Genomic DNA, 144,179 nt, shown 5'->3' with positions numbered 1-144,179 from the left:
CATTTTGTATTGTAAATTAATTACGTTCATTTTAACTGGAGCTAAAATGGTATTTGCTATAATATGCCGCAAAACGAAATACACCAACGTGCTTTCTATAGTTACAGGTATTTGACTTTAAAATGTTGTTACTAATAGAGGATTAACTTGCATTTGGTGTTATCGAACTGAAAATATATTAACATAATATATATTTTTTTATGAAATAAGGGGGCAAACGGGCAAACGGGTCACCTGATGGAAAGCAACTTCCGTCGCCCGTGGACACTCACAGCATCAGAAGAGCTGCAGATACGTTGCCGGCCTTTTAAGAGGGAATAGGGTAATAGGGTAGGGTAGGGATGGGAAGGGAAGGGAATAGGGGAGGGTAGGGAAGGGAATAGGGTAGTGGATTGGGCCTCCGGTAAACTCACTCACTCGGCGAAACACAGCGCAAGCGCTGTTTCTCTGTGAGAACGTGGTATTTCTCCGGTCGAGCCGGCTCATTCGTGCCGAAGCATGGCTCTCCCACGTATAATAATGAGAAATCAGAGGATGAATTACAAAGAATCTGAGTGATATGTTTTTAACTTCTTCCTAAATTATAGCTAGGTACTTACAAAACAAGTAAGGCTGGTTCCCGAACCGATGTTACGCCTCACGCAGACTTTGCAAGGGTGTTAGTTACTAGCATTTTATATTTTATTGAACACACATATTATATATCTAACTAGCTGTCCCGGCAAAGGCTTTTTTGCCATAAGTATTTCGCCCTCAGAACAGGAATCTAAAATCTGTTATTTCGCCCGTATTATTTTATTGAAGTGACTAAATAAGTATGTCACCATGGCAACGTCCATCGCTATCCCGTCGCACAAACTATGGTCGCCGTCAGTCTCGATGTTGTAATAATTTACTATTATTTATTCAACAAATGCACTTATTAATATAAAAAGTACCCAGTAGCCGATTTTCAGACCCACTGAATATGCATATAAAATTGGTTTAAAATCAGTAAAGCCATTTCGGAGGAGTACGCGGCCTAACATTGTGACACGAGAATTTTATATACTATAGATAGATATCTATTATCACAGAATAACCTAATACAATAGATTATTTTGAAAAAAAAAATTTACTCTTTTATTCTAATATAGTTAAGCCATACTATTATTATTTATTTTTTTAATTTAAATAACTTAGAAGACCTAAACTTACAATATTCATGGGCGACGGCAGAAATAATTTGCAAGGGGTGCAGATTTTAGTTTTCTTTCTTATCTTTTTACTTCTTACGAACAACAGTGACTGTCTATTTACGTCAACAGAATACATTTAATGCCTTTTGATCCCGAGATTCCCAAGGGGTGCAAGTCCACCATCTTGCACCCCTCTGCCGGCGCCCATGACAATATTTAGGTATCAATTTAGAAAATTGGGCGCCTCAAACGAGTTTTAACGGCGCATAACAAACCTACAACTTCATGTATTACTTTTGAAAGGGAAGGAGATTTATAGCTATTTGAACACCTCTCGACCCGAAGTCAGTGAAAGCACCAACACCGATTTTTTCAGATTCATACAAAGAAATCCTGTTCCAAAGTGAAATGGGTTGGAGTAAAGGGCTTCAGTTACATATTCAAGTTTTCTCAGTACCTACGAATAATACCTATACCTACTAATAATAGCTCAGTATACCTACAAAACAGCTCAGTAAATACATTTTTGCTTTCTTTAAAAAAAAAATGCACAGTTATCCAGACCTAGCTGGATCGTTTCTTCTTCGTCATATTATATCCTCAAATACTAAATATCATGCATGGATATACAACCGTTGCCGAGAAATCTATTATACAAGATTGAAAATCGTCTAAAGTAAGATTTCTTAGAACCATGACCATATAGGGCAACTGAAGAGAAAGGTCCTTAAAGGTTCGCGCACACTTTGTCGGCGCGTGCCGGGCCGTGCCGGTGCGGGTCGGGGCGCAGCGCAAAATGCGCTATAGTACACTATTGCCGGGTCGGGTCGCATCGCATTGACGGATTTTAACGCTCACTGTGCCGGGTCGTGCCGGAGCGTGCCGGGGCAGGTCGGCGCGCAACGCATTGACGGATTTTGAGCCGAGGCTTGCTGGGCCGCATCGCATCACATCCGCGCGCCGCTTGCATAGCACACTGTTGCCGGGGCGCAGCGGGTCTTGTCAGGTCGTGTCGCATTGACGGAAATCCGCCGAGCAAAAATCCGCGCCGATGCGCCCCGGCACAGTGTGCGATACGCGCATCCACTTCCATACAAATTGTATGGAGGCGGATTTTTGCGATGCGCCGCGACACGCTGAGCCCCGGCACGGCCCGTCTCAGTGTGCTCACTCCTTTAGGGACGCTCCTAATCCTACTAATCCGCTTCATCCGTCAAGAATGCTTTTCGTAAAAGGATCAATTTCCGAAGGAGATTGGATCAATACATTTAAATAGAAAGTGCAATCGCCGAAACGTAGATCATTCCCGATGTAGACGTAGATCCCTTTTAAAAGGCTGGCAACCTACCTGCAACTCTTATAATGTTACGAGTGTCCATGGGCGACGGTAGTTGCTTCTCATCAGCAGGCGTAGCATGGTTACTATAGAAACGGTTTCTTTCTACGGAAGAATAGACAAAGTGACAGTTAGACAAGACAAAGAGACATTTAGACAATGGAAATCTGCCATATTGTCGAAAAAATCTGTCAGTATGTCGATTCTTTCTCATGTCTACTGTTGTTAGCCCTACAGGTGTTCCGTTTGCTCGTTTCCCTAATTTTATATAGAAAATTCTTTCAGAGAGACTTAAAGTAAATTAGTTGTAGCATAATATTGATCGGGAATGCAACCGATATATTATAGTATAGGACATTCCTTATTAAGGTGCTTATACACGACCTGTGAAATAATAGAGGACATTAAATAATTTCAATTGGTTAATGTTAATATGTGTAAATTCGTGCTTTAAATATTGTGATAATTCTGTGGTAAAACTTTATGGTTTATTACACGTGGTGAAATTAATATCCACACAAACTACAAAGGGACTTAAGGCATTTGATTCTACTACCAAAATAACTTCATACTATTGCATAGCTTTTTTCGCGGGCCTAGAGAGCGGCGACCAAATCAAGAAATCCTGTATCAAAAAACCTAACACCCCCTCCACAGAGTGCCGATCGTTGCGGTGCGGCGTTGCCAGACTTCGGCAAGGTGTTTGTGTGCGTGTTATTAGACGTATGTAAATTATAATAGCATAAGTTGATAAAAATGCTATGCAATGCGACACCCGAGTGCTACACGTATTTTTTCCATTTTTATTTGTTGACTAAAATTGTGTGACATTATTATTTTTTATTTTGTTTTGTTACCTTCTGGAGCGGCAAAAATACATTCACCAAGGCATCGTTGTAAATATAAGGTCCCGTTTCTAAGCCCTTGGGTATGGAACCTTCAAGAACTGTCATAAACAATTCTCCTACTATGTGACGTTGAGTGATAACTTGATAAGTAATATAATAGCAGTGTAAAAGCACTTCTAGTCTCAAGCCTGCTTTATTAGTAGCGCAACGTTAACTATACGGTTTTAGGACATGTGGCCAGCATGTGGCTATTAAAATAACATCTACAAGCTACGAGTTACTACAGTCTCTAACTTGGAGCAGCCTGGATTCCGTTCTCTACATCTTAATTAAAGTGCAACATTGAATATGTATATAGGATAACAAGTTGGTTAATTGAGAAGAAATTAAATAGAGCAAGAAATTAAATTGCAAGCTATTCGATGTTAATATTACATAATTACAAATTTTTCTAATTTGCTAATATACTATTATTAGGGCCTGTTTCAACACTTCCTAATAAGTGCCGGATAGGCTAGCCACAACTTATTTGACATATTCTCCATAGTTTATCTGTCAAGTGAAGTTGTGGATACACTATCCGGTACTTATCAGGAAGTGGTGAAACAGGCCCTTAGTAACATAATCTATATATATAAAACTCAAAGGTGACTGACTGACATGGTGATCTATCAACGCACAGGCCAAAGCACAGAACCGATCGGGCTGAATACCTACCTGCATGCCAAATTTGATGATGACGTAGGCATCCGCTAAGAAAGGATTTTGATCAGTTCCACCTCCAAGGGGTTAAAATAGGGGATGAAAGTTTGTATATCATAATACTTCTTAACGTGAGCGAAGGTGCGGGCAAAAGCTCGTATTATATAAATTGAAAGTTTATCTGTCTCTCAGATTTTTTTCTAGGCTAATACTTAAACCGCTGAACAATTATCTATTACAATGCAATTGGTATGGATATATTTGGAAAGTGCAATATGCAATGAACCTGTTTGAACCCTCTTTATTAATCAAATCTTAGACAATCGATAGTAAAACTAGATCAAAATCGGTCCACCCGTTTGGATGCTACGATGCCACGGGCAGATACACACACAGACAAACAGACAGACAGACAGACAGACAGACACGTCAAACTTATAACACCCTTCTCTTTTGTCGGGGGTTATAAATAATGAACTTATTACGTAGAAATCTACCCCATGCATACGTACATTCTCGCAAAAATAATATTATTCGCAGTTAAGAGGAGTCCACACCGCCCTTTTTTCCATACAAACGTTGTCCCCTGTTTCCTCCCTGGATAATGCTAGTAGAGTTATAATTTTTTTCCTGAATATCTACGGCCACTAATACAATGTCCCTATGTTTTCTTTTTTTTCATAATTTAATTATAAAATAAGATATGAACGTTCAAAAACCCAAAAAAATGGCCAGATTTTCCGTTGTGTTCAAACGTCCAGAAAACAGATTTGGCTAGATTATACAAAAAAAAGCAAAACACAGCTCGAGCCTTTTTTTAATCTTTCACTTCCTAATAAGTGCCGGATAGGCTAGCCACAACTTATTTGACATATTCTCCATAGTTTATCTGTCAAGTTAAGTTGTGAATAGACTATCCGGTACTTATCAGGAAGTGGTGAAACAGGCCCTTAGTAACATAATCTATATATATAAAACTCAAAACTGACATGGTGATCTATCAACGCACAGCCCAAAGCACAGGACCGATCGGGCTGAAATTTGGCATGCAGGTAGATAATATGACGTAGGCATCCGCTAAGAAAGGATTTTGATCAGTTCCACCTCCAAGGGGTTAAAATAGGGGATGAAAGTTTGTATATCATAATACTTCTTAACGTGAGCGAAGCTGCGGGCACAAGCTCGTATTATATAAATTGAAAGTTTATCTGTCTCTCAGATTTTTTTCTAGGCTAATACTTAAACCGCTGAACAATTATGTATTACAATGCAATTGGTATGGATATATTTCGAGTTGAGTTGGAAAATGCAATATGCAATGAACCTGTTTGAACCCTCTTTATTAATCAAATCTTAGACAATCGATAGTAAAACTAGATCAAAATCGGTCCACCGGTTTGGATGCTACGATGCCACGGACAGATACACACACAGACAAACAGACAGACAGACAGACACGTCAAACTTATAACACCCTTCTCTTTTGTCGGGGGTTATAAATAATGAACTTATTACGTAGAAATCTACCCCATGCATACGTACATTCTCGCAAAAATAATATTATTCGCAGTTAAGAGGAGTCCACACCGCCCTTTTTTCCATACAAACGTTGTCCCCTGTTTCCTCCCTGGATAATGCTAGTAGAGTTATAATTTTTTTCCTGAATATCTACGGCCACTAATACAATGTCCCTATGTTTTCTTTTTTTTCATAATTTAATTATTAAATAAGATATGAACGTTCAAAAACCCAAAAAACTGGCCAGATTTTCCGCTGTGTTCAAACGTCCAGAAAACAGATTTGGCTAGATTATACAAAAAAAAGCAAAACATAGGAACACAGCTCAATCCTTTTTTTAATCTTTAATGAAAAAACTACTTAAATCGGTTAAGTTTTGGAGAAGGAATCAGGGGACAACGAATCGTTGATTTTCTGGATTTTCTGCAGTTGTCTCTATCGCGTTCTGCGGTATAGGCTTGAGGTAAGGGAGACAGTACTTTTTTTTATTTCTCTAGCCCCTGGTGTATCCTCTTAAGGTGCATAAATTTTCTGCAATTGCTTTTCGAAAAACTTACCTCTTTCATACACACCGCGTGACCACTTTCTCCCACACGATAGGCGTGCAAAGCGCCTTATTTAGATTAAAAATGAACCTTTCAATGTTTCTTTAAGAGGTCCCTTTAGAAATTGGAAACCTTGTTAATTTTGTTGAGTAAATTTCCCAGACTGTTTATAGTCTAACGTGTAACGCGAAAATTGGAGCCGGAATTTCGTTCCGGAGGGTAAGAGCAGGAAAAGAAAAACTAATAATAAATGCTACAAAAACGAGCCTAAATGGGAAAATAAGGTTGCCCCTAAATATTTTAAGGCTCGAGAGGGGAGGCTGAATGTAAACTAATCTTTCGGACAAACGGTCATGTGTTTGAGACTAATTACGGTCCTGAAAACGTTGATGAGGCTATAAATAACACGTTTGAGTTGCAACATACATTAGACATAACTCTTTACAGTCTTGCACGGATGTTTTAGCCGACGCTGAAAACAATTAACACCGCCATCTTTTAAAGTGTCGCTTAGGCAGCCTCTAAACCTATAATAATACCCCACACCAGTTTCGGTGACGGTGGCCGGTTTCATTGAAACCAGGCCAGGTACGCAGGAGTAATTTTATAGTGCCCAAGTGTGTGCGCAGTACACAAGAGTGTACTGTATTACACTATGTGTGTATGTGAGTACTGTAATACATTACACTCAGGACTACAGGAAGTACTACAGGAATAGAGTTATTCCTTTACTCTCATAACCCAGTGGGACGGAAGCCCGACACGACTGGCAAGAGATCAGGCGCAGGACCGACTTTTTACATGCCCATCCGACGCATGGATCATCTTACTTGTCAGACAATCAGGTGATCAGCCGGCATTGTCCTAACCAAACTTGGAAATAACATGTCATGTTTCCAACTTGGGAGTCGAGCCATGCTCTAAATCACTGGACCACGGAGGCGTCTAAAACAGGCTATAATACCTATAATCCTTTTTTTATAATATAATATCATAGGAATGTGAAAAACCGTATGTGAGTACTTAGCATAAGCCTTTTTTTATGAAATAAGGGGGCAAACGAGCAAACGGGTCGCCTGATGGAAAGCAACTTCAGTCGCCCATGGACTCTCGCAGCATCAGAATAGGGGATAGGGGAGGGTAGGGAAGGGAATAGGGTAGGGGATTGGGCTTCCGGTAAACTCACTCATTCGGCGAAACACAGCGCAAGCGCTGTTTCACGCCGATTTTCTGTGAGAACGTGGTATTTCTCCGGTCGAGCCAGCCCATTCGTGCCGAAGCATGGCTCTCCCACGTATGAATATCGATTTGCGTTTTTCTCATCAAGCTATTTATTTCTTCAGAAAGGATGAATGATACGAATCATGATTTATTATATTATGAATAGATAAAAAATGTCATGTTAACCCATTCTTTTTAATCCTTCGATCGTATATTCTTGGAAATCTATTGTTATATTATATTGTGTCTCGTTCACCGGTGAGCTTATGGGGCTTGATGGGTTAAATAATATCTGCCCTAAGACTTTAATTTCGAACGGGCCTTTTGTGTCTGATACGTAAGCAATTTTGGGTTTAAAAAACCTCCTAAGATGACAATTAATGGATTGTCCTGAAAAAATTTACGGCTACATGTTAAATTAAAATTAAGGTCAGAGAAAAATTTAACAAGCAACAAAGCAAAATTTTGTTTAATTTTATTAGTAATAATTAATTAATCGAGTAAGCGGCTACAGCAAGAATAGGTCATAAGCACACAGACAAAAAGATAGACAGATAGAAATGCATTCGCATTTACAATACTAGTATATGTAAGAAATCAATGCAAATAGCATTTTTTGGTTTATTTAGTAGAATATGGGGACTCTACTCATTTTTTAGTTTCAGTATAAAAAGCGGAGGTCTCCGAGGGTTTACGATATAACTATCGTAAAGTTTCCGTAAAGCTTTACAACAAAGTTGGTTATGATACTAATATTTTACATTCTGATCCCTATTGTATGGACTCTCCCGAGTCTCGTGTAATCAAACAAGCTAGTCGTCAAGCGGGATAGTTCTACATCCATTAATAATATTCTCTAATTAAATTTGGATATTATGCAAGGTTTAGTTTGTAGTAGAGCTCGTTGTAGTATTAAGTGTAGTGGTTACAAAATGATATCGCCCATGCAATTTTTCGCGCTGGTTTTATTTAGATTACTTCCCAAACCGTTGAAATTTAATCATTTTTTTATGTAGATTGTAGATGTAATGTCTACCTCTCACTCTAACACGAAGACGTCACGAAGTACAGTAATAATTACCGAGAATTAACCGCATAGAAAACGAAAATTACGAAATATTTACAAAAAAAGTAAAAAAAAAAAAACGATTTTTGTGACTGACCTTACGAATAATAATTATTTTTAAACAAAAAATTTAAACCGACTTCCATAGTAAACTGCCTCTAAAAAGTATGAATTCAGTTCTATTAATTATTAAGGGGTTGCTAAACTACTACAGTATCCAAACATCTGATACAACAGCTTTGTTAAGAGTTTTTTCATCGTATTATGTTTGATCGTAATTTTGTCAGTCCATACGAGTCGCCATAATTAGTCAATAGGAACGTTTCGCCTTCATGGTTCTGTGATTTCTGGCGTGGCTCTACGTAATCGTGATCCCTCCTGACTTTATCTCTTGCCATTCGTGTTGTCTGTAGGTCATCCGTTCCAACACAAGGGAAGAAAAAGTACTTCTGTGTACCCAATAATCGGCCAAGTGCGAGTCGGACTCGCGCACGAAGGGTTCCGTACCATCATAGAGTGAAAAAATAGGGTTTTTTTGTAGGGGACCCCCCCTTAATTATTTATTTTATTTTAATTTTATTATTAAATATTGAAGTACGTAAATTAAGGATTTTGTGAATATTTCAAGTGCCTACCTGTTGCTATTATGGATTACGAGCAAAAAAAAAACAAGAAAATCACCTTTATTGTATGGGAAAAATATAAAAAAAACCACCCTTAAATATTTTTTTTATTTTGTTTTTAGTACTTATTTGTTATTATAGCGGCAACAGATATACACAATCTGTGAAAATTTCAGAGGTCTAGCTATAGCGGTTCTTGAGATACAGCCTGGAGACAGACAGACGGACAGACGGACAGACAACGAAGTCTTAGTAATAGGGTCCCGTTTTTACCCTTTGGGTACGGAACCCTAAAACCTATGAAATGCGCGTCTGGTCTACAACGAAACCGTCAACGAAACCAGCATTATTCCTTGTGAAAAACGTACCAAGGAGCACATACAAATGCGAGTAACATGTTACTGCTGGCATATTTTACTCCACCGCACCTATTAGTCAGCGGGACTCAAGGGCCTAAGTAACGACCCGGCCATTTTCACACATTCCTTACACGATTTTTCATTTCAACGTGGAAATGCCGGCTAATTTACAACTTATTTAGCTGTTTTTGTAGTTGCAAGTTGTAGCATTTGCCTAAGAACGGCCAAAAATTGTGTACGTTGATGTAATAAAGTGTTAAAATGAATAAAGAGATGAAAATTACTGTTTTTTTTTACACAAAAACTCACAAACAGTCTGTTGTTCGTTATTGACGTTTAAATTAAAACTGCAACTACACTAAGTGTCTAAACACACTAGGCCGAAGTTACGCGGCGTAAATTCCGCAATTACCGATGATACACTATTCCGTCGCGTTCCGTCCGTATTTTGCATGCGTTTAACATTGCGGACGTAATCATGCAGAATTTACGCCGCGTAACTTCGGCCTAGTGTGTTTAGACACTTAAAACAGAAAATTCTTCTAAATAATTATAAAATTGTTACACATAATGGGAAGGTTTATTTAGAAATTATCTGATGAAAGCATTGATTGATACCACAGTGGCTACTTTTTATTGCTGAAAAACTTATGGCTATGGAGGTGCGAGAAACATATTCAACTTTTCAATAAGACTTAAGTAACTGCAGTAAGAATCTATGTGACAGAAAAGTCGAATGCCCATATATCTCACTGAATCTAACCGATTAGCACATTTGGGATTATCCTCACATAACTTAGCCAAACAGACAAAACTGGTATTATGTCAGGCGTTTCAAACAATTTTGCGAGTTCTTAAATATTCGAAGTTCGACCGAACAGTTCGAGCGGTGTTTGTGCCGAGTTCCGCAGATATTTATAGCCCCACCACCTTCCCCACCACACCTAACGAGGCGAGCTCCAACATTCCTGAGTGTATCAATACTTCAAACATAGTTCAAAAGATTATACGAGGTACTCAAGTGAGCAGTACGGGAGTGTGAGTTGTTTGACTAGAGTAATGCTAAGTACTCACATACGGTTTTGCTCGATCGAGCAATAAAGTCGAGCAAAACCCGCGGCTCGGACGAAAGTCCACACATTTAGCATTGCTCGATAGTTTTATTCTAAACTAGCTGTCCCGGTGAACTTCGTGTCACTTAAAAACCTTCCCTGGACTTCTACGAATATTTTAAGACTAAAATTTGCCCAATCCGTTCAGCCGTTCTCGAGTTTTGCGCTTAGCAACACATTCAGCGACTCATTTTTATATTATAGATATATCTAATTCCATCGAGCCGGCTCGATGCTGGCCTTCGAGCTGTGAGTTTCGCTCTCCACACAGTAATTATTACTCGATTTGGAGTAAAACTATCGAGCAAAACCGCATATGAGTACTTAGCATCTTATGCTATATAAGCACTCACTTGATAAGAAACTGCATGATGACTTTCAAATACATTTATTCTACAATATTATACAGTGGTACACTTTCGGGCAGAGATTCCTCTTACAATTGTTCTTCCGTCAAAATTCGCATCATACTGCGCTCTTGGGGTATTTATACACAATTTTTACCCGTCAACCCCCACTCCAAGTGAAGCGAACGTAGCCTTGGGATTGCACGTTGTCAGTGTGGCCAGATTTAAATATTAAAACTACCATCTAATTTAGTCTAAAATAGTTAAGTTACAATAATTTAGTATTCTAAAAACAATAAACTAAGTACTGAATTACGTAAATCATAACATTCGGCCATCCGACAACGTGCAGCGTCCCGATGCACTCTTAAAACAATCATCAATGGTGCAATACATATAACATATTTTTAGTTATCTATACATTTTCACTATAAACTAACCTATTGTTATTTATATCAAATTAAATTTTACATTTAGAAAAACAATTCATTTGTTTTGTTACAAACCGTGTAGAATGATAAAATATAATATAATAATTAATATTACAATATACAAACATTAATTAAACTAATATAACTTATAAGATTTTTGTACAATAATTGCTTTGCAATTATATCAACCAACATTGTTGAAACAATAAAAACACAAATGTGGTAATTACAGTATTATAGAAGTACAACTATCTAAAATTTTAGTTACTTATGCTGAATTTGTGAACTACACAAAAGCGCATTAGAATAATTATCTTTGCGATTCATTTAATAGAAATTACATAACTGAGTGTCAAGAAAATAAAATTATATATCACAAAAAACTTAATAGAAACAAACGGCAATATTAAAAATAAGCTTAAATACTTAATAACATCTCACACAAGAAACAAAACAAAATAAAATTACCTATCTTAGGTACTTTATCAAATATCGCTGGTGATATAAACCTCTGGAAGTTTTAACAATTATTGGTCTTCCAATTTTACTTTTAAAGCTACTAGTATGGAACTTCACTTCAGCCGATTCTAATTTTATTTATCATTTGCATCTGTATAGATCTGTGATCATCTGATATTCCCAGAAAAAAACTAACTATAATAAATTATCTATATAGAACTTCAAATAGTAATCATCATATTCCCAGGAAAGTATATACTGAATTACATTTTGAAATATCAAGTAATTTAAAATTTATTTTATGTGGAGATGGGAATATATTTTATACACTTTATTAACTTACAAGACTACCCAAAATTAACAAATTTGTTTAAACCATGACATCTTCATGTTAAGCTTTTCTGCAGTAAAGAGCATACTTATTTATGTAATGCCTTTATCACATTTTTCGAAACAATTGTTATAGTACAGCATTTTATAAACTATGCTTCTTTCTAAAATAAAATCTTGTTCCAACATAAACTTATGGTAATCAAAAGGCAAAGGTTCAAGGGCAAATACTAAGATTCACTGCAAAAATATAACTTAACTATTAATAATCATAAAAACACAGACTGCATTGATACATTTTTAAATAATACCAAGAAATTACCGGAATTATTAATGAGTAATTTAATTATCATTTTAAATGACTTTCTTCTAATCATCTAAACCAGAGATAGTGTGATACATGCCTAATTTTCTATCGGTTCTCGAATAATTCGGGATTAACTTGGTTATATTTCTAAACATATAGTTTTAAATCTAGATTCCACGAGCTCCAGATCAGGCATAAAACTATAATGTTGAGTCATTTCTATGTTTTTGCTTCGTCTTTAATCTAAATCTCACATGACCCTTAAATACTTTAGGCCAGTTTAGTAATACTAAGTAGTTTAAATAAGTAACTTGTCAGAAATAATAATAATAATAGTTGTTTGGCCACAAGCCCGCAACTTTGGAACAAACTCTTACAAAGGAGAATAGAAAACTACAATACCAACAATAATAATAATAATTAAGTAAAGGAGTTTTGACCTTAAACTTAAAAGTATTTTTTACTTTTAGAATTGTGATACCTATCGCTATCGTTTTTATTTTGTAACATTAGTAGAATATTAACCATTTAACATGAAGGAAGTCGGTTAAAAATAGATATCGTCCTGATGTGTAGGCAAAATTTTGCCATAACCAAATTTTGAAAAGCGTCCGAGTGTCGAATGAACGTTTAATACAATTCAAATAAAGTATGCTGATTGCCGGTCTTCCCCAAGTTGACCTTAACTATTTTCTACATATTCATTAAAAATTTAAAATATAAATGCGTCTAGTTTTACATTTGGGATCATCGATTGTTGTCTACCAAATACTCAATCTAGCGACCACGTGGAACTTTAACTTGACGAATTAAAAGAAAAACATCCCATTGACAAATCATATTAAATTCTACTTCGATAGCAGCTTTGCTAATTCTATTTCAACGAATAATAACCAAAATACTATACGACAGACTGTTATAAAAAATCTATATTTAATCAAAGATAAATGCAGTAGAATTTGACAATTTTAAAAGTAAAATACTAATGCAGTAGAATTTGACAATTTTAAAAGTAAAATACTAAAAGTGTGGACCAGAAATATAAGCCAACCCCTTTAAACTTCTCAATATGTACTTATAGTCCGAAGTAGATTTAAGGAAATATAATTAAACGGATCGAATCTTCACTTAGTAATTGTTTACATCAGTAACAGTAGATAGAATTGTCTCATCTCTTTGTTACCGTATTATTCGTAATCGTAACAATTTGAAGTTTTTTTATTTTTTTTTAAATAGGTATCTTAAAATTATTGACTAGGTATACGATTTTTATATACCACCGAATAGAAGCGAACAGTTTGTTTTATAAGAACAGAAATACAACATTACAGTGCTTTGATCTATCGATGATAGGAATCTTGTGGTAGCCATTTTTCTGGATATGACAAAAAAACGTTTGATTTTGTAGATCGCAAAACTGATTGCTTTCAATGACACTACCGTTTACGAGGTAAAGCAAAAAGTTCGCTTAAAAATTGTTCATCCAATTGTCTACAAATTACAATATTATGTAAAAATAATAAATATCTAAAACACAAAAATGTTCCAGTAGAGTTACATTATAATTCTTAATCGTTATAGCTTAATAAGTTTAGCTTACCTCAAAGAAGTTTCTTAGTCTCTTTCAGCTTTTACTTTATATAACTACTAGCTGACCCGGCGAACGTTTTGCCGTATAAATTATTTCTAGTATCAATATTTAAAAAGCAGATAAAAACCTATTCTCAGGTCCAACGAATGTACATACAAAATTTCATTAAAATCGGTTGAGGCGCTCTGGAGGAGCTTGCGAGCAAACACCGACACGAGAAAGTTTCACATAATAATTAATAATAATATATTAGATTCACTCACTCCTAACGCTATCAATCACAAAGAAGTGTTATTTGCAGTTGACATAACTTTGGCAATTATAATCGGGGTGAGCGAAGCGAGCCCAATAATAGTACCTAGCACCTATATTCTACAATCTTTACATTTTGTGATACATGGAAAAACTGTCACGCCCATTGCTTTGTATGTTTAACATAGTAAGTGCTTTAACATAGTAATTTTTATTTATACCTATGTACCTAGATGCATTATTATCTAGTCTAGTCAAGGAGTGACGATGCGACACGAATATTGACATGGTGAATGTTGAACTTTCAGGATTAATAATATTGGATATTCACTGCAGCGTTTCTTAATTTCTAACAAAAACATTCTGAATACTAATTTTTAGTAGGAGCAAATGCACGAACCATTCTTTCAGGAAATAAATTCAAATTATTTAAGCCCCAGTAAAGACTTGACATCTATTTAAAACGAATTTAAGAACCTTAACATGGTCCAGTAGCCAAGAATGTTAAGAAACACGTGTCGAATTTCAAAAACTATCACCGCTTCGAAAGTTTTGTACGCCTCTAGAAAATTTATATTATTTTAATTCAAATTTCATTTTATTCAAATTTCATTTTATTCAAATTTCATTTTATTCAAATTTCATACAATCCAAATTTCATGCAATTCAAATTTCATTTAATTCAAATTTCATTTAATTCAAATTTCATTTAATTCAAATTTCATTTAATTCAAATTTCATTTAATTCAAATTTCATTTAATTCAAATTTCATTTAATTCAAATTTCATTTAATTCAAATTTCATTTTATTCAAATTTCATTTTATTCAAATTTCATTTTATTCAAATTTCATTTTATTCAAATTTCGTTTAATTCAAATTTCGTTTAATTCAAATTTCGTTTAATTCATATTTCATTTAATTCAAATTTCGTTTAATTCAAATTTCGTTTCATTCAAATTTCATTTAATTCAAATTTCGTTTAATTCAAATTTCATTTTATCCAAATTTCATTTCATCCAAATTTTATTTAATCCAAATTTCATTTCATCCAAATTTCATTTATTGCAAATTTCATTTTTTCCAAATTTCATTTATTCCAAATTTCATTTAATTCAAATTTCATTTAATTCAAATTTCATTTAATTCAAATTTCATTTAATTCAAATTTCATTTTATTCAAATTTCATTTTATTCAAATTTCATTTTATTCAAATTTCATTTTATTCAAATTTCGTTTAATTCAAATTTCGTTTAATTCAAATTTCGTTTAATTCAATATTCGTTTAATTCAAATTTCGTTTCATTCAAATTTCATTTAATTCAAATTTCGTTTAATTCAAATTTCATTTTATCCAAATTTCATTTCATCCAAATTTTATTTAATCCAAATTTTATTTAATCCAAATTTCATTTCATCCAAATTTCATTTATTGCAAATTTCATTTTTTCCAAATTTCATTTATTCCAAATTTCATTTAAAACAAAACTTTTAATAGAAACTTTATTACTTTAATCAGTGGTTCACTCCACAGTTCTTAATAAGAAAATGATACTGTTGAAATTGGGTTTAAAATTTTCAGTGCACATACCTTTGGGTTTTCTGAATCGTTCATTCTATTAACTTTGATCAGTGGTTCACTCCACAGCGACTTTGATCAGTGGTTCACTCCACAGCGACTTTGATCAGTGGTTCACTCCACAGCAACTTTGATCAGTGGTCCACTCCATAGCAACTTTAATCAATATTGCACTCCATAGCAACTTTAATCAATGGTTCACTCCACAGCATTCATGAAAACAAAAATGATCTAGTTATTGAATCGACCCCTTGAAATTGACAATAAAAAGGATAAACTGCAATAAACAGATCTCATACTATCATATTAGCATAAACCATTTCGATTTCATAGAATTAGAATGTTAGAAAAGGCATTCCATACAATCGTTAGCGCGAAAATGTATCACTCTCGAAAAGAGTGAGCTCACTCATCTGAGAGCAGTGTGCCTTAGGACGCATTAGTATTTTGATATCGTTGTTCGATTTATCTATATTACTTGTTTGGTTATCTTTCCAAGCAAAATACTTGATCATGTCCAACCATTCAGGTCATTATTAATTATTTCATTTCTTTTATTGAACAAACAATTAGTTAAGTAATTCTATACCAAATATTTACATAATACATCATAGATAATATATATTAGCTAAAATCTTGCACATCACTAAAAAAATACTAGTTATGAATATTCTTTTTGGCGTTTTGAAATCTTGTAATAAAAAGGATATTTTATCAACTTCCATATTATGTAGGCTCTTTGCTATTCATAAAAATAAAAGTTATATTGGAGTAGTGTAATGCGAATTGTGTATAATTGCAGCTATAAGCAGTCCAAATGTGAACTACATGTGGTGTGCACTGTCGAAGAGTAGCCTCGACCAAGTGACATGTATAATGAATGATGCATGTTAAAATGTAATCTTAACTCACTGTCGAAGAGTTGCCTCGACCAAGTGAAATTTATAGTGATGTTAAAATGTAATGTTAAATTCACTGTCGAAGAGTTGCCTCGACCAAGTGAAATGTGTAATGATGCATGTTAAAATGTAATCTTAACTCACTGTCGAAGAGTTGCCTCGACCAAGTGAAATGTGTAATGATGTCAAAATGTTATGTTAAATTCACTGTCGAAGAGTTGCCTCGACCAAGTGAAATGTGTAATGATGCATGTTAAAATGTAATCTTAACTCACTGTCGAAGAGTTGCCTCGACCAAGTGAAATGTGTAATGATGTCAAAATGTTATGTTAAATTCACTGTCGAAGAGTTGCCTCGACCAAGTGAAATGTGTAATGTTAAATTCACTGTCGAAGAGTAGCCTCGACCAAGTGGAAGGTATTATGTGTGTGGTGCGTGATTGTTACGTGTATCGAGTTCTTTCTACTCCACAACGTATTTTTCAAATACCTCTTGTTGCAAAGTAATAATGACTGAATTAAATAATTTTATATTACTTGTAAAAATCTCAGATACTCTAATACTCAAGTAAATTAAAACATCTCATCTTCATTATAAGATATAACTCTCGAATGCACAAATTAATTTTTCATATAAAAATTTCACATTTGATAATCTAAAATTATCGAAAACAAAATTATTTCATTACAGTAAAAATCATTTCATAATAACTGTCGGCTCAATTTAAATAAACACACTTTACAAAGAAACATCAACTACACAAAAGAAAAATAGATAGGACATACCAATTATACTCACCGCGTACTAATTACTATTGTTAAAGAAGTTTGTTATACGAAGATGCTGCACTTTAAAACGATTTACCTCAATGTACGCAACATCTACATCGACTTTCAGAACACAGCTAATAATATATATTTGTATGGCGATTGCACCTTCATGATACTTTCAGCTGTTAACATACTTTTGAAAAATATTTTAAAAGTACCCTACATTCTTTTCATATTAATTGTATGTGAATATTTCAAATCATTGTATGCTATCATTAGATAACTCTTTTACTACTATTACTTTTCAGATTTCTTATCTGGGAGCATCGTTACACTTATGAGAAATAAAGATATTTAATCCCAGTTAAGAAATTTAATAATAAGTGAATATAAAGTGAGCGTACCTGGATTTTTCTCCCTCTTCTGAGATGATAAGAAACTGCATGATGACTTTCAAATACATTTATTCTACAATATTATACAGTGGTACACTTTCGGGCAGAGATTCCTTTTACAATTGTTCTTCCGTCAAAATTCGCATCATACTGCGCTCTTGGGGTATTTATACACAATTTTTACCCGTCAACCCCCACTCCAAGTGAAGCGAACGTAGCCTTGGGATTGCACGTTGTCAGTGTGGCCAGATTTAAATATTAAAACTACCATCTAATTCAGTCTAAAATAGTTAAGTTACAATAATTTAGTATTCTAAAAACAATAAACTAAGTACTGAATTACGTAAATCATAACACACTCAGTGTTTTTTTTATTTTAGCGTTTTTTATATGATAACTGATAACAAATACTATTCAATACATACGTTTTGTGTTATATATAAAATGTCAATAGTAAGTAAATGTTACCGCTTGCCTTAATCACTGAACCGATTTTGATGTTTGGTATGGATATACTTTGGGTCCCAGGAATGGACATAGGATACTTTTAATCCTGGAAAAATGTACGATGCCTGTGCGATAAACGAATTTGGACACAAGGGAGTTGTAGGCGTCATCTTCTATCAAGATATTTAAATAATTGGGTTTTTTCCACCATACGTGCTAGGTATCTATTTAAAATTTTGTTAAATGTTAGTTTATTTCCAAGTAATATAAAGAGTAAAAATAATGCACTTTTTGTCTCGGCAGCTAAAAATAATAGCACTAATGACTTTCGGACAATTAGGTCTCTCTCACAAAGTCTAATTGTAAATGACAAAGAAATTGTTCCGACATAAAATAGAAACTTCTGCGAAATTTAGTCTAACAAGGATATATTCTTACTCTTCATTCACGTGCCGAGCACGAAACGAATACTTACGAATTAATTATAAACTTCTGGATAAGATTAATCAAGTTGAAATAATTGTTTGGACTTAAGAAATTATAAGGACCTTAAGGAGTTTCTCGAGAATTTTCTTTAAGGTCGGACATTTTAAACTTTTCAACTTCGTAGATAGTAATCGGCTTTGTACGAGCAAAACAGCTTGGGTTGCCCCGCTGAGCAAATTGAGGAAAAATTTCATTTTAAATTCTGGTGTGTAATTACAAAATCAGTCCAACTCACAATTAGTCTATCTCTATCTATATATATAAAACTCAAACGTGACTGACTGATTGACATAGTGATCTATCAACGCACAGCCCAAACCACTGGACGGATCGGGCTGAAATTTGGCATGCAGGTAGATGTTATAACGTAGGCATTAGCTAAGAAAGAATTTTGATAAATTCTAACCCCAAGGGGTTCAAATAGGGGATGAAAGTTTGTATATAAACATACTTCTTAACGCGAGCGAAGCCGCGGGCAAAACCTCGTATAAATATAAAACTCAAAGGTGACTGACTGACATGGTGATCTATCAACGCACAGCCCAAACCACTGGACGGATCGGGCTGAAATTTTGCATGCAGGTAGATGTTATGACAAAAACATCCGCTAAGAAAGGAAAGGAAAGTTTGTCTATAATAACGCGAGCGAAGCCGCGGGCAAAAGCTCGTTTGACTATAAATTCAAATAAGTGTCATTTAGGGAAAATCTGCCCAATAAGGGGCATCTTCCACTTGTCATGATTATAAGGTAAATATTATTGTAAGATATATAATAATTATGTTTAGTGAACTTCTTCAAAAGTCAAGTATATTATTCTCTCAATGTTTCTAACGAAACCTAGTTGAAATACAGTCCACAACAAAAGTAGGAATCATAAGGTATTATATTTTATTCCTCCGCACATAAACCGTTTACGAACACAAATAGAAATTTTCCTCGCCGAGGGAAACTTAAAATGAATTCAAGTTACTGTAAGTTACTGAAATCGTCTGTTAAAGTCGCGAAAATAGTAAAGCCAATATGGCGGACGGTCTCATACAGTATTACAGCTCTTTTATCACGGTTTTGTTTTAAACAAACATGTGATTTATAACTGCATACGGTGCTCTTTTTCGTCGCTTTATTTTTGTGAAACTAGCTGTTTTGTCAGTATGTGTATCTAAAGTTGGAACTTGGATGTTATGTAAATATTATATTTTACTCTCCACTGGCGTCTTAGTTACCTCTTACCATAAAGGTACTATAGTGTAAAATGTAAGTATGTAGTTCGTGGATAAGAAAGGGAACGGATGATGGAAAATTTGAAGTATTTTAATTGCGATTAGATAATTCAATAATACTTCTGAAAACTACTACTCAACATATACCACCGATTCAGAAACTTATCGGGCGAGAAAAGCTAAATGTAAACTAATATATTTTTCATATTTATGATGGTTATAATGCAACAGCCTGAAAACAGACAAACAAAATGTTTGGACTTAAGAAATCATAACGACCTTAAGAAATCCCTCAAAAGGGGGCTACGGACGCGGTCCTTCAATATAACGAAGAGCTTTTAACAGAAAATGTATGGACTATGGAGATTACGTTAAAGTCTTCATTGAATAATATAATATACAGTTTAGTAATAATTAAATGTATCTTAGTGCGACCTCTAGAACTGTTAACGTATTAATTTTGATAATGGCTGGTTCTATAAATCCAGGTGAGAAAATTGAATAGCGTTAGCGAGCGAGGTAAGTCAGTAATGTTTTGAGTCGGAAAGCGGGAACCTCGTTTAGATAAACGTGGCAAGCGGTTTCCGCACGCCTTCAAATGTTATTTTGAAAATGTTGAATAGATACCATTTGCTGTATTTACCGAATCACTCAGGTATTGTAGGTGATAATAGTGTTTGGCAGTGGGTTATGTTTTAAATTGTTATGTGCCTTTGTTACCCGAGCCTTTTATTGACACTTAATTGATTGAAATCGGATCATTTGCTGAGCGGTATCTGAAATCCACTAATTATATATATATAACATAAAGTTAATATACCTAGCGGAATAGAGAAACAAAGGCCTGAGCAAGAGAGATGTCACTATCAGTAACAATGCGTGGTTAAAAGAGACGTGTGATACATGACAGCAGCACTCTTTTTTTGACGTCCAGTCGGCACGTTGACAATTTAATCCCATAGAAATCATGTTCAATCATACTTGTGTAAGTGTATACGTACCTACACTTATTTTTCACACAGGTTAAAACCAATTTCAGATTCGTTTGACAGCTCGAGATTGTTGCTCTATTCCGCTAGGTATATTAACTTTATGAATTATTATAATGTATACTTAATACGAGAAGACACCCGCAACTTAAAACTAAAATTCATTTATCGTGACGAAACCGTACATTTTTCCGGATGAAAAGTATCCTATATCCTTTTCCGGGACTCAAAGTATTTCCATACCAAATTTCAATAAAATCAGTTCAGCGGTTTGGGCGTGAAGAGATAACAGACAGACAGACCTGCATATAATATTATGAATGAATTTGAAAATTAATCCATATTATATTTTGTTGTAATGTGTGTATAATGTCTAACTTACGTATTCTATAAGAAAATATTATGTTTACTTTATTATTATTCGCACTTATTGGGCTCAGTAGCGCCGTTAAGAGGGGGGGGGGGGGAGGGGCGACGCTAGGCGACCGCCTAGGGCGCCGGATAAAAAAGCCGGCGCTGAAGGCAAACGAAAGGGGCGCCAAATTTTTTCAACACTATCAGCACCCTGGGTGCCGAAGATCCCGCCCAGGGCGCTGGTAGTGCTAAAACCGGCCCTGATTGGGCTAGCTCCTAAATATCATAGCACTTGCCTTTTGACTGCGAGTTCAAACACAAAATTCCATTGTAGTTTTTCATAAGGGCCAATAGAAACGGAAATAGCTGGAGTAATGAAATCACCGCGGCATGGATATGGGAGGCCAATATCAGCTCCATACTGTAATCGCCTCTACGCCAATATGGGAGCAAGTGGAGCTTCATACAGTTTTATAGTTCACGACATGTTGCCTGCAATGTTGCACAGTTGTTCGTTAGGCAACTTTACATTTTTCCGAAATAAAAACATATAATATTATGTCCTTTCCTGGGAGTCAAGTATCTCTAAGCCTTCAACATCAATATGACGTGGCTTTCATAGACACTGTTAGGGCCAGGCACAACAATGCGTTGCGGCGCCGTTTCGTAAAAATCTACGACGTCGCAGAACGCATCGTGGAAATTTGCGATGCGTCAGCGACATTTCCGATGAAATTTTTGCGTTGTAACATCGCATCGCATTTCTGTGCTATGTTGTTTTTGCGATACGACACCACAACGCAGTGTTGTGGCCTGGCCCTTACTCCGTCGCGGCCATGACTTGATTATAACAGTGTCCCACGTAAACACTGTGCTTTTTCGTGATAAAAACCACATATCCTATGTCCATACTAATATTATTATTATAAATGCGAACGTGTGTCTGTCTGTCTGTTGAAACGCAGAACCGATTTTTGCTGAAAATTCATATTGAGATTATTTGAGACCTTTTATCCCGGAAAAATGTACGGTTCCCGCACGATAAATAAAATTTAAGCAACGGAGTTGTTGGAATCATTTATTTTGTTTAAACATCGGATTATATGCACGATCAAAGTAAAGAAAATATGCACAAAATATGCACAATCAAAAGTCACTTATTATTAAAATTTATTATTTTTTGAAGAGCTTTCCGGTGGTGCCGTTAATAAAAGCGTAAATCTATTTATTAATACGTGAGCCAAAAACTTTGTATCCCTTTTGACGAAAAATGGGGAAATGTAGGTGAATGAAATTTTGCACAGTTATAGTTTATATGGTGAAGGAGTGCATCGATCTAATATTATTTTGAAATTATGCTTTTATCATACATTTTTTTAACAAATAAAACATTACACACACTACAACACACACACTTGTTGTATATATATGAAGTCTATTATATATATACAACAAGGTGACAAATTGAAAATGGATTATAGTTTTTTTTAAATTGAATCTGAGATCTGAGAGAACTCAGACTGGCCGTGTAAGCATTGTCTAATACAATGCTTACACGGCCAGTCTGAGATCAGCTGAATCCCAGAGACAAGAGTTGAAAAAAAATATGATAAAGTCAATATTTTTTTACAAAATATAGGTAATAGTCCTAATGTCGTTGAAACTAAGGTCGAATTTCGACCATTGGGCGATCTCTAGTTTTTATAATTTCATCAAATCCAGGATTTTTAATTTTTACATAGGACCAATAATAATTTTCTACCAACATTTTCCGATTGCAATCTTATCGCATGGGGAAGTTTAATAAATCGGTTACTACTTTATTCAAATTTTTTGCTAATGTTGCCAACTACAAAGAAAAATTTTGTTTCTAGAAATATATTGTACCTATCGGGTGTATTGTATTCTTTAAATGGGGATGGAGCCACATATTGTAAGTGTTTTGATCTATCGTACCTCTGTTTTGTGGCCTCGATGTATGTCATGATAGCTAGTTTGGAGACTACGAGGGCATAAAACTACCGAAATATGCAGTATCACCGAAAATTTGCCAAAATATGCACTATCGCCTAAAAAGTACCATTATATGCATTTGCATATGCAAGTATGCATATGCACATAATCCGATGTCTAATTATGTTATATAAGTATTGAATATACACATTTTAAATAACACTTTTGATTTCGCTAACACCAGCTTTCGCGTTCCTTCTAAACTTGTTAAAATAAGAATATGAATACGTTAAAGTGTAAAGTCTTTAAGTACGGTGTAAGTTGTGGGGTAAGTGTAACCGCAGTGGACAGTATCGGTAAGTAGCTGCAGCTGTCTCCCGCTTTCCGCCCTCGCCTCCGCCCGCGCGTCACTTCGACGCTTCCCGAGGTAAGGGTGTAACGACGTACGACCAAGTTATAAGTTGAAGCGAGAAGTATAAATTAATTATTGCAAACTTACAATGCATTTAAAAATTTACTGCTTCCTCGTTAGGAATCAACTAGATACTTATCTGGGTAATCAGAATATTTTTCCGTACCTACACATGAAAATAAAATATCTTCCGAAAAACTAATCTCGGCACCTAAATTATACCACATATTTACCCATAATCGTATTTTAAAAAGATAAAACCGACTTCAAAATTCTCTATCTCAGAAACTACTAAACCAATTTTAATTAAACTTACATTATTCCCTAAGTTGAACTACTACTATTACAACAAAAGAAGAATTATTTAAATCGGACTAGTAGATCCAAAGATATAAAGCACTCAGAGACGAATTACTTTTAAGTGTAATTAAATGAAGATTTTAAAAGCCAGTCCACAGTTGCGTGGCATTGCGTTGCGTCGTCGCAACGCAAATATTTTGACGCATAGGTGGCCACACGGGCAGCGTTATTACTAAGTAGTCTTAACGTCAACACCTACTCCCGCTTCGTCTCCGGGGCTGCTGTCCGTCATGTGTACGTAGCGCGCCGTGTGAATACCTTGGTTATTTGTATGTAAAACAACGCAACGGCAACGCAACGGCAACGCTGCGTCAACGCAATGCTGACGCAACGCGCCGTGTGGACTGGCTCTAAGCCACATACGTTATGTGACAAACTCTTCATTAAATTGAAACTAAATCGTCTATGTCTCTGAGTGCGGCGGTTAGTTACTGATACTATACTATTAAATTTTTTGAATTTCTTAACGTTTGCACCACACGGGCTCGGCGTAGTTGGTAAAGTGTCTAAGATAACAAGTGCGAGGAGACAAGGGCCCTCCGAGTTGCGCTGCTCACAACTTTACCACCGGTGCAGTCGCCTGTGCATCTAAAGCTGGGAATACACTAACAGTAACAAAATCCATACTAATATTGTCAATGTGAAAGAAAGTCTGTCTGTCTGTTCTCTTCACGCTCAAACCACCGAAACGATTTTGCTGGTTATGGTTATACTTTTAGTCCCGGGAAAGGGCATAGGATACTTTTAATCCCGAAAATGTCCGGTTCCCGCGTGATAAATGAATTTTGGCGCAACGGAGTTGCGGGCGTCATTAAATTAATATATCTATGGACGCTTCACACCACGTCAGTCTGGCCCCGTGGTAAGTACCTGAAGAACTTGTGTTACGGGTACCAGACAACGGAAATATATATTTTATTATATGATACACATATTTAATACCTACACATGACCCAAAAACTTTGAAAACCTATTTGTTCCGTCGGTGGAATTCAAACCCGCGACCCCCGGCTTGAGCTAGTAACTCATCCACAGAGGTCGTAAAAAAGTTAATGATATTTTATATAGTTGTAGTCGAAAGGACATAATTTTCGCGGTTGGCAAAGACTTTTAAGTAAAAGTTACCAAATACAAATACTTATATAAAAAATAGAGTCGAATTTTGTTAAAAACAAAAAAAAATATGAAAGAAATACTTGGGATCTTAAAATTAAATTTTTATGGCCCTCTTGCAACAAAACAATAAATATTAAAACCCATTAAAATATAATGGTAAGCCTCTCCTTCAGTCTTCACCTCTTTCCAACGTGACGATGCACTTTAAAAACTTTTAAACATATTTGAATAGAATCTACTTAATTAAATTAGTAAAAAAGAACTTACAGCTAATATTATGTAAGTTTTTTTTAACAAATGAATATAAACCCGTCTCTATGAAATACAGTTTCCAGTGTGCACCCAGCTCTAAGCGGTGTGGCAATCTTCATATCGCACTTTTTGTACTATTTAAGTTTCAGTCTCATATTATATTCGACCTAGATTTTGGTGTTGTGCACCTACAAGAAAACGAAATCATTTTCTATTTAGCTTATCCCAGTTTTATAGAATGTAAACTAGTTTTGTACAAGTTTATAATAACATTATATTATTTTATCTTCTAAGAACTGCTCTTGAGAAATGTTTGAAGTATTTTTTAATAATTTAATCCTTCGATCGTGGAGAAACCAGACACAAAAGCTTATAATATTACTATTACGGCCGCATGTGGCCGCTTGGGAGTTCAAGCATTAAAACGAAAAGCACATTACGATAATATGACCTTTAGACACCATATAAAATAAGATATATATTCCTTCTGTTGGGTTATTTAAAACTAAATTAAGTCACTTAAATTGTTAAAAAAATTGATAAGGAAATGTCATATTTTATCTAGACTAGGTCGTTTTTTACTTTCGGACTCTTGCCAATTTAACATTTAATGTATAGTTTAATGGCTTTATTGTGACAATATTTTTAATTAATACACAATATTCACTACATAATACATATTATAAAACAAAGTCGCTTTTTCTTCCCTCAGGTCCCTTTGTTCCCTTTAATCTTTAAAACTACGCAACGGATTTTGATGCGGTTTTCTTTAATAGATAGAGTGATTAAAGAGGAAAGTTTGTAAGTATAATTATTTCATTAATAACAAGCATTAAATAGTGGAGAAATACTGTAATTTTTGATTTTTCTAATCTGATGTCGTAAATAATTACATTTTTTTTCGCTTACATTGCAAACGCAGGGAACCCTACGAGATTTATCAAAATAATGTACTAAGTATTGTACACAATAAAAAAGGTCAATAGAAAACTTCGCGATGGTATATGGTAGGGGTCACCAAATTGTGGACCGCGGTCCGCGTTCGGACCGCCGACCCATTGTGTGCGGACCAAGCATGTTCGAAGATGAACTTCGTTAAAAATTAATTTCGGTCATGAACATTCATGACGTATACGGCATTAATCCTTATTCAATTAAAAACTTTAAATACATTGTTGATTTAATATAGATCTATATGGACCTTTAAGCTTAGGCCAAACCTACGCGACCAGGCGACTGCGCAGCGAAGCGTCAAGTTGTCAAATGTGTGTTTTGTATACAAAAAACACATTTGACAACTTGACGCAACTTGACGCTCCGTCACTGACGCGTAGGTTTGTTTTAAGCTTTACAGCTCTAGATCTATATGGCCTTTACTTTTTTATATCTTATATCTTTAAACGAGCAATTCTTGTATTTATATAATTGGAATCTCGGAATCGGCTCCTACGATTTTCATGAAATTTAGTATATAGGGGGTTTCGGGGGCGATAAATCTTATCTTATATCTTTAAACGAGCAATTCTTGTATATATATAATTGAAATCTCGGAATCGGCTCCCACGATTTTCATGAAATTTAGTATATAGGGGGTTTCGGGGGCGATAAATCGATCTAGCTAGGAATAATTTTTAGAAAATGTAATTTTATTCGTGTTTTATCGAATACCGAGCTAAGCTCGGTCAAATAGCTATTTATGATTTAAATGAATATTTTCGAAGATATTACAGATTTAAAAATTGCGGGACGTAGCTTTTGCAGCATACCGGCCATTAATGCGGGCCACGGGTATTAAGAATATAAATCAAAACTACTGAATCGATTTTAAATTTTAATATTTTTTTCAGTGAGTGACATAAGCTATAATATATTTTATACCCTTTGCGAAGCCGGGGCGGGTAGCTAGTCATTTATAAGTAAACGCCCGTTATCTCACTGAGCCGAAATTCGTTTATCGCTTTTTTTTATGAAATAAGGGGGCAAACGAGAAAACGGGTCACCTGATGGAAAGCAACTTCCGTCACCCATGGACACTCGCAGCATCAGAAGAGCTGCAGGTGCGTTGCCGGCCTTTTAAGAGGGAATAGGGTAATAGGAGAGGGTAGGGAAGGAAATAGGGGAGGGTAGGGAAAGGAATAGGTTAGGGGATTGGGCCTCCGGTAAACTCACTCACTCGGCGAAACACAGCGCAAGCGCTGTTTCACGCCGGTTTTCTGTGAGAACGTGGTATTTCTCCGGTCGAGCCGGCCCACTCGTGCCGAAGCATGGCTCTCCCACGTATATATATAAAATATATATATATACGTGGCTATAAAAACTTTCAGTCCTTTCTTGAAACTCAAAGTAATCCCATACCGAATTTCAATATAGAGATCGAAGCGTAAAGAGGTGAAGCTGACAATCACACATGCGCTTTTAAAACATTAGTATAGATTTTCTATTGTTAACCACAGACATAGATCAAGATAGATATCGCATGTGTATGTACTTCGCGTGCCATATTGCGTTCCCAAACGACGAGCAATGCTCGTCTTAGAAAGTCTATTCATTAGTCTGCGCTCCACCGTTATCGGAATCGGACGTCAATCCGGATTGGAAAACGATGGCCTAGATAATGGACACGCTCTTATCACCAGTACGTCACAGTAGGTTGGAAAAAAGTGGCACGCTCGTTTTCATACAAATGGAGGGACATGCGGTATCTATCTTGATCTTTATCTGTGTTGTTAACCCATATACTCACTCAGGAAGCTGTAGACAGTAATTAGTAAAAAACCTTAACAAATATTTAATTAATAAAACATCCTGTATTACCCTTTACCTGAACAAGGAAAACAGGTATTCGGCGGGACAGACTCAGGTAATTACGTAGCAAATAAATTATTCTACCCTCATCGGGCAATTTTGTACACATTGCTCGGAACCGTTCGCGTACATTGCTGCAATAATGTAGGTTTTTAGTACGCCGATGCTGATTGCTCGTATTTTCGTTTAGGTTACAATTTTATTTAGTTTTGGTTAAGATAAATTCATTTCTGCAAGCTGTAAATGCTGTAATCTATAATAATTATGTATAATCTTTAGTAATTATGCATAATCTGTAGTACAATGGTACATCGATTGGACGCAATAATGTGGTGGCATGACGTAGCAGTAGCATACAGTTTTGTTGTTTCATGCAAAATTATGTTTTAATTTCTATTGCTTGGAAAATTAGGTCTTCAGGATGTATTAATCTTATCTAATGTAAGTACATGCCACCCAGCAACTCCATTAAAAGAAAGAAGCAAAAATTATTTTGTATCAAAACAACATTTACAGAAGAAAACGCAGAATAGTATTAAATGAAATTATCCCAGCACTTATTTGCTCCTGAATATAATTGTGTAGGTAATAGGAAACAGTCGTGATATTATTACCGCCGCAGCTCGAGGCTCGAGTGTGGCCTGAAGATGTCTCGCAAATTCAATCTGCTCCTGATATGTCCTATTTCGTTCACGTAGTCACTACATAGAGTATAGACAGATTCTCTAAAGATTCGCACATATTTTTTTTATAAAATAAGGGGAAAATGAGCAAACGGGTCACCTGAAGAAATAAACTGTCGTCGCCCATGAATATAATATTTCAACATTAGAACAGGTGCAGACTGCAGCTGCGTTGCCGGCTTTAAAGTGTAGTCAAAAAACGTGTATGAAAAATGCGCTGTCATAATGTGTGTTAATTAACTGTTAAGCCTTTAGGGTAAGGACCTATAGTTAGTTACTACAGCTACGTGATAAAAGCCTTTTTTTTTCGGTTTTTTGACAGAAGTTTATCTTTTAAATAGTGTTGTGGATTGGTTATTTTTTTAAACTGGCCAATCAAAAGTGATAGTAAGTAGAATAAACTCCCGTCAAAAAAACTCAGATTAGGGCATTAGACTTCTATATTCATTTATTGACCATTGATGCACAAGATTATATTTAAAAAAATCCGCAATAATTATTATGTCATTAAAAAAAAACGTGCATCTATTTAAATAGATTAAAATGTATTAAATTCTTCAAAATATTTTTGCTAAGAACATATTATTTTGAGGTGAATCACAAAATTGGTACGAAAAGTCAAGTCTGGACCATCTGCAATCGGCGAGTATAAAATAATGCATATGGATGAGGCACAAACGGAAAAAACATGTCATGTCAGGATTCAGGATTGCACTAGACGGAGGTCCTTGCTCCTAGAATTTCAAAGTTGCCCAGATATTTGTTATATATATATATATATATATATATATATATATATATATATATATATATATATATATATATATATATATATATATATATATATATATACATATATATATATATATATATATATATATATATATATATAATATATAATATATAATATATATAATATATTTTATTTTTTTATTTTTTTAAGAATAATAACAGCCCTTGTGCTGAGATCAAATAAAAACTAAGATAGTGCATTTCTTGCCACTTGCCACTGAAAAAATGATTAAAATCGATAGCTCCTTCACGTGGTCTACTTCTTATCTGTGCCAAATAACATAAAATTTGCTCCAGTAGTTCGCGAGATAAGCCCTTTCAAATAATTTCCCCCGTTTTTTTTCACGTTCTCCTATTAGTCTTAGCGTGATAAAATATAGGCTATAGCCTTCCTCGATAAATGGGCTATCTAACATTGAAAGAATCATCAAAATCCGTTGCGTAGTTTTAAAGATTAAAGGGAACAAAGGGACATGAGGGAAAAAAAGCGACTTTGTTTTATAATATGTATAGATAATAGATAACACTTAAAACCGGTTTTCATGAATAATCATTAGTCATTACCACATAGCTAAACAAAACTCCGAGCTAATTATAATTAGAAACAACCCCCCGAAATGAACAATTTCTCGGAAGGAGATACGAAACTCATAAATCTTGTGAAACACTCGACAGTCGGAAATGTCATACATAACATAACAAAGGCTAAGGTAAGGCCAAATTTATTAAGTTTATCGAGCTCGCTATCTCGACTCTAGTGGGTTAAGAATTGCGAATATATTGCGCAAAACTAAAGTTCTGCCAATTTTAACGTCCTCATATAATATCTGCTAGATATATCAAATATTCGCGTGTGAAATCGTAAACTGTTGTACTTAATTACTGACAACTGTATTCTTTACTTAGTCCACTCAATAGACATAAAATGGACAAACTGGTTATAATATCAGCAAGGTGAGATTTTTTTTAAGTATACAAGGTGTAACAAACCTAAGTGATAATACTGTAGGGTGTGTATGTATTCCTTATATCTACATAAGGAACACATACACAATATAATATATAGAGTTCGCTATGAAAGTAGCAGCGCTGAAAGAGCAAAAATTGTTTTGTGATTTATATAGGCCCGCGCGTCATGATTTTTTCCATACAAAGATGAAAAAAGTTACCCAAGAGACCCAAAAGTATTATCACTTAGTTTTGTTACACCCTGTATATACTTTGTTTATATACAAGAGCCATTTGATCTCTGTACTGAACATTATCATAATCGGTTCAGCGGATTAAGAATTAGAAGTTAACAGATAGACACACACATTAGTACAAAGACAGAAAAATAGTAATGTGTCTTAATTACTGCGTGACTGGTGACACATGTTCAATACTCGAGAACGTGATTATAGATGAAAAAAAAGATATATAAAAAATAATAGCAATTGATCACTGAGTAAATGTAGCTTAAAGTTAAATAATTATTTACCCAACATGGACACCGCGCGCCGGAAGGGTAGCGGCGCGGTGTTTCTTTGATGGCGCCCGCCGCCGCCGCGCCGACCGCATAGTATGCGGCCTACTAGCCTAACCGCGTAATTTACTTAGGCCGATATAAATAGTCAGTACTCAATATGCGTCTCGGGCTCAAGACACGGTTCGGGCTCGGTGATTGGTTGACTGTCAAAATTTGGACCAATCATAGAGCCGAACCGCGTCTTGAGACCGAGATGCATCTTGAGTACTGACTGTTAATTATACCGGCCTTAGTGTCCATGATTCATTTATTTAAAGGGAAATTCGTACAAAAATTAAGTACCTAATTTTATTGCATAATTATAATGAGAATCGAGTACATAGTACTCTCCTTAAGTATTGAACAAGTCTCACCAGTCATGTTGTATATGTCGTAGGATGATTTGATAAATCGAACTATCGTGAAAATTCTAGGGATTTCGCGAAAACACGGATAATTAGATAATGATGTTTATATTCTTCAATTTTTCTAAAAAAAGTTAGGTTTTTTGCGAAAATGCGAGTTGCCTTAGTAACATTGCACATTCTTAACGCTGATTGGCCTGATTTTTGCTTACTGGCCAACTCTTATTCTGATTGGTAACTATATTTTTCTATATGTATCTTTGAGGTATTACACCATAGAATTATAAAGGGTAAGAAATGATAATGCCTCTTCATAGGAACTTTACTTTTTATTTAACCTTTTTCTTATCTCAACCATAACCTCAGGTCACAAACAAATCGGCAGGCTTTAGCAATGGAGGCTTTTTTGAGGGAACCATCTACACAAACACCGGCAAATAAAAACAAAAGATATAGGGCCGATCTCGGGCAAGTGCTCCCGCCAAAACTCAGACTGGCCCAGAGCCCCGAAGATCATATAATAAATGCCTTCCTCGAGTTCCAGGCAATAATAAGAGCAAACAAGACCATAAAGCTCTTGACCTGCAATAAGATCATGCAGGCCTATCAGCGGAAAAATCAAAAGCTGTTAGAAGTGAGACTCGAGGATGCAAAAGCTGCCATATACGACAATGTCACCTCCACAATAATTGCCGGGGCGATGACAGGGCAGTATATGGCGGCATTAAGTGCCGACTGCGGATTCGTGGTTCTGGACGAGGATGAGACAAAACGCACGGGAACACTCAAATTTATTACAAAATCTGAGGATCCAATAGTGGTAATAGCGGAATGTACCAGAATAATGCTGGAAGACAGGATACTAGAAATGGCAGAAGTCCTATCTGGGGACCCCGAATCTAGCATGGACTGGGACATATTCGCGAAACCTATCAACTACTCGTGGGTCAATGGGGTTCCTGGATGTGGGAAGACAACTTGGATCATTAATAACTTCAATGAGGAAACAGACGTTATAATAACAACTACAATCGAAGCAGCCGAGGATCTAAAGCAAAGGCTTTCGCTACGAACTGGCAACAAAGTTAAAGATAAAGTTCGTACCATGGCCTCTTTGCTGGTAAATGGGACAAAAGGAACCTACAAAAGGTTGATAGTTGACGAGGCCCTCATGAACCATTTCGGCTCAATCGTCATGGCGAATCAGTTAACAGGCGCCAACGATGTCATCCTCATTGGAGATATTGACCAACTTCCGTTTATAGAGCGTGAAAACCTCTTTAAACTTAATTACACTCGTCCAAACCTGGTAACCAGCATCACCCAGGAGTTGTCTTGCACACACAGGAGCCCTATGGATGGGGCATACGCCTTAAACATGGTCTATAATAACATCTATTCATCGAAGGAAATTGTGCGGTCCCTGAAGCTAATGAAGTATACAGGAGCGAGAATACCTAAAACCGATCTAAATACCCTGTATCTTGTCCACACACAAGAGGAGAAAGCAGCCCTCACTAATACAGGCTATGGATCGGGAACGGACTCTCGCGTCCTCACAATCCATGAAGCTCAGGGATTAACGAGTCCTTCGGTGATCATCATACAGACCAAGTCCCGAAAGCTGGCAATCCATGACAGCGTTCCTCATGCAGTTGTAGCTATATCCCGGCACACTAACACCTGTGTCTATTACACTGACACTGATGGAGACGCTGTGGCAAGCTTCATAAAAAGAGCCACGGAGGTGTCAACTGAACACATAAAAGATTATAATATAAAAATGGCTATAAAAGACAGGAACGATAAAGTCCTAAGCCACATGGCGGGTAGATTCGACACAGAACGATGTCTTTTTAACAACCTAGAAACTCCACCCAGCTTGAGTGACCCCTCTCCACCAAGCCAATGTCACAACATCTAAAGGCAAAGGGTGGAGCAGCATAAAATCTAAGGACATCGGAAAATGTCGGATCTACTGGCTGCCACACCGACTGGGACCTCACCGTTCAAAACATTAATATTATTATTATGCAATTTATAAAACAATAAATGTATATATTTATTTATTATATGTATAACATATTATACTCTATTCTATTAAATATACATATACACATATTAAAAAAAAAAAAAAAAAAAAAAAGTGTCCATGGCGTGATGGACCACAATTAATTAAAATTCATAATATTATTTCAATTATCCTTGGTGCGAAAAATCTAAATAATAAAATAACAAAAAAAGGATATGGACGAACAGTCTATAGACGGCCCCAATTTTATAATAATAAAAAAAAAAAAAACCATAACCTCAGAATTAGTTTCTGGATCTGTTGAACTTTCAGCACTAATTTCACGTCTTGTATCAGTCATTTTGTATTTACAGACACACTTTTAGATAACTTTTCGCACTATTTTTCAAGTACAACTGCAATTTTAAACACATTAAAATATCAAAAACTGCTAGTTCGCTTACAAAAACGACCAGAAAATAAAAAAAAAAACAACGCGTGACAATGAATTGACATTTAAAACGTCAAATCTTTAACCAATCAGAGAAGATGTTGTTGTGGGGCGCTAAAACCGACCAATCAGTGATTTTTTTCGATAATAACTAACGATTCGTTTCGCAATCTTACTAAGGCGACTCGCGTTTTCGCGAAAACACGACCTTTTGTCAGTAAGGTTGAAAAATGTAATCACCATTGTCTAATTATCCGTGTTTTCGCGAAGTCCCTAGGATTTTCGCGATAATCCGATTTATCAAATCATTCTACGATGTATAAAACTTATAAGAGTACGGACTACGGATATTATTAGATGAAAGTTGAAAACTATACATAGTTGTTTTTTCGTAATATTGTTACTTTTTGGAACATAATATTATCTATGAATACAAGATAGTAAAGTTTAAGGTTTCCGTTGTTTATTAGACTTCATAAATATTTGGAGTGGAATCACCCTTACAAATTATTAATGCGGGTAATAAATCATAACGCCAGAAGTAATAAAACGAGTAAAACTCTATCAAATCGTAAAATCATCCTCCAATCTAAAAACTCTGGATAAACAAGATTTTGGATTTGATGAAATCGAATAAATCACAATTATTTTTGTTGGTTGGAATTTAGGAAAGATTTATACAGGGTGTAATTAAACTAAATGATAATACTTTAGGGTGTGTACTGTGTATGGTACCCCTATATTGGGATCGCTGTGAAAGAAGCAGCGCTGAAGGAGTATTAATTTTTACATTTGTATGGAAAAATTCATGACGCTTGGGCGCTTGCCCATACAAATCGCTTTTTTTTAAAGTTTCGTACCCAAAAGGTAAAAACGGGCCCTATTACTGACACTTCGATGTCTGTCCGTCTGTCTATCTGTCTCCAGGCTGTAACTCAAGAACCGTTATAGCGAGACTTCTGAAATTTTCACAGATTGTGGATTTCTGGTTCCGCTCTAACAACAAATACTAAAAACGAAATTAAGCCTCGGTTGATCGCGTGGGGTCTTTAAAAGCCCGGAGTTTGCGAAATCGAGAAAAAACTATATTTAAATTAATCTTAGCAACTCTGCTCTTTAGGTAGCTTCCTAAAAGGAATTATATTCCGATATAATTGCCACTAATCTGAGCATGTGCATGTATTTTGTGTTACAGATGTGTTTATTCACGCTGGGCTCTTTACCCAGGGCCCCAGGTGACCAACCGCGTAACAGAGTTCGATTTGATATTTTCATACAGTTTTCACACCGAAATGGGTTTCTTTTATGATTTTCCTTGTATTTTAATAATTAAACAATTAAAATGTTGATGTGTTAATTCCTATTGTTTTATATTGCATATAAGAAGTTTTAGACGCACTTTTCCAGAAATGCATATTTTGCTATGTCGACCAAAATGACGATGATTATTTTTTGGTGATGATTAGAAACTTATTGTCGGTATATACCATACGTTTAAAGTATTAGAACCGGAAAATGTATAAAATATATAAGGTTTTGTTGCTGAAAATTTGTCAATGTTTAACATTCAATAGTTTATATGTTAATAAATAAATAAAAAAGCCTTTATTTCATAGACGATTATTACACTAAGAATTAAAAAAAAAACTAAATATGTAGGAATTAAACTAATTATTAATCATCCAGAACCCCTCCGCGGGTGAAGGCCTCCTCCAGAGATGCCCACTTTTCTCTATCTTGGGCTATGTTTGTCCATCGTGGCCCGGCTATAGATCTTTTAAGCGGTCTGCCTCTGTTACGCTTACCGAGCGGGCCATTCCATCGTGTCACTCTTATGGTCCAACGTTCATCCGACAATCTGGCTACATGGCCGGCCCACTTCCATTTTAATTTATGAGCGTAGCACAAAGCATCCGTTGCTTTTGTTTCCTCTCTTATTTTTGTATGTCTAATTTTTTCAATTCTTCTTATCTTTAACATGCTTCTTTCCATGCCTCGTTGGCATGTAATAATTTTTCTCTTTACTTTAGCTGTGTATTTCCATGTCTGGCAACCGTAAGTTAGACACGGTAGCAGGCAGCTCGTCATGGTTTTTGTTTTTATGCTAACCGGTAAGTTACTTTTGAAAATCTCTTTGAGACTCCAGTATTTATTCCAGGTCAGTTGAATACGTCGCTCTACTTTTTATATGTTATTTTGACTTATCTTTTTAAATTTCAATCTAAGTTATAGGAAATGTAACTGTTATTTTAGTTACCTACACGTTTTACCACAATTTTAAAATAATGTTGATTTTTTTTTTAATTTCCCAACTCACGGTTTCCACTTGACATTTTTTGACTTCTATTTTTAATTTGTAAGGTTTGGTTATAAGTATTCAAAATATAATTAATCTTTTGATTAAATCTGATTAACATTGAATTAAATAACAATAATTTACAGAAAAAAGTTAAGAAATATATAAATTTATGCCATTTTTGTCATTTAATTTTCGGGCTTTCAAAGACCCCAGGTGACCAACGGCGTTATTTTAAAAGCGCGACTAACCGAGGGTTAATAATATGTAATCATACAACAAACATAATATTTTTGGCCTTTTGCTCGATATCAATAATGGTAATAGATAGGCACTTGAAATTCTCACAAAGTCTTTAATTAAATGTGTAATTTATTAATTAATAATAATATTAAAATGAAATAAAATTTAATCTCTCCCATACAAAAACTCGACTTTTGGCCTATTTTTGCTCGATAACGGCACTTAACCCTTCGTGCGCGGGTCCGACTCACACTTGGCCTATTTTTTTATCACTATCGTACAAACAAGTAAAGTAAAGAAAATAATATCATAATAATAATAATTAATTAATTAAAAACACTTTAATGTTTACAAATTACAAAAAATGCACATAAATTAAAAACAGTTTTTAAAATAGGTGGGCAAAGGCGGTCTTATCGTTATAATAAGTTTTGTTATCTTTATGGCCGACTGAAATAATTCCCATATTTAGCACTTAGGCCCAATTCCACCAGTGTCTGTTAGTGTTAACAGCTTGTTAAGATGTCATGTCTTCTTTTTCATTCATACAAAAAACGAAAGAGGTAATGTGATAATAATTCGAGCATTAACTTTAACAGTCTTTGGTGGAATTGGGCCTTAGACTGAGACCTTGTAACTAAAACTATCCAGACTTATTGAATACATCGTGAACTCAGAATTGATAAAGGCACGACAAAGAATCTAATCAGCATAATGATTTCGGCACTCATTGAATTAGTATACGAAGCTAATTTCGCCAAGAGCTACGGAATCAGGGTTCTATCGCCGTCGTCAGAGAATACAGCACGGATCTTGCCATTTTAATGTCATATTAATATAGCTTCGACTCAGTTCTAGGAGTAAATGTTTTTGACATAATATTTACCTCAATAAGATGATATGAATTACTTAATTTTTTTAAGAAGACTAAGTTTGGTTTTACTTTTTATACAGCCTCTCCATACTATATTATACGGTTTATGACGGATAAAATATACTTGAAATTATTTGTTTATGATTGCCCATAATCGACATCAATTATTATTATTTGTGCATTACGCACAAATAATAATAATAAAAAAATTACGTAAGCTTCGCATGAGCTTCGAAATAAAAATATTGCAACTTATTACAACTATAAAATTATTTTGTTTGTAACAATATGTAAACGTTCTCATTTCGGTTTAGAATAGCAGAATTAGGGACTAACCGACAGGGGTTCCCAAAGTGTGCGCCGCGGCGCCCTGGTGTGCCGTGAAAAGGCAAGAGGGGCGCCGCGCCGTGAGTTGATCCTCAATAAATATACAAAATTATTATTTACCTGCTTTACCTAACTATAAGCATTAAATTTATTTGTGTATCTTTTTGTAATAGCCAGAGTAGAGAAGGGCGCCGTGACAAAATATCGTGACGTGCGCCGCAGGCTGAAAAAGTTTAGGAATCCCTGGACTAACGTGTTTGGCTTAACGTGAATTCTATATGTACCTACCGCTTTCGTAAAACATATACCTTCCTGTACGCTTTGTACCGACGAAAGTTCTTTGTTGAGGCGTTCGACAACTGAATAATTTGAATTCTCAATTCGAATTACAATGTGCAAAGAAATGTTATGTCGTCACGATTCAAGGTTTTATTTAACTTTTGTATAATTAGGGCCTGTTTCACCATTTCCTGATAAGTACCGGATAGGCTATCCACTTTAGTTCCTGTTTCACCACTTCCTGATAAGTGCCGGATAGGCTATCCACCACTTAACTTGACGGATAAAGTATGGAAATGTGGATGTGGATAGCCATGGGATAGCCTATCCGGCACTTTTTCAGGAAGTGGTGAAACAGGCCTTTTTTAGACTAGCTGACCCGGTAAAAGTTTGCCATATAAATTATTTCTAGGATCAATATAAATAGAACGAGTTTAAGTTAAATGTCGTTTGAAATAAATACAGAAAATCTAATAGTTTATCACCATTTATTGTTTTTCTAAGAATTCGCCACGCTCCGTTCAAATCAGTTTTTAAAATATTTATTCCACTCTGAAGTAGTCAAATGGCTGATTTGGACACGTAATCAGCTTCTTCAGGTAAGCGTAGACCACGAAGACTTTGCTTAATTTTGTGGAACATAATAAAATTGTTAGGTGTTAACTCAGGGCTGTAAAGGTGGATGATCTAAAATTTCAATGTTTTGGGGTCTCAAATACATCTTTATGCGAACATCCAATGTCATGGTGAGGATCATACAACATCTTGAATTGTTTTTTCGAAATTCGGTGATGACGTCTTGTGGAAAACAAGCTGTGGTTACTGCCAGTTAGCAGTAACCGTTTTGCAATCTTCTAGTATAATTATAGTGAGGAGGGGAGGGTAGGGAAGGGAATAGGGTAGGGGATTGGGCCTCTTAAAACATATTAGCAAGTAAAAACCATTATAAGGTCTCTTTTTAAGGTGGAGATGATTTTATAATCTATCGCTTGAACACCGTAAACTCATTCTGTCTATAGTTATAATTTCATCAGATTTAGAAACCTGAGTGTCAATATATTTAATAATTAATTTCGATCCATTTATAACCTAAAAATAATAAAACTATATAAAAAATGATAAAACATTATAAGCAATTACCTACGAATAAATAAGGGGGCATATTCGTCTACGCTTGCCCATAATGACATTCGGCATCGATTGTCCATGCCATACACAGCTTGTCAGGATGACAATCATGGATACCCATCACGAAACTTGGAAAGAGGACTTAAGACTATTCTATGGACGTTAGTGAATAATACTGACTCAGTCCACATGTTTCTGTGACCTAGCATTTTCCACCATCGATGTGCCATCGCGTAAAATCTTAGTACACACTTTGTTCGAGTGTTGCCATCTAAATTGCCAAAGATCTACATTATCTGGGACTAATTACGAACCTGGGGCAATAAATGAGGGATTTATTAAGAATTCTCTCGCAATTAACTCAATTGATAAGACACGTTCCTGATTTTAGGGAGATTATCCCCAGGCTTGGAATTCCTCTAACTGTTCTGTAACGGGATCAAACTCGATAAAAGTGATATGGGTTTCTTAAAGTAACTTATAATTGAATGTACTAAAAACCTACTGGTTCAGATTTTTAAATTTTGCTTCCAGTATAAAAACATTTTTTGGCCCAAACCTACAAAAAAAATTACATTGGAATTCTACTTCCCAAAGTAAACAAAGTGCAAAATACAAAGTAAATAATAAATAGTCAAAATACCAATTAAGTAGAAGCACATTGCGTAGATGGTATAAGTTTATAAATTATAATTATACAATGTGTTATTATAATTTATAATGCGTAATTATAATTTATATTTTATAGTAATCTCCCCACATCGGTTTCGGTAAAACGTTTCATTGAAACGGTGTCGTTGAAACCAAGCCAGTTACGCAGGAGTGATTTTATAGTGCCCAAGTGTGTGCTCTCTTCCTTTACTCTCATAACCCCCTGGGTTACCGTGTTGGACGGACGACCAACACAACTGGTGAGAAATCAGGCACAGAACCGACTTTCCGCCCTTCCGACGCATGGTTCATCTTACTTTTCAGACAATCTGGTGATCAGCCTGTATTGTCCTAACCAAACTTGGAAACAACATAATATTTATAATGCGGGAATCAAACCAACGATTTCCGGGTCAAGAGCTACGCTCTAAACTTTTACCACGGAGGCGTTATTATTTAAAGCATAATGTCAGTTAAGAAGTATTCTTGTATAGAAATAATTAACATTCCTACTATGTTCCCTAACCAGTTCGCATTAACCACAGTCCTTTGTTACTGAGAATAGTTCGTATTTACGCGTTAAATCGACCGTCAAAACGCTCTGCAACTGTTCCCAGCTAGGCAAATTGAATTCAATAAATTGTCCTAGACAAATGTTTAGTTAACTCCACGACTACTAATTTATATTACTTAGTCATTGATAAATAAATCTAAAACTAAGAGGTAAGAACAGTATGTACCTACTATAGGAGAAATTGATTCATAGGCAGAAGGTGGACTTTAGACTTACATATTATTTTAGTCACGTTTTGTCAGACCTAGCTGACAGACGACGACGAGCGCTTACAGACGAACGGCACGTGTAGGCGGCACGCGTCGGCGGCAGTCGACGGCAGCCGTCGACAGTTTATCACGCTTGTTGTGACGTAGCGCGTAAAGGTAAAGGTCCACAGTAAGCAACAGACGTCTCGCATCAAACGGATAAATTTTTACAGTACGTCCACTGTATCGGCAGCGTACGGATTACTGACTAGTCAGTATGTTTATCTTCAAATATTAGTCCAAACAAAGTTTCTGAGTCAAAATTTCTGCTTTCGACTATTCCCTCCACACCTTTTGAGCATTCATTTACTAGGCTATTCAATAATCCGTACGCTGCCGATTCAGCGGAAGTACTGTGAAAACATTATCCGTTTGATGCGAGACGTCCGTTGCGTATAATACCGACCTGTGGCCGCTTACCTTTAGGCGGTACGTCACAACTAGGAGCCTACCTCTACTAACACCTCTACTAAGCGACACCGTTTGACAGATAAGCAATAATTACTTTAACATCAAGCTAGCGATCTTAAAAAAAGTTGATATTTCACAGCGGATTTAACAATATTTTGCATTTTTTTACTGTTTTTTATTAAAATTATATTTAAAAAGTGAGTACGGTAATGTTATTGAAATCTTACAACAAAGTTTTCTGGAAACATGATCGATTTAGGAAAGGTCGTGGTAGGCTGCCGTCGACTGCCGTCAACTGCCGTCGACTGCCGCCGACACGTGCCGCTGACTGCCGTCGACTGCCGCCGACACGTGCCGTTCGTCTGTAAGAAGCCTAACATTAAGTTAACACAATCCGACCAAATGACGTAGGTCCGTCAACTGCCAATGAATCGATTTCTTCGATGGTACTATCGGAGAAATTGAGTCATAGGCAGATCACGGACATAATAATACGTAGAAGTTTCATCTTACGATGACCACACGCGCACCGTTGGCGCTGATGGCCCGAGATGTATGAAATTCTAGGAAGCTCTTTGAGTAACGCTCAAGGGTCAATTCAAACCGCAACGAGATGCGTAGGTGCATCTCTAAATTTGTACTGAATTGACAGATTTCTATTGCGTGAGACGTCTTGCAAATCTGTCAAATCCATACAAAATTAGAAAGTCGCGTTGCGGTCTGAATTAATTTTATACATTTCGGTGTGGCAACGACGGTCAGCGATTAGCTTTGTCCACACTGTGCCTTTTTCTGTTCGTCAAGGGCATGCGTTATAGCACAATCAACAGCGAACATGAGGCATGCCATCTGACCGTATCCAAAAAACAAAAATGACAATGTCGGCGTTGCGTTCTTTGAAATATTCAATTATTGAATGCGCCAAAACGAAAGTTGAATGAAAGAAGATGACGAAAATTGAAGACGTAAGCGCATAATGTGGACATAGCTATTGGTTAACGTGGCAGTTAAATTAGCTTTGTAACACTATTTGATTGCTTATCTCAAGTCGATACACCACGACTTACGTTGACTTGATATAGTCTGACCAAATTAAATAACGGCCGGCAAACCTATATCCAGGTGGTGATCTGCCGATAAACTTAATTTTCGAGTGGCACAGATTGTAAGTTCATTAGTTAATAATCATTATAAGTTATAACATTCCAGCAAGTACCTATGTAATTTTCTTTTTGACGTGAATTAAAATAAATAATTTGTAAATGCTACAAAGGATTTCAATAAGAAAATAATCATTTCTATTTTATAGCTTTCAAAGGATTAAACATCAAAAGGGATTATCATATTAAGTTTGCATTCAAATTTCACTAATTTGCCTTTCAAATTCAGTGAATAAAATCTAAAAATGCTCATAAAGTAGAAATACTCACAAAGACCCGGAATTCTCACAAAATCTTCGAGAACTGTACTCACCTTATATTTATTCACCTCATATCCATTCAGCGCGGAATTTCTCAACTATCAATCGATCTTTTGAAGAAACTGTTATGAAATTTCTCTTCAAAAATTTTCACTTAAATCATATTATATTCATTACATTCTTTTAATAAGATAGTTGTAAATTTACTAGTACAATTACGAGTATTTGACGACCTCTGTGGCTCAGTGGATGAGTGGGTTAGTAGCTCAAGCCGGGGCTCAAGGGTTTGAATCCCGCCGACGGGACAAAAAAGTTCATATTGTGTATTAAATATGTGTATCATATTATAATAAAAATCTTAAATATATGTATAGTATAAAAGTATTAAATATATTTCCGTTGTCTGGTACCCGTAACACAAGTCCTTCAGGTACTTAGCACGGGACCAGACTGACGTGGTGTAAAGCGTCCATAGATATTATATTATTATTAATTATTAATACTTGTTTTAATATCTTGTTGCTATGTATGCCTAGAATTAGTTTCTCATTATAAATTTAGTTTAGGAGCTATAGTCCGGGTTCTCTAGAACATAATATATTTTGTTCATTTTGATTACTATCAAGATAATTTTTCGTGAGTAGCTTCATTTTGATAAGATAAACAACAATTTCCTCTGCGAAAATTCTCAAAAATGGTAGCTAACAGAGAAAGAATGGATTAAATATTTCGATTTGATGGTCCTAAAATATGGATTGTTCTATTTGTAGGACAATGTTACTGTTAAATTATATTATAACTATTAACCTATCAATATACAAAAAATCAGCTGGTTAGGGTTCCGTTTTAGGTTTCTATAGTTAACAAGGGCTTGTTGATTACAGAACTCTAAAACGGAAAAGCTTGATAGTAATCAAATAAAAAAAATGTTCTAGGGAACCTGAGGCCGTAGCCAAAATCCCTTTCGCTAAAAACGATGACAAAATTCTTTATCAAAATGTATGAGATTTGACATTAGTCTTCGCAAGCGAAATGTCATTTAGCGATGACTTATGTAAAACATACATTTTGATAATTTCGTCATCGTTTTTAACGAAAGATACTTTGTCTAAGGGGGCAGTACTACTATTGAAGGAACACGTAGGAACCTAACTTGGTCGTGTTATATTAAGCTCAGCAAATAGAAAGCGACTTCTCTTGAAATAATCAAAACTAGATATTAATTTTATAGGCTGGCAACGCACCTGTAACTCCTCTGATGTTGCGAGTGTCCATGGGTGACGGTAGTCGCTTTCTATGAGGTGACACGTTTCCTCGTTTGGACCCTAACTATTTATACCAATTTCTCTGTTAGTTAATGTTATTAAATTGATCTAACTCTTGAAAGGTGCCTCTTTATATTATCCTATAAATAAAATTCTCGTGCCACAAAGTTAGTTACCGTACTCCTCCGAAACGGCTTTACTGATTTTTACCAAATTTTATATGCATATTCAGTAGGTCTGAGAATCGACTACTGACTACTTTTTATAGTGCATTTGTTGAATAAATAATAGTAAATTATTACAACTCGAGACTACGACGGCGACCATTGTTTGTGCGACGGGATAGCGATGGACGTTGCCATGGTGCCGTACTTATTTAGTCACTTCAATAAAATAATATTATGGGTAAAATACTTTATATGGCAAAACAACGTTTGCCGGGACAGCTAGTATTATTATAATATTATCAAGTGAAACCAGAGATTACATAGATTAATTTAAGGATAATTTAAGCTGTGTATAATAATTCTAACACGTGTCTTAAATTCAAACTTACCATCCTTTTGAGACCGTATTGCGCTTACACGTGACTTATATTAACATGGAGTAATAATTTACAAATTATGAAGGATTTGACGTTTCCTGAAGGAAAGTTGCAACTTTAACGTTTTTGATCTTATACGAGTACAAGACAATCCTGCGAACATTTTGATGCAATAAGAACATTTTATGTCCTCTCAACTATACTGTACTAGCTTTTGCCCGCGGCTTCGCTCGCGTTAAGAAGTATTATTATATACAATCTTTCATCCCCTATTTTATCCCTTTAGGGGTAGAATTTATCGAAATTCTTTCTTAGCGGATGCCTACGTCATAACATCTACCTGCATGCCAAATTTCAGCCCAATCCGTCCAGTGGTTTGGGCTGTGCGTATCATTCTATAAGTCGATCAATAAACGACATTAGTATCAAAAACGGACTTTCTCTCGCTCTCTGTCAAATCAATATCAAACTATCATAAAAAGATTGTGCGCACCGTACATCTTTTTTGGTCCTTCGAGTGACTTTTTGGCTTAGTGATGAAATAAGCCTCGCGAGTGATTCAGTGAAAACGTGGACTCAGTGCCTACGCTATCAAGGGACTTATCATCATTTATCAATACCATCACCCAGCATCATCGCGTGTCGTTCCCGGGAAGCAGTCAGCAGCCCAGGTTCCAGCCAGTTGTCAGCATATTTCAAGTAAGATCGTTCAATTTTATACACTAAAGCCAATTACATCATATCAAAATGTCCAACGTGGAAGATCTATTAGCTACACAGGAACAAATTTCGGCTGCCATTGAGCAAATTTATACTAATTTCAAGAAAGATGGGGCAGATCGGAAAACTTCCGAAAAAATAAAACGCCGTCTCGACACGCTTGACGGTTACTGGCACGAATATCAATCAAATCATATAAAGCTTTGTGGATCAGGTATTAAATCGCATACTTATTTTACAACTAACCAATTTGAAATAATGAAAGATAGATTTCTCAACATTAGGGGAGTAATTGAAAATTATCAACCAAGGGAGGAGAGCAGGCCCTCCACCCCTATTATCAAACCCGCTACACCATTGGGTGTTCCGAACGCTCAACCACCTTTAGGTCAGGGATCATCAGCTCAATCTCGAGGCCTGGACAGCAAAACCGAAATGCTGCGCAAGCAGTGCAGTAATTTTAAGGCGTTTGAGCACACTCTATCAAATATAAATCTAGATAAAATGAATGAAAAATGGCAGTTTGAGCATCTTCTTCGCTCCATAGAATCTCGTTGGTCAACAATAGATTCCGCTCATAGGGATTTGGACAGCGAGTTAGGCGGTAGGGACCCGAACTATGAAGCTACTTTTTTCAATTATGAAGGAAAATACAATAACATCATAGCTGCTAATCTTAGTTTCTTCTGAAATTATATGCTTATTCTCTTTTTTTGAGTTTGTTTCCTTTATACTTAGCAATATAGCGGTCTCTATTTTGTTATAGTAGGGCTCTACATCTTCATTTTCATCGAGAATTAATTTGTATATTTCTTTTTCTAATGAGTTTAAGTATGATTTTTTATTTTCTTCTCCCTGTATCGTGTTCGACATATTGCAATTTAACATAGCTCTACATTTCTTTTGTTTTCCTAAGTTGTAAGTACCTCGTACTAGTTTATGATCACTCCCAAATAGGTTATTATTTAGTGTCTCTATATTTAAAACATTTTTTGGCTTATTGCTGAGAATGTAGTCTATTTGATTTCTAAACATTCCGTTGGGGCTTGTCCAAGTCCATAAGTCCTTTTGCTTTTTCTTAAATAAAGTATTTATTACAGTTAACTTGTTTTCTAATGCATATTGTAAGAACCTATTTCCTCTATCGTTTCTGATTCCGTAGCAGTACGGTCCCATTATTGCTTTTTCTTCTATTTTTCTTTGTCCTATCTTAGCGTTTATATCTCCCATTATAATAAGAATGCCAGTAGCGAGTAAATGAGCCTGTTGTATGTGCTCGTAGAAAGTAGAGATGTCCTCTTCTGATGCATCACTGCTAGGAGCATAGAGCTGTATTACAGAAATATTTGTTTCGAATTGCAGGTATAGTATACACACTCTTTCTGATATTCCAATGTAATTCTCTATGTTCGATTTATATTTCTTTTTAATCAGAAAGCCGACACCATGAAGACCTTGCTCCTTTCCAGTGTAGCAAAGAATGTCATCTTCGAGCTCCAACCAGCTCTCCTTACTTCCGACAATCCAATGATGTCGTATTTTATATTTTCAAGGGAATGTTTTAACAAAATCAATCTTTCCGGTGTCAGCAACGATCTAACATTGTACGTACATAAATATATTTTTATTCTTTTATTTTTTGGAGGGTTACAGTCTTTATCTCCTGCGGTGACCAGCCGTGGTAGGAGATTGAGAGGGGCCTTTTGTAATTGCTAGTTAGTGCTTTCTTTGCTTAGAGTCGGTAGAGTTATGAGCGGAGTTTAGTTTTAAAATAGGTTTTTTAAGCAGAAATTTTTCCATATTATTTATTTTATTTATTTTTGTAGGCTGTTTTTCGTTTGGTTTTCCTTTGTTCGGAGTACACATTTCTGGGGATTCCGATAAAGATCTTTTCTTTTTTTCTTGTATTTGTTTCCAGTTTTCCTGATTTTTATTGTGTAATATTACAATTTTATCGTACTTTATTATCGCACAACGCCCTTGCTCTCTTTCCTTATTAACTTCTTTTTGAAGCTCTCTCCGTTTGCTGAGTATATCGGGAGGAAAGTCTTCTTTAATATAATAGGTTGTTGATTCTAGTTTTTTCTTATTCATGAGTATTTTAATTTTAAGTCCCATTGTTGTGAGTGTTGTAACAATTGGTCTGACCTTTTCGCCTCGTTTTCCAACCCTTCTGACACATTCGATATTATTCACTCTATACCGGTACGGAACCCTTCGTGCGCGAGTCCGACTCGTACTTGGCTGATTTTTTAAAATAAAATCAAACATTTTACACAAAAATAAACAGTAACCAGCTTTTTCGACCACCATCACACATTATAAAAGTAGTAGTAGTAGGTTAAGAAGTTAAAATACTTCTGATCGAAATAATAAGTTTATAATTACAGATTATTTTATTTTATAAAGTCACATACATTTCCAGTTCACATACAAGTCACATTTCCAACGCTTAAGTGGTTTAGGTAAAACATCAAGCAAATAAAGATAATGGTCGCATTATACAATTTAATATACACTAACGGATGTGAGGCACGTTACATTCTAATCTAAAGTATCCTCATAAAATCTTATTTTGGTGTTAACACTTACTGTAACGGCCTCTAGATTTACCTGCCTCTGTGGCAATCTCGAATGCCACTTCGATTGCAGGCTCACTCGTGGTCTGTCATTATGAGCAAGTGAGACACAAAGCGACATTTAGGTATAGGAATCTGACCTTTACGTCCTTGTACAGATATTTTGAAAGAGTTTCGTGCCTCAAATCTCGTTAGGTTAGGTTAGTAGTAGTTAGTAATTGCTGTCCCGCTTGTACTTAAGCGATTTGATTACTATTCGAATGAGATAGATCGTTGATGGGATCTCACATTAATGGAGGCTTTTTAGGGATTTTTTAATTGTGATTGCTCCTACGGACTGGTAGTAAACAAGATGGATGCTAAAAAGGCTTTGTTAATAATATGCATTATGCAGCTCATGCGAAATGTTAAATGTTTATCTTATATCTACCATTCGCCTTAAAATACATGAGGCTCTACCTACTAAAATAGTATGTGCCCGCAACTTATGGCGTTTCGCACTGATACCGTATTTTTTCTCAGGGTCAATTTATACTAGCGCAGAGTCGAAGCGCATCGAAGCGAATTATTAAAACTGAACATAACAAATTCAACCTTAACTCCAAAGCGTTAACGCACTTTTACTTCTGAGAATAAAAAAGGCGCGCGCATCCGCGCGCATTCGCGTCGATGCGTCTGACTAACGCTGATTGGCCTCGCAAAAGTAATGTATGCGTTACGCTCTAGAGTTAAGGTCGAATTTTCTGTGTTCAGTGTTTGGGAAATCGCTTCGCTTCGACTCTGCGCTATTATAAATTGACCCTTAACACCGAATATAACCTAACCTACCCCTCTTGGGTTCTACAAACCCTACCCATAATAGTACATATACACTATCTGAATTTCATCAGATGTTTTACAATACGAATCTGAAACCACAACGAAACGAATTGCAAAATCAAATGAAGTATTTTAATATCGATTTTATTAACATTTAAATTATTTGGGTAACTCGCAATTGGTACATTATTGACTAACCGCTAAATTTAATTAACTACGTTATTGTACTTTTATCATATTAATTATACAGCATGTTCATAAAGTAATTCTATTTTAAATGTATATTATGTACTAAATAATAATTTTTGCTAGACTAGGTAGCTGCTATTGAATAGTTAGTGAATAGTACATTGAATCACAGATTATTTTGTGAATATAATATTATCTGTTGTGTATTGTGTTGTGAATATAATAGTGACGCCGCGTTAAAGTAAAAAACACTGTTACATAATAATATGTTTTAGATAGAAAAAAGCAATGAAACAGCAAAAAATGGAAAGGGGGTAAACGACAAAATGGATTTGTCGCGTAATTTAAAAACCATAAATACATTTCATATGGGCAAATTAAAGTGTATGCTTGAACCAATTTATGTACAAAATTTTTACAGAGGTGTTTTTGATTGATTATTCTGTGTTATAAAAGTTGACCAATCGTATTATGTTATGGGTGATTCAAAGACAAAGACATGATGAATGCTGACAACGAACTTAATTTTTTGGCTTTAGTAATTGCTGAGAAAAATCGATATCGCTACAGCCAAATTATCAAGGCGTCGCCTTAAGTACAAACTCTAAGCATGCCTATGAGTGCACGCATACACTGCCATACCATTTGCCTAAGGTACAAGGCTAGAGTGTTAATCTAGTAAAAGAACGAGGCAAGAACCTTGTGTCAAACGTGAGCATGGACTCGCGTCGCAAACCAAATTACGAGGCGAGCCACGACGCGAGGCGCTACTCGCGATCGTAAATCTAATACAAGAATAATAGTATTTTAAAAAGATAAAACCAACATCAAAATTGTACGTGATTGAGAATTAAAATTCACTAACTCAAAAACTACTGAACTGATTTTGATTTGGCACATTTGTTCAGAAGCTGATATAGACTCATAGACTTAATATATACTGTAGCATTATAGGTTTATGTATAGACTAACATATACGACAACTGGACAGTTATGGAAATATTACGAATTGAATTGATGACCTCCTTTTTTGAAGTCTTTTAAAGAAGAAAAACGTGTGCTTTAGCAGAAGTTGCCGGCGGAATCGTGGTGTAGGCTTAAGCGTTCCCGCGGCAACGCCAAATTTTCAGTGGGTGGGTACTTTCTATGACCATTTCTGAGGAAATCACAAAGCTGAGGATAGAAATTAGGCTGCCTTAAGGTATGACATTGAATGAACTGTAACTTCTTGGCGGAAATTCATGTTCAATTATATAATATTATACTTACACTTTTCTTGTACTTATTCCACTTTACTATGTTATGTTAAGACTTAAGGTGATCCTACATTTATAAGCACGCACGCGCTGAACGCACCACATTTTAGAATTCGTTGTATGAAATGTTGTGTGAAACCTCGCACATTCGTGCTCACCGTACGCGCCGCATTTCATGTACTATGCAGTGAGTTCAACGCGTACGGCGCGTACGGTGCTGACATAATATGGGATCAGCTTTAGTGTCTAAACACACGAGGCTGAAAAAACGCGGCCGAAGATCGGCATGATATCAATGTATTTTAAATTACCGTTGACACACCATGCCGAAATTACGTCGCATATGCGCTTGACATTGCTGACGTAATCATGCCGAACTTCTACCGCGAAACTTTGGCATGGTGTCTTTAAAGTTTAAACACTTTGACGCAATAAGTTTCTAAAATACTAGAGTAGCAATGTCTTACAAAAGATTCTCATAAATGCGTAACCACTTTTTTGTTCAAAAGACAATGTCAAGTCATATATTCGTTATGTCATTATGTATGTGAGATATGCCTGCAGGCATCTTCGAAGTGGCAACGCGTTGCTACCGTAAACTTCCAATCTAGTTACGTTAGTAACATAGAATATTATTGCTTTGACGACTCACAAGCTGATGTTTAAAAGCTCGTAGACACGCTACGTATTCTCGTTTTTGCTTCTCGTAGATGTGCTACGCCGTAGCAGAGCTACGGCGTAGCACTGCTAGTTGCTACGGATTATTTCGTAGCCACCAGTCTAGTTTGGATTTTTAGTCTTAAAATGACTTCCATTTTCAGTACTAATATTTGGCACAAATATCAAAAGAATGAACTTACAAAAAACTCTATGCACCGATACATAATAATATTTTAGTAAAAATAGTATGTATAGTATAGTAACTCATGGCTCAAACAATTAGGTCTACTCGCAATGTAACAATAGTATTATGGGCATATTTGAATGCTGAACTGTACTTGTTGTGAAGTGATTTGGGCCGACGTACAACAATAGGCGGTAACGACCCGACATTATAAACTCCAGTTCCGATGGAAAATCCCGGGGGATATCGCTTGTCTTCGGCGTAATTACTATTTGTGGAGTATATTAAATTGTTATTAAACGTCCCAAGAATTTACTGATATTAGGCACGATTGCGACGGTAATGGAGATTAAAAACATGCTAGCCAAGAATTATTTTGATAATTTGGTTTTGGAATTTAGATTTTTTTTTTTATGTTCTCACAATGTTCACATTCAACACTTTAATAAAACGCTGTTTATCGATTGGTACAATAAATGTAACGTAATCTCAGAAATTTTTTTGTTTCTTTGTTGATGAGAATATTATCAGAAAGACTTATGTCTTTCTGATAATATTCTCATCAACAAAGAAAACTCAACAAATGCTACTGCTATAAAAATTATCTGAACGTATTACCCATACAAATGAGACGCCATTGTTTTTCAACCTTATTATGTGGTATGAAAAATTTTTCGTGACCGACCTTTTGCTTTTTTATCAAGTGTATTTATATAAGTACATATTATATCATTTTGTTTAAATTATCCTACTTAATATTTAATTATAAAAAAGATTGATAATCTTTAAATCCTTTTTTTTGTCAAAATTGATCTCGACCTCTGGCTCGACCCACAAGTAGAAAAATATAAAACACAAGAGGATTACTTTACACATAAACGAGACGAAACAGAAAATCAAAATATCAAATATCGTGACACTGCAATTCCATCATTCTTATACACCGCCGCGCCCCGCCACAATACAGTGTGACCCTACCCTTAGTCGTAATATTTCAATAATGGAAAGTTTGGGTAAATATTCGTGATTGAAATATCCGCAATGGAAGAGCGGAGTGGCGGTCGATTGCACATCTGCGTTTACACCGCGGTCGGCACAGCCTGCGATATTAAACCCAATACTTAGTTTGCTGGAGAAATGAGAACGATGGATCTTTGTGATATAATATTCAGTTAATCACGAATCGCATTTAAATGACACTACAAAATTTAAGTGACATAGCATACTTTTTATCTCGTAAATATACGGTTCTCGCGATAATCGTGGCTCGCTCTTTAAATCGCTCTTTATACGTGGGAGAGCCATGCTTTGGCACGAATGAGCAGGCTCGACCGGATAAATACCACGTTCTCACAGAAAACCGGCGTGAAACAGCGCTTGCGCTGTGTTTCGCCGAGTGAGTGAGTTTACCGGAGGCCCAATCCCCTACCCTATTCCCTTTCCTACCATCCCCTATTCCCTTCCCTTCCCTACCCTCCCCTATTACCCTATTCCCTCTTAAAAGGCCGGCAACGCACATGCAGCTCTTCTGATGCTGCGAGTGTCCATGGGCGACGGAAGTTGCTTTCCATCAGGTGACCCGTCTGCTCGTTTGCCCCCTTATTTCATAAAAAAAAAAAATTTTGACGCAAAGTTGCGGGCGTCATGTAGTCAATAATATAATCTGTCTATCAATTTCATTATCGGTAAGCATAGGCAGACCAATCAATAAAATATTATATCGTCTACCTGCTAGGTATCCCTTTAGATACCGGACTTGCTTGAATGAACATCGGAAATGTAAAGAACGCTGGAAATTCGGCGGAATCCGACGTATTCACGTGGTTCGCTCCATTAGAGATCAACCTCATCGATTAATATCACGTTCATTTAAACTTCGAGCGGTCCTCGCATTAAGATTTGCTTCAGAAATTCATATTGTAAGTGCTGAAAATGTTACCCTCATTTTCTTGCCTCATAAAAAGGATGAAAGGTTTTATATAGTCAAAATAAATAGTAGAGTATTTGGAGTTATATATCACATACTTAATTGAACATCTTAGCCTACATAGATGTATAAACTCGACATAACAAGCATCAAAGTAAGTAATTAGTGAAATAAACTAGCGTATCGTTATACAAAGGCGTGGTAAGTGCTTCAAGTCGTAGAGTATATTTTATTATATACTTGCTGTCCCGGTGAACTTCGTGTCACTTTAAAACCTTCCCTGGACTTTTACGAATATTTTGAGACTAAAATCAGCCCAATCCGTCCAGCCGTTTTTGAGTTTTAGCGCGACAAACACATTTGAAAATCCATTTTTATATATATAGATAATAATAAACTGCCACATTGGTTTCGGTGACGGTGGCCGGTTTTATTGAAACCAGGCCAGCTATGCAGGAGTAATTGTATAGTGCCCAAGTTTGTGCGCAGTACACAAGAGCACTCTCTATTCCTTTTTTTCTCATAACCCAGTGGGACGGAAGACCGACACGACTGGCATGTAAAAAAGTCGGTGCTGCGCCTGATCTGTCGGATCAGGCGCAGCACGGACTTTTTTACATGCCCATCCTACGCATGGATCATCTTACTTGTCAGACAATCAGGTGATCAGCCTGCATTGCCCTAACCAAACTTGGAAATAACATGTTTCCAACGCGGGAATCGAACCCACGACTTCTGAGTCAAGAGCCACGCTGTTAACCACTGGACCACGGAGGCGTTCAACGAAAATTTTATTATATCATACCTACCAGCATACAGTGGCACAATAGGATCAAAATAGTTTATTAATTACAAGATGACACCCGCAACTCCGATGTACTATCAGAGAAGTTGATTCCTATGCAAATCGGGGACCTAAGTAGTTTGGTCACGTTACGTCAAACCCAGCTGACAGATCACAATTAACCATAAAGTTAATATACCTAGCGGAATAGAGAAACAAAGGCCTGAGCAAGAGAGATGGCACTATCAGTAACACTGCGTGGTTAAAAGAGACGTGTGATACATGACAGCAGCGCTCTTATTTTGACGTCTAGTCGGCACGTGCCGTACGTTGACAATTTAATCTCATAGAAATCATGTTCAATCATGCTTGTGTAATATATCATATTCATATTCATCTGTGTGTTAAAATATATGTATACGCACATATATTTTTACACACAGATGAAACCAAATTTCGGTTTCGTTTGACAGCTCGAGATTGTTGCTCTATTCCGCTAGGTATATTATATTAACTTTATGCAATTAGCATTGAATTGACATATTCGACCAAATAACGTTGGTCTGTCAATTGCATAGGAATCAACTTCCTCGATGGTACCAATCTTCGTTTATAATAGCCCGGAAACCGTACATTCCTTTAGATTCGACTCCAACTATCTCCATACTAAATTACATCAAAATCGGTTCAGTGGCTTGGGCCTGTGAATTGGCAGACACACTTTCGCATTTATAATATCAGTATGGAAGTATAGAAAAATTACATACCACAAGTATATTAATAGGTAAGGTAAATACATAAAAGAGGCGACAAAATAGTTAATTAAAACTCAAAGCGGTTAAACATTAATGTGACCTTGTCACAGCGAACCAGGCGCGGTCTGGAACACCAAATTATCTAATTACTACATTCCTGCTTCTACGCTCTCATTTGGTAAGCTACTACGCTAATGACGTCACAGATAATACTATTGTTTTTATACATACATGCTAATAATAAAAATGCAAAAGTGAGTCTGTTTGTCTATCTGTAAATAGTTAATAGAATCAGGCGTTACTTTGCGGAAATCCATAGCTTAAAATTTAGTTTAATAATATTCCGCATAATAAACTAAATTTTTGTCTTTCTGTATGTTACCTCTCCACGTCCAAACGACTGAACCAATTGTGCTAAAAAGTATGCATCTGATAATTAGGAGTCCCGGGAAAGGACATGGAGTTTTTTAGAGAAAAATGAGGGAATCTCGCGATAAATGTCAGCAAGTTTACCCAGCGTAGAAAAAAACCTTTTTAATTTTTTATTATTCATACATACTATTGCGGTTATATAATAGAGTGTTTCTAAACTAATAAAGAAGTTTTAAGGACCAAGAGTCGTAAAAAGTAAAAAATCTATACCTTCAAATAATATTGAAAACTTTCGATAATGTAAAATTAATTTGGTGTTTATGATTTTAATACCGTTTTGTACTTGTTTCGACTTTTCGCTTTTGTTTCAAGGTCTTTATAAATATTCAAGACCTAATACTGTACAGTCTTTACAATGGCTGGGCGAGTAAAAACACTACTACTCTGGCGGCGGCTGGTGAAGAAGAACGTCGTTCTGATGTCGAGCGACCATCCCTTCCTCACCACCTTGTGGGTGCACTCGGCGAGACATGGCGGTAGCGTTCATTGACTCCCTGTCAAAAAATTGTCATTTTCAATTTAAACCGCGATTGACAACATCTAACACTTTATTGTCAATCGCGGTTTAAATAGAAAATGACAAGTTTTTGACAGGTTCAGGCCATGTTTCGCCGAGTACAGTATACAAATACTAAGAAGTACGCAGAATTTAAACTCGGTAATGCACCCTCGATCCTTATAGTTTTTTGGTACTTCAGACATCTACGAAACAATCAATAAACAAAACAATCAAAGAAAAAAATGAACATCAATGAACCAGCGCATTATAAGCCCTTTTTAATGCGCTGGTTCATTTTGTTTTGTAACTATGCTTACATAATCCAGAAGTGAGACCTTTGTTCATTGCGTGTCGATCTCGTTTCGAGAGTGCTCACGACGACATCGAATGAGACGAGCGTATCAAAGTCGTGTCAGTTTCGGTAGTAAGGCTCCAGTGCAGATTATTCGAGAATAAAGATAAAATTTTATTTTTGTTTTATAAATTCGTTGTTTTAAAATGGCTGCTCTCAGTGACAGGGTAAAGTATCGCCGGCGGTATTGCACTAAAGTGGCGAAATAATTCTCATCGCAAGAAATGTTGGACGTTATTCAATTCACTTTGTTTTGTTTCGGAATTCAAGAGGGCGAGGATTGTGTGATATTTTAAACCGTGAAAAGTGAAGAATGAAAATGATAAAATTTTTGGTTATGCTGTTTCGCCGCGAGTATAGGCGATATTAATATTATATTGAACTTTTTCATTTTCAAAGTGAGTTTTTGAACGTTCACTATTGCATTTCAATTTATTAATAATGAGGCTGAATCGTTGTTAAAAGGCAAAGGGCGATTAACGATTCCCGTTCGACACGGGTTTGGAAACTTTACCGTGCGGTCATTGGTAAATGCCTAGAGCGGCGATCGTTTACTGGATGTCGCGCGATGAAGTTTTGAATCCGAGTCCGAATCCTAGTTATCGAAAAGGTAAATATTTTGGTTAAAAACCATCACCGTACTAAAGCCCGTACCATGGAATGATTCTTTGAAAGTTATATAAAAATATTTGATATTACTCAATAATCATATATATTACCTATAATTTCAAATTTAACCATACATTATTATTAAAAGAATAATTAAAATACAAAAAATGTGCCTTTGAACCTATTAGATCTTAATAAAAATAAAAATCACAATTTGTTTTTAAAATCCGGCAAAAATGAATTTAATAGATATTTGCTTAAAGGAAATCTAAAATAAGCTAGTTAATTATTCTTCATATATGTGCAAATGAATGTCGAGAAATATACTGAAACATTTTTTATTCGTCTCTTTTCTAAACATGTAATTCATCTCCAAGAATTCCTCGGATAGAGCTGTTTTAGCATAAAGTTATTCCATCATAAATTGCTTTCTTATTTAACTAGGACCGAAACATAAATATAATCTAAATAAAAGACGATAAAAAATGGGATCCGTTTATTTTTTCAAGTTTCCAACTTAAGATAACAAGTACAATAAATTTTATATAGCAAATCGTCTATTATACTTCGAATTCCTACTTTATTTATGCTATTTATATACAAGTATAAAATTTGCTACATTCAAATTACTTATAAAATATTAACTCGACACATAGATATTTCTAATACCCAAAATATAATACAATAATGATAAGGTAAATCACGTTTTTTAATCGACTTCCAAATGGTTATAAAATCCAGCATGTTGTCTTTGTCGTCCATAACGCATTCTGAAAACGACGTTAGCACGTAGAAACAAGCGATTTCTTTTTCGAAAAACTCGGCCATAAAGGAGCATGTTTTGTAATAAAATAAACTCTATATTTTGTGAGCTAAAGTCGATAATTAGAATGCAAATATCGGGCGATAGACGATTTTGTTCGTCGTACGAGCTATGCTCAAGAGTAGGTAAAAAAACATAGTAGACAAGGCATTTTGGCAATACTTTAGGCGTTCCTAAAGTTAATAGAAAAACCAAAAATATTATTAGAGTCTCTAAATATTGTGTATTTGTTTATGCCTTCGATCGTGTATCGTTTTAGTGAACTTTTTCCTTTTAACTTTTGCTAAACTCGGTTTCCAATAAACCAAAGTCTTGATCTTATAACAGGCATCATAGGAATGCTAGTCAATGATTAAAAAACGTGATCTACCTGTATGAATCAACTACTAAAATGCTATGTACAATGTTCTAGAATTTACACAGTAGGTAATGCATCCGTAGTGGAAATCACATGAAGTTATAGATTTTAAACAAATTCAACTATAATAATGGTTTTACCTAACCATTTACTTGTCTAACATCGAGTTGAGAAAATAGAGTTTCTTTCAACAATCACTCATCATCGGATAGACCTGTAAAAGAAAAAAATATATATAATTGTAATACCTACTTAAAATACAAAATGCTACGTTGGACAAAAAGAGAGTCATTAAATTCCAAGAGAATGTTGGGTATATCGAAATAATATTGTATTTGCAGCTATACAGTATTTTCCGAGAAAAGTAAATTGTGGTAAGCATTCAAAATATGATTTACGTAAAGCTTAAAACAAAACTACATGTGCCTTATAATCAGTGGTCGGCGTAGGTAGTGCCATCCCGCGGGATTCGTTAATCGCGGCATAACGTGGACATGCCTCTCAATCCCGCGATTTTGGGATTCGCATTGAAATAATATATAATCGGAAATACATTCAGAATTTGATATTTAAACAACAAATATTGTGACAAACGTAAATAAAGAAATAATTTGTTAGTTTTTTATTTATTTATCATAATTATAAGTTTTATATGATATTAACAAATAAGTAAAAAATTAACAGAAATGTGATTATATTTATTTGGATATAAGTAGTATATCGTAGATCACTTTCAGGCTTGCCTGTGTTACCTGCAAATAATTTGATTGTTTAATTATAAAAATCCATTTAATGTTTATCAAATATTGACTTTCTTTTAAAATATATTTAAACAACAATAAACAATAATGAATTCGCTTAGTGGCACCGTTAAACATTCGACGCAAACAACCGAGCGATCATTCGCAGGCAACACAGGCAAGCCTGAAAGTGCTTTACGATATACTACTTATATCCAAATAAATATAACATTTTTTGTTCTTTTCGTCTGTTATGTGTGGATGGGATATTTTGGACTCACGCGCAAAAAAAATGCTACACACAGAACAACAAGCCATGCGCTACTCGCAAGTGTCTGCTTGCTGTGTGCGGGGTGCGGGCCACCCCGCACCCCGCACACGTCTTGCTCCTGCGGTATTAAATAAATATGGATTATAATTAAAAAGAAAGAGTTATGTTTAGTTAATAAATAATAGATATCGATTTTGACGCGTAATCTTTTTTTTTCATACTAGCAACTAAGCAAAACATGGCTGAAGAAATATTAGACGTAGAAAAACGTTTAGTGACTCATTTATTTAGCCCTTTTTTATCCGGCGAAATTATGACTCAAAACTCGTTTTTTTTCATTAATTGTAAAGTAAATACTTGATTATTTGCGATAATTCGGAACGCGGGATTTTATCCCGCGATCCCGGAGGTCTGTCCATGTTAACATATACAATTGAGGTCATTCACCCTAAATGGCACTACCTACGCCGACCACTGCTTATAATAGACGGTCTATTTTCAGTTCCAAATGAAAATTCCGAGAGGAACCCGCCAATCATACAAACAATAAGGGAACACGTATAAAGCGACTTAATTTGTTTTCTAAACATGTTTTTGAAGTTGGCGAGCTCGCAGAAATGTGCCAATATCTTTTGAAGCGTGTATTTCATGAGAGCTGGGGACTTTATTTGGTACATTAAACCGGATAAATGGAGGTTTTACATCGGATACAGCCGTATTGACGTCTCATATTGCCATTTATTTATCTTTTACTACATGCAGATTGTACTTTGTTTTAAATTGACTAAAATAGAATAGTAAAAACAATAATAAAACTATATTTTTATTGATGTTTACGAACCTACTCTCTCGCGAAGTAAATCGCACAGACGTTATTGGCAGTGTACCTTGTCCGTAGTCTGGTGACTCTCATGACGTATTAAAGAAGAAAAAATGTTTTTTAACTACAATATTATAACCTAAACAGTGTGGACATTTTTATTCCTAAGTTCGCAAATCTCACTGAATGAAAATGTAAAATATACACAGATTAATATTATAAGTTTAATATAGGTACTTTGCGTTAACGTTATATCAATACATTTTAAACACAATTAATTTAAGGTTAATAATAATATATACTTAGTGATGAAATTATTTAAAACGATAACTCGTTGCAAAAGGTTTATATTATAATCCCAAGTGACTCCATTCATATTTACCTCCATAAATGTATAAACAGAAATGGAGGAAATAAAGCAAATTTTATTCGGAGCGAATTAGGTCTAATTGAAATAAGACTTGTGTGTTGACGGTTAACAACAACAATATTCCCCAGTTCATGTTGAAATTCGCGAACGAGTTATTTAATTCTGAACCCGTTTTGACCGTGACTTCATTTTTGTTAAATGAGATTTGTATGCCGAATAAAAGTGGTTTCTATGCGGAATTCGGGCCGCAGTCGTTCAAGTCATAAAAGTCATAGAATGAGGAAATAGACAACACTTAGCACAATAGGCAATAACTACAAAAACGTATTTTTTCTTCAGACCTATTTTCAACAATTTACGCATTTTTAGGTAGATTATCATTTATCACAAACCAAACTAATTATCCGAATAAGTAAAAGCCAAAAATTAAGAAAAAAACGTATATAAGGTTTATTTCTTCTCTACGCAAAATAATGTAGAGAAGTTAATAACAAAAATATATTTACCTCTATATCGATAATTCTAAAGTCATCCATCTAGAATTATCGAAAGAAATATTATAAGTGCCTAAGCTAGTAAAATCAAGAATCCGGAACGCCGGGAAACCTTAAAGAATTCGACACGCAATTTTCAGCTCTATCTTATTAGCGTAGAGTTCCATTTTGTTTGTATTTCCCTGGTGTTTCGGATATACTCATTACTCAATTCTTACTTCTTACCAATGCTTTGTGAACGCAACGCAGAGCAGCATGAAGACGACGTGCGACGTGCACCGCGGCCCTGGAACAAATAACATGACCATTGTAAAAGGAGGGGAAGTAAGTTATCTTCATACAAAGGCACCGCGCGCGTTTTGTATGTGTGCGCCATAGTATCAATGCGTCGCCACGTACGGCACACAACAAAATCTTGGCGGTACCAGCCTAGTAAAACTGGCCGAGATTTTGTTGTGTGCCGTACGTGGCGACGCATTGATACTATGGCGCACACATACAAGCCGCGCGCGGTGCCTTTGTATGAAGATAACTTACTTCCCCTCCTTTTACTATGACATGACCCTCATTTACTAAGTCGGTTAGCTGGCCCCTAGACGATCAGTTGTATTGTCAATATCATGCTGCAGTTTTATTGAACAGTATGACAAATCGAGGGCGGGCGATGTTCAATATAAATAACTATACCCTAGACGGTCAATAATACATATTACGCAATACGTGATATTGTGCAATGAAATTTCTCGTCTAGCTAAAAAACTTGATTAAATGCGTTTCAGTGCACTAATAAGTGCACTGAAACAATAGTTTCACACTGTCGTGCAATTTCTTGACATTTCTGGTACCTTGTGCTTAGTGAAGCGTTCAAGCGCCAAGAATCTAAAACGCCATGTGATGGCTATTGTCAGAAATAGCCTCTAATTCAAAATTGTTTCAATAATCATAATATTAATACGCGAACGAAAAACTTTGTAACCCTTTTTACGAAAAATGGGGAAACGTTTACGAAAAATGAAATTTTGCACAGTTATAGTTTATATGGTGAAGGAGTGCATCGAGCTAATATTATTTTGAAATTATGCTTTTATCATACATTTTTTTATCAAATAAAACAATACGCACACTACAACACACACACATGAGAAATTACAGATTTTTGAGTGACAAGCCTATACATACGAGTTATACTCTTTTATTTATGGTTGAAGTCTGTTGACAACAAGTTGACAAATTGAAAATGGATTATAGTTTTTTATTGAGATACTATTAATAGACAACGCTTGTACGGCCAGACTGAGATTAGCTAAGTCCCAGAGACAATAGTCAATATTATTTTTGACAAAATATAGGTATCAGTTCTAATATAGTTGAAACTAAGGTCGAATTTCGACCATTGGGCAATCTCTAGTACTTAATAAATTCATAATTAATAAACAAAACATATTAATAAGATTCTAAGTATTTAGGGTCTTCCAAGTTCCAGATCTTTCTATTATACAAGATGTTAGTGTAAACACCGTTATCCTTAAAACCATCTAATGAGCCTGTCAAAATGAACAACTTTTTCTATGAGAACAATGCTGGGAACTCAATAAAATCCGTCTTCATACCCATAAACATTGCCGATCCGAGCATCCGTATGGGTATGAAGACGGCATTTTTTTTTTTGAGTTCCCAGCATTCTTCTCATAGAAAAAGTTGTTCATTTTGACGGACTCATTTGATAGTTTCAGGGATAACGGTGTTTACACTGACACACTGTATATACTTGCTGACACTGAGAAACAAATAGTATTTTTTTTATTAATAATATTTTTTTATATTATGCATAAATATATGGTACAGAGGGCGATACAATTCAGGCAGTGTTTCACATATTTTGTCGATTTATCGACGTGCAAAATATTAGATAAATGTTAGTTAAGTTATTACAATTTACAGTTAATTCGTTAGTTTTTACATACCTATTTCTATCATATTATATTCATATTATATTTTTAATTTTACATCATTATTTATCAAAGTTTAAGTCAGTATCATAATAATAATTCAGTAGTTCAGACCTGATGAAAGTATATTACAATATACCTCCTTATACCTATTATATCGAATTATTGAAGTTAATGTTTTTCCTTTAACTAATAATAATATGTTTATCGTAGATGTAAGTACTCTACCGTATATGAAAATGTTTGTTTTGATTTAAAAATCGAAATTAAAGATTAAATTTTATCTAAAGAATATTGTTCATTATAATAAAGGCCCATAAAAAGGTAAAGGTTCACCTAATGGCGGGAGATTACATGAATACATGCAGCGCTCGGAGGTCTGCAGGTGCGGTTAAATAGGCTCTTTCTATGAGGGACCCGCCCGTAATAGTTTAAAGATAGCAGCTGCTTCCTTAAAGTGGTTGAGCGGGAATTTTCTCGCTCATGGCTTAACTAATAATGCAATAACACAAACTTACATTGAGTTTTAGAATATTTAAACTCACTAAGCTAAGGAACTGCATGGAGTTAAAAATAGACTGTTATTTGTAAGATATAAAAGTCTACGCGAGTATTTGTGCACTATATTTTTATGTAATTATTTTTCGATTTTTTTGTATGAAACCTTTCTTTATATAAGAAAGAAACGAAAGAAACAAAAGCTGTTATACATATTGATTTATCAATAATAGTTATTATTATAATTGTTATCAACTTGTTACTCTTTGCCCACATCTAACAGTCTCGTTACAAATAGTTCTATTAAAACGTATTGTTCAAAGGCGAATTGTGGTTTTAACGCGATCCAATATAGTTTAGGCAATGGAGACATGAGTGGATAATAAAAGGGGTAACTAACATATCGAAATTTTGCTTTAGGACTGGGAATATTATTACTACATAGTATAAAATAAAGTCGCTTGTTTTTCCCTCATGTCCCTTTGTTCCCTTTAATCTTTAAAATTACGCAACGGCTTTTGATGCGGTTTTCTATAATAGATAGAGTAATAATTAAAAAAGGTTTATAAGTATAATAACATTAATTAAAATTTAAATAGTGGAGACATACTGTTATTTTTGGGGTTTATATTTTACACCCGCGCAAAGCCGGGGCGGGTCGGTAGTTAAAAATAAAAAATGTATATTGCTATACATACACTAGCTGGATGATGAAGTACCTAGATAAGATATAGGGTTTGTTTAATTCATTATATTGGACACAATGAGTAAATTAATGCTCTTATGTTCTAAAATGTGACATAACTACTTCATCCACTCATGTCTTCAAATATGTAGTACATTCTTGTAACCAACTCACCAGAATTGGAATCTCTGCTGCCCATAACGGGGGCAATCTGGGGCCTTTCTTCGTCCAGCAACAATGTGCCGCTCGCCGACCACGCGGACAGGATCTGTGCCACACATGTCACGTTCACTCGGCCCTAAAAACATCGCCATGTTAATAAATACGTTAAAGTATAATACCTCAAATATTTGGCTCAATAAATTCATATTTACCCGAAAAATGTCTAACAAATTACGGAAAACTGTCTAATGGAAAAAAATAAAGAAAGGTAAGGGTTAAAAAATTTAAAAAGCACCAAAAAGCGGAAAATAAAAAGCTGGAAAGCGGATATTAAAAACGCACAATTGTACCTTTTGAAAATGCGACGACTGCACGCGTATAATAAGTTGACTGGAACTAGAAGTTTTATTAGATCTCTCCTCTTCGGTGATATTACTTTTGACTGCGAGCTCGGGCGCGGGCGAGGGGTCTCTCCGCTTGAGACCTTCTAATTTCCCGCTTACCGCGAGCGCTTGAGCGTCTTCGCTTATAGCTTGCGTTTGAGCGACTTTCCCGCTTATCGTAAGCGCTTGAGCGCCATTATTCGTTCCCCTCACTAGAGCGTCAATATTGCCGGGAATGTCAATTACATCGGTGACGGCCTCCTCATAACCGGAGATTGCGTCCCATGGACTGAATATAATTCTATTGGCATCCTCCAAAGACGAGTCGCTAATCGCTTCCCGTCCTCGGGCGAAGGCGATTTCTGGCGGTGGTATGTCTAGACCACGGATCTGAAACGAATATTCAGTTAAAGTACAAATAGCTCATTTTTTTCTGTACCATTGATATAATTGATTCATAGGCAGAAGGACTCACACAATTTGGTCGGGTTATGTGAATTAAATGTTACTGCCGCACTCAGATAATATAATGGGCATTGTCCAAAAAAAAATCACATGTACTTTTTATATTTTTTTTCGTTAAAATAGGGTATTTTAAGAATATAAATTAAATAATTTTGAAATTCATTGTCTAGTTTTTTCTCAATAAATTTTTAAAGTTTCGCTCTGACCTCATCATCGGCCGCCAATAATTGACCTGTGCAGAATTTTTTTTCCTTTCAATCTTATTTATAATGGCTGGTTCGTCAAATGCAAGTTCTCATTATGTGAAAGCTGATACGAGAAGCTTACCAAAAGTTCGAAACGTAATGTTGGTCGAATTTATTGCTAACTTAACGCCATTGAAGGTCAAATAAAGGTTAAACATATTTGTTCAAAAATATAAGTAACTAATGGGTATTTTTTTCGTTTATATACAGAAAAACGATCACTGACCTTATTCCTCGAAATGTTTTTGTAATGAGCAAAATAAAAAAAAATGGACAATCCCCATTACTTGCCTGTAATTAAATGAAGAGTGTGACAGATAATAAAATGGGGTTTTTGTCTGCCGGCTAGGTTGAACATAAACTTATATAGAATTGAACATAATTACGTAGGTCTGCCTGCCTATGGATAAATTTATCTAAAAGTAATAATTAATATATTTTTAAATATATTTTTGGCTGATAATACTGCTGAACTAGAAACGATATACTGACAAGGATATTGTAATCTGAGTTTTTGCGGGACCTCAATTTGAGTGGCAGTCTAATCTTCTATTGTTTCAAACATGAAAATACTTAATATGGTATTCAGGCGCGGTCCGAAGGGGGGGGGGGGGTCACAGGGGACATGACCCCCCCCCCCCTTTATTTCTTACAAAATTTGACTTTGTTTCTTACAAAATATTACTAGACAAACTTAGCAAAATGGGTATTAGAGGACCGGCTCCTGAATGGATTAAATCATTTCTAAAGAATAGGATGCAATACACAGTCATAGAATATATCAACTTAAACAAGGAATCAGTAAATAGTAAATCTAGAAGTCTACTAAATGAATTTGGAGTCCCTCAAGACTCAGTTTTAGGTCCTTTATTATTCCTGTTTTATATTAATGATATTCCCATTATGACTAACTATAAATTAACATTATTTGCTGACGACATAACTTTGCTATTTACATTCAAGAATAAAACAGACGTGAACAAAATCGAAAATGACATTAATTTAGTACTTAATTTTATAATTCAATGGCTGACATCAAATAATTTAAAAATTAATATTAACAAATTTAAAAACATACAATTTACAAAGTATAATAAAAAACTATTACAACTTGGGAGAGCCATGCTTCGGCACGAATGGGCCGACTCGACCGGATAAAAACCACGTTCTCACAGAAAACCGGCGTTAAACAGCGCTTGCGCTGTGTTTCGCCGAGTGAGTGAGTTTACCGGAGGCCCAATCCCCTAACCCCTACCCTATTCCCTTCCCTACCCTCAACTATTCTCTTCCCTTCCCTTCCCTACCCTCCCCTATTACCCTATTCCCTCTTAAAAGGTCGGCAACGCACTTGCAGCTCTTCTGATGCTGCGAGTGTCCATGGGCGATGGAAGTTGCTTTCCATCAGGTGACCCGTTTGCTCGTTTGCCCCCTTATTTCATTAAAAAAAAAACTAAAATTGCAATATAAAAATGAAACTATACAACAAGTAGATGAGAACGTATTTTTAGGTATACAAATGGACGAATATTGCAACTGGCATGCACAAATAAACAAAGTCTGTTCTAAACTAAACAGATTCGTGTATGTCTTGAGAAGACTTGCGTGGACAGTAAGTGATCAAACTGCAATTATAGCCTGTCATGGATATGTTTCATCTATCCTGCGCTATGGACTAGTAATTTGGGGAAATCCAACCCAAATAAATAAGGCATATATATCCAAAAAAAATGTCTCCGAGCCATAGCAAGGGTTCCACCACATGAATCGTGTAGGCCTTTGTTCAAAAAATATAATATATTGACCTTACCAAGTATGTATATATTAGACATATTTAAATTTGTAAGTAACAATAAACATGTCTTTACACAATTAATAGATCAAGTACCCACAAAATTTTTTAGAAACTCGAATAAGTTAATTATAGATAAAAAACCAAAGACAAATATTTTCTTAAATAATGCTTATGCAATGTGTGTAAAGATTTATAATAAGATACCCGCACATATAAAATCAATGACAACAACTCGTTCAATAAGGGAATTAAAGAAAATACTAAAACAGAAGGCATATTATGACATCAAAGAATTTCTTAATGATAATTAATTAATAAAGCATACTGTGACTAATTAAATTTTATTTTATGACATTTAAAGCCATGTTTAATTGAATTTCTTTGACATTATAGTTTGCTTATTGTATCTTGACATAATATTGTACTTGACCATTGGAATTAATATTACCTTGTGATGACTAATGAAACTGACATTTAAAATTATCTAGATTATTGTATAGTACAATGTTTTTTTTTTCTTATTATAAATAATTGTTAGTTGGTTAGTTTTAAGGTTATATTGACAATTCGCAGTCTTATTTAAATAATTTTGACATTTAGAATATTTGGACATTACTTTTTTTAACTTAATTTTGACTTGTAACGAGAAATTAGAAATTACAACTTTTACTAATAATTATTATGATTTATGACTAATGAATGATATAATTACTTATAAATTACCAGCCAAAAAATGTGTCAATAACTTTACTACTTAGTTATTATAATTGTGATTATAATATTATTTGGACGTCGTCAACTACGACAAAATATGCGATCTACCGAAATGTAACATCTCTAGCAACCATATTTTATCCAAATAAATATCATTTCATTTCATATCATTTCATTTCATTTCAAAGATATAGCATACTGAACTTTATTATACTGTACTCGGTGAAACATGGCGGTAGCGGTCATTGACTAAGTACTAGGACCATATTATGACACTTCATTGTCAATCGCGGTTTATATAGAAAATGACAAGTTTTTGACAATGAGTCAATGTCCGCTACCGCCATGTTTCGCCGAGTACAGTATAGTTTACCAACAAAGCTGATTATCGTACCTCGTAACCATTGAGTAACCACGTAAGGTTGGCTGGTGGGTCAGACGGAGGGGATGTGCAGTTGGCCCGCAGCATGTCACCAATGGAGTACCAGCTCTTCTGTGACACCACCTTCGGCTTACTATCGGGAAGCTCTAGAAGAAATAGAAGAGAGTAGAGATAATTTTGCTAGATACTATAGAACGTTTTAAAGTCAACGATATTATGGTCCTGTTTCACCACTTCCTGATAACTGCTGGATAGGCTATCCGCAACTTATCTGACTGATGCTCCTTACTCTATCTGTCAGACGAGTTGTGGACAGCCTATCCGGCACTTATCAGGGAGGGGTGAAACTGGCCCTTAATCTCACTTAGAGTACCTTAAACTTCTCTATTGATAATAATAATATGCAATGTCAGAGACTCAGACTTTTTAACCCAATTTCTTAAAAAAGAATGGTATGTACAATGATTGAATCAAATTACATGAATAAGATTTAAAAAATATTAAACGCTTTTGCAAATATATTAGAGACTATAAAAATATTCATATGAAAGCCCATAGCAGTTTCCCTGTTTACAGATTTTCATGAAAGTTACAGCTTACAAACCTAAAAGCTATGTTTTGGAACATTTATTTTCATTTCCTTTTAGCTACACATAATAAATTCATATACCATTTATATAAACCAAACCGGAGCTAGTAAAAACCGTAAAAGGGTTGAAATCAGAGATACAATAATCCGGAACGTACTCTACGTTCAGGATTATTGTATCTCTGATTTTTAAGGAAAATTAACTTTATGTCCTCGGCATAGACAGTAGGAGTTATGTACCTTATTCTGGGCGCACTTTTAATAATAGTAGCTTCCACATCGGTGTCGGTGTTGGTAGCCGATTCCATTGAAATCAGAGTTATTTTGATATTGACAAAGAGTATTCGCAAGAGTACTCTCTATTTCATTACTCTCCTAACCATTAACAAGATTCGAATTTTTCTTTCCTATCCGGCATCCATGGCATGGATTTTATTTGTTAAGCTTTTGCTCGCGACTTCGTCCGCGTCAGCAAAATAAGATTGATAACAAAGATAATAAAAAATCCCCTTTTTAAGGTCCCTTTATAAAAAAAGTGAAATATATCCTCTTCCTTTTCGGAAGTCGGTTAAAAAGTAGCCTAAGTTATTCCTTAATACATCAGCTATCTGCCTAAAAAAGTCCCGTCAAAATCGCTCCAGCCGTTTCAGAGATTAGCCGGAACAAACAGACAGACAGACATACAGACAAAAATTGTAAAAAATGTTGTTTTGGTGTATGTACCCTATATACATTAATATGCATTTAGTAAAAAACAGTTCTTTCAATATTACAAACAGACACTCCAATTTTATTGATATGTATGTATGTATAGAGTATAGATGTATAGATATATAGATTTAGCCTGCCATGTCCTTACCAAATCAACAACATTTTTGTCGTTTCACCGTAGGATTCGAAACCACCTCTCAGATAAGTGCCTGAACACACCATGCCGAAGTTCCGCGGCGGAAGTTCGGTATGATTTCGCCTGCAATGTACTTTAAATTACCGATGACACACCATGTCGAAATTATATACGTCGCATTATATTGTATACGTTTGTCATTGCTGATGTAATCATTCCGAACTTCAGCTGCGGAACTTCGGCATGGTGTGTTTAGACACTTAGGGTTGATTCAGACCGCAACGCGACGCGTAGATGCATTTATAAATTAGTATGGATTTGACAGATTCACAAGACGTCTGAGGCAATTGAAATCTGTCAAATCCATACAAATTTAGAAATGCATCTACGCGTCGCTTTGCGGTCTGAATCAACCCGGGACAATATTGTCAGACCGCAACGCGATGAGGCGAGGCGAGGCGCGGCGCGGCATTTTGTATGGATTTGACAGATTTTAATTTCGCGAGGCGATATCCACGGAGGCGATATATAACACCAATCTGTTAATTCAGTACAAATTTAGAAATGCATCTACCCGTCGTATTGCGGTCTGAATCAACCCTAAGGATTAATTCAGACCACAACGCGACGCATAGATGCTTTTCTGATTTTGTATGGATTTGACAGATTTGCAAGACGTCTCACTCAATTGAAATCTATCAATTCGGTACAAATTTATAAATACATCTACGCGTCATGTTGCGGTCTGATTTGAACCTAACCTCTAAACCACTACACCACGATGGTTTTAAAGGCTGTAGTAATATATCATGGGTGGACCGCGGCGGCTGTTGCATATTCATCCCTAACTCGTTTTGCTCGCAGTCTGAACCGTCTAATTCCAAACAAATCGAATCGCCAGCCCGAATTCATTTCAATTGGACTGATTTTTCTGTTGTTCACTTGAATATCGCTTGTAATTTCGTAATTTAGATGTCAATTTAGTACGGATTTAGCAAATATCTATGCTAGAGTTGATTTAAAATTACATAATAATACGTCCAGGGTGAATATTTATTCCGAACTAAACCTTTGCAAAATCGATACACTTTTGAATATACTTAAGCAACTTGGAATGTTTGTATAAAACAGCAATTTTTTGAGGCAGGGATCTTGTTCACATAGAAGCAGTTGCTTACAATATTCAGAAGTTCATTTATTAAACAAAGTATCAAAGAAGATTAAATACAGAAGTGCAGTGGTCGCTAGATGACTTATAGTTTTCATGATAAGAATAGGCATTGTCCAAAAAAAATCACATGCACTTTTTATATTTTTTTTAGTTAAAATAGGGTATTTTAAGAATATAAATTAAATAATTTTGAAATTCATTGGCTAGTTTTTTCTCAATAAATTTTTTAAGTTTCGCTTTGACGTCATCATCGGCGGCCAATAATTGACCTCTGCAGTATGTTTTTTTCCTTTCAATCTTATTTATAATGGCTGGTACGTCAAATGCAAGTTCTCATTATGTGAAAGCTGATACGAGAAGCTTACCAAAAGTTCGAAACGTCATGTTGGTTGAATTTATTGCTAATTTAACGCCATTGAAGGTCAAACAAAGGTTAAACATATTTGTTCAAAAATATATGTAACTAATGTGTATTTTTTTCGTTTATATACAGAAAAACGATCACTGACCTTATTCCTCGAAATGTTTTTGTAATGAGCAAAATTAAAAAGAAATGGACAATCCCCATTGCTGCCGACAGCATACCATATTAAGGTGTCTCTACACAATGGCGATGACTTGTAGTGGGCCAAATATGGACGATTGTGAAGAGGCACCTTTATACTTACTATTGACCATTTATATTATATATCTAATAATACTTAATAGTATGCAAATTATTCACGTATAGCTTGTCCCAATAACACTCAAATACCTTTCCAGCTTATGCACGTAGTTTATCGTCAAGTCAAACTAAAACTTCGGCATAAACGTAGTTAGGAGTTTGTATTTAAGTACCGACAGTAGCGTACACATTGTTACCCAAGTTACCAACAAGCCACGACCATATGAAATGGACATTAGAAATGATTGTTTAGTGCTCCGCAAACATGCGGCACGTGTAGACAGGATATAACATAGCTAAGTGAAAATACTTTAGAGTTTAGGGTGTGTAGCAACGCTGAAAGAGTAGGTTTATACGTTTTATATACATGAGATTTATACGTGGGAGAGCCATGCTTCGGCAAGAATGGGCCGGCTCGACCGGAGAAATACCACGGGCTCACAGAAAACGAGTCTGAAACCGCGCTTGCGCTGTGTTTCGCCGAGTGAGTGAGTTTACCGGGGGCCCACTTCCCTACCCTTTTCCCTTCCCTACCCTCCCATATTTTCCTCCCTACCCTGCCCTATTCCCTTCTCTACCCTCCCCTATTACCCTATTCCCTCTAAAAAGGCTGGCAACGCTCTTCTGATGCTGCGAGTGTCCATGGGCGACGGAAGTTGCTTTCCATCAGGCGACCTGTTTGCTCGTTTTCCTCCTTATTTCATAAAAAAATCTTTTTTATTTTTTGTGTGAGGGAAATTCGTGACATTAGGCCATTAGGCATTTTAAAGAAACATAGAAGTAACTTTTTCAGCTACTTTAACAGTGAAGTCTATAATAAGGGCACATACAGACTCTAAATTAATCACTTAGTTTTGTTACACCCTGTATGTTAATCATTATAACATACCTGCACGGATTATGTTTATCGCACGGAACCGTACTCTTTTCCGGGATAAGAACTATCCAACCATATAATAAAAATCTTAAATGTATGTATAGTATAAAAGTATTAAATATATTTCCGTTGTCCGGTACCCGTAACACAAGTCCTTCAGGTACTTACCACGGGGCCAGACTGACGTGGTGTGAAGCGTCCATAGAAAAAAAAATGACCTTTTTCTCTGGACGTAAGATATTTAATATCTAAGTAGTTTAATATAGTACTATCCATTGCACCGAAATTTAAATGTATCAAAGGTATCAAAACGAAACGCCCAGTTTTACCCGGAATAAAATCAGCCAGTATGAAAAGTGGAAACTTTATGCAAATATGAACAATATTTTAGCCTTTCAACGTGTAGCAAATACCGATTTTTATCATTTGATGAAATATAAAAAATAGTCGACATTCGATTTCATTTAAAAATTCTGTTAAAATTAATCTGAGTTTGAACGTACATAAAACAAAAGATATAAAAATAATTTACTTTGATATTATCTGCGATGAAGAATTTCGCTTTAATGTGACTTTTGGCTCTACAAGGAAGAAAATAAATGATATTTAAATATTTCTTTTTAGATAATTTATCTCGATACTTACCTCAAAAGTAAAGTAGCGTTTTATTTGAATTTTTATAGGTCGGTAAAATAATCGCGCGACAAAAAGTCATAGTGCGCGCCAGCTTTAATACGGCTAAGGGTCAATTCACGCAACGTGACGAGGCGAGGCGCGACGCGACGCGACCTAAATTTGTATGGATTTGACAGATGTCGTCAGCGTGAGACGTCTTGCTAATCTGTCAAATCCATACTAATTTAGAAATGCATCTACGCGTCGCGTTGCGGTCTGAATTGACCCTAAGATTTCAGATCTTATCGACCAGTGTGAAACCTACGCGACGTCAAACCACATTTTTTTGAGTTTTGAATAATCCAAACACGTTTGATGTCAGATTCACATTTTATGGGAATACCATTTCCTAATATTATTACTTTTGACTGCATCGAAACCAAAATATTCACTGAATGCTGAATTAAAATAGCATAATCAGGATATTGATTCACTGTTTATGACGACTCTACAACGTAACCCACGTAAAACAAGGCAGCGACAGTAATAAAAGAGAAGGACATCAATAAAACAGCACGTATTAACAGCAACAAGAAATAACAATATGTCGTATTTGACGTAACAATAGTTGATTAACGACTGTATTCGGAGATGTAAGGGTTTTACCTTCGACGCATGTTAATTAAGATAAGTTTCGATATCGTAACCTTTAGAGGTATCGATATTTATCTCTTGTTAGGGTCAGCTCACATAATAACGAAACGCAACGATATATTTTATTGACTACAAATTTTATTGACTACAAAAGAAGATGATACTGACATGTCTCTAACAAAATTCATTTCGTTGGACCATTTAGGTTGCCTGGTCAGCATTGCGCTGTCCATAGTGATATTGTGCGTCTATTTCTCAACACCCAAAACAAAGTTATACTTAACTATATAATACTATAATATTATTATAATAACAGAAGTTATCAAAGAGAATTGCGACAAAAACCAATTAGTTATTCTGTGGTTTAATTGAATCCGTATCAGGCGTATCGTATCGAGTATGCATATCCTAAGTGTGGACGCCTATTTCAACCATAGCGAATCTTTTATCGCGTGAGTTGTTAGTTCGACGAAAAAACGTGGTCTACACTTAAAGATACTGTATCTTGATCGCGTATCGTCGCGCCGATCCTCGTATCGATCTAGTGATTCATTCGGTCAAGAACTCCCAGAGTGCAGACATCAAAATGCGTCCACACTAAATCATTCTGCCGATCATGATACGCGTATCCGATACGAAGTGTATCATGATCGCGATCATTTTGCGTCCACACTAGCGAACATTCGATTTTCAATTCGATTCGATGCTACGCGACGGAGATCGGGGCTAAAATGGTCGCTTTGTAGAATCATATTATGAATCATAATACGATTTATATAATACGATACATTTTTATAAAATCGCAAAATGCAAGTCTGCTTGCAATTCATGTCTAGTAATTTACTACTAATTTGACATTTGTCAGTTTGACAGTTTTGACAATTCATTTGCTGAATTGATTGAGAGGAATTGCTAAATGTGACCATTTTAGCAATGTTTTTTTAATGAAATAAGGGGGCAAACGAGCAAACGGGTCACCTGATGGAAAGCAACTTCCGTCGCCCATGGACACTCGCAGCATCAGAAGAGCTGCAGGGGTGTTGCCGGCCATTTAAGAGGGAATAGGGTGATAGGGGAGGGTAGGGATGGGAAGGGAAGGGAAGGGAATAGGGGAGGGTAGGGAAGGTAGGCCTCCGGTAAACTCACTCACTCGGCGAAACACAGCGCAAACGCTGTTTCAAGCCGGTATTCTGTGGTATTCTCCGGTCGAGCCGGCCCATTCGTGCCGAAGCATGGATCCCTCACGTATATGTGGACATAGCCTTATATAATGCGTTATCACAACGACGCAACGCACCGGAGCAATGTGGCCTCACAATCTTTCGTAAATTAGGCGTTATAAGGGAAATTAATCGTCCACTTCATAAGTTGTATCACAGATGGGAAGAGTAATATCTCGACTAATCAAGGGTCCTGAGATTTATAACCCCGATAGTATCCGAAGGAACTTTCGTAACAAACTACAACGGAGAATTGTCTATTTTTAGGGCAGCGAACATCGAAATACTATACTAACGAAGAGTATGTGTAAACGTAACGTACTTTAAGTTGATTGTCATACTTGGGTCGGTCATACAATGTTCATTGCAATAACATGTTCTGAAAGTGTCTCAAACCATAATATTTGAGTTATCATTTTATACTGTATTGTACTTTAATGGCAACGACTGAGTAGTTTTATTTGAGTTTTTAGCATAATATGATAATCGTTAATTGATAAATGCAGCATGAAAAAAAGTTTGTCATGAGTCATGACCATAACGTAAGTAAAGTAAATAATGCTAGATCGCTATATGTAGGACCACATTTTGAATAGTAAATAGAGTCTAGTCTAGAGGTAGATACATCCGCAGTAGATGTACTGCGGATGTATCTACCTCTAGACTAGACTGCCTTCAAATCGCGAGTAGTGCCGCAGCCGTGCGACTTCTATACTAAAAGTTTTAGTATAGAAGTCGCGCGGCTGCCTTGCCTGCTACTAAAACGAGCCGTTTTAGTATAGAAGTCGCGCGGCTGCCGCACTATACGCGACTTAATGTGAAGACAGCCATACATGTATTATGCTGCAAACTAAAGTAACTTTAGATTCGGTGGTAGGCATCTGTGCAGCCCCGACGTTCAGAGAATATTTGAAAAAAAATATTCTGAATAAAAAAAAATTGAGTTTGAGTTTGAATTGCAACATTTTACAAGGAAAATGCAAGCCGCTCCCCTGCTTCATAATGTACATAATATACTTACCAACAACCCTCATGGTCGCGCTCTTGTACACTGTGTGGAAGAAGGGCGCGTCGGCGGACACCTCGCAGCGATAGCGGCCGCTCAGCTCGCGCGTCGCCGCCCGGAGCACCACCTGCTGCGCGCCAGAACGCGATATCTGTACGACAAATAATTATTGTTCTAGCGGGTTATTTAGTCTAGAAATTAGTGTGTTTTATTGAGAAAATTATATGATATGAGAAAAAATGCGGAAAAAAAATTACGACGCCGTAGAATGTATCGTGAAAATTGCCAATGGGACAGCGCATCGTTTACAGTGCTGCGCAGCGTCATTACTCACTAGATGACGCCCGCAACTCCACTGCGCCAAAATTAGTTTGTCTTGCGGGGACCGTAAATTTTTTCGATAAAAAGTATTCTATGTCCTTTTCCTGGATTTAATCTACATACCATTTCATCAAAATCGGTTCAGCGGTTTTGGCGTGAAACAGGTTTGGTAGGAAACAGATAGACGACACACTTTCGCATTTATAACATTAGTATGGATAAGGAAGTAAAGATAATATTATAAAATGTGAAAGTAAAGTCTGTTCTTCTGTTGACTGTTACTTCTTCAGGTTTAAACGGTTGTACTGACACTATAATTCTTGTATAAAAGCAATCCTTGTATATATATAAAATATATATATAATTGGAATCTCGAAGAATATGGGGGTTTCGGGGGCGATAAATCGATCAAGATATTATTATTAGCGTTCGTTGCCTAGTGGGAAGACCGTTGGTTCGCCCGGACCGAGGGTGCAGGTTCGATCCCGGGTGAAGGATGCATTGCCACGTCGCACCACGTTACATCTCGCTTCTGAGCAAGTAGACTCTAAGCTCACACAACAAGAAAGGCAAAACTGCAGCGCAGGATTTTGAAAATGCCGACCCGCGTCCTAGTTTTGAGCTGCACCACGGTAGGTTGTGAATAAAGTTCAATCTTAAATTGTTGTCTTAAAAATACTCAGTATTTAGCATATTGGTCTGAATTTATACATATATAGATATTGCGGTATTTTGATTAAATTAGTAAAAACAAATTATGTTGTTAGTATCTACCAATTTAATTCTGAACAATACCAACTCTATCTAGAGAAGTTATTGTTCAGAATATAACGAACAAAAACTAATTAGTAAATGCGAACACCACATACAAGGCAGATACAATTTTGGTAATAATTAATGTATGCCTTTCATAACTTACATTTCAACTTAGTTGTCGATCGCAGCCAGCCCAACCTTACCTATTGAAAATGGTTAAAAATACTCACAACATGTAGGTATATCAATATTCCATTAAAATGGAATTGAATTGTTATCGCCGTGAAAGGATTTAGACGAGCGTCTAGACACTGGGATTTGGGGGTAATATTACAAAGCACAACACTCCTGACATACATATTATAAACATAAATACCTAGGTGTATTACTGATTAAAATAGGTGAATCTTGAATATAAACTTTAGCAGACGCTGAATTTGAATATTGTAAATATTTCAAAAGATGTTATAATAATTGTAGCATTAATTATCTATATATATAAAACTCAAAGGTGACTGACTGATTGACATTTTTTTTTAATTAAAGAAGGGGGCAAACGAGCAAACGGGTCACCTGATGGAAAGCAACTTCCGTCGCCCATGGACACTCGCAGCATCAGAAGAGCTGCAAGTGCGTTGCCGGCCTTTTAAGAGGGAATAGGGTAATAGAGGAGGGTAGGGATGGGAAGGGATGGGAAGGGATGGGAAGGGAAGGGAAGGGAATAGGGGAGGATAGGGAAGAGAATTGGGCCTCCAGTAAACTCACTTACTCGGCGAAACACAGCGCAAGCACTGTTTCACGCGGTTTTTTGTGAGACCGTGGTATTTCTGCGGTCGAGCCGGCCCATTCGTGCCGAAGCATGACTCTCCCACGTATACGTATAACGGAAAAATAGAACTTCAATTGATTAATAATTAATCAATTGAAGTTTTATTTTTCTGTTTGCACTAGGTTTGCACTGATGCAGGGTTTCAAAATTATGTTTTCAAAATAATTGTTCTATCAACTCGCGACATGTTACTTAGGTACTTCTAAACGCGAAATTTCAAACAAAATCTATAAGTATTTAACTTTCAATAAAGTTGCGAGCTGCGTAGGTTGCGATGCTCCTTAGTAATTACTGGATATACATTATGCCGAGTAATGAGGGGTTTTAGTAGAAACCGTTACTCCGGGTAACTACACGGAATTCGTTTTTGGCGTTCACTAAATTTGCCAGCCTCTTGAATTGAGTGAACCTAAAGTTGTTTGCCTTTAGACGCGTAAATTTCTGAATGTAGGTAAGCGACTGTAAATTCAGCTCATACTTTAGTGCCAAAAAGGTATTTTAGGTCAATACGTGTGTAGAATGATAAGATTAGGCTATGAAAATACGATTTCTATCAAAAAAGATTATTAAAACCTTCAAACCAATAAAAGTTTTAGGATTGCACTAAAAACTGAATTATCTTATGTATGTGCGGTGGATCTCTGTTCACATGAACCAGAACAAACAGTGATTCTTTTTTATGACTGGACACCCCTATACAGTGTTAACATTATTTTACTTGTAACTTTACATAATATTTTACACATATCGTGTTATGGGTACTTATGCCTGAAATAAAGACTTTTTTTTATAATGTAACTAGGTGACGAAAATTCTTTTATCGCGTGTGATCTGTCCATTTTTCCGGGATAAAAAGTATCCTAACTGTGTCCTTTCCCGGGACTCTGAAGCATATATCCATACAAGATTTCAGCCAATTCGGTTCAGCGATGTAGACGTAAAGAGGTAACAGACAGACAGACACACTTTCGCATTTATAAGTATTATTAGTATGGATTTTCCTCAGGCTTTACAATTTATAAATTGTCCTGTAACAAAAATACCAGCACATTCGCTTTTAACTTAACAGTTTATATAATGTTCTGTAACAACTGTAACATTATAGGACTATATTATTATTCCTATACTAATACAAAACCTACACAAAAGCATTTTTGAAAAGCAACAATAACTGAAATAACGACCCAAATCTGGGCGCTCAAGACAGTCGTGTTGCGGATCAAAAAACTTGGTGTAACGTCTCTGAAAGGGTTTTTAATGTATTATTTCAATACAATACGACTGGCACATGGCATCGCGCCAGCCGCTAACCGTTAACGTGCACAACGAGCTCCTTAACTCGCTGGCCACGAGTACAGGCGGTGGCGGATAGCGATTTGATTGTTAGAGGATAAAAAAACAAGGACGGTGACCCTGTAGTGTCTGTATAACTGTAAGTTAGGGTGCAGAACGAGTTCCTTAACTCGCTGGCCATGGGTACAGGCGGTGGCGGATAGCGATTTGATTGTTAGGGGATAAAAAAACAAGGACGGTGACCCTGTAGTGTCTGTATAACTGTAAGTTAGGCTGCAGAACAAGTTCCTTAACTCGCTGGCCATAGGTACAGGCGGTGGCGGATAGCGATTTGATTGTTAGGGGATAAAAAAACAAGGACGGTGACCCTGTAGTGTCTGTATAACTGTAAGTTAGGGTGCAGAACGAGTTCCTTAACTCGCTGGTCATGGGTACAGCGGTGGCGGATAGCGATTTGACTGTGAGGAGATAGAAAAAATACGTGTGACACTCAGGGACTGTCGCGGTAAAGGTGTCGCATAGCATTTTTATCAACTTATGCAATTATAATTTGCATACGTCTAGTCGCACGTACACAAACACCGTGCCTACAGTTTGTCGAACTGAAACGGCGTTAGACGATGCACGGCATCGCTGTGTCGGTCGGAGTGGGGTGTGTTAGTTTTATTTTCGTTACGGAATTTCTTAATTCACTCGCCGCGCTCAAAGCCTGCAATAAAAGCTATGCTAGCTTAAAAAAACTAACACCGCCAAATCTCATTTAAATTAAACCGGAAAATGGCGTAACGGATCTTTAGGTTTTAAAGTAAGTATTTGATTATTTTATGAATTGATGATTATTAATTTTTGTTTCTACTAAAAACGTTCTAATAAAAATAAATAGCGTTTAGGCCGTTTACACTTATAATATTCAAATCGTTTTTGCGTTCTGCTTCCGCTTCCGCTCGTGATCGTGGCCGGGCCATAAGTGATTTCTTGCAGCGCGTTCGCCGTCGGCGGTTTAACGAACTAGCAAGATGTCGCAGCCGTTGACCCGTGTATAATAACATTTATAGCTTTGTTTATCGCCCGCCAACTCCGGTAAACTATATCTCTACTTTTTGGAGCAACGCAGGTGCTTAAAAGCTCAGTGGTGATAAATTTAAGCGAAGCTTAAAACGTTATAAGATTTTTAAAAGCTGCGATCACAAAAGCGCAGTCACATATTTCAAATGTGTGATAAAATATATTAAAGTTCATTCGAAATATAGCACGTCTTCTGGGGTTTTATGTTCAGATATAGAGTTAGAAAATTATCGGGGTTTATAGAGGTGAGTACAGTACATTTATAGTGATAACAAGTATAAACTTATATGCTGCGCATAACTTCAAGATTTCTCGACAAAATTGGATTCCGTGTACAAAACAATACGTGTACAATATCTTCCCGCCCCGGCCATTCATTTTTCCACCAAAGAGATGTTAAATCGAACACAGTGTCTTCTTCCATCCCATTTTGAGGAGCTATCTTATAAGATATATCTTTATCTTTAATCATCGCTGGTCTCTCTAAGTATCTCCGAACCTCACCTAAATCGGTACAGCGTGTGTGAAAAGGTAACAGACAGCTGATTGTTATAAGTATGACATTTTCATAAAATTATGCCAGTTTTATAAATGCGAACATTCGCATTTTTTAAAAGTTAGTACGCATACTTATCGATCAACACTGATCCCCGTCTGCGAGAAGACCCTCGTGTTGGGTAGCTCTTTGGGCACGAAGCGGAAGAACTTCTGTGCGCTGGCACTAATACACACCGCTTCGGCTATTTATAATTCTAGTAAGGAAGTAAGAATACTCACATCAACACTGATCCCCGTCTGCGAGAAGACCCTGGTATTGGGTAGCTCTTTGGGCACGAAGCGGAAGAACTCCTGAGCGCCGTGGTACCACTTGACGGTGTAGAGGGTTTCGCCCGTGTCGAGCGCCCAGCGGCAGCCGAGCACGGCGCTCGCACCAACACCCACCGCTTCGGGCACGCTCAGTTGAATGTCGCGAAGGCCGAGGACACCTGGCAAAGGTGGAGCTGGTAATATGGGGCACGTATATTTCCAAAAACAACACAGCATATTATGATGTCATACTCATATCGTTACAAGGGTCTAAACAATGCGCGAACCGCGTTTCTACGCTCTTTAAAAAAAGAACGATCCCGATTAATATTATGTTATTTCATTGAATATGATTTGGTAACTAGAAGGTTAAAAGGATACACCAGGGGCTAGAGAAATGAAAAAAAAGTACGTGTAATATCTATAGCTGTCTCCCTTACCTCAAGCCTATACCGCAGAACGCGATAGAGACAACTGCAGAAAATCAACGATTCTTTGTCCCCTGATTCCTTCTCCAAAACTTAACCGATTTAAGTACTTTTTATATTAAAGATTAAAGAAAGGCTTGAGCTATGTTCTTATGTTTTAATTTTTTTGTAAAATCTAGCCAAATCTGTTTTCTGGATGTTTGAACACAGCGGAAAATCTGGCCATTTTTTTGGGTTTTTGAACGTTCATATCATATATTTTAATTATTAAATTATGAAAAAAAAGAAAACATAGGGACATTGTATTAGTGGCCGTAGATATTTAGGAAAAAAATTATAACTCTACTAGCATTATCCAGGGAGGAAACAGGGGACAACGTTTGTATGGAAAAAAAAGCGGTGTGGACGACCTGGTCGTTAAGAGGAGTCCACACCGCCTTTTTTCATTTATAATATTAATTACAACATATTTCATGATGCCCGCAATTTCGTTGCGCCAAAATTAGTTTATCGCGAGGTAACTGTACGTTTTTCCGGGATAAAAAGTATCCCGAGACTCAAAATATCTCAATACCAAATTTCATCAACATCGTTTCAGCGGTTTGGGCATGAAGAAGACAGACAAGCAGACGCAAACTTTAGCATTTATTATATTATAGTATGGATGATATAATTATTATGAGGCCTATATTATATTATACTCCGGCTCCTCATAAATCTGATTACTCCATACACTAACATGTTTCATACTTGAAAACACTATAATTTATGCAAAGTAACGACAAATAAAGTAAATTTTTTAAGATGAAATTACAAATATATTTATACAGTGTGTAACAAAAATAAGTGATAATACTTTAGGGTGTGTACGTGTTCCTTGTAGAGTTTTCACTGTGAAAGTAGCAGCTCTGAAAGACGAAATTTTTTTTTTTCACTTTTGTATGGGCCTGAGCGTCACGAGTTTCCCCATACGAAAGTGAAAAGAGCGCTGCTACTTTCACAGTGAACTCTCTGCAAGGAACACGTACACACCCTAAAGTATTATAACTTGTTTTTGTTACACCCTGTATATCAGGAGACTAACTAGGTTCATATTACACATAATATACAAAATACATATTTACAGAGTTAAAATTGTATAACTGTTGTTTTATTGATAATAATCAATTTCTTATGTTTATCATAATTCTCAGATATCAACTTCTGAATCTACCGTACCTATCTAGGTACGGTAAATTCAGAAGTTGAAATCTCACAACAATCTTAAAACATGATATCTACACGGCATAGCACTTCAGCAGAATTGAATGATATTCGTTCTGAATATAGCTTATAACCTAGTTTCTCACGTCTTGTCACGTTTCTTTATGCTTTCAAGAACAAATCTTGAACGAAATACTGAATGTACAACGAAAACTTCCAAAGTCATTTATAAAATGATTAAAATGTGGTAGTCAAGCTGAATATTTATTTAGTTTTAAGACATTGCAAGCTAAGTTTTCTGGGGCAGCACTCTACTTAAAAAATCCACTATTTTCTACAAAAAGTCTGAAAACAGTTGTTTTTATTTCTTAATAAATTGATTTTTTAATATAGAACTAGCTATGTAACCGAGCTTTGCTCGGTATTCGATAAAACACGAATAAAATGCTAGATCAATTTATTATTATATATATATATATACAAGAATTGCTCGTTTAAAGATATAAGATAAGCTGCTTATGATTATTTTGCAATTTCACAAAAATTAGCAAATATTTAAGTTCTATAGAATGAATTAACCTGGTTATGTGCAATTGATTATAGCAACTGTAAAAATATGTTCATAGTAATTTTTCAATAAACTATAAAATATAATTATTGTGAAATTAAATCATTTATGATTAAAATATGCTTAATTCGTTTCATGTTTGATGTTTTAACTGTCCAATGCAATGCCTGTGTTTAATTAATAGTTCGTAAATATTATTGGCCACATTTTATAAATTTATATTATAATGTATATATTACTACATTATATTTTTTTGTACTTTTACGAATTCATACTTTACAATTATAAATCCGAAAGTGTATCGGTATGTCTGTTAACCATTCACGCGAAAACCGCAGAACCGATTTTGCTAAAATTTGGTGTGGATATAGTTTTAGTCCCGGGAAAGGACATACTTTTCACCTCGGAAAAGTCGATAAGCTAATTTTAGTGCGACGGAGTTGCGGGCCTCATCCAGTATTGTGTAAGCTTATTAATTTTCACGTAATTTAGACTTGTGTAAATAACAATAAATAAAATAAAATAAATTTTAAACTGTAAATTATATAAATTGTTATATTTTTTTATTTTTAAGCTTATCATAATAAAATTAATACTTGTGGCATTCTGGGACTGTCATATTAAAAGTTATTATATTTATCAACTTATGCAATAATACGTCTAGTCGCACGCACACAATCACCGTGCGTTCGTTCTTGGTTTGGTGTCCGGGCTCAAAGTCCGCGATAAAAATTATATTTTAAAGCATGTCATATAGAAGCCGGATTATACAAGTACAAATAACCATCGTTCATTTGTGGCTGGATCGTAAGAGGAACGAAGAAAAAATCGCTATAATATAGCAGAATCGGGGTATTCGAAATGAAAGATGGAAGCCAACTGCAAGTGATCGGACTGAGCAACAATCAAACCTTCAGTTATTACCCTTCAGCGCAATATCAAAGGTGGTCGGAATACATAAATCTCTACGTGATCGAATTTAATATTAACGCAATATACAATTTCCGCCGAGTTATTACAATGTAACCAAATTCAATTTATGATTTCAACCTCGTCGTAATAATTTCATTCATTTCGATATAACTTTCTCGTATTGCCTCGGGGCCGCGAGGAATTTTTTCGTCGAATACATTAAATGCTTTGTAATTACGTAGGACGGTAACGTCGTCATTTTTCTTTGATCCGCGAAAATCGATGGCTGACTCGTGCTGTCAAAAGATATCGCTAACGTTACATTTTTGCGAATATGAAGAGTAGACTAATTTTAACACAGTTAAGTAAAATGTTGAAGTCATCTCATCAAGCATCAAGCAAAAATGGCTACAGAAATCAAAAACTCTATCTCATTCCATTCTAAGCATAACCTTTGTTTTAAAAACGCCTAAAAATTCGAATAAGGAAATTATTATTAATTATTTGTCAGCGTTAAAATTTAAATAACTTTATATTGCTATTTTAGCGCTTTAAGGCCATCCCCCGAGCAAACGACCTTGACCATATTACATTTGACGCGTTGCCGAGATCGCACAAAAATCCATTTTTTTAACTTATCTTAGTTCAAAATTGATCTAAAAAAATTTAAAACGGACAATATGTTGTTAATGAAATTATCTATCTATTGTTGTGTGTTTCAAATAAACGTGATTTGTAAATACTAGGTAATAATATCTATGGACGGTAGATGATAAATGTTTGTAAATTGGTAATACTTTGGAAGCTAATATCATGAGTGTAATAAACAAAAATAGAAATTTTAAAACGGGGAAAGGAATGTTGATATACTGAAGATTATTGCTGTATTTTATTATAACTTTGAAGCTTTAAAAATATGAGTTTATAAGGCTCTAAATACGGTAAATTATGGAATCTTCGTAGGGGAAGGCCCTTAAAGTGATTGTTTCACAATTATTTTTTTACTGCTTTTAAAAATTTAACTAGGCTTTATTAGGAAGTCCTCGCTCTGTCGGCTCTCAAGCATAAACAACGTTTGCTAGATCAGCTAGTCATATACATTCTATATCTTAGTTTGCATTTGGTTAGTCACTATTATGTATTTCTTGCCTTGTAACTAAATCAATAGGTTTATTGAACCTATCTACACAAGCGAAGCCGCAGTCAAAAGCAATATCTGTCTACAAACTACGATACTTTTACCAATACTTTGGAATATAATATTCGTTACATTATTTCAATAAGACTCGGTTCCATACCTGAGTCCTATTAAAATAACTCTACTCAACGAATGCAATTATTCTAAAGAAATTATTATAAAATACGGAAATAATGAGAGTATATTTTTAAGCTCTCCTTTATCTTTTATGCACAAAATTCGTAGTCATCATAACCACCACTTTCATCATCATCATAATTATCATCGTCATCATCATCATTAGCCTATCGCCCTCCACTGTTAAACTACTCCATAGGTTGCCAACCATCTTTAGCAGCCCTCATCCATCTGCAGCCCGCCGCCTTCTATAAATTGACAAACTTAAAAATTCATATACTCATCTTATTATAATTCACTGATAAACTGTTCTGTCTGAAAATTTCATAGTTATAAACGAAGTTTTAGCTTGACGATTCCGCAATCAATCACTGAGCCCGCTCAATCTTCCTTTCACTATCTTACGTTCTTATCTTTCATCTTATCTATCATCTTATTTACTCTCTCCTTTATAAGTACGAGGAATTTGTTCAGAGGGATGTAATACTAGAGGAAAGTCCGTGTTTTGCGAAATACTTATCTTTATGAAATTCTCTTTATGGGTTAGAGTGTTCGTTTTAAACATTTTCAATAAACTTTTGTCATTTTCAATTCCCAGCTCCAGGTAGTTACACAAACTGTGTAATACATTAGGCGATTCGTCTGCTCGTTTCATTTTGTAAAATGGACCAGTAATTTTTAACAAAAAAAATAATTTAGTATTAAGCACCTACTCATTAGTACGAACTATGGTTCATTGTGAAAAATTTTAAACTTTACATAGAGTGGGTGTTATGAAATCAACGATTGAACAAGATATAAACCACAGTCAAACCACCGTAACCTTCTGTCTACTGTCCGTATCTAGCCCTACGCCATAGCTTATTATTCTAATTTTATTACCGTAGGATGTTACTGCGAATCAATACTCGAACGAGAATTGAGGTGAATGGATAATCTGATGGAGTAAACAGGATTATGTACAAAATCGCTGACCGTTTTAACTGACTTGCAAATGGTTGTCAAAATTAATTGTTTATATTATATTATGTAAGCTGCCTGTTATGAAGCTCCTATTTAACCGACTTAAAAAATTAAGAGGTATCTCTATTCAACTGTATATAATATATTATTATAATATTATGTATTTATCATAAAAATAATATGTGTTTTTATGTTTGTTCGCGAATAACTTCACCGTTTGTTAACTAATTTTGATGATTATTTGCTTGTTGTACTTCACAGAGGTTGAGGCTTCATTTGAGGTCGGTTTTTTTGTTAAAATTATTATGTCTGACGTTGTGTTTGGATTAAAATATATATTACAAAAGGCAAACCGTTTTGTTTTGATATTAGGATCATATTATAAGACTTTTTAAAGACATAAAGAGGGCTAAATAAATCAGGTTTCACCCGCGTACTTCACGCTCCCCGCACTCACCCAAAGCATTCAAAATTAACATTTTCTTGACATTCTTTGTCGCAGTAACCCTCGACAAAGAATTTATGTAATTACTCGCTTTGTTCGCGCTTCTATCAACCAGTTTTTTTAAATTGTTTGAAATATTTTGAGAAAACTGTCCATTACACCTATGCTAATGCTAATGTTATAAAAGCGAAAGTGTGTCTGTCTGTCTGTAACCTCTTCACGCCAAAACCTCTGAACCGATTTTGCCTAAATTAGCTATGGAGATACTTTGAGACCCTAGAAAAGAAATAATATACTTTTTAACCCGGAAATTTTACGATTCCTGCGCGACAATTGAATTTTGGCGCAACGGAGTTGCTGGCGTCGTGTAGTCTATATACATAGATTATAGAGGCATATAGTAGAGATCCATGCATCCATAAAGCTCTATTTTTATTGTCCACGTAGACAAAAACAGCTCAATACTTCACGTCCAACCCTTCCGTAATAAATCGCGACAAAATAGCTTTACGGTCGAGTCTTCCGTCATCAACCGAACTTATAGTAATTCGGTTACTTAATTCCCGAATATATTCTGTTACTCAGCAATAGATGTCGTGGACTCGTACTTCCGAACAAGTTAAGGAAGTTACGTCTACAGGAAAATGTATAGCGAATAACACGTGTAAGCTGTTTCCCGCTGTTCTGCTTAGTATTTTAAATATCTTAGACGAATAATAATAAGTAGTGTTAATATTGTAGGTTGTAATGTTGTAAGTTAAACTGTAATCTTTTAGCAAAGTTTGCCTGTTATAGGAAATGAGAAGTAAGCATCACTAGACGATGCTCATTTTTATTAGGGTTCCACACCCAAAGGGTAAAAACGAGACCCTATTACTAAGACTTCGTTGTCTGTCCGTCTGTCCGTCTGTATATCTCCAGGCTGTAACTCAAGAACGGTAATAGCTAGAGAGTTGAAATTTTCACAGATTGTGTATATCTGTTGCCGCTATAATAAAATATACTAAAAACAAAAAATATATATTTAAGGGGGGCCTCCCATACAACAAACGTGATTTTTTTAGCCTTTTTTGCTTTATATCAATAATAGTAACAGGTAGGTACTAAGTAGTAATATCTATTTACTCAAATTGCTTGGCCCGGGCTTCAAATTACTAAAATTTTAATATGTTGAACCCACATTAAAATTGAAACAGTAAGTTACTGATTCACACACGTAGAAAATATACTAAAGCTGATTTATTTAAAATACAATAAGGAGGTAAACGAGGAAACGCGTCACATGATGGAAAGCACCTTCGCAACAACAAAAGACGTGGGAGAGCCATGCTTCGGCACGAATGGGCCGGCTCGACCGGAGAAATACCACATTCTCACAGAAAACCGGCGTGAAATAGCGCTTGCGCTGTGTTTCGCCGAGTGAGTGAGTTTACCGGAGGCTCAATCCCCTACCCTATTCCCTTTCCTATCCTCCCCTATTCCCTTCCCTTCCCTACCCTCCCCTATTACCCTATTCCCTCTTAAAAGACCGGCAACGCACTTGCAGCTCTTCTGTTGCAGCGTGTATCCATGGGCGACGGAAGTTGCTTTCCATCAGGTGACCCGTTTGCTCGTTTGCCCCATTATTTCATTTTAAAAAATTGCTGCAGATGCGTTGCCTTTCTTTGGGTCAAATTCATTCATGGGTAAAAATCAATGCTACCCGATGTCTAGACTTGTATATAATACAGCCTTGACTTATCAGCTATTCACCAAACTTATTCATATTCGACAGCGGATAGACGAGAGGCTGCGTGCTCCGGAATCGTAGCCAATAACTTAGCCGATCAGAACAGTTCGAGCGAACGAAATTTCATACAAATCGTAAGTACCGATCCAATAACCTGCTTTTAAACTACTTTTAATTCGTTAAATCTTGAACTCGCCAAACCTTTGTTTGTATGACCTAAAACAGAAACTACGTTTTTAGGGCTCCGTAGTCAACAAGGTACCCTTATAGTTTCGGTATGTCCGTCCACCTGTCTATTTGTCTGCCTGTCCGTCTGTCTGTCCGCGGTTTTACTCAGAGTTTTTTTTTTTATATCACGAGTATTCATAGATCATTTTCCGATTTAGGGATCCATTTGTGAAATATGAAGTTTCAAAGCGGAAAAAATCGAGTCCGGTGTCCCCCCATTCTACCAGCTAAACGGTTGCTTCTGGAAGTTTGAAAAAATTCACGGGAGTAGGAAATATGCTGAACCTAAAAAGAAAATTGTTCTTCTTCACTAGACTTCATAAGTTATTGAGTAATAGTCGACCAACTGAAAAAATATATTCGGTGAAGTATAAAGGAATTTTCTTAACGAGTACACGTTTCGGCTGTTTTACAGCGGCCGTGGTCACTGAAAAGCAGCCGAAACGTCGGGATTAATAAAAGTGCTCCGCGACAAAATCCGTAAGGCCTTATAATATTATAAAGGAACTTTTCGTTCATATTCCTTACAACGAAACTAAGATGATGTTGTTAGTAGGTTATACACGTTATATTAATTAGCAACAACTAGCGGTACTACGGAACCCTATATTACGCGTGGCCCGATACGCACTTGGCCCGTTTTTAAAATTAGAGAATGCATAAGGGACAGTTTAGAATATTAAAAAGTCACGTGGCGTTGCGAAGCGTTTGTAATGAGCCATTCAAAATATTTGGAACCAACACCCGACACCGCATGCGTCTGTCTGTCTGTCAATTCAATATAATATTGTAGCTTTGTGTATCGTATAATAAAAGATCAAATTTGAATAAGTCGTTTCAAAATGAATATTATATAATATCATATAAAATATATGAAACTTACCCTTACGCAAAGCATAATGATTTTGATACTGTAACATCATGACTCAATATCACCGTTAAAGGGGAAACCTAATGTTCCGATATTACAAATTGTTTCCCTCGTTTTTGTGTCCCCAACTCCCCATGGGAGTTCCGTGAAATAATATCCTCAATCCTCATGGCAGTCAAACGGGGTGAATCTAATATCAGCTCATATGCTGAAAATCGAGCCCTGAGCCGCGGGGTCAATACTGACGTAAGAATTATACCGAACATGGTTGGATTTGAATAAGTAGGGGACAGTGGGGCAAGATGAGCTTAGGTTCAGAGCATTATCCTTGTCGTATTATAGATAGATAGATACTATATTGCTCACATTAAATTTAAAAATACAATCATGTTACATAAACTAAACTTAAGAAAAACATTAATGTGGGCAAGGGCGGCCTTATCGCTATAAGCGATCTCTTTCAGGCAACCCTGCGGGAGAGGAAAATTTAATCTTAAAATAGTATGCGGGGTAAAGAATACAGTTTAATGACACAAATATAAAAAAAATTAAGGATCCAAGATCTTTATCTTACCACATTGAGTCTATGATATTCGGAGGTTAATAGGTGTAAGTTTTTCAAATTAAAGTGGTTTAATAATACGTACGATAGGAAGTTGATTAAGTTTTGCTTTTGTTAAAATTTTACTCTTGAGATACTTTTTGAATCTAATTTAGTCGAAGTTCAAACGGTATCAAAATCTATCTATACATATAATAAAACTGTAGAAATGACAATTCTGTACATAAAAGATATCCAAAAAATAAAAAGCGGGGGCTGTTACTACATCGCTATAGAAGCCAAAACTGTGGTTAGTTTTTTGTCTGTATGTCTGTCTGTCTGTCTGTCTGTCTGTATGTTTGTTCCAGCATCACACGAAAACTACCGATCCGATTTGAATGCGGTTTTCGCAGATATATTTGTCTTCTCCCAACTTAACATCTGGTGTACAAAATTTTTCCCCCCACCTCTCCAAGGGGTCAAAAGTGGGGGTAAGATTTTGTACCAAACTTTTTTCTTTAACACGAAAACTACTGATCCAATTTGAATACGGTTTTCGCAGATATATTTATCTTCTTCCAACTTAACATCTGGTATATAAATTTTTCCCCCCTCACCCCTCTAAGGGGACCAAAGAGGGGGTCAAATTTTGTATCAAACTTTTTTCTTCAATGGACAAACTTCATATTATTAACTGTATTTTCCAATTAAACATCTGGTGTATAAAATTTTTCCCCCACCCCTTTAAGGGTGCCGAAGAGGGGGTCAGATATTGTATCAAACTTTTTTTTTAACATGAAAACTACTGATCCGATTTGAATATGGTTTTCGCAGATATATTTGTCTTCTTCCAACTTGATATCTGATGTATAAAATTTCCCCCCCCCCCACCCCTCAAACGGACCAAAGAGGGGGCGGATTTTGTATCAAATTTTTTTCTTAAATAAACTTACATCATATTATAAACTGTATTTTCCAATTTAATATCTGGTGTATAAAATGTTTCCCCTCACCCCTCTAAGGGGACAAAAGAGGGGGGCAAGATTTTGTATAAAACTTTTTTCTTTAACACGAAAAGTACTGATCCGATTTGAATACGGTTTTTACAGATATATATGCCTTATTCAAACTTAGCATCTGCGCCGCCCCAATCACCCCCCTCCCCCCCCCTCCACCTGGTAATGTTGCCAAGCAAAAACATGTTGCGTCGTTAGTGTTGAGTTTTAATTCTCCTTTAGGATCAAACAAAGTTATTTATTAAAAGTGAAATTAATCTAAGCAAAACTAAACATACAGTTTTTGAGTGTCGTTTGATTAACATGCGGGAGGCTTTGCCCCTGGCCGGTACTTGAGGGGCGGCTACGCCCCCCCAAACCCCAAACCCCCCCCCCCCCTCCTGGTAATGTTGCTAAGCAAAATAGTGTTGCGTCGTTAGTGTTGAGTTTTACTTCTCCTTCTTTAGAATCAAAGTAAGTTATTTATTAAAAGTGAAATTAATCTAACCAAAACTAAACATGCAGATTTTGCGTGTCGTTTGATTAACATGCGGGAGGCTTTGCCCCTGGCCGGTAGAATTATCCATTTCCGTTATTATACTATGGTAACGCCTACGAAGTCGCGGGAAACAGATATCCATACTAATATTATAAATGCGAAAGTGTATTTGTTTGTTTGTCCTTTTTCGCAGCCTAACGAAGCAACCAATTGACTTGATTTTTGGCATCGACTTAGTTGAAAGGATAGAGAGTAACATAGGCTACTTTTGGTCTTGGAAAAACATCATGTTTCTGAAGGAGATTTGCAAGAATATTCGTATTGTACACGATTTTCGAATTTCACGCGAGCGAAGCCGCGGGCAAAAGCTAGTTCATAATAATATTATTTAATATTAATAATATTTTTACTAGAAACACAATCACGCTCTGATATGCATGATATACTCCCTTCATCTGCCGGGTAAATCGAGGCGTTACCCTACTCACATTTCAAACACAGCAATATAAGTATTAATAACTGCCATTTTTTACTGAAATGGGTCACGACCCGTTGCTGGTCCCACTGCGTCTTATTATAGAGACTTGTGGAATAGTTTAAAACAGTACCCAGCCGACTTTGAGGCTTAGGGTCAATTTATAATAGCGCAGAGTCGAAGCGAAGCGATGCGAGTTCCCAAAAACTGAGCAATGAACACATAAAATTCTACCTTACATTACTTCTGCGAGGCCAATCAGCGTTGGTCGGGTGCATTTACGCGAATTCGCGCGCCTTTTAAATTCTCAGAAGTAATAAAGTGCGTTAACCCTTAGGCTGCAGTTCCACCAGAAATGTGCTGCGAGTAATTTGTTTTATCCATCTATTTACATATATTTGTTTCGAAGATCCAATAGTATCGCCGCGCTGAGCGATGTCATGGCAAGCTCACGTCAATGAAGCGATTCTATTGGTTCTCAAAACACATTCCTCGCAACACATCTCTGGTGGAAACGCAGCCTTATCCCGTGCAAGATGTACTAGTCCTGTATTTGAAAGAGTTTTATTTAATCCCTCAATTTTATTTTGTTTTCACATGCAATATTTAAAAAAACATTTTTTTAAATTTAAAAAGGTTTCCTGATGTTGATGAGGATTATTATCATGATATTATCATCATGTTATTAACAATGATGACTTCTAGCTTAACTTTTTTTGAAAAATAATGTACAAAGACATGCTATATTTTCTTCACGAAAACTTCAAATACATTTCGTATAAAATATACTCACATCCACTTAGCCACAATATGACAGCGACTTTTGATGCCATTCTGTTGTTCATATCACGCCAGCTTTAGACGGCTGCCGGGCGACAATATAACCTCCTCCATTTTAAAACCTAATTTGCGAATATGTCTGCCTGTCCTGTCATAGTGAGCACGAGTTACTGTTCCATTTGCCCGTATGACACAGCATTTTCTCCCCCAACTCGATCCTGCAACAAAAATATATTTAGATGTAGAGTTTAGTAATAATACCGCTGTTCTGATGTGAAACGTCCAATAGGATCAAATGGAGACGTCGCGTAGCGAATGCCTGAGTCATCCCAGTTTATTTGTATTAAAAACATGAAATAATGCAATACATTTTTGTTTCGCGCTAAAGCGCATATTTTCTGCCTTTTTATTTTGACGTCCATGACTTTACATAAAGTTTAAAAGATAATATTCAAGAAATAAACACATAATAAAAGAGTTATCGTTACCAGCGCAGCATTAAAAATAGCTCGGCAAATAAAAGTAACATAAGTAAACAAAAAACAAAGTTTCGCATTACGGAAATGCCAGCGAGCGAAAGAGGACAGAAGTCATTCGTCACCTTGACACGCATACGCTGTCGACACATTATCAACTAGTGATACATCGCATGCTTGTTATTTCAACTTTAACCCACTAATTAGGTCAAACGATCCAACTAAGTTTTAATAAGAGTTAGTTGTCGATTTCCTAATAAAAAAAACATTTCCCGGAAAATCTTCGACGCTTCATGTTTATCTAGGTTACACTTAATTAAGTTACACTAGAGTGCAATGTGTCTCGGGGAGCAATAAAACTGAAAACGGAGCTCTTTTCATTAAAACATCGAAGGCGCCGGCGATTTACGGCTCCTCGAGGCGCTGCGACGTGCGTTTTGTTGTCTGAGATCGATTGGCAGGGAATGAAATACATTTAGCAATTGAATAGCGCCCCGCGCAATGTTTCAGCGAAAGCGACACTTTTTCAAGCGAACTCGACGACTAATGGCTTCACGCGTTGGGTCCCGACTTTCAATAATGGTGGCCTCGCCCGCCCCCGCCCACCGCCTCGCCGCTCGGGCTAATCTATCTGCTCCTTTTTTACGTAAGCGTTTTTCATTTTAGTGCTTTAAATTCTTGTAAGTGCTCCAATTTATGTTTGATTTACGTCTCGTTTTGTGTTTTTATTTTTTTGCTATCTAATTCGCGTTCGTTGCGCCCGAGTTTTACTGGCCACGCTTTTATTTCGCGATCGTTGAAGCTTTAAAAATCTCATAAAAGTAGTCGTTAGTCACCTTTTTATGGGACTTTTTAAGGGTGTTATATTTTGTTGTAACGAGTTTTTTAATGTTTTAATTTGCTAATGCGATTTACCTTTACATAAAGCATTCACGTAAAGTATTGCTGCATGTTAATACAATGTGATTGTTAAATTAATTTTGCACCTTACCTAATTCAAAATAATGGCGTTCAAGACGTTGAAATACAGATGAAAATAAGAAGAAGGCTAATGTGACCACATAAAACAGAATTAGCCCAACTTAAATACCGCACTTAAAGTTTACGACTACGTTAGTGCCGTGCCAGTGCGGATTTTTACTAGCCTTAAATTGTTGCTTTGGTTCTTACAATTTGTGCTTTAAACTTAATTAGGATATATGAGGCAGAAATTTAATTTAGTTCAAAGAAGAGGTATAAAATATTTCGGCAGGCCATTTTATAACGTTATTTTCTAAGCAGGCAACTTGAGCCGATTCTTGCTTGTAAGTTAACTCTGTATATTAAAATAGCAGGCAGGCTAGAACGCCTTTACATTAATAAATGCGAGGAACGAGAGTGACAACATCACATTAACCAAGGGTTAACTTACACGTAAGTGAGCGTAAGAGTTAACGATACAAATCGAAAACCACCTTATCATCATTTTTTACCTATCCACAACTTTATAGAAGTGATGTCACCCTACACAAAAAATGAATGTAGGATGGGTCCGCATGATAAAATTACAAGTCCCATACGTGACGCGACACGTGACTTGTCAAAATTAAACGAAGTACCTGTGCCCTTTTCGGGATGAAATGCTAAACCCTACACCTTATTAGTCATTCATACTTCATATTTGGGATGTAATTCTCGTACCTTTTGAGTCTGTGTAGACTGTAGACGCGGCCTATCATATTCATAAGAAAGAAGAAAAATATGTGATTATGTAAAAATGTATAATTACCTATGTATACCTAAGTAGAATTGTACTTTATTTGTTATGTAAGTATATCATTTTGTTACTGCTATCAGTTGAAATTAATAAAATAAAAAGTATTTGGTTAATATCGGCTCTTTTCACATGCATCCGGATGTCGTCTAAACGGCCCGGCGCCGCGCCGTGCCGTGCTAAGCTATGACCGCAACCGTATGCATGTGAAAAGAGCCTAAGTCTTTTTAGGGTTCTGTGGGTAAAACGGGACCCTATTACTGAGACTTCGTTGTGTTGTCGACAATAGGTAGGCACTAAAATAAAATAAAAAATTGAGGGGGACTTCCATACAAGGGACACGATTTTCTCTATTTTTGCTTTTTATTGGTAAGAAACCCTTCGTGCACGAGTCCAACTCGCACTTGGTCGACTTTTTAACGTCACTAAATTAAGATATACTTATTAATGAAGAAGTTCTGTAATTCAATAGACAGAATTACCGTAAAAAAAGACGTAAATAACTATAAAAACATTCAGGTAAGGGCGAATTCGCTATCAATTGTGCTAAGTACAGCCGTAACAAAGGATCCGGTATTTCAGAAACTTCTAATAGCTAAAGTTGAAGCAATGACGCTAAGGGGAATATAGTGATATTGATATTGAGTACATCGTATTTACAGTAGGTACGTAACGACCCACGTTATGTTTTAACGTACTTGTTGGAACGAAGTTCCTTATCGCGCGTTCGGTGTAAAGGCTAGACAGGCTAGACAGAACGATATTTGACCTCGATACTTTTTTATTAGTACCTGCATGGTAGGGGCAGAGGGCGTTGATAGTATTCCTGTGCGTCAACAAGATGGCGTTTTTTGAGAATAAACTAACGCGTTCCTGGGTGTCAATAGATGAGTTTTTTTTTAAATAAATTTTAAATGTGTGTATACAGGTTTTTTTTAACATAAAAAATAACTTCGTTCCATTCGGGTGTCCCTTGACACGTTGTTATGTGAAATCAAACATCAACATTAGCGGTCCCCTGACACACCTTGACAACAATTATGGACTAAAAAATCACTTTATACTTAGGAATTATTTAAACTTAAAGTCAGTAAAATATATGATTTCATTCCTTTTTAAAGTTGTTTGGCGGGGTTTTTTTTAAATTTCTTAATTTAATTTTATTTCATGCTTTTTTAATTTTATTTCATGCTTTTTAAACCTGTGTTGGTTGTAGTGCAGAATAATTCCTGAACAGGATCATAATATTATATCCCAATGAATACCATCTAGGAATGTCCTTTTCGATGAGGCCGTCAATATGAGTCCAAACATGAAACCTCCACTTTGGGTTCATATGGAGCTCGGCTCCTATAGAATCCAGGTGATGCTGCAGCAGCAGCATGCAAAAATTTATTGGTTATCTACGCCTTACTTGTTTTCGCAATTAAAATTTAGTTGTCGCAATTAAAATGAGCCCAAACACAAAACCATTGCTCTAAGTTGGTGAGGAGTTGGGTATCCTATTGCTTATCAGGTGATGCTGCAGCACCAGGTCAAATTTCCGTTAATGTGTAAATATTCATAAATGTCACGAACTAGATGTTGTTGAATGCAATAAGGTCCACCAAACGACTGCAAGTTGCTAATCGGCCCTTCGCGAACCAGATTTTTCAGCACGGAGCAGGCCGATGATGATGAACTATAGCTAAGAACACTCTCAATTAAATCAGGTTTCAAACAAAAAAAATTAGATCAAAATCGGTCCACCCGTTTGGATGCTACGATGCCACAGACAGACAGACAGACAGACAGACAGACCGACAGACAGACACGTCAAACTTATAACACCCCTCTTTTTTGTCGGGGGTTAAAAAAAATTATGCCACAGATCCATACAAAGTTACCCAATGCCCTTTATAACCGAGAGCGCTATGGGCCATAAGGCTTGTATGAAAAATGCTGCTCGTCCCGTTGCACTACCTCACGATGTGCGCGTAACCTTTTTTATAAAATAAGGGGACCATCGAGTAAACGGGTCGCCTGATAGAAAGCAATTACCGTCGCCCATGGACACTTGAAACATTAGAAGAGCTGCAGGTGCGTTGCGGCCTTTTAAGATACGCTCTCTTCTTGAAGGTTTGCAGGTCGTGTTGGTCCGGAAATACTGTTGGTGACAGTTCGCTCCAGAGTTTTACAGTACGCAGCAGAAAGTTACGCAAAAAACGCACGGTGGAAGACTCACTCATCAAGGGGATGAGGATGGTAAATTTTTCGCGTCGAATGATGGCGAAAAATTGTTGGAGGTATGATTCCGAATAATAGGCTGGATGACTATTTTTTTTTCTTATTTGTAATTAAAAGACTGAAAGAATGACTCTGATAGCTTAAAAATTCACCAAGATATGACAATTCAAACATCTCATAAAATAGACCTGCCCGAAACGCTCCATACAAAGTGCTACGAAAGACTGACGTCACTCTTTCGTAGTTTGTATCATTGTTCGATAGGTATATTAAATATTGCGTTTATGAAAGTGGTTTCATAATAAAAGTTGCTTTAAAAAGCATAAGTTATCGATTGGTATACAAATATTAAGAAATTTCATTGAAAAAAATCGACTTGATAATCTAACTTTGAAGGCGCATAACAAAAAAATAAATAAAAATGCTATCGAGCTGTAATTTTGGGAACACTTATTTTTCACCGTGATTTCTTTATTTTATTAACAAAATTCGCTAATCTTTGACCTTGTCATCATCCCTATTCCTTAGAGCATTTCCTTATTGCACCAAGACGACATCGAAACTCAATCGAAGCTAATGGGCGCGCGGGCGTAGATCAGCGGCAGGGAAGTGCAAGATGCAATCAAACAAGCCGGGTTGTTCGGTAAACTCTTACCTAATTACTAAATCTAAGTTTCCAATTAAGTATATTAAGGCTCTTTGAGTAATGTTAGTTTCAAAGAAAACTTGTGTTTGGTTTAATTAGAACCTGGATGTGGAGCGATCCATTATCATCATCAGATACAATATATTTCCCGCTCGCTTTCTCTTCATTAGTAATTATCATCATCATCATCATATCAGCTTCATTCGTCCACTGATGGACATAGGCCTCTCTTCATTTATACTCTAATCATAATATTATAATTACTTCATTGTAGGGTAACATTGTTAAATTGTTTTGAATTTTTTTTTTTTATCTATGCTTTTAATAGGTCAAGAACATAACATTATATCAAATTACAGACTTAATATAAGGTTACCCCTTACCTAAGGCTAATTCTTAGGTTGTTCAATCTTAACCTGCTATAATTCTATTTTCAAATCATTATGCTAAATACTCACATACAGTTCCGCTTGATCGAGCAATCACGTAGACTAAAAGTTAAAACTTAAAACCCACGGCTTGGGCTTTCGTCCACACATTCAGCATTGCTCGATAGTTTTACTCCAAATCGAAGGAAATTAGATAATATATTAATTAATTCTATCATGCCGGCTCGATGCTAGCATTCGAGCTGGCTCGATGCGAACCTTCGAGCTGTGAGTTTTGTGGTCCACGCTGCGGTTTTTGCTCGATTTGGAGTAAAACTATCGAGTAAAATCGTATATGAGTACTTAGCATTAGATTTAACGTAGTCATTTTGTGAGGTATTAATAACATCGCATATCGACCAAAGGCTTTAGACTGATTTGGGCGTAAATATTGAATTTGTGTGGCTCTAAAAGGTGAGTGACTCAACAACCTCAGTGGGAGCCATCAATCTTCTTAGACTTATACCCCCGACGGAGTTGCAAAGACTTTTTATGACGCTAACTAAAAATAACTTTAGAACTTTTGCGGACGCGTTATTTTAAGTTGGGTGTATAACGACCATGTTTTTAGATTGTAAAAGAAATATTTGTAGTCTTAGCCCTTGTAGCTTGTTCACAGAAAAGAGGTAAAGATTATCTCGCGGTAAGCAAAGATATTAAAGGGAGAATTCACCAATCACACTTAAAACTTTGTTTTAAAAAACTTAGTCTCATAAATCTAGAATTACAGTTTGAATTTTACAATCTTTTTTGAATCGCGATTAATAAATCTAAGTTGACATGACGTCACGCGATTATTTTACATGTTTTCATCATTTTGGAGCCGTGTCACGTTATTTTATCAACAAATTAGCAAAAAACGTTACATAAATTAACCAAACGCATCTGTCAAACTGTCTTGACAATTTTGTCCTTATTTTTCGATGATATGACTTGAACGGGTTGAAGTTTAATCTCGAACATTGGGCGTTCAAAAGATAAAACTCTGATTTGCTGTGAACGCGTTAAGTAATAAGTTCGAAGATGGCGCGATCGACACGTATTTTTGTTTACTCTCTGAAATTAATTCGTTTTTGGAAGTTTTAATAGTTTTTGTTGACATAATTGTTGTTAAAAGACTTAATTAGTACCCATTTCAATTAGTGACTGTGTTTAAATAACTCTAATTAGTGTATTTTAGTGAGAAACAATAGAAAATAGTTTTAAAAGTGAGAAAGTTAGAGTGTTCAAGGGAACGCGTAAGTTCGCTCGGTGTAGCCCTGTATTTTTTGCTGACATTTTTTATACGGCCATCACGCCACAACATCTGGCCACCATCTTGCAAATAATTGAGCTTTTAAACAAGGCTAATGTTGAAATCTCTAAAAGCGCAGCGTAAAACGCATATTAATCTAAAATGAATTGCGTAATTTGCTGCAGGAAAATTGAGATGGGCGATAGACTGAAATGTACTGGATGTAATAATAGATTCCACTATGGATGCGTTAATATCACCTCGGCTGCTTTCAGGGAGGGACAAGTAGAAATAAGGAAAAAATTTAAATGTGATGCCTGCCTGAATGTTACCCAGCGCATACGAGTTACTGACGACACTCCTGTACGTGGTGTTCGATCTGATTGTAAGGAAACTTTTAACCAATCGTTCGACGAAGTGATTTCCAAAGGAAACATGGGCTTAAAGGTTGTTTCAATTGCCGATGAAATAGTCTCCAAAGTCAACAGCGTAATCACAGCTAGACTCAGTGCATTTGAAACCAAAATACTAGATGAAATTAAGTCTGCCATGACAGTATTAGCGCTTGAGAATAGCAAACTTAGGCAGGAACTAAATGAGTCGGAGGAAAAACGTTTCGCTTATGAAAAGGAAATTTCTCTATTAAAAACGGAGAAGTTGAAACAGAAGGATGGACAGCAACTTTCACTTTGTGTCGCTGGACCATCGCAACCTACAACCAAAGCCGGTCCCGGCACTGGCCGCGCCACCGGAAGTGCCATGCACGAACAACGTACGCCGCAGTCACGGGCGCCCGCGCCGGTGCCGCCACCAGCGCACGCGCCTCCAGTGTCCGCATCGGCGGCGTCTGCGTCGTCGGTGTCCGTGCCGCCAGTGCCCGCGCCGCCGGTGCCCGCGCCGCCGGTTCCCGCACCACCGGTGCCTGCACCGCCGGTGCCCGCGCCGCCAGTGCTCGCGACGCCGGTGCTCGCGCATTCACAACCCTATGTTAGATCCTATGCAGCTGTGGCCAGAAATATTGAAGACGGTGATGGTAATTGGATACACGTTAGAAATCGTAAACGTGCAAATCCGATAAAAAGAGGCGGCAATACGTCTACAGTTTCCCTAAAAGCTGTCGAACGTAAGAAATTTCTGCATGTGTGGAGACTAGATAAGAGCACAAGCGAAAAAAATTTAAGAGATTACATAGAAAATATACTCGGTAAGGACTGTGACATCAATATTGAAATACTTAAACCTAAAACGGAACGGGAGTATGCTTTAAGGTCGGTATTACAGAAAGTAATTTTGAGAAGTTATGTGAACCGGATGTGTGGCCTCTTAACGTAGAATATAGCGAATGGATTTGGTTTCGCCGCTCAACTAAACCAGCCCAGCTGCAAACCGAATAAACATCTCAACATTTTATATCAAAATGTCAGAGGGCTGCGTACCAAGACTACGCAATTCCTGTCATTTTTGGAGTCGTCGGGCGCAGATTTATTTGTGATAACAGAGACAGGGTTAAACAGTGCAATAGAAAACGCAGAATTTTCACTTCCCGGTTACCGCGTCCTGAGGTGCGATAGGGCAGATGGGCGGAAACACGGTGGCGTACTTTTAGTTGCTAAGCCGCGCTACGAGCTACGCCAGGTGATGGTGACCGATGTTGATGTTGACGCTCATAGCTTTGAAGTTATTTGTGCCACAGTTCATACCCAAAATAGATTTTTATTTACCTGTTGTGCAGTTTATATTCCGCCTCATACTGATGAGAGCGAGTACATGGTAATGTTTAGTGTATTAGAAAAAATATGTATAAAATATGGTAAAAATTTCGTTATAATAGGCGATTTTAACTTGCTTTCGTGTAATATAAATGTAAGTAACTACTATGAATACTTTATGGCCTTTGGTGAATTCATTCAATATAACGCGGTGCCGAACTGCAACGATCGTCAACTGGACCTGGTACTGAGCGCGTTCGACGGCGTCTCCGTGAGCGCGGCGGACGAGGGGCTGGAGCCCGTGGACGCGTATCACCCGCCGCTCGCAGTGCGCCTCGAGCTAGGCGGCCACGCGCCGCCCCCCGAGCCTGCGCCCCCGCCGCCATCACGCTCTCAGATAGCAGCGGAAAGTAAGCGTTGGAACTTTAACAAAGCAGACTTTTTTCGATTATATAATTTACTAAATGAAATAGACTGGTCCGAAATGTACAATTTAAGCGATCCTAATGTTGCGTTAAATCTTTTCTATGACAAAATTTATGAAGTTTTTGACGTGTGTGTTCCACAGAAAAAATGCTATTTAGATTCTAGAAAGTATCCCCCTTGGTACACTGCTGATATTATCAAAGATGTTAAACAGAAGTACGAATTACACAAAAAATACAAATCGAGTAAATCGCCTGCAGACTACTCGGCTTTCTCTCAGTGTAGGGCGAGAGTAAAAATCGAGACGGCTCGAGCTCATGATCGGTATTGCGAAAGGATACAAAGCCATCTGGCGGCGGATCCGCGGGCCTTTTGGAGTTACGTGAAATCCAGGAAAAGCAATTCGAGAACAAATAAGTTAGTAAGAAATGGTCGGCAATTGACCGAGCTCGAAGCCGCGAATGAGTTCGCTCGATATTTTTACTCTGTATACAATCCGGAGCCGCCGGAGCTGAGCGTGGGGGCGGCGAGCGCAGCGGTGTCGTCGGCGCCGGGCGCGCACGTGCAAATCACGCGGCTAAGCCCTGGCGACGTACGCCGCGCGCTCGACCGCCTGCCGCCCAAGCGGTCGGCGGGTCCAGATGGTATACCAGCATATATTTTCAAGGACTGCAGTAGAGTATTAGTTGAGCCTTTGACACACTTGTTTAATACGTGTATAGAAACCGCGCAGTTTCCCGAGCGCTGGAAGCTATCGCGTGTTGTGCCGGTACCGAAAGGCCGGGGTGGCCCGGAACCCAGCGATTATAGGCCAGTGGCGATCCTCTGTACTCCAGCTAAGGTTTTTGAGTCGGCCATTCATCGTGACCTGTATACTCAGGTTTGTAGCCAGTTGAATGACGCTCAGCATGGTTTTCGTCCTGCGCGAGGAACGACAGGAAACTTACTGGACTTAATGACGCATCTAGTACCTGCTGTAGACGCTGGTGAACAGGTAGATGTGGCATACTTTGATTTTAGAAAGGCATTCGACACAGTCGACAATGACATTCTCTTGTCAAAATTGGCTGAAGCAGGTTGTGCCCCGCATACCCTGGCTTTCTTTGCTAACTATCTGCGGGATAGATGCCAGTATGTGGATTGTGGCGGATGCTTTTCTGAATCGTATTTCACGAGATCTGGAGTGAGTCAGGGCAGCAATTTAGGTCCTCTTCTGTTCATTTTGACTTTGAATGACCTACCTGAAGTTGTAAAAAAAACGATAGCCTTACTGTTTGCTGATGACCTTAAAATCATAATGAAAATAATAGAGGACGCTGATCACATAAAATTGCAGCAGGATATTGACAGGATTGTGAAGTGGTCCATAGACAATAAGCTGTACTTCAACACGACTAAGTGCTGCGTATTGTCGTTCAGCCGCGCTCGCTCACCTCGTCAGCATCAATACTGCATAGAGGGAACACCACTAAAACGTGTCACTGAAATTAAAGATTTAGGAGTCAGCTTCACATCCGATCTAAACTTTAAAAAACATGTAGTTGAAGTATGTAAAAAGGCTTACCGCAATTTAGGGTTTCTGCTACGGCAAGCGCATCACTTCTCTAACATCGCAGCTTTGAAAGCCCTCTATGAGGCTCTAGTGAAAAGCCACTTAGAAGGCAATGCCGTCATTTGGTCCCCGTACGAAGACAAGTACATTAAAATGCTAGACCGTATCCAGAACAAATTTGTGCGTTTCATATACCTCAAGAGGTACGGGGTTTACCCAGGTTACCCTTTACTGTATCCAACGCTATTTGTTCTGGGTATGGTCGGATATTACAAATTAGAAGCTAGGAGGGAAGTAGCTTTAGCTACTTATGTAGTTAAAGTTTTGCGCGGTGAAACGCACAATCCAGCTGTGCTGCAAGCAGCCAGACTGAGTGTGCCGTACGGGTACGCGGAGCGGCGGCGCCGACCGCCGCTACTGGAGGTGTCGCGCGCGCGCACCAACCTGCTGCGGATGGCCCCGCTCACGCGGGCGCTGCGGACGCTGAACACGGTCGCAAACACGGTCGATTTGTTTACGTGCTCATTGAATGAGTTCACCAAAGTCACATATTGTGTAGCAAGTAAGCTAGAATATAATTTTAAGTAAGTAATAGTAACGCTCTATTGTATTAGGTTTTAACCTGTAATGATAGTTGTGATTTGTAATAAATAAATAAAAATAAATAAATAAATAAATAAATAAAAGTTTATGTTGGTGAAATGCAATTCGCAAGGAATTGTGATTGATGGATTGAAACCTAATTGAATTGTGAATGAGTGATGTCATTTATAAACGCGTTTAATATAACCGGTAAAATATGGAATCCGTTTAGATCCGGTTCGAACGCGTTCCATTTCTTAGATGAAATCGCCCCTTAGAACATAAATATTTATACGTCTCAATTGGAATAACAAGATAATATAGTCCATACTAGCTGTCCTGGTGAACTTCGTGTCCCTTTAAAACTTTCCCTAGACTTCTACGAATATTTTAAGACTAAAATCAGCCAAATCCGTTCAGCCGTTTTCGAGTTTTAGCGTGACTAACACATTTGAAAAACCATTTTTTATATAAGACTAGCTGTCCTGGTGAATTTCGTGTCACTTTAAAACCTTCCCTGGACTTCTACGAATATTTTAAGACTAAAATCAGCCCAATCCGTTCAGTCGTTTTCGAGTTTTAGCGCGACTAACACATTTGAAAATCCATTTTTATATATAAGAAGACTAGCTGTTTCCCGCGACTTCGTCCGCGTGGACTTCAGTTTATAGCGCGCGATGTCAACAAAATTGGTGTCAAAAGCTTTTATAAAAAAACCCTGGTACCCCTTAAATCAATACAGCTGTGTAGTGTGCACACAATAAGTACTTTATTTTTTATATTAAACTTTATATTTTATGCCAAATTTCAAAGCATATTTAGCCCCCCAATTACACAACTTTACCCATAAACTATTTATCATTGATAGGTTTAGCCCCAATTTCACCAACGTCTGTTAGTGTTAACAGCTTGTTAAAATGTCCTGTCTTCTCTTTCATTCATATGAAAAACGAAACAGCTAACGTGATACTAATTCGACCATTAACTTTAACAGTCGTTGGTGAAATTTGGTCTTAAGGTTACGTCACTGCCTGCACAGATAAAGTATTGAGTTATTTAATACCGTAGAATAGATATAACAATCGAAAAAAATCGAGACTTAAATGTAAGATGATACCACCTCTTATAGAAAGACTTTTGAGCAAGCGTCAGCGCGATGTAGAAGACGCACGGCGCCATCTATTATGAATTTTTTGAACAAATTTACGACCCTTACAACCCTTTTTTCCAGTAAAAAAGTAGCTATGTCCTTTCTCAGGCTTTAGACTATCTGTATACAAAATTTCATTACAATCGGTTCGGTAGTTTTGGCGTTTGGCGTGAAAGCGAGACTGACAGACAGACAGAGATACTTTCGCATTTATAATATTAGTATAGATTATGTGCACACTGCACAGCTGTTTTTGGGTATTTTGATTAATTAAGGGCCGCGCTACACCGGAATGGCAGCGGCGAGGCGAGCACTTTCGCTGCCATTCCGGTGTAGCGCGGCCCTAAGAGGGGTACCACTTACCAGGGTTTTAAAAAGTTTTTAAATTTGACACAAATTTTGTTGACACCGCGCGCTATAAACTAAAGTCCACGCGGACGAAGTCGCGGGCAACAGCTAGTATATATATAATATTATTAAACATCATATTCTAACGTATTAAAAACTATAAACAAAAACATACTAACTAATAAGTATGATTAGTTCTATGTTACAATAAAGTAAAAAATAAAACGCCATCTGTTGAATCGTATTAGAACTAAAATGTTCATTCCATCGATATATTTCTGGATTTTTTATAATATTATACATAAAATATGTTTAAGATTTTTGAAATTTTATTTTAATACACATCCAAGACCCAGGAAAATTGAAAACTTTTTGTTCCGCCTGCGGGACTCGAACCCAGGACCCCCGGGATGAGCGCTGGCCACGCGCAATGCGAATTCATTTTCATCGAAATTTTCATGGAAATAAGATATTTTCCCACATCAAAATGTAGCCTATGTCCTTTCTCAGACTCTAGAATAACTGTATACAAAATTTTATTGCAATCGGTTCAGTAGTTTTGGCGTGAAAGCAAGACAGACAGACAGACAGACAGACAGAGATACTTTCGCATTTATAATATTAGTATAGTATGGATTATAATATTATTAAACATCATATTCTAACGTATTAAAAACTATAAACAAAAACATACTAACTAATAAGTATGATTAGTTCTATGTTACAATAAAGTAAAAAATAAAACGCCATCTGTTGAATCGTATTAGAACTAAAATGTTCATTCCATTGATATCTTTCTGGATTTTTTATAATATTATACATAAAATATTATTAAGATTTTTGAAATTTTATTTTAATACACATCCAAGACCCAGGAAAATTGAAAACTTTTTGTTCCGCCTGCGGGACTCGAACCCAGGACCCCCGGGATGAGCGCTGGCCACGCGCAATGCGAATTCATTTTCATCGAAATTTTCATGGAAATAAGATATTTTCCCACATCAAAATGTAGCCTATGTCCTTTCTCAGACTCTAGAATAACTGTATACAAAATTTCATTGCAATCGGTTCAGTAGTTTTGGCGTGAAAGCAAGACAGACAGACAGACAGACAGAGATACTTTCGCATTTATAATATTAGTATAGTATGGATTATAATATTATTAAACATCATATTCTAACGTATTAAAAACTATAAACAAAAACATACTAACTAATAAGTATGATTAGTTCTATGTTATAATAAAGTAAAAAATAAAACGCCATCTGTTGAATCGTATTAGAACTAAAATGTTCATTCCATTGATATATTTCTGGATTTTTTATAATATTATACATAAAATATGTTTAAGATTTTTGAAATTTTATTTTAATACACATCCAAGACCCAGGAAAATTGAAAACTTTTTGTTCCGCCTGCGGGACTCGAACCCAGGACCCCCGGGATGAGCGCTGGCCACGCGCAATGCGAATTCATTTTCATCGAAATTTTCATGGAAATAAGATATTTTCCCACATCAAAATGTAGCCTATGTCCTTTCTCAGACTCTAGAATAACTGTATACAAAATTTCATTGTAATCGGTTCAGTAGTTTTGGCGTGAAAGCAAGACAGACAGACAGACAGACAGACAGACAGACAGACAGACAGAGATACTTTCGCATTTATAATATTAGTATGGATAATGTTAAAATAACTAGCAAACAACACATTATTATTAATAAACAGACTGGTACGTATATACATACCCCCTTACTAATAAACGCTGCATAAGCTTTAAATAGTTATACAGGGTGTAACAAAAAATAGTGATAATACTTTAGGGTGTGTACGTGTTCCATGTAGAGAGTTCACTGTGAAAGTAGCAGCGCTGAAAGACCAACTTTTTTTTTCACTTTTGTATGGGGAAACTCGTGACGCTCGGGCCCTTGCTCATACAAAAGTGAAAAAAAAATTCGCCTTTCAGCGATGCTACTTTCACAGTGAACTCTCTACAAAGAATACGTATACACCCTAAAGTATTATCACTTATTTTTGTTACACACTGTAGAGTGTTTTGTCTTCTTCAATCCAATTAAAAATGTCACTTGTGTGAAAGGAACAAAACACTGTATAACTATTCAAAACTTATACAACGTTTATTAGTAAGGGGGATAATATATTATACACACTTTAAATGTAAAATATAAGGTCTAGAGTCTAGACATACCTAATATTGTACACCGCCGACATATAGAGTCATGATTCTTATTTCACTATTAGCTGTATCGTTGGAATAACGCAGACTGAACATTAATAAAATTATAATGAGACTGAAGTAGAGCAATATTAGTGGGTTTAAATTATAACTAATTATTAATTTAAAACGTATTTTAAATTCTGAAACCCACAACCTGAGCACTTTTGTGGTACACTTTACGGAAAAACTATCACGCCTGTTGACTTGTGCTTTAGCATAGTAACTTTTATTTATATGTAGATGTGTTATAATCAGTCTGTCAAGGTTTGATTACTTATATTAAAATAAAAAAATAAAACAACTACCTTAAAGATTATTACCACGCAGAAAAACGACGCGAGCCCTCACACAGCTCGGCTTTTATCTAGTATTTTATTATAGTCTTTTTTTTATAAAATAAGGGGGCAAACGAGCAAACGGGTCTCCTGATGGCAAGCAACTTCCGTCGCCCATGGACACTCGCAGCATCAGAAGAGCTGCAGGTGCGTTGCCGGCCTTTCAAGAGGGAATAGGGTAATAGGGAAGGGTAGGGATGGGAAGGGAAGGGAAGGGAATAGAGGAGGGTAGGGAAGGGAATGGGATTGGGCCTCCGGTAAACTCACTCACTCAGCGAAACACAGCGCAAGCGCTGTTTCGCGCCGGTTTTCTGTGAGAACGTGGTCTTTCTCCGGTCGAGCCGGCCCATTCGTGCCGAAGCATGGTTCTCCCACGTATGAACGTAAAAGTCTACTATTTCATACAGACAGGTCGAAACTCTTAAACAGTTGCGGCCGCACTCATAAAATATATTTAATGATGGTTGATGATTAAACTTCAATTTGCTCGCTGTTATGCATTAGTGTCCTAACCCACATTTTTTTTGTCGTTAAATTTTGAATGCAGTCTTGTTCTAAATCATCTAAAGAACATAACTGCATTCATGACTCAATACGTAATTTTTGTGTGGGTTAGTACACGAATGCTTAACAGCGTCCAATTTTAGTGAAGAGTTATGTATGAGGCTTGTGTCAAAATTTTGCAGTGGTACAAAAGTTTTACAGTGTGTAGTACAGACGATATAGAATAAAATTGTCCTACACCGCAGTTTAATCCAGAGTATCAAGCGCCATTTTTTACGTACCAGATAAAGGTAAGTCATTGTACAAAACTATTGGAAATTAAACAATATAATCAAATAATGAAAATAATAAAATATATTTTATGTAACCACAAGATGATCATTTCAGAAGATAGAAGAATAAATATAACACTTTCAAATGAAGGATTCTATGCACAATAAAATAGAATGTCATATTTATTGAAAATTTGAAATCCATATTATCGGAAAATATAATATTACGGTCCATTTAAGTGTGAACAAAGCCCGTGATCGACGCGCGAGTTAGTCGCCCGTGAAATTACATGAATATCAAACAACGGTCTTCTACGACGCTTTTTTTCCTTTCATAGTACAAGAACTGAAGTCTGAGGATCATTCGTTATCTTTTTATGTAAAAAGCGAAGCTGACTAATAGATAAACGTACGCACTAATAGGATATATTACTGTAATATTTTCATGCTAGATGGTAGCAGCAGCATAAACAGTAAACAAAAGGTTTTGTTCGACGTTTAACAACGTTATTGACATATTCAGCTGATTAACGCCTCCGTGGTCTAGTGGTATAGAGCGCGGCTCTTGACCGGAGGTCGTGGGCTCGATTCCCGCGTTTTTTTATTATTATATTAAATTGGGGCCGTCTATGGACTGTTCGTCCATATCCTTTTTTTGTTATTTTATTATTTAGATTTTTCGCACCAAGGATAATTGAAATAATATTATAAATTTTAATTAATTGTAGTCTATCACGCCATGGACACTTTTTTTTTAATATGCAGGCTGATCACCTGATTGTCTGACAAGTAAGATGATCCATGCGTCGGATGGGCATGTAAAAAGTCGGTCCTGCGCCTGATCTCTCGCCAGTCGTGTCGGTCGTCCGTCCCACTGGGTAATGAGAGTAAAGAAATAGAGAGTGCTCTTGTGTTATGCGCACACACTTGGGCACTATAAAAATTACTCCTGCGTAGCTGGCCTGGTTTCAATGAAACCGGCCACCGTCACCGAAACCGGTGTGGGAGCTATTATTATTCAGCTGATGTCATGTGCAACATCGTTTTGGTCGGATTATATTACTGCGTGTGCTAGTAGCGGCCTCTTACACACTGCGACTTTTAACAGCGATGCAGTCGCACGTTGACACCAGCAATTTTCGTATCGATGATGTCGTGCGTTAGTATCGATACAGTTGCGCGTTAGCATCGATACACACGCACGACACAATCGATTTTTGGATTGATTTTGCTTCTGCATCGCGACAGCATCGCTACTGTATCGCGACTGTATCGATGCTTAAGCAGCGCAAGTGTGTAAAGGTGGACCATTTGCGACTGCATCGCTGATAAAAGTCGCAGTGTGTAAGGGGCCTTAAATATTATGTTTTAAACGTGTACCTCTGATGAAGTTGGTAACAGCTAGTAAGAAAGGAATTTGTAGAACCCCAAAACCCTATATTGTTTAGTGGGGGATCAAAGCATTTTATGCCAGGGATAATATTTTAAACAAGTGAAAGAGCTAGTTGTATTATACAATTAATTTCAAAAAATTCTAGTTAAATGTTAGATTTTAAATTAAGGTTGTAATACCTCGATCGACAAAATAGATTTTCAATTATTGTTATGCGATAATGCGACAGCCGGGTGCCGCTTGAGGATTGAAGGGTTAAATTATAGTTATCATTTTACTTCAATTGGCTAAACGCCTGAATGTGACATGTACCATCGAGGAAGTTGATTTCTATGCAATTGACAGACCAACGTTATTTGGTCGAATATGTCAATTCAATGTTGATTGTGATCTGTCAGCAGTGCTGGGTTTGACGTAACGCAACCAAACTACTTAGGTCCCCGATTTGCATAGGAATCAACTTCTCTGATAGTACAAACTAGTGGTGGTCAATATAACGTATAGCTGAAAAAAGTAGCGCGCTATTTCTTCGCAACGAATAGCGCGCGCTATAAAACTATGCATAAGACGCTACGTTATAACGTACCGCGTTAAATGTAAAAAACCGTTGTAAAAAAAGATGTAAGTAAAATAATTTATAATAAGTACCAAAAAAAAACATTTAAATAATTTACAAAAAAAAGACTTGTATATAATTTTCATTTCAATTTCAATATACAGTACTTATATAATTATATTGTACCATTAATATTTCATAAACATAATAAAATTAACCAAATAATGCCTTCTAACGATTATATTATTCTAAATTATCTAACAAACACGTTATATTATATTAGCTCACCCACTGCGTTATAATTATTGAAGACTTTACGAATCATCACTTTGTAACATAAAGAAAGAATTCGATAACGTCGGTAACTTTACAACGTGTTCAATCAATCGTTATAACGTAGCGTCAAAACTAGCGCGCTTGAAAAATGTAGCGTATTCCATCTAGCACGCTATGAAAATATAGCCGTTAGAAACACCACTAGTACAAAGTTACTTAATTTTTTACCTTTTGTTCTAAATATTTAGGATTGTTTGTTGTCATAAATAAACCTTCGTTACTTTTAAAAGGAGAACTTCAATACAGTATTTCAATAAACCAAACACCACACCCTACCAGAATAATACGAGTATTACAATAAGTAGAATACTCAAGAACACCTAACATGCAGAGCCACACGCAAAACACTAGAAGCTAAAGCATAATAACCTAAAGAAACAATTTCACTCTAGCAACACTCTGTCATATACGGAACCCGATGCATAAGCGATGAGAGTTACGTCTCTCCAAACCCCGAGGAGTACTGAGCTAACACAAGCCCTAGGGCGTAATTTAATGCTTTATAGTTTATACTAATTAGCTTGTTAGAGTCATCAGTTGTACATAGACAATTTGCAGTGAATAATTTCGATAGCGAAGTAAAATAAGGGTCCGTTTTTTGCGATTTGGTTACGCAACTCTAAAAAAACGTGTGTGTTGCGTCGCTATGTGACATAGCGATAGAAGCGCCTTTATTATTATGTCTATCCAAATGTCAAAAACACTTTTATATTATCTAAATTCACTGGCCAAATTATAGAATACAATTTGACTTAGTACCATGTACCGTGCTTGTGCGACAATGTCCCTTACATTGTACTGAATTGACAGATTTAAATTGCGTGAGATGTCTTCTGTCAAATCCATAAAAATTTAGAAGAATTGCATCTACGTGACGAGTTGCAGTCTGAATTGACCCTAACAGTTTTAATTCAAGAGTCAAGACACACATAATGCGGGCTCCACACTCACGGCGCGAAAGCCCGCAAAGGTCGCGAACCACGAGTGTGGAGGGTTTCGCGGCTTTGCGTTCGCGCTTCGCGGCTTTCCCCGTCCGGTGTCGGTTTTTGGCCCGCGACAAAGGGCTCGCGAAGAGCGAACGAGAACATCATCCACATTCGCTTTTATTCACAGTCACACACAATGTCAGAGCAGCAACAGTGACTTCAACGTCCGTTTCAAATGCGCGAACGTAAATGCGAAGATTGCTAGTGTAGAGGGCCGTATTTGTTCGCGTCGTGTTCAAGGCGAGTAGCGCCCGTGAATCGCAGCCGCAATTCGCACCGCGAGTGTGGAGAGGGCTTAAAACTTGTGACATATTTAGAATATTATATTCCCTAATTGATATCTAGGTGTGTATATTATTATTTTGTTGCTTAATTTAACGTGTCATGTGTCGTGTGAAATTGTTATTGTTTATAACTTGCCACCATTCATAATTTTCCATTTAAATCGAGTATTAATCTCAAAAGATAATCCTAAACTATTCTGTACCCATTCGTTAAATTGACTCGTATGGGTTAATTCAAATGGGAAAGTTTTCGATTTGTTAGGTGAATTTATATAGCGAACGCGCTGAATCCGCCCGCAACCACGATGCACTAAAGTTTTAATTCACAATCATAGAGAGTTAGGCGGGCGGAGATATATCAAGTATTGAGGTATTAAAATAAAATAATTTATACATGTTTTATTTGTGAATTGAGTACGCTTCTCAGCTTATATTAATGCACAAACAGTATTATCCAATAATGTTGAACTAATTTTCATAACCTCGAGAAAGGACATAGTATTAGCTAATGACCAATTATGCCAGTAAGACGTACGGTGCCCTTTTTTGCGTTTGGGAAATGCGTTTACCCATTCCCGGCAGTCTGGACTCTGGGCAGGGCTACCGGGGTAGGGCTCCCCTTCGCGCCCGGGCATACCCACTAAAACCTCAACGGTGTTCCAGCTTTTCCGCTTAGGACGCTCGCCCTTGGGAGATACCGTAATTTAACGTTTTTAGAGTCTTATTATCTCATAATTAAAAACTACAAAATTATAATAAAATCCAGCAATAATCTTCGGCATATGAACATCCCCTTCTCCGTTATTAATTTCCTAATTTTGTTTATTATACTCATGATATCATAATACCAATTCAAGCATAGCTTCAGTATCTCTCTAGTATTTACAAACTACGTTTATTTGAAACACAATTTTTATCTTAATTAAGTAAAAAAAATAGATTTTGGTGCGATCATGGCAACGCGGCAAATGTATGGTCAAGGTCGTTTGCTCAGGGGATGGCCTTAAGGCAGAGCCACGGGATACGTGGAATACACAACACCGACCCTGCCAGCGAATGCCCCTGAAGGCTTCAATGCATGGCTGTTAGGCCTAATATTGTACGGTACCTGCGAGATTTGCGTATTATACAAGCATTATCCTAAAGTGGGATGATGACAAGTAGAGCAGATTGAAATGCTACCTAATATGGGATCTGTATGCCAGTAATACTATTTCACACAAGCAAAGTACTCAAAAGCTATTGTCATTATAAGAGTTATTAATTTTAAGCCGTATATTTTATAATATGGGCCAAGGTATCTGAATCTATCTCCTATCTATATATATATAAAACTCAAAGGTGACTGACTGATTGACATAGTGATCTATCAACGCACAGCCCAAACCACTGGACGGATCGGGCTGAAATTTGGCATGCAAGTAGATGTTATGACGTAGGCATCCGCTAAGAAAGGATTTTGATAAATTCCAACCCCAAGGGATTAAAATAGGGGATGAAAGTTTGTATATAATAATACTTCTTAACGCGAGCGAAGCCGCGGGCAAAAGCTCGTCTATATATAAAACTCAAAGGTGACTGACTGATTGACATAGTGATCTATCAACGCACAGCCCAAACCACTAGACGGATCGGGCTGAAATTTGGCATGCAGGTAGATATTATGACGTAGGCACCCGCTAAGAAAGGATTTTGATCAATTCCACCTCCAAGGGGTTAAAATAAAGGATGAAAGTTTGTATATAATAATACTTCTTAACGTGAGCGAAGCCGCGGGCATAAGCTCGTTAAATAATAAATAAATAAATTGACCAATCCGGCGCCTCGCTTGTTTTGAACTACGTGCAATTGTGCCTCCTTCCGCTCTCCCCAGGGCGCCAATAGGAAAACTTTACAGTATTCAAACCAGAGTATTACCGTCAAAGAATATATGGGATTTCTCAAGACGAGACTGCTTTACATAACTCTAGAATGGATTTAGTTTAGATACTGCAGACTGCACGGAATATTATGTTCATATCCCCACGATAATAAATAACATGGAATTTGTACTCGAGTTGGAGTCGGATTTTATTCGTTTATTGGCTCGTTGTGAATAAATACTCTGCTTTAACATACTGTTACGCTTTGTCAATGGCTTTTCTCTTACTGTGCATAATGATGTACGAAGACTTGCAATGTTTGAATTTTGTATTGTTTTTATTATATTACAATACAATACAATACAAAAACACTTTATTGCACACCAAAGAAAATACAAAATTAAACAATTTTACATAAAAAAAACAACATGACATATGATGATGCACAAAAGTCGAACTTATTGCTAATTAGCAATCTCTTCCAGTTAACCTTTTGTTTGCGAATTTTCTATATAAGATTATAAGAGATTAACAACCCAGGCAAGGTTAAATAACATTTTACTTATCAAATAATCTAGAAGCAAATTTAAGGCTTATTTATTTAAGAAATGGTGTTTCAACTTATTTTTAAAAATAATAATCGTGTTATATTTTGTAGTAGTCGTTTGTATATTTAGTATACGAATTTGCAGCGGCAGTGAGTTCCAAAGTACTGCAGCACGAACATTAGGTATCTAATATTTGCACAAAATATAATCTTACAAGGGAATAAATACGTAGGTACCAACTGTATCAAGTAGATGTACCTACTTTTGTTGTATGTTTTCTTTTGCATATTTATTTTGTCCCGTTTATCTTATAAACACACTATTGTACTTTCGCGTAGATACCTGACTTATCATCTGTGTCTAGTAGCCCCTCAATATACGACTTTATTTACTTCACAACAAAAACTTAATTTATGTCTCAAATTATATTTCTGTCTACATAGAAACAAATCTTAAATCATCAAGTCAAGATCCACAGGATAATAAGATAACAAATGAGATATACAGGGTGAAACGAAACAAAGTAATAATACTTTAGGGTGTGTATCTCTACGTAGAGAATATACACACCCTAAAGTATTATTACTAAGTACACGTGTACAATGTACATAATATAGACTAGTCACTGTGTAAGTATCAGCACTGAAAGCGCATTTTTTTTTTTGTGATTTGTATGGGCAAGCGTCCGAGCGTCATGAGTTTGCCCATACAACAGTTAAAAAAAACTCTTTCAGCCGTTGTTACTTTGACAGTGAACTTAATATAGGGGACTCATATACACACCAAAGTATTATCACTTGTTTTGTTATACCCTTTATAGATCGGGGCTTAGAAAAGTATGCAGATTCAATCAGCAAGCGTCTTAACTATTCATACAAACCAAACCTAGTCCTAGTCGTAGTTGATAACCGTATTTACAGTATGGAATAATTAACGATACTCCCGTATATACGTGGCATGCAAATGTTTGTGTTTCGTAAGGGTCACACAATGCATGTGATTAAATTATGGTTTCTCAATAAACATGCAACAATAAAATAATTGAATATTGAATTGTTAGACAAAATTATAAGTAATCATTACTGTTATCCTATTCATTACTAAATTACATTTTTTTGACGTAACGTGTGCAACGTGAAGGGTTTTGGTCGGATTATTTACTGTATGTACTAATAGCGCCCTTTGCTCTGACTTTTGCTTAATATTATTCCCTATTCATGTGAGGATTATCCGCTAAATGACGTACATTTACTTTTGAAAACACGAAAAAGATTTCAACAGTACAAGAAATAATTTACTTATGCTTATAGTTATTAAGAACAGGACTTTCTTTTCAACAGCGTTGTTGATTTAGTTCAGCGCTAGTTAATAGACTAGTTACTAGTTTTAAGGGCTTTGCATCCATTGCGAATGATTTATACAGTATTTTCAGAGCGAAGTAACCACTCTTTAAATACTATAGTGAATGATAAAAGATTTTAAATGTCCATATGGTATGCCCAAGCACATACGGCATTTTCGCAACATAGTCGGCCTAGTCCAGAGGTCAATACGTCTGTGACCAATCATGTGCGAGTTTCCTTACGATGTTTTCCTTCACCATACGAACTATTAAATAGACAAGCTCCACTCTGACTGAGAAGAAAATAAGACCAAAGAAACTGGCCATTAGTCGTGCTTTTTTGAATTCAATTGATTTCATGCTTGGAAAAATAACATTTCATACTTTAATCTTCCCGAATGGAATATTATCCGCCATTTCTTTCACGTACCTAGTACTTTAACAATAAAAAAAAAGGGAATTCTACAAGGGAAAACCGGGACTTATAGATTAACACATGCAGCAACAAAATATCTAAGACGAAAGTTTTATTTAAAATCTAGCGGTTTTTGAGAAAAGTGCAGCTTAAATTTCTTACTATACCCTCTTTTCTTACAAATAAAGCAGTGCTTTCAGACATTACAATAACAAAGGAATCTCAAATGCTAACGATTGGCTTAAATAACAATTTGTTTCAGCATAAAGTAATCCTAATAAATGGTGGTTTTACATTTTCATAACAATGTTAATTAGTATTTCGGAGTGCCCCAAATATACGGAATGCTTAATTGTTATAAATTTCAACTATTCTGTGTTTCAATTATTGTATTGCTGTGTTATTATAGTTTAAACATTCATACATTTTGATGACCTCTGTGGTTCAGTTAGTTAGCGCGTCAGCGTGTAAGCTAGAGGTCGCGGGTTTGAATCTCGCCGAGAGGACAAAATTTTCTATGTTACTGGGCCATGGATTAACGTATCAAAAATATGAATGTGTACAATCTAATAGACATTATAGTTGTGTTATTAAAAACATAGTCGATATGGTATATAGTCCAAACCGCGAAGCTGTAGCCATAAAATATTATACTTTTGACATTTGGTAGGAAGTTTAGTGACTCATCTCGTGGTTTGGACACCTGCATATACCACACAATAAGTCTTAATATTTTAACTGTTATAATATTTTTTTAAACAGTTTTAGAGTAAACAAAGTCGCAAATAGCAATTAGTATAAGCATCGAGGTCACGTTATCGTTTACACAACCTAACACATTTAAATTACAAAGAAAATCACATTTCTGTATTCATAAGCAAATACCGCGTTCTTATTCGTTAAATTCAGATTATTCTCACGTCCCGTACAAAATCGATTAAAGGAAAATAAACTTGTGAGGCCGCGAAATTGGATTCATAATTGGTTTGAACAAATAACACATTTCGAAATTACGATCGAGAACTCGTAGAATAAATTACCTATTATCATATTAAAGTCTGCGGAACTAGGAACTTAGAACAAACACGTATAAATACTTAATTGAATCGGGCGCGAGAAAGTATCTGTGGAAATTATTAATTAACTTATTTACTAGCAATATTCCTCGATAGCGGCTGCAAAGAAAATTAGTTTCGCTATTGAGGATATTGAAAAGTTCTTGAGTCTAAAGCGTGCCAGAGGGGTCGAACTATACTATATTATATACGTGTTTGATGTTTATACTATCAGGGAATTAAATGCATAAGGCAATACAGACTCATAATTTGTTTTTACAAGTAAGAAGCGTTGCTTAGAGGTTAAAATTTTATAAAATAAAAAAAATGTTTTATTTCTGAATAGATTTGTAACAAATGCTTTCAGAACGTTGAAGCTACTGGTGCCTACCACCGGTTCGGGAACTTATGTATCCCATAAATAAATAAATCGTTTTTCTTCCATAAAACCCGATCACATTTTAAATATTATCTCGTTAAAATCTTAAACTGATCTGAGTCGGGATACGACATCAAGTTATAATATCTTCTCCTAATCAATTATAATAGCACAAAATATAATACAAATACGCTCACGTATTTTTCTTATTCATTATATTATTATATACAGTATAATGTTTTCTAACTAATGTATAGATAACAACTTTTTTAGCTAGAAGCACTTAAAAATTGAGTTCAGAGGTGGTCACACTAAAAAAAAATTTCGAAGATTTAATATTATAGAAACCCGTATTTCAATTCAATCGGGAACTTAAATTCAGTTTGATAGACTGAGATTATGTATAGTTACATTGTATTAATAAAAGATGGCGGTATTTCCTCACAATTGATAGTAAGCGAGGAGAAATTGCTGACAGCAAGAACCTTCGCCCCTCAGACGATACATTAGGATGTCGTCGCTCTGACACTTATGTTATTGGTCCATTCTGTAGATCAATGACTTTAGTTTCAGATACCATTAATGTTTCACGGAAAATTTTAGTCTGCTCCTAAAATTTTGCTTGCCGGGGGCCATTTGCACAGAACCAGGTCAAAGTTAACCCTAGGTTAAATGTCATATTATAAGCTCTATCATAGTATGACGAACATCAGAGGTTAAATTGATTTCCAACAAAGTTGTTTTTCACCCCAGATCTGTGGAAGTGGTCCTAAATAGTTAAGAAAGCTGGTGCTTTTACATTTCCTTCGATAAAAGTCAGTTACGAAAAGTCTAATCTGCTTGAAAATTTTGATCTGCTTATTTCAAATTCAAATCATGTTTTCTATTTTCAGGAATTGCATAAAAAGCGGGAACCTACACACCATGAACATGTCAAGTACGTAACTTAAATAATTTAGAATTAATGATAAATGTTTCTGCTAAAGCATAAATTATTATCATTATTGGCAGTCGGCCAATAACGGTTATTATCAATCGAGATAACCGATTTCGTTAACCGATAACAAGGCGACATATTTAACAAAAGACGAGATCGTTGCTATTTAGGCCAACATCCGAGTTCTCGCTCAATCATGATAGCTTTAAAACAGCAAATAGGGTTACTCAAGTTGCGTTCGATAGCTCGACGGGGAAGTTAGAAATATATAACGTTTAAAGACGTTATAAACCCGGTTCAAAAGAATGTAAGTAGATGAAACTAATTTTTTCAGCACTGGGCAGTCTGATGATGATGATGATAGCTAAGAACACGCTCGATTCATTTCAAACAGAAAACTAGATCAAAATCGGTCCACTCGATGCTACGATGCCACGGACAGACACACACACAGACAGATAGATAGAGAGACACTACATATACACGTCAAACTTATAACACACTTCTTTTTTGTCAGGGGTTAAAAATGGGGGGGGGGGGCGTCGCAAACAGAAAACTATAATAAAGACAGAGAAGAGTTACGTCAAACCATACGAATTTAACTAAGTACCAAATATTGACAGCCAAAACTCATTGTTAAAAATTATTTATATTCTAGAAAAGAAAACAATAATATATTTTATTTTTTATAAGTCACAAAAGCCACACTCCAAATAATATCTTACGGCGAAAAAACGAGACGATCATCGCGGAAAATACGGGCCAAGAATTTTGTTTCATTTAAGAATTTGTTGCTCCAGTATTTATTAGGGTTTTCCGACTATAACCCTTATAACTTTGTTATGCCACGTATGTTCATTAAATAACCTAGTTACAACCCTAAAGGGCTCGCTACGAAATTATATTTTATCAATTCTATTGAAGTCTATCACGAGTCAATCTATTTATATCTTATTGAGCTCAGTAACCTTTTATATAAATCCTTACCTACATAATAAGTAAAAGGTAGATAGAGATAAATGTACAAAAATAGTAGTCGTGTCTCAGCAATAATGGTAGATAAAATATTATTATTTATAGAGATCCTAAAAGCAGCAATGTACTGCCATTTTTTGATTTGATATCTGAGGGGTTGCTTCCTTAGAAATATAAGTTAATGTTTCGTATTAATGATTTACTAATATCGTTTATAATACCAAAACAATACTTACTATTTTAATACCACCACAAAACAATTTATATATAATATTGAAGCTATTACACTGTCATCATTGTGATTAATATGCGATTGACGGATGTGGATGGCGCCATTTTTCTCGTCGGGGTCAAACAGCCCCCTGTTATTCATGGTCGACGTAAAATTCATCACAGCGACCCAAAAAGAAATGAAATCTAAGTTCACTGTAGAGGAAAACGAAAGGAAAAAGATCCATCATTAATTTTAACTTAATTTTATTAATTACGTCCGTTGAATCGGTTTTAATTTTAGCGTGAGCGTCTGGAAATATATTTTTACGGATATTAAAATTTAAAAAAATAGGTAAAGGAAAAGATTACAATGTTTGTTTAGTATTCGTGATATTAAAGACTGGATGCAAATTCATTTCATTCCTTATGTAAGGTACATCTCGAACTCAAATGCTGGAATGTAAAGCATACCAAATGTAAATTTTTTTTATGAAATAAGGGGGCAAACGAGCAAACGGGTCACCTGATGGAAAGCAACTTCCGTCGCCCATTGACACTCGCAGCATCAGAAGAACTGTAGGTGCGTTGCCGGCCTTTTAAGAGGGAATAGGGTAATATAGGAGGATAGGGATGGGAAGGGAAGGGAATAGGGGAGGGTAGGGAAGGGAATAGGGTAGGGGATTGGGCCTCCGGTAAACTCAGTCACTCGGCGAAATACAGCGCAGCGCTGTTTCACGCCGGTTTTCTGTGAGAACGTGGTATTTCTCCGGTCGAGCCAGCCCATTCGTGCCGAAGCATGGCTCTCCCACGTATAATTTTAATTGAATAGTTCAATAATGCACATCCTGGTTTTTTTTTAGTTAGATTCTCTTTTAGGAATATTCCCTTTTTTATTAAATCGAGCGTGCAACTTTATCAATTTACGCTTTCTATAGTTTCTGATGTATTAAGCAGTTTAAAAAAATCGCGGAACATCCGCCTCGTATATAGGTGCCTTATTACTTGATATATGACTTGTAAGAGTTCGACTACACATTACCAATCCCTCAGTGCGCCTACGTAATAGAGATTGATGTGCCCCAAGATATGTTACATTTTATTAAATTACTGGAGAGCACATGACGATAAAACATGTCTGTATATCTGTATCCAAGGACTTTTTATGACATAATAGAAATGAATTAAGTAAATATGTAGGTTTTTGAGGGCTAATGTAAAACGCTGCTTTCCGTAATAATAATAAATTATTTTTAATATTAGGGATTGTATATTATAAGTAAAGTAAGGGCGAACGAATATATATTTTTTAAATAATTGAGCTTTATATTACGCGAGCTTTTGCCCGCGGCAAGAAGTATTATTATATATAAACTTTCATCCCCTACTTTAACCCCTTGGAGGTGGAATTGATCAAAATCCTTTCTTAGCGGATGCCTACGTCATAATATCTACCTGCATGCCAAATTTCAGCCCGATCGGTCCAGTGGTTTGGGCTGTGGGTTGATAGATCACCATGCCAGTCAGTCACCTTTGAGTTTTATATATATAGATTAACAAATGTATAATTATTGCATTACATTCATGGTACGGTATAATATTATCGTACTATAAGTATTAATTGCTTTGTGTATTCCGTATATTACACAAAAGACTGCCTAGTTTCTGAGTTTTATTTACGAGCTATTTTTTCACTATCGATTTTGATTAGCTTCTGTCAAAACATTAGCCAATTAAAAACCCTGCTGAGCACACAAACTCCTGACAAAAAAACCGGGTATTATTGGCGAACAACATATTATTTTAACAAACTAGATGGCGCCTATGTCTCCCTTGCATCGAAATTCATTTATCATGGGGAACCGCACATTTTTCCGTTATAAAAACTATCATATTGTCCTTTTTCGGTACTCGTAGTGGGCACATCCATATCGGTTCAGCGGCGTGAATAAGTAACTAATAGATAGACAGACACATTTTCGCATTTATAATATTAGTTAACAGTTACAGTAAATGCATCAAATTATGTTTATGTGTCAATTGGCGATGTGAATCTGATGATAGCTATCAGATATCCAATACAGCTCGATATCGCTTAAGATTAATGCACGCCACACACGTTGTTACTAATTGATTAAGAGTCAGTTCACACATACACTATCAGTCTATCAAAGAGATTTTATTAATTTTAATTTAGTGAATACTAAATAACTAACTAACTTTAGTTTAATTAAGTAGTAAAAAATTTAATTAAGTAAGTAAAAAAAAATAAATAGCTTTAGTTTAATTTAGTGAATAATTTGCCAAAAATTTAGAGTTTATGTCATAAAGTTTATTAAATTAAAGTAAATTTTGATTTCGACATAAAGAAATCATCTTAGTGTCTATGCAGGCCAAGATGCCTGATTTAAATAAATAAATAAAAATAAATAAATAAATAAAACCGCGTTGTCATCTAGTTTTGTAATAAATAGCAAAGGCTTTTTTAAGTATTTACATAGTAATTGCTACTCGTATTTTGCTAAAACTTAACCAGCACAGTACCATTTAAAACTTTATGATCGCGAATACTTTTTCGTTCCTAAAAAAGAAAAAAAAGTGAAGAGACGTTTCCGCCGGCCATTATGACTGACATCCCTCGGGCAGTTTGTCGTTACCAGCAAAAACCGTACAAAAAATGGACGGACTAGTCTCTACCGCTGTATTCCATTATGATTATTTTATATTAAGTATAGTTGTTTTTCGCGGTTTGGTACTCGAAATAAAACTGAAACTATACGGGGCGTAACAGACCTAAATGATAAAATAAATAATAAATAAAATATCTTTTTATTCAAAATGGGTATCATGATACACTTTTTGAAAATCGAACGAAGAAACTACGTTGCCTATCACCAGTTCGGGAACTACCCCGCCGAGAAGAACCGGCGTAAGAAACTCGCACGAGGCCATCTTTTACTAAAAAAATTGAAAATTACAATGTTATGGCTTACAGCTATGTAACAAAATTAAAAGAAAGGTATCCTGCATGGAGCCACCCTATTCCCAAGGTGTGCTGTCCTCGAAGAAATCATTGACTTTATAATACGCTTTAGCACACAAACGTTCTTTAACTGCTTTTTTAAATTTGTTTAAATGTAGATTTTGAACATTTTCTGGGATTTTATTGTATAGGCGTATACATTGGCCTTTAAAGGATTTGCTTATTTTGGCTAGTCTGAACATTGGTATTGCTAACTTGTTGTTATTTCTAGTATTTACATTATTTATCATTATTTACAGATTATCACTTTTCTTTTTGAAAATATTTATGTTCTTTCTAACATATAAGAGATTTTCCAAAATGTATTGAGATGTAATGGTCAGAATTATCATTTCTTTAAATTTTTCTCTTAGAGATTCCAAAGACGACATCTTATAAATAGAATGAATAGCTCGCTTCTGCAGCACAAATATTGTATTAATGTCCGCCGCGTTTCCCTACAAGAGGATGCCGTAAGACTATGCTATGAAAGTAGCTAAAGTAAACTAATCGCGCGGTCTCTACATCAGTGATTTCACGAATTTTTTTAACAGCATATGCTGCAGAACTAAGCTTATCTGCCAGTTTCGCAATACGTGGACCTCATTGTAACTTACAATCCAGTGTTATGCCTAGGAATACGGTGGTGTCTACTAAATTCATTTTCTCATCATTTAATAGTACATTGGTTTGTACTTGCCTAACATTTGGGAAGATAAATTTTAAACATTTTGTTTTATTAGAGTTCAAAAGTAAATTATTAGCATTAAACCAACGTACTATTTTTGAGAGAGCACTATTTACCTCGTCATAATTAAATTGTCGCCTCTTCACATTAAAAATTAGTGAAGTGTCATCAGCAAAAAGTACTATCTCATGCTTATCTTTACCAAGATAAGGTAAATCATTTATATAGATGAGAAAAAGAAAAGGCCCTAAAATGGACCCTTGTGGCACACCTAGTTTTATTTTGGTTCCATTAGACCTTATGAAGTTAACTTCCACCCTCTGCGTTCTATTTGTAAGGTAAGATTTTAGAAGTTTAAGTGCCGTGCCCCTTACACCATAATGGTGTAGTTTTCTTATTAGAGTATCATACTCCACACAGTCAAATGCTTTAGAGAGATCGCAAAAAATTCCAAGTGCATCCTGCGACTCCTCCCAAGCTTCAAAAATACTACACAGAAGACTAATGCCTGCATCTGTAGTAGACCGACCTTTAGTAAAACCAAATTGATTATTATGTAGTAAATTATTTGACTTAAAATGAGCAAGTAATTGATTTAGAATTATTTTTTCAAAGATTTTACTTAAAGTCGGCAATATGGATATTGGTCTATAGTTGGCTGGGTCTGATTTCTTCGCAGCTTTAAATAGAGGCATCACCTTGCTGTGCTTCATTAAGTCTGGGAACACACCACTTTTGTTACAATTATTAAAAACTAAAGCTAGGTAAGGGGCAATGATGTCAATTACTGATTTTATAATTTTTGTGGACATACCCCAGAGATCAGTGGTACTTTTAATATTGATTGATTTGAAAGTCTTGATAATATCTCTGGAGTCAATATCTCTAAAAATAAAATTGACATCACATTCCTTGACATGTTCTCTAAGTAGTTTTTCTGCAACTGTAGGTGATGAATTTAAGTTCTTTGTAGTTGAGATTGGAATGTCTGCAAAAAACTTCTCAAAGACTGTCGTAACCTCAAGATCAGAATTGATTTTTTTATTATTAATTAAAAGTTCAAATTTAGAGTTACGACAGGCGACTTTTCCAGTCTCATCCGCAATTATTTTCCAGGTGGTTTTCACTTTATTTTTAGAGTCTGTAATTTTCTCTTTAATTTGAAGTGCCTTCGCTGCTTGACAGGCCTTTTTAAAAATTTTTGAGTATTTCTTGACATACAATTTAAAAACTTCACTCTGGTTTATAGTTTTCTCGTTATACAAATCATATAATTTTTGTCTACTTACAATAATACCTGCAGTTGCCCATTTTTTGAAATTATTTATTTTATTATTCAAACTGACCGTTTTAGAAGTAAATACAGCGTTATATTGCTGATTTACTCTATTAAATATATTGTTAAACGCTTTATCTGGATCATTTGATACATTCAACTTCTCAAAACTTGATGATAATTTACTTCTAAATTTCTCAATACGTTTTGTATTTATAGGTATATATTCAATTTTTTCTTTTAAATTAGTATCACAATTTATATTAAATAAAGCTAACTGTCCACAGTGATCAGAGCAGCTTATTGCAGCACAGCTCAGCACATTAATTATTTCCTTCCTATAGGGAGTTATGTTGGTGAAAATATTATCTATGCAAGTCGCAGTTGTATCGCAAATTCTTGTCGGCTCGTTGAATAAATTAATAAGGTTATACGATTTGAACAATGATGTGAATCTAACAGTGGTGGAGTTTAAGTCTAGTTAATTAATATTGAAATCACCACATACTTTCTTTTTGTTAGATGCACACACTTTTGTTAACACTTGCTCCATTATTTGTTCAAAAGAATCATATAAGCCGGATGGAGGTCTGTATACGCTTACAATAATAAGGTGGCTCAGCTCGATACAGGCTAACTCAGCAATTCGTTCAGTTGACAGTCTAACAATATCCTTACGTTCTTTAAATTTAAGTTTTTTCTTAATCAATATTAAGGAGCCACCCCTAATAGCATTCTCTCGACTGAACGAACTTGCTAGTTGATGATCAGAATAATTGAATGACAATTCATAATTTTTTAACCAATGTTCTGATACACACAAAATGTCAATGTTACATTCATTTAAAAATAACTCAATTTCTAATTCTTTTCCTATTTTTGCCTGTAAGTTCTGACGCGCCAAGTTTATATTAAAATTACAATTTTGTCTAGAAATCTTACTAGGTTGTTGGTGGTAGGCATTAGTATTATTATTTTTGTTTAATAATATACTGCTAGAGTGTGCCTCTGTTGTCCTAGAATCTAATTTAAATTATTTGGAACATATTCCAAGCTCTCAGTTATATATTAATTAGAATAAGAACACTGCTCAATAAAAGCAGTGGTCGGCTTAGTCAATTTTTTGGCTTGTCTTAAAACTATAAAATTGTATAGCCATTTAGCTAAATGTCGAGTTAAAAAATTGGATAAGAAATACTTATCATATGTCAAATTATCTTTATACTTATTATATGTCAAATTATTAATACTTGTCATATGTCAAATTATCTAAAAATATTATTATATTAAAAATCTAGAATTGAAAATATTATTAATGTCCACCACATTTATTTGTGGTAAGGTATTACTTAATACCAAACAATTTTGAGTTGTACAAATTTCATTTGTAAATATTAAAAATAATACTTTATGGTATGTTTAGGTCTCCTATATAGAGTTCGCTGTGAAAGTAGCAGCGCTAATATAGTTTTTTTTTATTGAGTTGTATTGAAAAAGTAATGTGGAACACTTACTCATACAAATAAAAAATAATCGGCCAAGTGCGAGTCGGACTCGCACACGAAGGGTTCCGTACCGTTATAGAGGAAAAACAAATATTGAAGAAGACATATAATTAAGGCCTTTGTGAAAATATCAAGTGCCTACCTGTTGCCATTATTAATATTGAGCAAAAAAGGCCAAAAAATTACGTTTGTTGTATGGGAGTCCACTTTCAGTATTAATTTTATTTTGTTTTTAGTATTTGCTGTTATAGCGGCAAAAGATATACGCAATCTGTGAAAATTTCAGAACCCTAGCTATAGCAGTTCGTGAGATACAGCCTTGTGACAGACAGACGGACAGACAGATATCGAAGTCTCATGAATAGGGTCCCGTTTTCACCCTTTGGATACGGAACCCTAAAAACTGCTCTATCATCACTGCTAATTTCACAGTGAAGTAGGTTTGGAGTCCACACGATTAAAATAATCTTCTTCCCTTCTATTCTGATACTAGATGACGCCCGCAACTCCGTTGTGCCAAAATGTTTTTCATGGATAAAAAGAATAAGATTAAGAAACATTTATTTTGCACATCACACAACACAATATTTACAAACAGACGTAAGAACAAGGACAAAGTCTAATAAATTTAACATTATATGTGTGATGCCAAAAATGGACCCCAGCTCAGCATTAGCAGCAAGTCGGCTGCGCTGATATTCTGCTGGGACCAAAAAGTATCTTATGTCCTTTCCGGGAACTCAGAGTATCTCCATAGCAAATTTCAGCAAAATCGGTTCAGCGGTTTGGGTGTGAAGAGGCAACAGACAGTCGGACAGACTTTTGCATTTTTAATATTAGCTTAGATAGTGTAACGCGTCGCCACACTAAAGTGGAAATATGTGCGCTAAAATATAACATTTTATATTAAATTTTCAAAAAATAATTATCCTATTTAACTGTCTAAATCATTCTTATTATGATAAAATATCCATATATGATAATATTATTATTTTAATTAATTTATTTATTAATAACTCCCAAGTCCTATACCGGTTTCGGTGACGGTGGCCAGTTTTATTGAAACCAGGTCAGTTACGCAGGAGTAATTTTATAGTGCCCAAATATGTGCGCAGTACACAAGAGCACTCTCCATTCCTTTACTCTCATAACCCAGAAGACTGGCACGACTGGCGAGAGACATAAAATCGTTTTAAAATCCCACAATTATTTTTGTACATAGTACGTAAAAACAGAAACGGGGAAGAAAAAGTCTTATAAAGATCCAACCTACAATGATAAAGCTACAGAAAATCTCACCACAAAGGTATGTACGTACAAACAATAAGCTCGTTGTTTTATCATAATCGGAGGATCTCCAGCATTTCATTTTACTGGTTAATGGAACCCGCGAGATGTTTTTACTTGTATTGTCTTCGCGACAAACTTCATTATTCCGAAGGATGAAGAAAAAATGAGAAATGAAGAATAATTTCTATCGTAATACCTGCATTTAGTTTGTTATCATAATAATATGATTCATAAATTAAAATGTTATATATATACTGAACTTTGTTTCCTGTTTATTTATTTTTAATATTTAATTTTTTTCTCACCTGTTCGGTTAAATAAAATTCAATCCAAAGTTTTTAAACCAATTTGAAATTTCACATTCACTGGTTACAACGTAACGTTTCGTAGCAGGTCTACGGCGTAGGTCTACGGCGTAGCGTTACGGCGTAGCACGAGCGCTCTACGCGGCTTCTCCCCGGCTACTGGCGGCTGATCTAGATACGCAATACTAGTCCTACTTATTCTCTACTTATACTCATCTTAATATTCATTGCTTGTGTATATTTATATTAAAATTATTGTTTTGTCGCGGTCGATTGACGTAAGACTTTTTGTGTTTTGTTCGTTACTGAATAAAATAAAATAAGTTGGATTTATTTGTTGTCTATAAATGCGAAAAAATACTTTTTAATATTATAGTCAATTCACTAAATAAAAGTATGTAATATTTTGTTTAATTTTAAAATATTATGTTCATTAAGTCGAATTGAGAAGTTCTGTTTTGGTCAGTCGGTGAGTACCTTATTATGTAAATCGAATGTACATACACAAGTTTCAATAATTGGATACATTTTACGTACAATTTTATCGTGTTCAAATGTACTCTGTTTGTATCTGTTTGTGTTCGTCCTCTGGACGCTTTAAGCTGCTAAAGCGATTCAGATGAAATTAGGTTCTAGATAATGAGTGCCGGAAAGGATATAGGATAATAATAATTAAAACATTACTAAAAACTTACGAACACCGAAATCCTAGTCAACATTTAATATGATTATAATTTTTTTATATGTTTATTCATAAAAATCTACATTATAATATTCTTACATTTTAGATCTCGTCAAACTAATTGTTTGACGGCAAGATAATATGTCCTTGTAATTTAAGATACAATATTATATCTAGTATCTCGGCCGTGCCACAAAAATAACACAAGATTGTGGCCCATGCGTTTTAGCCACAGACAATTTTTTTTTATGAACTAAGGGGGCAAACGAGCAAATGGGTCACCTGATGCAAAGCAACTTCCGTCGCCGATGGACACTCGCAGCATCAGAAGAACTGTAGGTGCGTTGCCGGCCTTTTAAGAGGGAATAGGGTAATAGGGAATGGTAGGGAAGGAAAGGGAAGGAAATAGGGGAGGGAAGGGAATAGGGGAGGGTAGGGAAGGAAATAGGGTAGGGGATTGGGCCTCCGGTAAGCTCACTCACTCGGCGAAATACAGCGCAAGCGCTGTTTCACGCCGGTTTTCTGTGAGCCCGTGGTATTACTCCGATCGAGCCAGCCCATTCGTGCCGAAGCATGGCTCTCCCACGTTAGAACTTACACGTTACAACTTATCACAAAGGCGTTGTATTACAAAGTTACGTTCACACAAAACCGCGCATTTTCAGCTGTGTCTAAACTAGTACTTAGCATAATATTAAAGTGTCAGATATGTTACTAAAGCTGATCGCACATTTTTCAGCACCGTACGCGCTGTACGCGTAGCATAATTCAGGAAATGCGCGAGGTTTCACATCATTTCATACGACGAATTGTAAGGACCAACCCACACACGTACCACAACCACACCAACCCCACCCCGTGGTCCGGGGTACATTTCGTATTGTAGATGAACTGGACCATTCACACGTACCACATTTTACAGTTGTTGTCGACCACTTGTGTGATACCAACCATATCGCAACCACCCCTCCATTTCATTGGTCTTCGTACGTAACCACATCACAACCACTGGCGACAACGCAACCACGTCGGCATTTTGTCGGTACCACAACGCAACTACAAAAAGCTGCAGCGACACCATTAACACGTAACCACTGCTCGACGACATTTTGTCGTTGCGATGTGGTGTGGTTGTGGAACGTGTGGGTTGGCCCTAAAACACGGAGCATGCGGCGCGTGCTTGCTGATAAATATGCGATCAACTTTACAAACTTTACGCTTTTGTTCCAAACATTGATTGGTGTTTGAACTTTTTTTAGTATTCACAAACTACAATAACAAGGAACGGGAGCGGAAGTACCTCGTTACTCAAAGGATCCCGAAAAATGATGATTGGTTTTTCTGAACGCCTCATTTCTAAGGAAAGTTTCTAATACACGTATCGGATACGAGATCCGATTTCGTCATCACCGCTTTGTCCAAGCCCCGGAGCTTGAAAGGTGAAATTTGCAAAAGGTTCCTTTATGTAGAGTAGGAGAGAGTACAGTGGGATGATTAGGCCCGCCTATACCCACGGGACCGCGCCACGTTCCAGACAAACGAAACAAAAACCTAACCGCTAATAATAACATGAATCATAATGAAGGCAAGATAAATGAGATTCCATTAAAATATTTAAGCGCACCTCAAACTCGCGGCTTTATGAAGGAATGTCATAATAAAGAACAGGATATTATTCCGATTTTTAAAGGAAGATGGAGCGCGAGGAAATTTTGTTTCCACCTGAGATCTCGAGCAGGTTGAATTTATTAGCATTCAAACGATTTATAACTGGCGAGCGGCGGCAGATATTCCTGATTCGCCCTAAATTAAATTCTTTCTTTCCCTTGAATGGATTTCATTTGAAGAAATCGGAAGAACTGAAAAGTCTCCAGTTTATTCACTAAGGCAATCGTTGTCATTAATGGAGGATTAATGCTAATTCATTATGTACCCAAACCGAAAGGTTAGAACTGGATCCTCTTCGTGAAACTTAGCTGTCTGTTTGTCCGTTGCGTCTGACTAGTTTAATGTTATATTTATAAATTGTGAGCTCATCTATTTCTTAAGTTGGCTCGAAGTGCAGTGATTAAATAATCAATTTAGACTTTAATATGATAATAATTGATAACCATTATTCAGATAATGATTAAAAATGTATTAAGCTTTCTCGGACTTAAAATAAAGCCTCTTGTGGAAACGCAGAAACCGACATTAAAATAGTAATAATGAATTTACCGCGAAGTCATTAAAATTAAAAACTTAAAGGTGCGTTCATACTTATCACTTTAATAACTTATCAAACAAATCTGCATTTTAAATAAACTTATAACCTCCTTACTTAAAATTAGAATATAAAAAATAAAATTCATGTAACTCGCTCTTTGCAGGTATCTTACTTTCTTTACCGTCTACAACAATTTAAGTGGGCACGAGGCAAAATATTACAATTTATACACACCTTTAGCGATGCAAAATTGACACAAAGGTGCCGCTTTAGTAAGTACAACAATTGAATATTTTTACCGCAACTGTAACTGGTGAAAGGCCGTCGCTCGGGTTTAAATATTTAACGAGGAGCGGCAAAAGAACAAAGCGCGTTCAGCAATACCTGTCGGTTGTCTGTCTGTACTCTGTCTGTACTCTGTAGCCATCATTAAAACCGTGAGTTACTGAAAGCCACGTTGCTGTTAGACGTGGAACGTATTTGTAATCCACACTACAATTGCGCTCTACACTACAATATCGTGTGCCAAATGTTACTCTTTAGTATCGTTAAAGAGAAGGTACCTTTTTATCACGGCAAAATACTCCTAGATGTATTTTGCTGCGATAAAAAGTAATCGTTGTCCTTGTGGTCTACCCTATGGATATAAAGATAATATGCTAAATTATTATACTAAAGACGGAAGGATATATTATACTATATTTCAACTTAATCTCTAATTATGTCATACTCATTAAATAAATAAGTGAATAAATGAATTTTGTATACGTTTTAACTGCATGCCGTTACAGCCGATGACGGTAATATTGTACTATCAGAGAAGATGATTCCTAGGCAGATGGGGGACCTACGTAGTTTGGTCGCATTACTTCAAAGCCAGTCGATGGTACATATTATATTATGTAAACGGTAGGTATAAATTATTAAAATTTATTATTGTAATCGCATTTCGAACACAATTCGAACCCGCGACCCCCGGCTTGAGCATATTCAAGCCGGGGGTCGCGGGTTCGAATCCCGCCGACGGAACAAAAAGTTTTCAAAGATCCTGGGTCATGGATGTGTATTAAAATATATGTGTATAATATAATAAAAATCTTAAATATATGTATATCATAAAAATGTGAATAAATGAACGTGGTCTCCGCCACGCCTCCGTGGTCCAGTGGTTAAGAGCGTGGCTCTTGACTCGGAGGTCGTGGGTTCGATTCCCGCGTTGGAAACATGTTATTTCCAAGTTTGGTTAGGACAATGTAGGCTGATCACCTGATTGTCTGACAAGTAAGATGATCCATGCGTCGGATGGGCATGTAAAAAGTCGGTCCTGCGCCTGATCTCTCACCGGTCGTGTCGGTCTTCTGTCCCACTGGGTTATGAGAGTAAAGGAATAGAGAGTGCTCTTGTGTACTGCGCACACACTTGGGCACTATAAAATTACTCCTACGTAACTGGCCTGGTTTCAATGAAACCGGCCACCGTCACCGAAACCGGTGTGGGAGTTATTATTATAAAAGTATTAAATATATTTCCGTTGTCTGGTACCCGTAACACAAGTCCTTCAGGTACTTACCACGGGGCCAGACTGACGTGGTTTGAAGCGTCCATAGATATTATTAAAAAAAACTATTATACTTCCTAAAAACACAAATTAACAATTTTATTATTTTTAAAGCAACAACGTAAATATTCGGTTTAATTTATTTAAATCTATTTCATTATGGATTTTGATGCAATGTTTCGAGTGCCGATACGCAAATAATGATAGGTATGTACTCTGTGTAGCGAATTCGTGTGCCGGTCACAAAGTATTTCCTGTTGACTGTACTGAAATAAAACTACAGTACACAACGTAAAGTACACAGTGAAAGTTGTACGAGTACTGTTTATATAGCGGCATTGCATATTTAACTCATAACGAATGACGTAAATCTTATATCATCGTTTCTGTAAAGCGGAAATATTGGGGAATAGTTGCCTGCAGCTCCGCTGCGCAGAAATCCGCTTATTGCGCGGGAACCATACATTTTTTCGGGATGAAAAGTATCCTTTGTCCTTTTTCGGGACTTAAAGTATCTCCATACCATACCAATATTAATACAACTATAATGCTGTGTGACGCCAAAAATTGGCTCCAACTCAGCAAACGCAGCAGGCAAGCCCGCTGCACTGCAGAGGCTAATATAAGCTTTGTCCACAATGTGCCTTTTTTTGTTCATGAAGGGCATGCGTTATAGCGCAATCAACATTGCACGTGAGGCATGCCCGCGACGCTATGATACGTCTTTTCTTTCCAATGGGGTGGATTTTGACGCATTCAATTATTATTGAATATGCCAAACGAAAGTTGAATAAAACGATGATGACGAAAATTGAAGATGAAATTGCATAGTGTGGACATAGCTAATGAGTGGCTTTATAAGCAACGCTACTAAATTAAACACATTTTTATAGCTTTTAAGAATTTATTTAAAGATAAAATATAACTAGCTGTTGCCTGCCACTTCGTCTACGTCAGTATATAATAACAAATTTTCTCTATTTTCCACTACTTTTCTCACCGATTCGTCACAGTTTGTATCACATTATAGCCTAGAGTCCTATTAAATGGTATATGCAACAAAAAATATTTAACAATTCGAAAAAGTTCCTAAGATTAGCGCATCGTGAACGCCTTGTTTGTATGTAAAAGAGATTATTAATATTGTCAGGTCAATAGATTTATATCATGCGACTGGACAATACCTTAGACTCTAAGGTCTTGTCCAGTCGCATCCATGACTCTAAAGCTTAGAGTATTAAACAAACAAAAGCTCAAAGTAAACAAAATTAGAAAGCTCTGTTTTGAATCGAGTCTAAATTCGTAAGACTTAACTAGTAACGAACGACCGCAACTAGCTGGTTTATTTTACAATCCCCTTCATTAGATGTGGTCCATGACTTGAATCGCTAACTGTAATTGCTTTCCGACACAAATGTCATGTTTTGAACGGAATTTTTCACTGCCTTTAGTCTTAAAATTTTGTAAAAATACTTGCAAACTCACTGTGACCAACAGATTATTATATTAAAAAAACTAAATTATATAGTAGTAGGACTTAGGAGGCACATATCAAAATAATTTCAACTTTAAAAAATTAATTTAAATGGCACTTAATATCTGCCAATTTGCCGAAGTTATAGTATGCATCCCGAAATATACCTGGAATTTGGAAATAAATTATAGGCAAAAACTTTTTGAAAAAAAGCTTTTATTTAAATAATCTAAAAAGAAGAAAATAAATCCCTTAAAAATTCTAACTATTTAGTTATAAGCTCAATATATTATACAATTAGCATGATAATAAAAGCTTGTCGCGTGATTTGTAAATAATAAACTAGTAAGTGTTAATTTAACTGAGTAAACCGATATTATATTTTTTATTTTATTAAATTAGTAATTAAATATTGAGATTGTTAAGTTTCGCGACAAGCTTTTATTATAATGCAAATTGTATAATATATTGAGGTTATAACTTAATAGTTAAAATTTTTAAGGGGCTTATTTTCTTCTCTTTAGATTATTTAGATAAAAGCAAAAAGGTTTTTGCTTATAATTTATTTTTTGTTTTTTAGTTAAATCTCTGACTAGATTTCTTAAGCCTGCTTGATTGTAGTAAAATCTGATTAACTTAATTTAAGTCTTTAAGAAATCGTACAATTTAATTTTACGACTAAAAAATTAAATATCACTGAACAAAAATGACAGGATTCTACCAGGCATTTTCTAATGCCCGGCTGGTTTTGACTTGACATAACAAGACACGACACCTTTTTGTTTGATACCCATATTGCAAAAGTGCTTTAAAAATAACTATACTACCCTATCTTGGATGAGCCGCCATATTGGATGTAGAATGACATTACATTCGTTTCCGAGTTACTCTCAATGAGCCCTTTCATTTGATACCTATATTGCAGAAGTGCATTAAAATAATTATGTTCCCCTATCTTGAATGAGACGCCATATTGGATGTAGAATGACATTACATTCGTTTCCGAGTTACTCTCAATGAGCCCTTTCATTTGATACCTATATTGCAGAAGTGCATTAAAATAATTATGTTCCCCTATCTTGAATGAGACGCCATATTGGATGTAGAATGACATTACATTCGTTTCAGCGTTACTCTCAATGAGTCCTTTCATTTGATACTCATATTGCAGAAGTGCATTAAAATAACTAAACCTCTATCTTGGATGAAACGCTTGAATTGTAGAGCTGCATAGAAAATAACTATTTCGCCATCTTGGATGGTCAGCCATATTGGATTTAGAGTGATGTCAGATACAATATCATCCATTGTCATCCAAACTAAACGTGCATGCGAAATTTCAGCTCGATGGGTTAAATATATCTACTTCAAAATTGAGTTCCAAAATTTCACCCGAACATACATACTTACATACATACAGAGCAAGTTAAATAAAAGCTTTTAAAATATGTTCACCCTTTCCAAAAACTTTTTAATTTTGATTTAATTCATTGAAACAAGCAACTTTATTTGTTTTTTGCTGTGTGTTATTAATTTCATTGAAATAAGCAACAAACTTATACAAGAAGTATCTAAACACTTCTTGTGGTCTTCGTATGGTTTTTTATTTTACCACTTCCCTCCTAATACAAACCTTCCCTGAACTGCGGAATTGGCTTAACCGTTCTCGTCTCGACTAACAAAATTTAAAATTAATTTTTATTTATATTAATTTTTTTCATTAAGATTTTAGTATGGTTTACACATTGTGGATGTTTTTATTAAGTGCTGAGTATAATAAAGAGTTTATCTTTAGTATTAGCGCTAGTATGCACATAGCACACTTTAACATACTATTAGAGCTTAATTAGGTTCTAGTCGTAACCTGAATGAAGTTCGCAATTATGCAAGTGTCTTACGTCTTTTAAGTGCACTTCCCAGTTCCCACATTGCTGGGAATTTTCTTTATAGAAGTTTATAAGTAGGTCATAATTTATACAATTATTTTATCCGTCCATACTCCATATACTTGGTAACTAAAAAGTGTTTTAAGTAAACGAGATCCTTCATCGTTGCGCCAAAACATGTTTATCGCACGGGAACCGTAATTTTTTTTTGGGATAAAAACTATCCTATGTCCATTCCCGGGACTCAGAGTATCTCCATACTAACTTTCAGCTAAATCGGTTCAGCGGTTTAACAGACAGACAAACAGACATATTTATGCATTTATCATATTAGTATGGATGATCTATTCAAAATTGGAACTTATAATTCAACACCACACGTGGCAAGTTAGTATATCAATTTAATGTGTACCTTTTTGTTACAAAATAAAGTTTAGTTCAAAATATAATATCTCATCACATCGCTTAGTCATGTTGCAATGTACCTCTGCACTGACCGTAAGACTTAGGGTCAATTCAGACCGCAACGCGACGCGTATGCCTTTCTAAATTTGCACCGAATTGACAGATTCTAATCTAAAAATAATAATCAGCGTGAGGGTTCAGATTTCAATCGCGTGAGACGTCATGAAAAACTGTCAAATCCATACAAATTTAAAAATGCATCTACGCGTCACTATGCGGTCTGAATTGACCGTGAGACGTCTTGCGAATCTGTCAAATCAGTTGCAGTCTGAATTGACGCTTAAAAGTCATGTCACAAAACTCACAAGTCATACACTGTCGGAACTTGAAGAGCTACTGAGGGCCTAGACAAGCGGCAAGCGATTATCGTAAACGCCAACGCCACAAAATGTATGGGATTTGACATTAGTATTCGCTAGCGAAGCGATGACTTATGTCAAATCGCATACATAATAATCGCTTTCCACTTGTCTACTAGGGCTGATGATGCTGACGGATTTGTATTGATTTAAACAACAATAGCTTAATGCATGTATTTAGTAATTGGCCTAACATACGGTCACTCGATGGCGGTAATTTGAGCGCAATACTCATTAACATAATCTTACTTAACTACCATATAATTATCAGGTATTTATTGGATACAGCCAATGTTGGTTAATGTTATAATAATATAATTAACTGTAACAAAAAGTAAAGTGTACTTTAGGGCATGTACTATGTGTTAGTGATGCAACGGAAGTGCCTTAGCGGAACCAGAAACGGAAACAGATGTCAAAAGTAAATTTTTGCAGAAACGGAAACGGATGCAGAAAAGGAAGTGTAAATAATATGAAAAAAAACAAATGTACAAAATATATAATTCTTTAATAAGTATCAAATACACCAAATCTAGATTAGAAATAGATATATTAGAAATCTATTAAGAATCTTATAGAAAACAATATTTCAACTTTGCAACTGAACATATTTTTATTAATATTCAAAATTTAGTAGTGGCAAGTTATATTTTATAAAAAGTAATTTGGCCGCCGTCGGTTGTAAACTTCCGTTTAAATCTCCGTTATAAAAGTTGCGGAAACAGAAGCAGAAACGGATGTTGAAAATCGCGCGGAACTTCCGCACTTGCGGAAACAGAAACAGAGATCCGTTGCATCACTACTATGTGTCCCTTATATCGAGTTCACTTTGAAAGTAGCAGCGCAGAAAGAGCAAATTTTTTTTGCGATTTGCCTGCCCCCGCGTCATGATTTTTCCATGGATAAAAAAAAAATACTCTTTCTAAAGTATTATATCACTTACTTTTGTTACACCCTGTATTATTCATAATATTATGTTCAATTGCTAAAAACCACGATAGTCGATCATAGGCATAATATGCCTCTGTACATGTTCATAATTCCTTGTGTTGCTCATCATTGGCCAACATGGAGCGGCTGCACAAACAGTCCATCATATAGTCAGGACAATTTAAGGTGGCACCAGCGGTCATTGACCTTTCTAGTCTAGGAACTATGTGAAAAATACTCGCACTGCATTCTGTTAACTTAAGAATAAAATAATCAATTATTGTAAAGAAACGGACTTCTATATTTTATTTTATTTATATATTATAACCCTTAAGCTCTGGTTTCCTCTAAGAGCGGTGCCGTCGTATTGCGGCCGTGATGCAGCTCTTGGAGGAAACCTGGAGCTTAAGGCTAGAAACATCTGTCACTCATTGTCAATTGACAGGGAGTCAATGAACGCTACAGAGTACAGACAGAATTCCGCGATTTGAGATTAGTCACTAATTAAAATATAAATACGATGTACCATGATAAAGTACAAAGTACAGGAAGTGTACTATTATTTACCCTAAAATAAAGGTTTGTCAAAAAATTGCGCTCATTCCGTTACATTCCACGGTCGACCCCTTTTCTAGCTTCCGGAACCTTTATTCTAGTAAAAGGATTGTTTAACTTTTTTTCGTTTAGTGTATAGCAAAAACTGTAATATAACTAAATGGGCCCCTAGACGATCAATTTTATTGTGCAATATCATTAAACAACATTAAAGAACAACTGGGCGCGTTCACTTCAATATGAACCCTAGACCGTCAATAATATTGCACAATACGTGATATTGCGCATTAAAATTGATCGTCTAGAGCTAATTGCGAACTTTTGGATCAGTTGATGGTTTTACAGTTAACTGAACTAAATCTCAACAATTTTTCTAATATCAAATATAAAGTAAGTATTAAAATGTTAGTGATTATGTTTGAAGCCGTTACAATCTACAAGGAGGATTAATTAGTTTTTGAGGTAGTACAGTGTCTGAATTTGCGGTTCCCTAATGCTCCTGAGTATTGAGGTAATATAACTAAGACCCTCAGTAGACCGTTCTTATTTAAATTTATGAGCAAAATAAACTACGCTTTTAAATATAATTTATTGAAAGAGATGTGAGTTTATACTGAGTTCGGTGAGAACTTAAAAATATATAAAAATATGGGTACTTTATTTTGAGGTTATATTGACCATCTTCATGTATTCGCGTTATCAAAATATGGAATTCAATATAATGATGTTTCCAAGTGTTTGTGATTTCAGTCTTTTTGGGAAAAATATCTCAGCGCAATTCAAATTTTACGAATATCAACTACCTTTTTTGGGACTTCATTATTTTTTTATCAATTGACTTGAATGATGAGATAACTTGACTTAGTTAATTTTTATTTTAATACCGTAAGGATTCAAAAATCGCCAGGACCAAATTACCTCGCTAATGTGCTTGCGATGCCTTCAGTATCAAAAATATCGAATTCAAAGATGTCATATGTCTTTGTCATGATTAGATAGGTAAGTAATAGAGTCTGAAATTGATCAATAAATAATTTATTGCCGAAAGAAAGTTATTTTTATTCGTACAATCTGATTGATGATATATGCGAATGATCGTGATTAAGAATGCCTGAGGCTAACTCGAGAAATAATAGTGCTTTCTCTTCAATAAATACAATAAACAAGAAAGATAACATGATATTATAATATTTAAATATCGTTAAGAACCTTACCGTAGACTGGTCAAAGCTTTAGACTACATGAATCAATTTTAAAGGCTTGAAAGACAGCTTACAATTTAAGTAATAAATTACATAGAATAGCCAGCATCGATATCACTGGATTTCAACGTCGGATCAACAATATTGTAACTTGTAAACCTTTTACTAAAAATGATACTTATAAATACTTTATTACTATTCAATATGTAAGACTGTTTGGAGGCCCCAATAAACGAAAATAAAATAAAATGATATTTACGTAGCGCATCACCATTCGCGGTTAGGTTAGCCAAAGTCAATACCTTGTATTGTTATTTGTATTTTAATTTTTAAGTAAGGATGTTGAAAATCAAGTATCCAGAAACTGGCACCCACCACCTTACCGGTGTAAGTCAGCACTTACTACCTAAACCGGCGTGAAACAACATTTGTGCTGTGTTTCGTCGAGTGAGTAAATTTACCAGAGGCCCAATCCCCTACCCTATTCCCTTCCCTACCCTCCTAGGGGAGGGTAGGGAAGGGAATAGGTTAATAGGGGAGGGTAGGGATGGGAAGGGAAGTGAATAGGTTTACTTCCCTTCCCATCCCTATCCTCCCCTATTAACCTATCCCCTCTTAAAAGGCCGGCAACGCACCTGCAGCTCTTCTGATGCTGCGAGTGTCCATGGCCGATGAAAATTGCTTTCCAACAGGTGACCCGTTTGCCCCCTTATTTCATTAAAAAAAAACCTCAAAGCAGCCAGTAGTAGTTGTAATAGTAGAGAGACGGAAATTTCGTCAAATACGACCTACATTCTCAAATGGTACAAACTTTCTTTGTACGAACGACACTTCTTGCACCTCACGCGAAGCGAATTCAGTTACATTTTTCGCAATTATTTATGAGTATATTTTAATGAGCGAGCACTGAAGTGGGGTTTAATGATAAATAAGAAACGAATCATTTTTAATGAGGGAATGATAAAGACAATGATGTGTGGCTGGTGTTGGTTGTAATTGAGATCCGCCATTATCCCAGCGACCTATAATGGAAAAGTGTAGCATAAATAATCATAATTTACGTGTATATCTCTATACTAATAAAACTGTTAAGTTATTGCATAGCTTTTATCACTGGCTTCCGCGAGTGCGGTGACCGAATTAAGGAGTTCCATAACAAAAAAAACCTACCACTCCCCACGGCGTTGCCCTGCATCGTCTAACGTCGTTTCAGTTCGGCAGCTTTCGGTACGGTGTTTGTGTGCGTGTGACAAGACGCATGCAAATTATAATTGTAAGTTGATAAAAATGCTTTGCAATAGCTTCACCGCGGCAGTCCTCGAGTGCCACACGTATTTTTTACAGCGAATATCTGCTTGTTTCTGTCTGACAAATTGTCATTGTCACATGACAGTCAAAGACAGTGAAGATTTAGGGCCTGTTTCACCACTTCCTGATAAAGTGCCGGATAAGCTATCTGCAGCTTATCTGACAGTTAGTCCATACTCCAACTGTCAAAAAAAAGGTTGTGGATAGCCTCTTCGGCACTTATCAGGAAGTGGTGAAACAGGCACTAAATATGCTGTATATCTTTCTTATAAGTTAGATTGCAAGGAGTATGCTGTATGAGATAAATTATTACTCATAAGAAAGATCTGTAGACAATATATTACGATTTCCCATAATTAACTCAAGCTAAAGTATAATTTAAAAATCTTAAAACGATTTTTATTTTATTTTCAAACGTATAGTGGAATCAGAACGGATTTTACGACAGCGAACACGTCACAACATTTCGTTATAAAACTGAAAATCTGTTGTAAATAAATCATAAAAATTCAAACGGAATATAAAATAATATTTAAGATCCCTTTCCAATAATCGGAAACATGTAAATGCGAATGTCGATAAAAGCGGGACGTCCCTAACGAATATTTAATAGGCATGTATTGTAGGGACAGAGCATTTAGCCAAGACGTTTTCTTCATCGCTGCTATAAAGAGTTAAATAATAGCTTTATAATTGTGTGATTTTTATCTTTTGAACTGAGTAAAAAACTTATTATTAATATTATAGAATCGCCGAACAAAATGTATGGAATTGACATTGTCCGTTTTTACAATTTTAGACGTGACGACAATGTCGTGGGCGTCCGCGGCAAAACGACATTATGAGTGTAGACGTCATCATGGCCTCTAACTTGCACATTATAACGATATCGTCGACGGAAATTTAAAATCGTCTTCATATATATCCATAAATTTTACTTGCCTGTGTTGCCGGACGTCCACGATATTACAATCACGTCCAAAATTATAAAAGCGCACATTGGACGAGTCCATGGGCGTACCCAGGTTCTGGTGCCAGGGGGGGCAAATTACCCAGGTTCTGGGCCAGGGGGGGGGGGGGGGGGCAAATCAGATTTTTCATAAGCTAGGTGTTTAAAAAGAATGAAAAATTAATAATTTTTAGTTGTAAAAATATTGTATTGCAAACAAAAGGCAAAAATTCGGTTTCTTAATTTTTAATTTTTATAGATAAAAGTACTAGATAATACTTAGTAGGAACGTCAACATGATTCACGGGGGGGGCAGCTCCCCCCTTTCGGAACGCCCATGGACGAGTCGAAAGTCAACTTCAGATTAACGAACGCCCATATCAATTCCACACATTTTGATCGTCGATTCTGTGAAGAAGCGATAAAGAAAAGGTCTTGGCTATAGGGCTAGGGGTCGCGAACGAATTTCAGAGGTCAGTGTGGGGCTCGGAGGCATCTATCGCATCGGAAATAATGAGTTCCGCTCGATAATTGGAACGGGTGGGGCACATCACTACAACTTTACCGATTTATTACTTTAACGATATCGATATTTTCGCCAATTGTAAGAAAACATGTTTTTATCGATGAAGCATAGCAGTATAAATATGGATTTATGAGTATTATCTACTAAGTTTTGCTTGCACTTACCTACTGTATACTGTATAGGCACAATAGACATAAAATAAGACTACCAGTAGTTCGACTGCAAAGAAACGAACAGGTTTCAATATCTGTCAAATTCGTCGGGTTTCACTGGGATTATGAACGGAATGTGCCTCGCGCTGGCTCATATAATTTATTTTTAAATATTTAAAATAAAGATTTAAAAATTGGATTCTCACAATTTTAATCGCATGTGCCAAAACACAAACAACAATACGACCAAAGAGGAACACGTCCAGCGAATATGTCATATTTTTAAATTCGTAGGTAACAAGTTAACAACCCTAGCGACGATTTTCGTCATAATACGTCAAATTTAAAAATTTCAACATCAGTTCTAAGTCGGCATACTCTATCATTCTGTCTACTCTGGTATAGGTGTATTTGCAGCCTACTACACCTATACAGTAGGTATGCAATTAGTATGGTAAGTAGCAAATATAAAAAGTAGTCAAATGTATACTCATTCTAGAGTCTACACTATCATACCATGAACCATAAAATTTTCTTTTAACGTGAAAAAGTAACAAAGATACAGAATTATAAACTTTTGCATTTATAATATTTTATTAACTAATAAGAAATTTTATAGTTCAATATATAGCTTCCTAAACAAGAAAGAATAAGAGATATAATATCCATACTAATAGTTTAAATAACTACGTCTGTCTGTTACCTCTTCACGCCCAAACAACTGAACCGATTTTGCTGAAAGGCATGGTGATACTTCGAGTCCCGGGAAAGGACATAGGATACTTTTTATCCCGGAAAAATGTACAGTTTCCGCGCGATAAACGAATTTTAGCGCCAGCAGTTTCGGGCGTCATCTAGTTAAAAAATATAAAATTCAAGTAGCTTCAAATAATTAATATAAAAGTTCTAAATTATGCGACGGGAGAAATAATTATTGCGGTCTTAATTCACAGCTGGCAGTTATTGAAGACTGAAAAGAGTGCTCGGAAGTGACACGGATTCTTTTTGTATTTAACCACAACGAACTAAGCAAGTTGTTATATACAGCGTAGGTACATTTTTTATCTACATAGGTAATTTCTTACTAAGAAAATACGTGTGGCACTCAGGGGCTGCCACGGTAAAACTATTACATAGCATTTTTATCAACTTATGTAATTACAATTCGCATATTATGTCTAGTCGCACGCACACAAACACCGTGCTGAAGTCTGGCAACGTCGCACCACCGTGCCGGTCGCAGTAAGGGGGTGTTAGGTTTTCCTGTTACTAAATTTCTTGATTCAGTTGCCGCGCTCAAAGCCCGCGATAAAGCTATCCTATAGCTAATTACAACGAACTAGAGATCGCCCAATGGTCGAAATTCGACCTTAGTTTCAACGATATTAGGACTACTACCTATATTTTGTAAAAAATATTGATTTTATCATATTTTTTTTCAACTCTTGTCTCTGGGACTTAGCTGATCTCAGACTGGCCGTGTAAACATTGTCTAATAGTATCTTGATTCAATAAAAAAAACTATAATCCATTTTCAATTTGTCAACTTGTTGTTGTCTACAAGGCGCAGGTTCGGCCTCATATGGAATATTGTTCTCATCTCTGGGCAGGGGCGCCAAAATACCAACTGCTCCCTCTGGATCGTATCCAACGAAGGGCTGCTCGAATTGTTGACTGCCATAGTGTTTCAAACAGCTTGGACCCCCTGGAATTACGCCGAGATGTAGCTTCACTCTGCATCCTCTATCGGTTGTATCACGGGGAGTGCTCTGAGGAACTGTTCGGAATCATACCACCTGCAACTTTTCGCTATCGTCCCACGCAAAAAACATACCATCCTCATCACCTTGATGAGTGGCAGTCTTCCATAGTGCGTTTTTCGCGAAACTTTCTGCCGTGCACTATAAAACTTTGGAATGAACTGTCACCAGCAGTATTTCCGGACCGATACGACCTGCAAACCTTCAAGAAAAGAGCGTATTCCCTCTAAAAAGGCCGGCAACGCACCTGCAGCTTTTCTGATGTTGCGAGTGTCCATGGGCGACGGTAGTTGCTTACCATCAAGTGACCCGTTTGCTCGCTTGCCCCCTTATTTAATAAAAAAAAAAGACTTCAACCATAAATAATAGAGTTATAATTCGTATGTACAGGCTTGTCACTCAAAAATCAGTCATTTCTCATGTGTGTGTGTTGTAGTGTGTGTAATGTTTTATTTGTTAAAAAAAAATGTATGATAAAAGCATAATTTCATAATAATATATATTAGTTCGATGCACTCCTTCACTATATAAACTATAACTGTGCAAAATTTCATGCACCTACGTTTCCCCATTTTTTGTAAAAAGGGTTACAAAGTTTTTCGTTCGCTTATTAATTGATGATACTATTTTTAAAAGCTTTTATTTAACTTGCTCTGTATGTATGTAAGTATGTATGTTCGGGTGAAATCTTGGAACTCAATTTTGAAGTAAATATATTTAACCGATCGAGCTGAAATTTTGTAGGCACGTTTAGTTTGGATGACAATACATGATATTATATGTGACATCACTCTAAATCCAATATGGCCGACCATCCAAGATGGCGAAATAGTTATTTTCTATGCAGTTCTACAATATGGATATTAAATGAAAGAGCTTTTTCAGAGTAACTCAAAAATGAATGTGATGTCATACTACATCCAATATGGCGGCTCATCCAAGATAGAGGTATAGTTACTTTTAATGAACTTCTGCAATATGGATATCAAATGAAAGGGCTCATTGAGAGT

At 36.0% G+C, this 144,179-nt stretch overlaps 1 protein-coding gene across 1 annotated transcript; it reads right to left on the bottom strand.

Moving 5' to 3' along the window:
* Positions 1–57,093: 57,093 nt before the first annotated feature.
* Positions 57,094–127,297, bottom strand: LOC121731377. The gene is made up of 9 exons (XM_042120782.1): positions 127,158–127,297; positions 91,928–92,132; positions 79,933–80,141; positions 74,907–75,042; positions 67,261–67,394; positions 63,618–64,040; positions 63,280–63,403; positions 60,199–60,259; positions 57,094–57,492 (listed from the first exon to the last, which is right to left on the bottom strand). Exons 2-9 carry the CDS (start codon positions 91,977–91,979, stop codon positions 57,480–57,482), a joined length of 1,152 nt encoding a protein of 383 aa, XP_041976716.1. The 5' UTR covers positions 91,980–92,132; positions 127,158–127,297; the 3' UTR covers positions 57,094–57,479.
* Between the last annotated feature and the right edge of the window lie 16,882 nt (positions 127,298–144,179).

This window comes from Aricia agestis, chromosome 10, assembly GCF_905147365.1.
Source record: "Aricia agestis chromosome 10, ilAriAges1.1, whole genome shotgun sequence".
Taxonomy (NCBI): domain Eukaryota; kingdom Metazoa; phylum Arthropoda; class Insecta; order Lepidoptera; family Lycaenidae; genus Aricia; species Aricia agestis.
Note: the sequence above shows the minus strand (reverse complement) of the source record. Positions and strands in the feature narration are given on the sequence as shown.

What these genes read in the sequence shown, in the direction of transcription:
- LOC121731377 (XM_042120782.1), bottom strand. Translation starts at nt 91,979, where the DNA reads ATGAACAACAGAATGGCATCAAAAGTCGCTGTCATATTGTGGCTAAGT. An exon ending in CATATTGTGGCTAAGTGGAT is followed by an intron (nt 80,142 to 91,927) that starts GTGAGTATATTT and finishes CACCTTTGCCAG; the next exon opens with GTGTCCTCGGCCTTCGCGAC. An exon ending in CGCGACCATGAGGGTTGTTG is followed by an intron (nt 67,395 to 74,906) that starts GTAAGTATATTA and finishes TATTTCTTCTAG; the next exon opens with AGCTTCCCGATAGTAAGCCG.